Source organism: Solenopsis invicta, chromosome 7 (genome assembly GCF_016802725.1).
Source record: "Solenopsis invicta isolate M01_SB chromosome 7, UNIL_Sinv_3.0, whole genome shotgun sequence".
NCBI lineage: Eukaryota > Metazoa > Arthropoda > Insecta > Hymenoptera > Formicidae > Solenopsis > Solenopsis invicta.
Genome location: NC_052670.1, coordinates 17009449 through 17153627, shown reverse-complemented (window position 1 = coordinate 17153627; position 144179 = coordinate 17009449). Strand labels below are relative to the sequence as shown.

Sequence of the window (144179 nt, the reverse complement as noted above, 5' to 3'; positions counted from 1 at the left end):
GTTTTTTATCAAAATTTGAGGATTGATTGTTGAAAAATGGTTACATACTTATTCTTGAAAGTATTGTCCATCGCTGGCCACTACTTTCTCCCACCTTTCGGGCAGCATACGAATCCCGCGTCGAAAAAACTGCTCGTCTTTTGTGGCGATCCACGAATCGACCCAGTTTTTGGCCTCTTCGTAATAATGGAAGTGCTGCTCAGCCAGGCCATGCGCCATTGATCGGAACAAGTGGTAATCTGAAGGGGCGATGTCAGGAGAATACGGCGGATGAGGTGAGACGTCCCATTTCAATGTTTCCAGATAGGTTTTAACGACCTGAGCAACATGTGGCTAAGCGTTGTCGTGCTTCGCAACATCACTTTTTCGTGTCTTTGCTCGTATTGTGGCCGTTTTTCCTGCAATGCTCGACTCAAACGTATTAGTTGTGTTCGGTAGCGAGCTCCTGTGATGGTTTCACCCGGTTGCAACAGCTCATAATAAATCACGCCGAGCTGGTCCCACCAAATACACAGCATGAGCTTCGAGCCATGGATGTTTGGCTTGGCCGTCGATGTTGATGCATGGCCGCGGTAACCCCACGATTTTTTTCGCTTTGGATTATCATAATGGATCCACTTTTCATCGCCGGTTACCATACGATGCAGAAAACCCTTCCGTTTTTGCCGTTGGAGCAGCTGTTCGCACGCGAAAAAACGCCGTTCGACGTCTCTCAGCTTTAATTCGTATGGCACTCAGTGTCCATGCTTTTGGATCATTCCCATGGTTTTCAAACGATGTGAAATAGCTTGTTGAGTCACGCCCAATGAATCTGCAAGCTCCTGTTGCGTTTGAGATGAATCTTCATTCAGTAATGTTTCCAATTGTGCGTCTTCAAACTTTTTCACCTGTCCGGGACGCTCCTTGTCTTCTACGCCGAAATCACCACTTTTGAAGCGTTGGAACCATTCTCGACACGTTCTTTCACTAATGGAAGCCTCACCATAAGTTTTTACAATTATTCGACGCGCCTCAGCCGCAGATTTTTTCGAATTGAAGGCAAAAAGCAAAACTTCCCGCAAATGACGCTTATTGGGCACAAATTTCGACATTTTCGATCACAAAAAGTATATAACGCCGATAAAAATTCACAACTGCAATGATAAGGAATTGTTGCCAGATGCCCAACCTTACATTTAAAATTTTTGATCTAACGTTTGGCGCCAGCATTTACCGCTGGCGCCCTCTCCTGGAAAATGGCGGTTTTCAATTTGTACTCCTAATAGATATAAAATGTATTTAGTATTTTAATTTAAGTTATTACGTACTACGTTTATTTATTAATCAGATTAATAAATAAAAGTAATGATTTAATTGTGTTACGTTTCACAAAAGTTTTTAAGATAAATTGTATTGGTTGAACGCGCTACTTAGTAGCGCCACTAGAGCGCCTCGCGCGTTTGTGTTGAGAAATAAAATCAGAGATGGCTACAGTCTAAACGTCGAGCACACGTTATTGAGTCCCTCCTTAAAAATTACATACCCTATGATCAGAAAGTACCGGAAATTTTTTATTTAAAAGTACCGCACATGCGGGAACCGGTTTATTTTTTTTCTTATGTTGATACGAACTTAAGACGCACATCTGTCAGGTTTTAGTGCCATCCGATCATTAGTGTCTGCCTGGCGTTTGTTTACATCAGTCAACTTTTTTCATTTTGCCGCATTTTACCATGAATAATTTTGTTGAACAAAGAGTTTGTTTGAAATTTTGTGTTGCGAACGAAATTTCGTGTGCCGATGCACTGAAAATGTTGCAAAAAACATTTTGCGAATCTGCTCTATCAAAAACAAGAGCATACGAATGGTATAAAGACTTTAAAAGTGGTCGTACAGTGGTGGAAGATTTCCCTCGTTCCGGACGTCCACCGACGTCGAACACCGATGAAAACGTGAAGAAAGTGAAAGAAATGGTGCTTGAAAATCGTCATACCAGCTTAAGAGAGATGACTAGTGAACTTGGCATTGCATATGGAACGGCACAGCATATTGTGGTTGATGTTTTGGGTATGGATTCTTGGATTTTGCATGATGATAACGCACCATCGCACCGAGCCCGAATTGTACTGAATTATTTGACCAAACATCAAGTAAATACCATCAAGCAAGCACCGTATTCACCTGATATGGCCCTGTGCGACTTTTTTTTGTTCCCCAAGTTGAAGTTGCCACTTCGTGGAAAGAGATTTCAGTCGATCGAGGAGATCAAAGAGAATGCGACGAGGGAACTAAAGGCCATCCCTTCGTCGGCCTACCAGGGATGCATGGAGGACTGGGTCAAGCGTTGGCACATGTGTGTTGCTTCAGATGGATCATATTTTGAAGGAGATAAAATAAATTTGCCTGAAATTTAACTCTATTTTGTTTTATTTAAAAATTCCCGGTACTTTCTGATCATAGGGTACATATAAAAGTGAAATCCAGCGTACAAAATAATATACATGGTCCTTCGAGCCGGATAGCCCGGATACAATTGGAAGAGGCGAAAGCAATCGCCAGAAGAAGATCCAAGGCACGAACTTGCTGAGAAATCATTGAAATCTCGACGTGAGTCGAGAGACTGCTGCAACGAGGGCGGCAGAGCGTGTGACTTAGTCAAGCAAGACAAGGACGGCGGTAAAGACTTAACAAGGCAAATCTCGTCATCAAATTCGAGATTTTCAAGCCAAGCAAGGCTCACCACTCTCACAAAACTATAAAAGCGGGTCTAAAGTAAGGACCAAACGAGCAAGCCATCGGAGAGAGAGAGAGAGAGAGAAAACGATCGGTTGGCGCCAAAGCGATCGTTGTTCCGTGAGTGTTATCCGTTTGTTAGAATTTGAAAGGATCCAGGGCTCAATCGATGAGCTCACGGAAAATCTTAAAGAAACTATTGAAGCACGCGAGAAATTCGAGTCGGAATATTACATGGTATTAAAATCCGCAAATAATTTATTGCGTCGCGGTCAATCAACCAAGGTGGTCCCATTGCAAGGTCAAGCAAACGAGTAACGTGGTATACAACAAGAAAACAGTACGACTACACATAATTTTGAGCATCTTTCATTACAAAATAATCAAACGTTAGCTGCCAATCAAAGCAGCACTGTACAATCAAGCAGCACGCAAGGTTTACGTATAAATCAGACTAATATACCGGGTGTTAGATTGCCAATCATAGAACTGCCTAGATTCAAGGGCGATTTATCCGACTGGTTGAAATTTCGAGATATTTACAAATCTATCATTCATGATAATCCAAATATTAGCAATATTCAAAAATTTCATTATTTAATGTCTTCATTAGAAGGTAGTGCGACTCAAGTAATTGATGAATACGAATATACAGAGCAGAATTACGAGATTGTTTGGGAAGCGTTGCATAAGTGTTACAACGATCCCAAATTATTAATTCACAATCATATAGAAGCTATGTTTAAGTCAAAGCCGATTCTTAACGAATCGTCGGAGCAATTAAATGAAATAGTCGATAGTATCACAAAGCATACACGCGCATTAAAAAAGTTAGAAGAACCCACGGAGCATTGGGACTCTTTACTTATTTATCTCATTGTTACAAAGTTAGACATAGATACTGTTAGGGAATGGGAAGAGCAAAGGTTGAAATTAGCAGAGAAGCCTAAATTGGAGGATTTATTAAAATGCTTGCGTGCACGCGCTACGTTATTACAAACGATAGAAAGAAAAAAGGGTACAATCAAAACAAAAAAGATTACTCCAGGAAAAACTAGTACTCTTTTAACAAAAAAAGTTAGTTGTGCCTTTTGCAAGGGAGAACATTACATTCAAAATTGTAGTAATTTCCTAAAATTATCACCACAAGAAAGATCAGAAAAAGTAAAACAATTAAGGTTATGTACAAATTGCCTCAGAAAGGGTCATTATTCAGAGTGCACTTTCAGAGCGTGCCGAAAATGCAACAGTAAGCATAATTCATTACTACATTTCGAAAGGGGAGACCAATCAGATACGAAGGAATCCACTGCAGCAACTATGTGTGCGGCAAATCACGCTAAGGTATTTAATGAACCCAATGTAATTCTTGCAACGGCTTTAGTAGGCATAAATAATAGCAATAATTTTAAGGAACAGACTAGAGCCTTATTAGATTCCTGTTCTCAAACTAATTTTATTTCAGAAAGGTTGTGCAAGAAATTAAAGCTGGAAAAGATTTTAATTGATGTGCAAGTAATGTCATTGAATCAAGCCGGTCCCAAGATCAATTATAAATGCGAAGTAGAAATAGTTTCACGTATCAGCGGCTTTCGATTTAAAACGGTGTGTCTTGTCATACCAAAATTAGTAGATGATGTAATGCCAAATGAAGCAATTCCTTTGAACAATGTGCAGATTCCCTCGCATCTTAAGTTGGCCGATCCCTCTTTCCAGACGCCGGGACAGGTAGACTTATTAATAGGCGCACAATGGTTTTGGGAAATACTTTGTGTAGGCCAAATCAAATTAAGCAACAATCTCATTATGCAAAAAACGCGGTTAGGATGGATAATAGGAGGTCCCATGAGCGCTCCAGCTCAAAAAGTCGTAAAATGTAACATTCTGAAAAACATTAATTTGGAACAACAATTGACTAAATTTTGGGAGCTCGAGGAAGCTCCGATTACAAAGGCATGGTCTCAAGAGGAGAAAGACTGTGAGTCCTATTTCGTGAAAACTACGCGACGGGATAATGACGGGCGTTTTATCGTAAGCATGCCTCTTAAAGAATCACCGAAGGTTCTAGGCGAATCAAGGCACCAAGCCAAAAGACGTTTAATAAATCTCGAAAAAAGACTGAAAGGAACTCCTGAACTTAGTAGTAGCTATCTTTAAATCGTATTTTTAAAAGAATATGAGCAATTAGGTCACATGACAGAAGTAAATGAAAGCTTAACAGTGCCTTATGTTTATTACTTACCACATCACTGCGTTGTGAGATCAGAGAATCAGACAACTAAAGTAAGAGTCGTGTTTGATGCATCCGCATCAACTACAAGCAGAAAATCCCTAAATGATATTCAAATGACAGGTCCCGTAATACAAAACGATTTGTTCTCAATTATAATCAGATTTAGAAAGCATGCATTTATTGTATCCTCAGATGTCACAAAGGTATACAGGCAGGTACTAATAGAGGAGCAGCAGAGACCGTTACAAAGAATTCTATGGCGTGAAAATCCAGAAGATCCAATCAAAACCTTTCAATTAAATACTGTAACTTACGGGACCACTTCTGGATCATTCCAGGCAATCAGATGTTTATATCAGTTAGGAATAAAATGTGAGCGCAATATGCCTGAAATAGCTAAGATTATATTCAACGATTTTTACGTAGATGATATGCTCACAGGCAGCGATACAAAAGAAGGCGCAATCTCAATAGCGAAACAAGTTACACAAGTTCTCGCAGCAGGGGGTTTCAAGTTACAAAAATGAGCTTCGGACTGTTCAGAAGTATTAAATAAAATTCAGGAAAGTAAGGAAGCACTAACCAATATTCAATTTACAAGCGACGGGCAAAGAAAAACTTTAGGAGTTAGCTGGAATACGCTAGCTGACGTTTTAATTTATTTAGTTGATGTACCAAAGAGCAAGAACATTACTAAAAGACACATTTTATCGGTAACGTCTAGAATTTTTGATCCGCTAGGACTACTAGCACCTTGTATAATACCGGCTAAAATTATTACAAAAACTATGGTTAGAAAAACTTTCTTGGGATGAATCATTACCATCTGAATTACATAACCGTTGGTTGCAATACAGCGAACAATTAACAGAGCTAAATAACTTACAAATTTCGAGACAGGTAGTTATAAAATGTTATAAGTCGATTCAAATTCACGGGTTTTTGGATGCTTCCAAAGATGCATATGGAGCATGCATTTATGTGCGTTCAACAGATTCCGAAGAAAACGTTAAAGTCAGTTTGCTTTGCGCCAAAACAAGAATTGTTATTTTAAAAATGCAAACTATACCTCGTCTTGAATTATGGGCACACGCGCTTGCAAAATTGGTGGTACTACAGTGGTATCAGCTCTTAATACAGATATAGAATCTATTACAGTGTAACGCTGGTGGTTTTCGTGCGGTGCGGTAGGAGTCAGGATGCGGTTGCGGATAAGCTCGCCGGATTGGCCGGGTTCGGTAGAATAATTGCACTCGGAATTAGATGACAAAACACTAGATCTTTATTCAAGACGTGATATTTACATGTAGACAGATAGTTTGTTGACTTGAACGCTTCGCGACAAGTAGACTTAGCCTAAGCGGGGACGCGATTGACTCTCGGTGGTCTTGACGACCAATCGCCTCTGAGCAGTCCGAAACGCTAGCTTTGGTAACGGCAAATGTACGGCGCCGCGCGAAATAACGAAAATGTTAAGTGAGAACCGAAACAAAAAACAAGACAAGAATCAAATTATTATAACCGCGATAATACTGACGGAATGATAAAGCTAATAATAATTCTAACTTACTAATCGCGTGGTTTTAAACGGACATGGTGTCCGGGGTGATCGGGGAACCGCGAAACGCGGGATCGGAGCGACGGTGGCGATTCCGCGCCTCGCCCGAGCCGCCTCGTGCAAAGTGAGGCAAAGATATCGTCAGAGCGCGGATGCCCTGACGATGATTTAGGTTTACAGGAGAATCTTCCCTGAGGGAGAGAACGGAGGTGATTGGCCAGGGACACCTAGCCTGCGGACTCGACGAGGATGCTCGTCGCGGACGGTGATTCGCCGAGGATACTCGGCTACGGAGCACGGCGAGGATGCTCGCCGTGATTGGTTGCGGAGCGGTGTTCGGTATATCGGTGTTAGCCGAGGATCCTCAGCTAGTCGGGACGACGAGGATTCTCGTCGAGGGGTCTGGATGAGGCGAGTATTCTCGTCCTCTTGGGAGTCGGAGTTGCGGTCGAGGATTCTCAACCTGTCGGGTTCGGCGGACCGGGAAGATCTAACTCGGCGTTCCCACTGCCGGCTTATATATCCGAACGCACGGTTGGGCGGACCAATCCGTGCGTTCGGTCGGCTGGCCCGGAGTGGGAACGTTGCCGAACGCCACGGACAGCGCGCGTGCTGCCGCGTGATCGCGACGGCAGGTTAGCTTGGGTTAGCTCGGTGCGCGCACGTGGTGTTTGCCGGTGCTTTGCTCGGGTGGACGGAGCGGAGTGGCAGTGCGCGCGAGGTGGGGGGGCGTTTCGTTACATCATCCCCCCTTTGCGAGTGGCGAACTTTGGCCACTACGCCGGGAATTTCCGCACGTAGTGGCACTGGCCGTCCCGCCCGAATCTTAGCGTAAACCGGCGCGTGGCGAGACGTGGACCTTATACACCCGCGAAACCGTGGCCGCGTAGTACGGGATGTATACGGTTAGATTGTCTCGTAGGCGCACGGGTATGGGCGGTCGGTCTGGTCGGTTGCCGGTCTTGGTGGTGGTTGTAGTTGGCGGACTGGAGGCCCCGATGGTTGCCGGTGCGGTCGGCGCTGTAGCTGCTGGTTTGGTTGCGGCTGCTGGTGAGTTGCCGGTGATCCTGGCCGAGGAGACCGCTGATGCTGGTGTTGCGGCTGTCTCTTCCCGTGTCGAGGTGGTCGTGTCCTCGCGGCGTGGGCCGGTTTCCCTCGTGTTGTCCGAAGGCGGAATGGTGGCTGTGGCTCGCCGTCCAGGTCGAACAACAGGTCTCCGAACAGCGCTGTCAGCTGGCGGCGTGCTCGCTCTTGCCGTGTTTCTGTAGCTGGTCGGCCGGCTCGTCGTGGCACTGGCGGTGGTTCGGCCAGTAGTGCAGCGAGCTTACGCGCGTTGGTCGCTGAAGAACGTTGCACCCCTACGCCAATCACCGGGTGTCTAACCACTCGGGTCGTCGAAGGCGCAGGGGTGCGTTTGGCGAGTTTTGCCCTTTGCACCAGGTCTGGCGGTGAAGCGCGGATGGCGGTGACCGGCTTTGCACGCTTTGGAGCGGGAGGTGGCGTCCCCGGAAGAACGGGTAGGCTTCGTCGACAGCCGGAGCGGTGTTGCGTACCGAGCGAACCTGGCGCGATGTTGCGCACTGAACGCTCCGGGGTCCCGGTGGCGGCCGGATTTGGTCGTCGGTGTGGCGGTGACGGGAACAGATCCGGTGGGCCTGGCGTTGTGTGCATCATCCTCTGCCATAGGATCTCGAATTCGGCGTCGTTGGCCGGTGAGATAAGAATTGCGTCTAGCTCTGGATCTATGATAGATTAGAACCTTCTGCATTTCCTAGGTCGCGATGGTCCCCCTTATATACTGGTTCTGGATTGGGGGAGGTAGCTCCTTCCCTTCTGGCGGTCATGCTGTCTGGGCGTGATCGGCACGAGCCCTGTTGCCGGCCGGGTCGTCGTTCCTTCTTGCAGCATCATCGTCGGCGTCGTCTGCTCCGGATTCGTCGATCCCGCCATCGTCCGTCATGGCGTCTACCTCGGTGTCGTCTGCGGTCGCGTCGTCTGCTTCCGCGTCGGCTGCTTCCGCGTCGGCTGCTTCCCCATGGTCCGTCTCTGCGTCGTCTGCCCCTCGGGTCTGTTCGTTCCGGTGACCAGGCTTAAGGTCCTGCACATATACGGGTCGGTGCTACCGCGTTTGTCCCGCAGGTTGACGACGACTGGAGAGTGGATTTTTCGGACTTCCAACGGTCCGATGTATTTGGGTGCCAATTTTACATTAAAGGCCTTGCCCTTGTTCGAGAGGGGATGGTCTTTCCTCCAGACTATGTCCCCAATGGTGGGTTTCCATGCCCGTCTTTTCAAATTATAATACTTTTTTTGACGGTTGAAGGCTCGGGCGAGGTTCGTTCGGATCACCTCGTATGCTTCCTGGAGTCGTTGCTGGTTGGCTGAAGCGGTTGTCGGTGCACGTCTCTCGTCTGGGCCTCGTGGTGGCGTCTCGAGCTTCCGCCCGCAGTTCAGGTACGCGGGCGTATAGCCGGTGGCATCGTGGACGGCGGTATTGTACGCGAATTGCAGCGCTGGGATGTGCTGATCCCAGCGGCAGTGATCCCGGCCTACGAACTGTGCGATCATGGTTTTGACCGTCTTGTTGGTCCTCTCGACGGGGTTGCAGTGAGGAGCGTGTACTGGAGCCGTTCGGTGACGGATGCCTAGGTCGCGCAGCCGTTCGCGCACGTGCCCCGCCACGAATTGCGTCCCGTTGTCTGAGATCAGGGTTTCGGGGCAACCGTGGCGGTAGACGACGCGGTCCGATATGCTCTGGGCGATGGCGGTGGCGGTTGCTCGTTGCAGCGGTACCAACTTTACCCACTTGGTGAAGCAGGACCAGCAGCCAAGTGGTGGACCGCAGGAGGGGTCCTACTAGATCGGTGGTGACCTGTTCCCAGGGCGCCTCCACGTGGGATGCGTGCATCAGTCCGGCCGGTCGGACCTGGGCACTCTTGTGCGCCTGGCAATTGGCGCACACCCGTACACCCAAGGACTTTGATTCTGTCCATGGAGAAATTTTTCAAACTGAAAAGTCGCTATCTTTCTACATATTTACAGTTCATGATTAATGTAACGACTAGAGCTTATTGGTCGTTACGTTAATCATGAACTGTAAGTATGTAGAAAGATAGCGACTTCTCAGTTTGGAAAATTTCCCCATGGACAGAATCAAAGTCCTTGGGTGTACATGACGCGCGATATCGGAGAACATCCCCGGCCAGTAGTAATATTGCGCGGCTCAGGCAATGGTTTTGGCGATGCCGAGGTGACCGGCGGCAGGGTTGTCGTGTACCCGTGCCAGCACGGCCCTTCTCTTGTCGCGAGGTACGCATCGCTTCCACTGTGTCTCGGCGGGTTCGTCCTTAAAGTTGGTCGAATGGAGTATACGGCGGTATAATCGACCGTGCCGGATTTCGTAGTCCGCAAAATCCCCCGGTCGCTCCCGTATGCGGAGGAACTGGCGGCGGTACCACGGGCACACGGGGCGCGCTTGGTTACTACACGCGGCCGGCAACTTGGAGAGAGCGTCGGCGACCCGGTTCAGTTTTCCCGCGCGGTACCGGACGTCGAACGTGTATTACTGGAGCTCGAGCGCCCATCGGCCGAGTCGGCCGGTGGGGGAATCCTGGCGACGCAGCCACTGGAGGGCCTGGTGGTCGGTGACGACCGTAAATTCGTATCCCTCCAGGTAGCCGCGCATGTGCCGGATGCTCCACATCACGGCCAGGCACTCGAGCTCTGTGGCACTGTAGTTCTTCTCCGCGTCGTTGAGCGACCGACTGGAGTACGCGATGACGCGCTCCCCCTCGTCAAAATGCTGTGAGAGGACGGCGCCAAGACCGTGCGTGCTGGCGTCTGTCTGGAGGACGAACCGGCGCGAGAAATCTGGGCACGCGAGGGTGAGTGCGGAGGTTAGTGCGCGCTTGAGTTTGCGAAAAGCGGCCTCCTCGTCGGGCCCCCACGTCCATCGGGCGTTCTTTTGCGTAAGGCGGGTGAGTGGCGCGGCGGTTTCGGAGAAGCTAGGTGTGAAGCGGCGGTACTATGACGCGAGTCCCACGAATTGTCGGACTTGTCGTACGTTTGTTGGGGTTGGCCACTGTGCGACGGCGCGAACCTTGTCGGGGTCGGTGCGGATCCCTCTGCCATCTACGATGTGGCCCAGGTATTTCAGCTCGTTTAAGCAGAAATGGCATTTCTCCGGATTCAACCAGAGCTTGGCTTTGCGTAGTCGCCGAAAGATTTCCTGCAGGTGACGCAAATGGTCGGAGAATGTTGCGCTGGTCACGATGATGTCGTCCAAATAGACGAACACGTGTGGTTCTAATTTTGGCCCCAGGATTCGGTCGAGCAGACGGTGGAACGTTGCCGGAGCCAAATGCAGTCCGAAAGGTGAACTGCATCAGATCCCGGCCCGGAACGGTAAAAGCGGTAATTGGTCGGTTATCGGGTGTGAGCGGGATCTGCCAATACCCTTGCTGCAGGTCGAGTGTAGTGAAGTACCGGCCCCCGCGCAGCTTGTCCAGTGTGGCGGGGATTTGCGGTAGTGGGTATGCATCCCGCTCGGTGACTTCGTTTACTTTCCGGAAGTCGATACAAAAACGTTGTTTTCCGTCTTTCTTTCGTACTATGACCACCGGGGAGCTCCATGCGCTGGTAGATGGCTCGATGACCCCGGCTTTTTCCATCTTGCGGACCTCTTCATCAATGATGCTTTGCATCGCCGGGTTGCGTGGTCGGTACCGTTGCTTGATTGGTACGTCTGTTTTCAGCCGGATCTGGTGGCTGGCTTGGTCGGTCGGTCCTCGCACCTCCTCGAATTTGGCCAACTCCGTGGCCAGGAAGGCTTGGAGCTCTCGCTCCTCCTGTGCGGTTCGCTTCACTATGCCCGGTGTCACCGAGTACGCCGTGTGTTGTGTTTTTCGGAACTGGGGAGGTGGTGGGGGTATGGTGATCTGCAGTCGGGCCCATAGGTCGGTGCCTGTAAGCATCGAGCTGTCTAAGGACAAAAGGATCTGGAAAGTGTGTTCGAGCTGATGTCCGGTGATTCGGAGGCGGAGTTTGACGCGGCCGGGCGTGGTGGCAGTGGTGCCGTCGGCCAGGTGGATTGCCTCTTCCTGTTCTTGAGGCTATATTTGCATTTTCTTTGCGTTCCGGCTACCTGTCGGTTGATGATAGATACTTCGGCCCCGGTGTCCAGTAAAGCGGAGATCCGGTGTCGCCCCAGGCGGACCGGTACATGCGGTCGAGGTGTGTAATTTAGGTGGACTCGGGCCGAGGAGCGGTTGCGTCCCCGGCCGGTGCGGCGTTTCCCGCCCGAGGGTGACAGTTCTTTGTGAGGACGCCGTCCTTTCCGCACTGCGAACAAAACGCTTTGCGTGCGGGCCTTTTGCACTCGAATCGGCTGTGTCCGCGCTGCTTGCAGCGCCAGCAGGCGGTTGCGCGGTCGTAGGACGGGATGTCGGCTGATGTAGCGGTGTTGACTTTTTTCCTCTCGGCATGAACCTCACTCTCCCGGGCCCTGGAGATATCTTTGAATTCGGCGGCCTGATCGGCTAGGTCGGCGAGGTTTGTAGCGTTGCTCATGCGCACGTATAGTTTGTACTCCGCGCGCAGGTTCTCGTATAGGCGGTCCACCTTTTCCGCTTGGGTGAAACCCCCGGCGCGCCGAATCATGGTAAGCAGGGCGGTCGCATATTTAGCGTATGCCTCGTTGGGTTGTTGTCGTCGCTATTGTATCTCGCGCATCAGTTTGGCTTGGTATCGCCGCGGCAGGTAGTGTCGTCGCAGGGCGCTGGTAAAGTCGGCCCATGTTTCCCAGGCCTCTCGCTCATTCCGATACCATGCCAGGGCATTCCCCTTCAATAATTCCGGCAGTCCGGCCTTCATCTGGCTGTCGGTGTACTAATATTCTTCTTGTAGTTTCGTTACGCGCTCCAAGAACGACAGAGGGTCGCGACCGTCGAAGTGGCAACCCCACTTGCGTATCTGTTCATGATCTTACTATGTGAGTGAGACTCGTTTCTGGTGACCGGTGGGGACGGGTTCGCGGTTTCCGGTGCGGGCTCACCGGTTGACTGGTTCGGATTGGTCATTGCAAGGAAGTGACGGGTCACGCGGTATTCGGCAAGCATACGGCAAGTCGTTTCTATTTGATAGGTTTGCGCTAATAACTCGAGCTGGTCTCGCGGTAGCTGCTCGGTCCACTCGGTGAGAGGCATTTATCTCCGGGTGCGATTATCGGTTAAAAACGGTCCCTGTTCGGGCGCCATGTAACGCTGGTGGTTTTCGTGCGGTGCGGTAGGAGTCAGGATGCGGTTGCGGATAAGCTCGCCGGATTGGCCAGGTTCGGTAGAATACTCGCACTCGGAATTAGATGACAAAACACTAGATCTTTATTCAAGACGTGATATTTACATGTAGACAGATAATAGTTTGTTGACTTGAACGCCTCGCGACAAGTGGACTTAGCCTAAGCGGGGACGCGATTGGCTCTCGGTGGTCGCGACGACCAATCGCCTCTAAGCGGTCCGAAACGCTAGCTTTGGTAACGGCAAATGTACGGCGCCGCGCAGAATAACGAAAATGTTAAGTGAGAACTAAAACGAAAAACAAGACAAGAATCAAATTATTATAACCGCGATAATACTGACGGAAAGATAAAGCTAATAATAATTCTAACTTACTAATCGCGTGGTTTTAAACGGACACGGTGTCCGGGGTGATCGGGGAGCCGCGGAACGGGGATCGAAGCGACGGTGGCGATTCCGCGCCTCGCTCGAGCCGCCTCGTGCAAAGTGAGGCGAAGATATCGTCAGAGCGCGGATGCCCTGACGATGATTTAGGTTTACAGGAGAATCTTCCCTGAGGGAGAAAACGGAGGTGATTGGCCAGGGACACCTAGCCTGCGGACTCGACGAGGATGCTCGTCGCGGACGGTGATTCGCCGAGGATACTCGGCTACGGAGCGCGGCGAGGATGCTCGCCGTGATTGGTTGCAGAGCGGTGTTCGGTATATCGGTGTTAGCCGAGGATCCTCAGCTAGTCGGGACGCCGAGGATTCTCGTCGAGGGGTCTGGATGAGGCGAGTATTCTCGTCCTCTTGAGAGTCGGAGTTGCGGTCGAGGATTCTCAACCTGTCGGGTTCGGCGGACCGGGAAGATCTAACTCGGCGTTTCCACTGCCGGCTTATATATCCGAACGCACGGTTGGGCGGACCAATCCGTGCGTTCGGTCGGCTGGCCCGGAGTGGGAACGTTGCCGAACGCCACGGACGGCGCGCGTGCTGCCGCATGATCGCGACGGCAGGTTAGCTCGGTGCGCGCATGTGGTGTTTGCCGGTGCTTTGCTCGGGTGGACGGAGTGGAGTGGCAGTGCACGCGAGGTGGAGGGGCGTTTCGTTACAACGTTGTGGTGTGACTCTACAATAGTGTTGAGTTGGATAGCCACTCAGCCAAATCTTCTAGCGGTGTTTGAATCAAATAGAGTAGCGCGTATTCAAGAATTAACTGCAGGATGGGTATGGCGGCACGTACCCACTCAAGAAAATCCCGCGGATTGTTTATCGCTCGGAGCAACTCCCAGAGAAATACAACGTGATCACATGTGGTGGAACGGACCCACATTTTTGAAGAAGCCCTCGAAAGATTGGCCATTACTACAAACTGCAGAACCTATAAGGCAAAAGACAAAGTCCATGCTTATCAAAAGAACGAGCGAAAATCTCGTCATAGACGCATTGTTTACAAAGTTTTCGAGTCTACCTAGAATGTTCGAATTTTTTCGTATTGTCGTAGATTTGCACGTAGGTTAAAGACAAAGCAGGCGATCGAAGGAGTTATAAGCGTGGAAGAATATAAGGTCTCATTAATTGAATTAGCAAAATATTTGCAGCTTAAAGCCTTTCAGGCAGAAATCGAATCAATTAGCTCAGGTAAAGTGAACACCAAAGGAAAACTAACTTCTTTAACACCTTTCTTAGATGACGGAAAAACATTGCGTGCGGGAGGACGATTAAAAAATTCACTATTTTCGGTAGACAAAAAACATACGATTATATTAGCGGCAGATCAAATATTTACTAAAAGACTTTTCGAAGATATGCATATACGTTTATTACACGCAGACCCTTCTTTATTGTTAGCATCAATACAGGAGCAATTTTGGCCATTAGGAGGTAGGAATTTAGCGAGAAGAGTTGTACATGCTTGTGCAACGTGTTTCAGAGCAAATCCTAAATCACTACAAGCTTTGATGGGCCATCTCCCACGAGCAAGAGCTTCTGTAGACTTTCCATTTTCCATCACCGGAGTGGAATATGCAGGACCTTTTTTAATAAAAGATAAAAAGGGTCGAGGATGTAGAATCTAGAAATGTTACGTTAGCGTATTCGTTTGTTTTGTAACGAAAACTCTGCATCTGGAGCTTGTATCAGATTTAACCAAAGAAGCATTCATAGCGACTTTGAGACGTTTCGTGTCAAGGCGAGGAAAACCCTCGCATATTTATTCCGACAATGGAACCACCTTTGTTGGAAGCAATAACGCACTTATAGAATTCGGAAAATTCATCGCTAAGGAGGTGAAGAATCTGGGCGAAACGATTGAGGACCTGGGAATTTCTTGGCATTTTATCCTCTCTTATTTGCCTCATTTTGGAGGGTTATGGGAGGCGGGAGTGAAGGCAACAAAGTATCACCTAAAACGGATAGCTGGTAATGCTCACCTAACATTTGAGAAACTCTGCACTCTTTTAGCGCAGGTTGAAGCACTTCTAAATTCTAGGCCGCTAACTCCTCTGTCTACCGATCGAATGTGCATCCCTTACCCCAGCTCATTTCCTCATAGGCTGAACATTTATATCAGCACCTGACCCAAGCCTAGCGCATATAAAGGAAACAAGATTGTCCAACTAGCAGAGAATTCAACAATTGCAACAAAATTTTTGGGAAAGGTGAAATAAAAAGTATATTTCTGAGTTGCAGCAAAGGACAAAATGGAAAACGCCTTTTCCGCTATTAGAGATCAACACGTTGGTCTTACTGAAAGAAGACAATTTACCCCCAGCCAAATGGAGGCTCGGACGAGTAACCGAAGTTCACGTCGGTTCTGATGGCATCGCTAGGGTCGCAACTGTTAGAACGGCCAGCGGGATCACACGTAGAGTCTTTCCTAAGCTATGCCCATTGCCACGAGATGAAGCACTAACTCACGCCTGACGGTTAATGGACACGAAAAGATTTATTGTATCAGTCAAAGAAGATTGTTTATTTTAGCAATTATATTTGTATTACCAAAGAAGACTGTTTTTAGTACCCTTCTGTTTCCGCAAGGCCGGGAAGTTTATATTACGTTTCACAAAAGTTTTTAAGATAAATTGTATTGGTTTGTGAACGCACTACCTAGTAGCGCCATTAGAGCGCCTCGCGCGTTTGTGTTGAGAAATAAAATCAGAGATGGCTACAGTCTAAACGCCGAGCACATGTTATTGAATCCCTCCTTAAAAATTACATATATATATAAGTGAAATCCAGCGTACAAAATAATATACAAATTGTAAGTAATAAATGCAAAATATAACGGAGTATACAGCTTTCTCTGAAGAAACTTTTATTATAATTTTCTATAAAAGTTTTTATAATGTGTCATGGCAACAATTTATAAGTGATTGTGTAAACTTGTGTAAAAATTTTTTCAAATTTTCTCACATTTTTTACTAAAACATAAAATATAAAGTTTTATAATATCACGATAAGATCAGAAAACAATCCCATAAAAAAATATAAAAAAATTTTAAGATTTTCTAATATTTTGACACACTTTTCCAAAAAAGACATAACAAAAGAATTAAATCACAAAATTTCTTAAAATATTTGCATGTAAAATTATGTAAAATTCTTCAGATTTTCTAACGTTTTCTAAAATCTTTTTTCAACAAAAAATAAAAAAAATACCATAACTTTTCAGAGCAATTCCATAATTATAAGAATTTTTTATATTTTTCTCAAAAACATCCCTAATAAAAGTTTTTCTCGTAATCTTTGTACGAATTGGAACATTTTTCGGAAATAATCAGAATTACTTGGAAAGTGTACATTTTCTCTTTGAACTTTTCATACGTGTGATTTTTATAAAGTACTTTTAACTATTTTAAATTTTATAATATTTTATCTGAAATTATACAACAAAAAATAATAGAAATCTTAAGATACTTTATACATAGTTAACACATTTAAAAATTTTGAGAAAGGATATAGACGTTCTAAGTATTTATAAAAAGTATTCCAATTTTTATAAAAAAGTCTAAAAAAACTATGAAATTATACAGACATTTTGAAAAATTATATAAAAGTAATCTGAAAAAAATTTTTTAGCAGGAGTTTATACGTACGTATCACTCGGCACTGCTCGACGCAGCTGTCATCTAACGAGGGCTGAATATATTACAGCGTTCTGTCGGTATGTTATCCTGTTAGGGTAAAACGCTGTAACAGTCATTAATAATCATCCTGTATACCTGTACATCAAAGTTGAAAAACTTCATTATATACCGATCACAATTAACGAATAACTACGGCGAATAACCACGTGTCAATTAACTTCGTAAAAAAACCATTATTATTAATTATGAAGTCGAAAAAGTTTTATTTAATTATTGGTTTATTAATAAACTCTTTAAATAAATGTACGTGTGCGTTTAAAAAGCAGAAGCTACGGCGCAAGATTTCAAAATTATATGTATTATACAACATTGCAATTAAAAATGAAAAAAATGAAAAAAAAACGACAATTTTGGGTGCAACCTATATTTAACGCTGAAAGAAGATTGCAACAAGGAGCAAGCGATAATCTTGTTAAGGAAATGGTGGCCGAAGACATAGAAAAATATATTATTTTAGAATGCCACATCCTTAGAACATACAGACATGGAAGGAGAATGTCTATTGTTCTCGAAAGAAAAATATGTCCAGATAAAGTGAAAAAAAAAATCATAGTTGCCTCTCTCTCTTGTGAGTAACTGCTCAACAATGCGCATGTGTAACTTACGTTTGCTTGGCCGGTTTTATCCATGGAGTAGGAGAATAAGAGGCTAAACTCAGCACTTCAATTACGTTCTCGTTTTGTGTTCCCTATTGGGAGGATGGTCGCTGAAAAGAATAACTTCTTACGGATGAGCGCCATTTGTAATAGTTACCCTAATTTGACTTTTTATGTATTTTCATAGAGTTCAGTGTTTCTACCCGAATATTGAAATATTTATTTATTTGTAAACCAAAAAATCAAGCAGAAAATGAAATTAATAAACAAACGAATAAAAATTATAAAAAACAAAAAACGTAATTTCTAAATGTTTTATGTTTTTTAAGTTTATGTTGTTACTCAAGTTTATGTTGTTACATAAGTTTATGTTAATTTATGCATCTTTTAATGTATATGATGGTAATAAATAAAAAAGAAATGAACATAGAAACGGATATTTAATGAACTACTAAGTTTATATTCTTTTATAATAAAAATGTACAATCATTTAAAAAAGGTTGAACAGTTATCTTATAAAAAAAATGTTGTACGATATAAAATAAACTTTTATCGTACAACATTAAGTAATTATAAAGACTTCAAGTTACTTCGATACAAATTGAAATATAAATCTCAGACCTTACATTAAACTATTTAATATCAGAGTAAATAAACAAATAGTCTTCAAAAATCGAAATTGATAATTGGTTTTCTTTAATGACTCGGTCGATTCCATTTCACTTGTCAAATTTAATTATCGATGTAAAATCCTCAATTTCCTTAATTTCCTTGGATGCACACTTATTTCATCCTTAAAATATATATACAATTACAAGGAGTATATATATATATATATATATATATATATATATATATATATATATATATATATACCATAAATATATATACAGTTAAAAAGAGTATAAATTAAACAGTATCTAATGTTTTCAAAATTTCATTTAAATTATTAATACTCGATACTTTAATATATCTTGAAAAGGACATAATCTCATCATCGATATAAATATTAATATGTAAATTTGGAAAAACAGCAATTCTTTTTCTTATGCTAAAATCACTTTCAACTTTCGTAAAACCAAAGAATTTGTTGTTTCCAGTCAAAAATCCCCAATCCAAAGAAGGCAGCTCTACTAAAAAGTTCTGTTGCAAATATTTAAATTTAATTTCATCTGATGCATGATATATTTCCGTGAAATTTCTTTCCATTATATCCCTAAAATGTAAGTTTTCGTATTAATTACTAATCAAATATACTATTTCATAATTATTATGTAATTTTTCATAATATAACCTCTCTGTCGCTTGTTTGACGCAACTTCTATTTTCCATTTCCGATTATTGGACTCATTGTCAGCTTGTAACACGATGTACACAATTTACGATTAGTTCTCAATTAATATTATTTTGTTGTTAAAAATGTTGCAATAAAAATAATATTTTTCAACATTTTCTTTCAAAATCGGAGTAACAACTGGCATCTCGTATATGATCTCGTGTATGATCGCGATGTATGCGTGATCGTGAATTCATCACATTTTGCATGTGTGAGAGGCTTTTAAAGATGGCGACTATCGGTAAGAAGTTATTCCGTTTAGCGTACTTCCTCCCAATAAGGTACATAAATCAGGAACACTTTTGCTTCGCGCGTGCTATCGAGTTCGGTCTCCTATTCTCCTGCTCCATGGTTTTATCCATAAGAATAGGTTAGGATTCTTTAAGGTTTCAAAGTTGTTAAACGTACTCTTTCGCGAACTGCCAAAGTTAAACAATGGGCTTATATTGCATTTTATGCGGTAAAAAAGACAAAAGTATCTACATATGTCTACATCTACAGATACGATGCTTGTATGCGTCAAATTGGCGCGCATGCACATTTTCGAGCAGTTACTTACAAGAGAGAGGCAACTATGATTTTTTTTCTCACTTCCTCCAGACACATTTTAGTCTTCTATTCTGCTTCCATGTCTATATGTTCTAAGGCCATATCAACTATTTAAAACAATATTATCACATACACATTTTTATCACACACGCACGCACACACACATACGGGATGTACATCTGACCGTGGCAACCTCCATGTGGTACATCTCAAATAACCCTAATGCCGGCGGTATTATGACTTTTAAGTCTTGTAACTCAAAAAATACTTAACAAAAAACAGTGTTTTGGAAAGGTCTCGAGATAAGTTACAAGAATATGCAATAAAAAATAGGCAGTTTCATTAAAAAAATTAAAGGTGACTCTTCGTGACCTTCAAGCAACTATTCAAGGTCAAATTAATGAAACCATCTTATTTCCCTTTTGAAATCATATAACTTTTGTCTGAAACATTTTTGTCTACTGGGTTTAGTTTTTGAGATATTTAGCTGGATCATTTAGAATCAGATACCATGTATATATAAAAAAATTATTATAAGAATTATAAAAGATAAAAGTACATTTTTACAAGTATATATGTATGTATGTGTGTATATATATATATATATATATATATATATATATATATATATATATACAGGGTGTCAGGTAACTACCGCCCCCCTGATTTTGAGGATTGATAGATCAAGTAAAACTGAGCAGAAAAGTCCTTTACCATTTTTTAATATTTGCCATAGTATAATATATATATATATATATATATATATATATATATATATATACTATATATATATTAAATGCGGATTAGCATCTGGAATAACTTTTTTGTTGTCAATATAATACATGTGTCAATATAATACAATAACTAAATAAAGTATGAAAAAATTTTTATTAAAAAACACATTTAAAAAACATTTAAAAAATATTGTCTGCTCATTGAGATGTAAATTGAGGTTTCTTTATTCATAGATTTATTTTGTCTATTGACACCGTTGTAAAATTCTTTGATATAATTAATATTTGCCCTTACTTTTTGTATCTGAATGTATAACCATTTATATTAAAGAATTTTACAACAATTGCAAAGCTGTATTTTCCGCTAAACGCAGCCAATTTTTGATGATATTTGAACAACGGCTCTAAATTTTTATATGTTTAAAATTGTAAAATTAACATTTAATTATTATATATGAAAGAATTTTTTTATTTTTTTTTATTCATTAAGGATTAAATATGTGATTCATTATTTAAAAACAATGTATAATTTTAAGTTGATCTTTATGATTCAGAGTAGCTGTCATATGTATTATAGGCCTGCTTTTTATTGCTGAAGTAGTGCACATTCTGCGTTAAAAATAATATTTAGGTATATGTTTAAAATTTGATGAAAGCAAAAAGAAAAAGCTAGTGCAGTCCAATGCAGCAATAAAAAACAAATCCTACTCGTATACTTAATTTTCTGATACAATACAAACGTTTTTTTTTTATTAAAATAATTTTATATGTTTAAGTGTGATTTATAATAAAAACTTTCTTAAATTCTTTATATACAAACTTAGATATTATATATAGTCTGGATTAACCCTCCGTAGGCAATCTTGGTCTTTTTTGTTTAAAGCGAAATTCTTAATCTCAAATTTCTTTGCTCAAATTCAAATCTTTATTAAATAAAAGTTTTAACATTAAAGAAGTTAGTTATTTGATAACGTAGGAATGCGGAAAAGTATTTATATTTATATTATAACCGTGAATTTTTCTATTTTCCCTTAGCTTTTCTAGTTTGTATCATATGACACAGAGAGACGGTCAAAGGACGTCCTTAAGATCGACTTAGGATTTGAACGACCTACGGACGTCCTTAGGCTCGGCTTAGGACTTAGATGTCCCAAGAACGTCGTTTGAATACAGTGTGCTGTGTGGACGACTTAAAATTACGTCCAGTGGATATAATGTAGGCTGTATATAGAATTCCTTTAGTTTATTTAACATTGCTCTGGAAGTCTTGAAATTTTCACCTTAGTATAATATCCTAAGTGCGTCCCATTATTGTCCCGGGACATTCAGGACGAATTCAGGATCATCCCGAGGACGTCTTGTGCTATTAGGGAAATTTACTTTAAACACTGTAAACACGTCCTAATGTAACGATGTTGCTAACAAAGATTTGTTGGTAACGGCGTCATATTGAAGTCATAGTAGTGAAAAATGTGTTTTGCAACAGTCGAAGTAATTTCTGATAGTCGGCATTTTTTCGAAATTTAAATAAGATAATAAGGTTTCTTTGAAAACTTTGAATGTATCGTGTCCAGTTGAACGTATTTGAAACATTTCGTGTTTACTTTTTGCTGTGTGATGTCTATTTTTGTCGATCATACGCAATAATGCGCACAGTTGATGTTGGGGCTATTCGTAATACCGAGCACCGGGGCGATTCGTTAATACTGATTACAGCGCCTAACCTAAGTTGGGTAACCCTAACCCTTCGGCTGTGTTACGAACGTCTGCGCTACGCAGAATTAAACATTGAGGTAAAGTTCTTCATTGATTTAGTTCAAACTTGATAATATTGTGTCTTTTAGTATACAGGGTGATTCAGAACGACCCATGTGTCCCGGTAAAGACATATTCTTGAATAAATTCTGAGACGATTTTTCCTGTACGAAAATTTTGTCCGACGCTTACTTTTTGAATAATAAAAGGATAAAGTTAGCGAATCACGGGCCGTGTACACATGGTAGACAAAGGCGCCGCAACTCACCGTCCGACGCGGGCGCTTACTCGTGTCGGACGGTGAGTTGCGGCGCCTTTGTCTACCATGTGTACACGGCCCGTGATTCGCTAACTTTATCCTTTTATTATTCAAAAAGTAAGCGTCGGACAAAATTTTCGTACAGGAAAAATCGTCTCAGAATTTATTCAAGAATATGTCTTTATCGGGACACATGGGTCGTTCTGAATCACCCTGTATAGAACATGAATATGAATATAAAATCGTCGCTCTTTAGCAGGTAAAAAGTTATAAAGCGTTAAAGATTGACACTTGTGAGGTTAGGAAATCTGTCACACCGATGGCATAAAAGAACATGCAAACGTGTATGTTTGCATTTGTTTTTTGTATACCTACATCTTTTTTTAAATAAAAGAAAGTCTTAACAACAGTTTTTTACAGACTTTTAACTTAAAATACAAATTTCGAAATATTCCCGGACTAGTTACGAATTACTCCGGGCTTGGGGCTATTCTTAATTCTTGACATTGGTCGAAATTTTTATATGTACTTTAAAGCAAGTACATTTGCATGTTCTATTTATATCGGCATTGTGAAGGGGAAGGTTCAACCTTTCAAACAGGTTCATGTTTTTTTTTATTAATATAGGACTCAGGAGACACAAAAGAAAAAAAGGTCTAACGATTTGCCCCGGTCTCCCCTCTATATATATAGCTATATATATATATATATATATATATATATATATATATATAGGATGGGATTTGATAGCACACGGTGCGATAGCCCACCAACCAATCATCTTGACTTATCTAACTTAACTAACGGAAAAACTCTAGGCATTGGCCGCTGTGAGTGGTGGTGGGCTATCGGTCCCGTGCGCTATCCGGATCCGCCTATATATATATATATATATATATATATATAGTATGTTATTTTGAATCACTCTATATATATATATATATATATATATATATACAGGGTGATTCAAAATAACCTATTGGTCCCGAAGCTGGCATATTCGTAATCGAATTCTAAGACGATTTTTCCTTTTGCAAAAATTTGTCCGGAGCTTAGTTTTCAAGTTACAATAAGAATTAGTTAGCGTATGACCGGTCAGGTACAAGTGGTAGACAGGGGCGGCGCGACTCACTGTTACACGTGGGTATTTCCGTGGGGCACCTGCGCTCAAATGAAAAACAAAAGTACATGGACAGCACATTTCTATTTAAACTTTCTTTCTCTCTCTCTCTCTCTCTCTCTCTCTCTCTCTCTCTGTCACTTTAATTATGCTACATTTAACTTGTCAAATTTCGATCTGTCATCCGGCCGTCAAATATCGGGATGACCGTAAAATCTTCAAGTAAGTTTACATTATTATAATAAATGTACGCCCGAGAATAATAAAATTTATTGCAAATTAGATTACTTAAATGTGCACTTGCAAGTTAAAAGTAGCACTTTTAAAACGCACAAAAAGGAAAGGAGAGAGAGAGAGAAAGAGAGAGAGACGGGGGAGAAGGGGGCTTTAAACAAGTTTAAGCACGTTCACTCACGCACACGGCAATCAGCTTATTGTTTCCACGATGCGACAGTTCAATTTAAATTTGTCCTTTATCCATATCTATCCCTCGAAGTTGTTTCATATTATTCCACATTTACACTATTTACTCTGCACTTGATCGATAAACGCGGAACTACGCGACGAACCGATCGATCAACTTTATTAATTACTACTCTAATCACTACAATCATTCGATGCGTTAAAATTACTCAAAGAAACACGTGTTTACGTTACGATCACACAACACGTGTTCACTCGACGATATGAAGCAGTCGACTGGATGTTATTGGTTATGTTGTTATAAGAGTGTCGGACGATTGGTTAAAGCCATAAGTCAAAACGCGGCAATTTAAAATAAAAATATTGGTTAATACAATTTACATCAATACAATTTATTAGAAAAATGTTGCAAATGCATGTTTATCAATATTTGTTAAAAATTGTATGATAGTGACTTTATCAAGATAATTATTATTCATTCTAAATATTCAAGAAATAATTTTATCAAAATCAATTTTTTCTAAACATTTTTTTTTATTTCTTATTTTTGAATATTTGCGAAAACTGTGAAAATATTCCTCGAAATAAAATATTTGGTTGCCCTGAAAAGGGCAGATTATCCATTGCTGCAAGAAGATTTCAAGAATTATATCCTTGAAGTTTTTTTTATAATAAATATTCTAAATAATTATCTTGATAAAGTCACTCACAATTTTCAACAAGTAATAATAAACATGCATTTGCTACATTTTTCTAATAAATTGTATCGATGTAAATCGTATCAATCAATATTTTCATTTTGAATTACCGCGTTTTGACTTATGGCTTTAACCAATCGTTCGACACTCTTATAACGACATAACCAATAACATTCAGTCGACTGCTTCATATCGTCGAGTGAACACGTGTTGTGTGATCGTAACGTAAATATGTGTTTCTTCGAGTAATTTTAACGCATCGAATGATTATAGTGTTTACAGTAGTGATTAATACTAATTAATAAAGTCGATCGATTCGTCGCGTAGTTCTGCGTTTATCAATCAAATGCAGAGTAAATAATGTAAATGTGGTGAACTATGAAACAACTTCGAGAGATAGATCTGGATAAAGGACAAATTTAAATTGAACTGTCGCATCGTGGAAACAATAAGCTGATTGCCGTGTGCGTAAGTAAATGTGCTTAAACTTGTTCAAAGCCCCCTCCGTCTCTCTCTCTCTTCTTTCTATCCCTTTTTGTGCGTTTTAAAAGTGCTACTTTTAACTTGCAAGTGCACATTTAAGTAATCTAATTTGCATTAATTTTTATTATTCGCGGGCGTACATTTATTATAATAATGTAAACTTGCTTGAAGATTTCACGGTTATCCCGATATTTGACGGCTGGATGACAGATCGAAATTTGACAAGTTAAATGTAGCATAATTAAAGTGACAGAGAGAGAGAGAGAGAGAGAAAGTTTAAATAGGAATGTGCTGTCCATGTACTTTTGTCAGTCATTTGAGCACAGGAGGTGCCCCACGGAAACACCCACATGTAACAGTGAGTCGCGCCGCCCCTGTCTACCACTTGTACCTAACCCGTCATACGCTAACTAATTCTTATTGTAACTTGAAAACTAAGCTCCGGACAAATTTTTGCAAAAGGAAAAATCGTCTCAGAATTCGATTACGAATAAGCCAGCTTCGGGACCAATAGGTTATTTTGAATCACCCTGGGCTGCGTTCAGATTCCCCACCCGAGTGCACCCAGGCACCTAAAGAGCGTTCAGATTCCTTTAGAGTGCCCCTACCGGACATTAGGTGGGTCGTTCACTTTATCACTCTGTCTATCCCGAGAGAGTGGAAAAACCACATGGGTCCTTGAGCCGGGTGAAACGGGTGGGTGACGTAAAGGTGCGTTCCAAAATGTATCGCTATAAAAATTTCTATACATTTGTGATAAAGCTCGTATATTTAAAACAAATTTAAAATAAAAAAATAAATTTAATTTAAAATATTATAGTAAATAAAAATTAAAATGTATAAATATAATAAAGAAAAACGTTAATAACCAAGTAAAGTTTAAACGTTTTGTTTATTATTCTGTTTATGTAATTACAGATTAATAAATATTAATCTTTTATTCTATTAATGTAAGGTTTCTTGGTCTACAGTCTCACAAAACCGTTATATAAATATTTATATTTGAGATTAGTATGTTAAAGATTTTTAGTATTATTAAATATTTTCTGATACTAATAAAATATACTGTTTGTTTTCTGTTCCTGAACTCCCTGAATTAGTGTGCACTTAAAGTGAAATAGATATATATTTGAAAGTTAGTAAAAACAAGAAGGAATGTTCCAGTGCAGTCTAGTGCAGGAATAGAAAACAAGCCTATACATATAATAGATGATATGCGCAATATATATCTTCATCTAATTTGTTAAAATAAAAATTTATTTTCATTGTTTAAATTGATTCGTCCTATTCTACGAACATTTAATTTTCATCTACTTTAGTTATATTGATAAAAATATTCATAGTAAAATATTTATGTATTATCTTTATCGTTTATCTTAATTTATTATGTAATTTAATCTGAATCTGAGATATTTATGTTACTATTTCTCAGCGTTATTTGCTAAACACACCCAATGTTTGAGAGTGCGTTCAGATTCCATAAACCACTAGGGAGCTTTTCATTAGCTCCGCCCATTTACCCAGTCACCCAGAGATCACTCACCGGGTGGAGAATCTGAACGCAGCCCTGTATAGAGAGAGAGAGAGGGAGAGAGAGAGAGAGAGAGAGAGAGAGAGAGAGAGAGAGAATGATTCAAATATATATATATATATATATATATATATCTCACTCTATATATATATATATATAGAGTGATTCAAAATAACATATTGGTCCCGAAGCTGGCATATTTGTAATCAAATTCTGAGCCGATTTTTTTTTTACAAAAATTTGTCCGGAACTTAGTTTTCAAGTTACAAGAACAATTAGTTAGCATATGACGAGTCGGATACAAGTGGTAGACAGGGGCGGAGCGACTCACTGTTACACGCGGCTGTTTCCGTGAGGTGCCTCCTGCGCTCAAATGACTGACAAAAGTACACGGAGAGCACATTCCTATTTAAACTTTTTTTTTCTCTGTCACTTTAAATATGCTACATTTAACTTGTCAAATTTTGATCTCTGTCATTCGGCCGTCAAATATCGGGATGACCCTAAAATCTTCAAGTAAGTTTACATTATTATAATAAATGTAAGCCCGCGAATAATAAAATTTAATGCAAATGAGTTTACTAAAATATTATTTGCAAATTAAAAGTAGCACTTTTAAAATGCACAAGAAGGGAAGGAAGGAGAGAGAGAGAGAGAGAAAGAGAGAGAGAAAGAGAAAGAGAGAGAGAGAGAGAGAGACGGAGAGAGGCCTTCAAACAAGTTTAAGCACGCCCATACAGCATAGAGAGATTGCAGGAACATTGCAGAATGATTTCATTGAAACATTGTAATATTGCATTTTGATTGCGAAACATTGCTGCAACATTGCTGGAAGATTGCAGCAACAGTGAGATGTCCGTTGTTTGAAATATTGCATTGAAACATCTCATTTTTCCAAAATATTCATATAAATATTATTACATCACATAATTCCAATAAATAAAACAATATTTGTGTAACATTTTAAAAAACATTTTTTGCAAAAAAAATCTTGGGAATATTTTTTCGGAAATTTCCAAGCGGTCATCCATCCAAGTCGCAATTCCGCTGAACGTTGTTTGACCTCCGTGATCGTTGCAAACTGATTCCTCATAATGACCTGTGAACATTTTACGCTGATATGTGTATATAACTGGTAGATCAGGTCAATATACAAAAAAATGAAATATGTATAATTAAACCACAGTATTTATATAAACAAATATAAAATTATAGTTTGTTTTTACTAATTTCGCAAATGCAGAATAGCATCTGAAATAACTTTTCTGTTATTTGTTTAAATAAGATGCAATTAGAAAATATATATCAATGTAATACAATAATTAAATTAAATATAAAAAAATTTTTATTAAAAAACAATTAAAAAATATTGTTTGTTTATTAGGCTGTAGATCGAGGTTTCTTCATATATGGGCCTATTTCATCTATTGATATAAATATATATATTTCTTAACAATACTATGATGCACACAGCACCACGGGACCACATGCCTTTTTCTAGACGTCTCACAATTAGAGTCAACATTTGAAGGATGTCTGCAGACGTCTATGCAAAGTCAATTTGAAGTCAACTTTGAAAGCATGACTTGGATGAGTCGACTTACAATCGATATATAGGCGGTTGTATTCTTAGAGAATGTAGAGATTCAGCGGAAAATTTAGTAACGTCGCCCGATCTTAGTTTACTAAAGGATGAATAATTATGGATGAGTTAAATTAATATATTATTATACGCAATTATTCTGCTTTGGCTTTTTATTGCTACTATTTTATTAAAAAATTATGATATTGCAATGTTTCCAGAATATTACTAGCATATGCCATGCGATGTTGCATATTGTTAATTTATATTTCTGCAATGTCTCCGTAATATTGCATTGCAATCTGCAACATTACAACGTTGCTGCAATGTTGCTGGAATTTTCTGTGCTGTATGGGCGTTTACTCACGCACACAGCGATCAGCTTATTGTTTCCACGATGCGACAGTTCAATTTAAATTTGTTTTTTATCCAGATCTATTCCTCGAAGTTGTTCATATTTCACCACATTTACACTATTTACTCTGCACTTGATCGATAAACGCGGAACTACGCGACGAACCGATTGATCGACTTATTAATTACTATTAATCACTACTTATTTACTACAATCATTCAATGCGTTAAAATTACTCGAAGAAACACGTGTTTACGTTACAATCACACAACACTTGTTCACTCGACGATATCAAGCAGTCGACTGGATGTTATTGATTATGTCGTTATAAGAGTATCGAACAATTAGTTAAAGCCATAAGTCAAAACGCAGCAATTCAAAATAAAAATATTGATTAATACTATTTACATCAATACAATTTATTAGAAAAATGTTGCAAATGTATGTTTTTCATTATTTGTTAAAAATTGTATAATCCTTAAGTGTCTTTATCAAGATAATTATTATTTATTCAAAATATTCAAAAAATGATTTTATCAAAATCAATTTCTTTTAAATATTTTTGTTTACTTTTTATTTTTTATTATTTGCGAAAACTGTGAAAATATATGTACTCAAAATAAAATATTTGGTTGCCTTGAAAATGGTAGATTATCCATTGTGCAAGAAAATTTCAAGAATTATATCTTTGAAGTTTTCTTCATAATAAATGTTCAAAATAATTATCTTGATAAAGTCACTTATGGATCATACAATTTTTAACAAATAATGATAAACGTGCATTTGCAACATTTTTCTAATAAATTGTATTGATGTAAATAGTATTAAACAGTATTTTCATTTTAAATTGCCGCGTTTTGACTTATGGCTTTAACCAATAGTTTGACACTCTTATAACGACATAACCAATAACATCCAGTCGACTGCTTGATATCGTCGAGTGAACACGTGTTGTGTGATCGTAACGTAAACACGTGTTTCTTCGAGTAATTTTAACGCATTGAATTATTGTAGTAAATGAGTAGTGATTAAGTGATTGTAATAGATCAAAGTAGTGATTAATAGTAATTAATAAAGTCGATCAATCGGTTCGTCGCGTAGTTCCGCGTTTATTAATCAAATGCAGAGTAACTAGTGTAAATGTGATAAAATGTGAAACAACTTCGAGGGATAGATCTAGATAAAAACCAAATTTAAATTAAACTGTCGCATCGTGGAAAGAAAAAGCTGATCGCCGTGTGCGGGAGTAAATGTGCTTAAACTTATTCAAAAGCCCTTCCCGTCTCTCTCTCATTCTGTCTCTCTTTCTTTCTCTCTCGCTCTCCTTCCTTCCCTTCTTGTGCGTTTTAAAAGTGCTACTTTCAACTTGCAAATAATATTTAAATAAACTCATTTGCATTAAATTTTATTATTTGCGGGCGTACATTCATTATAATAATGTAAACTTACTTGAAGATTTTACGGTCATCCCGATATTTGACGGCCGAATGACAGAGATCAAAATTTGACAAGTTAAATGTAGCATATTTAAAGTGACAGAGAAAAAAAAAAGTTTAAATAGGAATGTGCTCTCCGTGTACTTTTGTCAGTCATTTGAGCGCAGGAGGCACCTCACGGAAACAGCCGCGTGTAACAGTGAGTTGCGCCGCCCCTATCTACCACTTGTATCCGACGCTAACTAATTGTTCTTGTAACTTGAAAACTAAGCTCCGGACAAATTTTTGCAAAAGAAAAAATTATCTCAGAATTCGATTACGAATATGCCAACTTCAGGACCAATATGTTATTTTGAATCACCCTGTATATATACCCATACAGCACAGAAAATTGCAGCAACTTTGCAACAATGTTGCAAATTGCAATGCAATATTACGGAGACAATGCAGAAACATAAATTAACAATATGCCTGCAACTCATGGCATATGCCAGTAATATTTCAGAAACATTGCAATATCATAATTTTTTAATAAAGTAATAGCAATAAAGAGCTGAAATAGAATATTCGCGTATAATAATATATTAATTTAACTCATACATAATTATTTATCCGTATTTAGCAAACTAAGGTCGGGCAACATTACTAAATTTTCCCCTGAATCTCTACATTCCCTAACAGTACGACCTTCCATATATTGACTATAAGTCGACTCATCCAAGTCAGGCTTTCGGAGTTGACTGCAAATTGACACTTTGCATTTTAGACGTCTGCAGACACCCTTCAAATGTTAACTCTAAAACGTCTAGAAAAAAGTATGCGGTTCCGTGGTGCTGTGGGCATCACAGTATTGTTGAGAAACATAAATATTCATATCAATAGACGAAATAGGTTTATGTATGAAGAAATCTCGATGAACATCCCAATGAACAAACAATATTTTTTAATTGGTTTTTTCATAAAAATTTTTTCATATTTAATTTAATTATTGTATTATATTAATATATATTTCCTAATTGCATTCTTATTTAAACAAATAACAGAAGAGTCATTCTAGATGCTATTCTGCATTTGCGAAATTAATAAAAAAATTGTAATTTTATATTTGTTTATATAAATACTGTGGTTTAATTATACATAATTTCATTTTTCCGATAATGTATATTGACCTGATCTACCAGTTATATACATATATCAGCATAAAGTGTTTACAGGTCATCATGAGGGATTAGTTTGCAGCGATCAAACAATGTTCACCGGAGTCGCAACTTAGATGAGTGACCGCTTGTAAATTTCCGAAAAAAAATTCCCGAGATTTTTTTTACAAAAAATGTTCTTTAAAATATTACAAAAGTATTGTTTTGTTCATTGAAATTATGTGGTGTAATAATATTTATGTGAATATTTTGGAAAAATACATAACTGTTGCTGGGATGTTTCAATGCAATATTTCAAAAAACGTACATCTTAATGTTGCTGCAATCTTCCAGCAATGTTGCAGCAATGTTTTGCAATTAATATGCAATATTACAATGTTTCCATGAAATCATCCTGCAATCTCTCTATGCTGTAATGGTACAGTACAAAATTTTCCGGCCAGTGACACTTTGTACTTTAATTTATTAAAAAATAGCCTAATAAAATTTTCATAATTATCATTATTTTACTATATTATTTCGTTACTTATATCTTATACTTATACCTGATAATTATAAAAATTTTATTAGGCTATTTTTTAATAAATTAGAGTACAAAATGTCACTGACCGGAAACTTTTGCACGCCACTGTGTGTGTGTGCGTGCGCGCGCGCGTGCGCGTGCGCTTGTGCGTGTATGTGTGCGCCCGTGCGTGCGTGCATGCGTGCGTGCATGCGTGTGCATGTGCGCGTGCGTGTGCATGCGTGTGCATGGGCGCGTGCGTGCGTGGGTGTGTGTGTTTGTGTGTGTGTTCTAAAATTTCTAATTCTATCGTTTCTGAAGAAATTTTATAAAATCTGAAAAAATTTAAAGTATTTTTTCAGAAATCTTTATAAATTAAAAATATTAAAGATGTAAAATGTGAGATATAAGAAAAACTTCTCGTAAGAGATAATACAATACAAAACAATAGTCAGGCAAAAACATCATGTTTATTAAAAGTCAAAATGACAGGAATTGAAATAAAATAACGCTTGATCTGGCCAGAATCGTTTTATATCAATAAGCTGACAATATACAGAACGTTCAAGATTCTTTAAATTTATTTAAGATTCTTGAAGCTGCTGTGCGCTTAATAATTAGACGATTTTTCCTTGCAAACGTCCCTCTGTGACATTTCAAAGAAAACGTTTAAAACTGAAGCGAAAATACATTATTTATGTACGTCCAAGACAGCGACATTGCCCCCACCCTCTCTTTTTGCCCGCCGACCGTTTGTGTTATTTTTATCATTGTCGTTTCCAAATCACTTGGTAGTAGTGCTGAACGAGTCTGTTTGATTATCGTCAAAAGATCGATCAGACACAATAGTCCTTTGATATTTGAGTTGTTCTTCTTGTATCTGTATCTCATGGTGTTTCTTGGTTCCATTTCATATCCGCCGTTGTAAACATTTTGCCGTGATAGCGAGCACTATGACAAAAATCGCTATGAAAGCGAAGGACGATGAGGGCGTGATTGTTTTACGTTCATGTCTCGCACGACACTATGGACTTCCTGTATCGTGATGAAATGAGTCACTGTCACTCTCGACATAAGTCACGTAACTGTCGGTGCTGTCAGGATGTTGGCTCATGTCTGGTCCACCACCACCCGGATGATGAGGCCCCGGAGGTGGTAACGGTCCGCCTCCACCGTCACTCATCGGTCCGCCGAGCATTCCTGGCGGGGGTGCCAATTGCGTCGGTGGTCCTCCATGTAAGTCATAGCCATGCATCTGCAATTATTTCAACAAGAGCTTTCAACTTTTCGAATAAAGACAATTTTTAACATTTTTCTACAAATATAAACCATTCTTTCTGGAATGGATAGTATGGATTACTACATAAAAAAATATTTAGGACAAAAATGTATTTTGGAGGAAGGTAAAAGTAAAAAAAGTTAAACACAGAATATAATATTAGAACGGTCAAATTAACGAGCACAATTAAAAAAGCAATTTTAAAATTTGAGTTACAATAATACAATTAATTAGGTAATACAATTAATTAGGGTCGACGTTTTGGCTTTACTTAGCCTTCATTAGCCTATAAAGTACAAATATGTAGTAATGAAAAGTTCATTTTGTTTTAACTATCTGAAGATGACAGTTTTCCCTAAATTCTCTTTTTTTTATAACATATCGTGTGTCGCATACCGTTTGTGATTCTTTAGATGGCGAACGGGCAATCGTGCATCCGATGTTGTGTGTTGTGTGTATATATATATATGCGTGCGCGCGCGCGCGTGTGTGTGTGTGTGTGTGTGTGTGCGTGCGCGTGTGCGTGCGCGCGCGCGCGCGTGTGTGTGTATGTGTGTGTGTGTGTGTATGTATGTGTGTTGAGTCCTCCAAGCAGCACTAACTTTTTTCCTCCCCTTGCATGATGATAACTCTCGACATGGTGAAAACTCACTCGCGGCTCCATATGCAAGTTATTTTTCAAGCGTAGTATTCGCCACGTTTGTTCTTTGGAAAAGTATTTAGATGGTAATTGTATAAACGTTCGCCATCGTCGACGGTTTTGTTGTTGAGACAGACGGAGCACAAGTGAGGCAGAACCGTTAAAGCAGGAGTCAGTAACGTATCTTCGTATTAAACGAGTCGAGTAAACAAAAATAGGAATCATGAAGGAGATCTGTGTCATTCTGTGAGTTTAGTCCGTTTGTTTGTTGTTTTATATGTATCATTTCGGAAATTAATCTCTTTTGATAATTTTCTTCGGTGTCAAGAATTTTTATTTCCTTCCAATTGAAGGAATGGTCAAAAAATATTCTATGGTTTGTTATAACTGAGTGTTTTGAAGGATCAAGTTTTATATTATTAATATGCTCTTTTGTTCTAGTCCTCAGTTGCCTCTTCGTCTGCCCCACATATGTGGCATCGCAGTTATTACAAAAAATCTTATAAACGACATTGCTACTGCAGTCCCCCTCCATTTTGTCTTTATGTACTTTTATGAAATTGTTAATTTTGTTTATGCATCTGTAGCCAACTGTAAATGTATTTTTGTCTAACAAAAATGTTGTTCTTTCAGAAATATTTCAAATGTAAGGGACGACAATGAATTTTTTTGTGTTCTCATCTTTTTTTGTTTGGTCTTGATCATTTGTGTCTTTGATGATGGTGGATGCCAGTTTTGTATTGAATAAATTTTTTATTCTTGTTTCAATATATTTGAAAACGAATTCCAGAGGGTATCCGTTTTTTAGAAGTAATCCAATAATTAATTCCAAGTTTTTTTGTTGGAAAGTGGGGTGAGAAAGCATTAGCGCTCTATTCACCATACTATAAATTGTTCCAATTTTGTGGCATATAGGGTGGTAAGAAAAAAACGATAAATAGCGATCAGAAAAAGTTTTTTTATGGAACCAATCAATAATGATTGTATTGTGAAGTATTTTTAATGAAAGGTCCAAATAACTTAGGCTATGGTCCTGTTCTAACTCAATGGTGAATTGCAATCTGTTATGAAAACTGTTGAACGTCTTAAGAATAAAATTAAGTGAGTTCGTAGGTGCTGTCATAACAATGTCGTCGACGTAACGATAGTAGAACGGTATTTCTAAATTTATTGACTTTAATGCTTTTTCCTCTAAATCCAGCAACACGATATTCGCTATAATAGGTGATAGGGGTGATCCCATTGGTGTGCCAAAAGTCTGTTTGTAAAAAACTCTATTAAAAGTGAAAAACATAGAAGACAGTATGAATTTTAAGGCAAATACAAATTCATAATGGAATCTTTGTATTATTCTCTATTAACGACCATCTCCTGCGAATACCGTCTATTGCCAAATCGAAAGGAATATTTGTAAACAGGGATTTCGCATCTAAAGATATTAAACAATATTCTTCACTAATTTTCATTCCCGATAGAGACCTCGCGATATCAAAACTGTTATAAACTTGTCTCGAATCAATGGGTAAACTAATGTTGATGATCTTATGCAAGAATTTTGCAATCGGATAAAGAGCCGTGTTTACCGAGGAGACGATAATTCTGAAGGGAAAATTCTCTTTGTGTACCTTAGGAAGGCCATAAGCTTTTGGAATTGTGGAATCACTTGAGTGGAGAAAGAAATAGGATTGTTTAGAAATAAATTCTTTGTCATACCACCTTTTTAATGTAGTATTTAGATCTTTTTCTACTTTTTTTATGGGATTATTTTTGATTATCAAATATGTTTCTTTGTCATGGAGAAGTTGTTCCATATTGTTGTAGTAATGTCTGTCCATTGCTACCGTGATATTACCTTTGTCTGCACATGTAAATATAACACTCGGATTCAATTTACAAAATTCTGATATGGCTCTTTTCATGCGTAGTAGTTCCTTTTCTATCTCATCTAAACTGGAATTGTTGTGTAAAAAATTATGTAGCAACGGAATGACTGAGGATTTCTTTTCTTTCTTTCTGAATACATCTATTGCTCTCAATGTCTTTTATGAACTCAGTTATGCTTGTTTTTTTGTTGGGAGGAAAGCAAAAATTGCCGCCAACAGGTTCGAAACACTCGGGGGAACTTTCGAAATATTGACGAACCATTTATTGTTAGTGGAGGTCACTGGATTGGTTTCCAAATCGATAAATTTGGAAAGTTCCAATGTGATCTTCATTGTATTATCAACAATATTAAAATTGAGTCCCTTGTGAGCATCTCTAAATGCATCCAGTTTGTTATTTTTCTGAAACCCGATATGATAAGTTATTGTGTAATGATAGCATCGTTACGCAGGTAAATTATATCTCTTTCTCACTCGCACGCCAGATTATAACATATCGTTCCGTCTCTTTCACTCGCACGCCTGATCACGTGACGTCAGTACTCTCCGTCTCGCTCACTCGCACGCGCGGCCACGTGACGCCGGTTCCGTTCTCCATCTCGCTCGCTCTTGCGCCCGGTCGCGTGACGTCACGCGTAGCATCGCGCGGGCACGTGCGCGTAGGTACACGCTGAAATGTGGGGAAAACACGTGGTTCCGACTGCGTGGACGGCCGGAGGGTATAAATACGGAGTCACACCAAGAAGGAGCAACCAGTCGGTTCCAAATCACCGGTACCGACACTCCGGGAGTACTTGGAGCTCCTTGGCTGGGTGTTCTCGGCTTCCTTATACCGGGTGTACTCGGTTTCCTGAAAGCCCCTGACACCGGGTGTTCTCGGTTATCCGCACTCCTGTGCCGGGCGTTCTCAGCTTCCTGACACAGGCCATTCACGGCCTTCCTGACACCGGGCGTTCTCGGGTATCCGCACTCCTGTGCCGGGCGTTCTCGGTTTCCTGACACAGGCCGTTTACGGCCCCCTGATACCGGGCGTACTCGGTTACCCGTTTCTTTACCTGTTACCTGTCCTGTAATTTCGATTCTTAATTTTCGTTTTATTTTCAGAGCAAATTTAGAATAATTTCACTCGGTCGGCGACGACGCGTTTACCCGGAGTTACAACTTCCTCGCCGAATTTTCCTTGGATATCCTCCGTCCCGAACGTTTCGTCCGAACAAGCGCCCTCCTAGCAAAGCGAGCGTATCTTGACCCCTTCCTCAGGCGAACGTTAGTTAATAAGTTGCGTTAGCATTAAGTTCGCGTTTCTTGTAATATTTTCCGAGCGTTAGTTTGTAAGATCCGCGTTTCGTATTTAGACTTAAAATTTCAATCGACACCGCGAGCGCTATAATTTAGTTTAAGTTTTCTACGTGTTCTCTATGCGTGTACGTTATAATTAGTTTTAAGTTCTTTCCGCGTGTGAACAAACGTTCCGGGGAACACGAGTTCCGAAGGTGTTAACTTCCTCTCTTACTAATAAATTTTTATTTTTTGTATCACGGAATGTGAGGAGATATTGATTTAAAATAAATATTTTGTTAATTTCTTTTCAAATCGGAGTTCCTTCTTTTCTCGACCCTGGCACCGGCGAGCTAATCCGCGACCGCGAGAAAAGTCGTACCGTTACAATTGGTTTGATCTTGTTAACTCTCTCCGAATGACATAAACGTAACATCCAATTGAACTTGTTTTTGTGTTCTGTGTGTTGTTTTTTATAGAATTTAAAAAATGATGTAGAATGGTGTTCAATTATGTCCTTCAGGATGCATTCAGGAAGAGAGTTGAATAGGTTAAAGGAGTAGGTAAACAACTCTTTTTTTATGTTATCGATGTGTCTGTAAAAATCATAAATCTCGATTTTTTGAAGTCTCCATCAAAAATTCCTAAGTAAATTCTCAAATTTCTTATCCGATTTGTATTGTCTAAATTGAGATAATTTACAAATATTTTTTAAATGAGACGGAAACAATCCATGACGTTTACTTTTTTTCAAAAACTGAACTTGAGAAAAGTTAGATACATATAGGGTGTCCTTGTTATATAAGTTGATCACCCCTTTTTATCTCGCAAACTAACAGAGATAGATCTAATTAAAATAATAAATAAAATTAAATATTTTGAAATAAACTCTATACTCAGTTTAGTAAGAGATTTAGGGATCGAATTCTCATTTTAACCAAGCAAAGAATCAACATCAAATTTCTCATGAAACTCGATAAAAACAAGCGGAAAATTTTTGAATTCTTAGAAACTGTTATGGTGAGTTTGTCATATGAAGTATAGAACTATGTATAAATGTGAGTAGACCGGTTTAAAGAAGAGCGATAAAGCATCAATGATTACATACAAGAGGGTCACTCTTCAGCGTCACGTGTTGGTGAAAACGTTTGATTCACAATTTTATGATGTCAAACGATCGCATTACTATTAGAAGAATCACTGCTGAGTTATTATAGAAATTAGTAAAGATAATTTTCAAACATATTTTAAAAAAGTTAAACATACGCTGTGTCCAAAAATTACCCTGGCACTCAGCACTCACTCATTGTGCGTAAGTTTTTCGCCAAAAACGATATGATTACTATGGACCTACTTCCATATTCGCCTAAATTAGCTGTGACATTTTTTGTTCTCAAAAGTAAAAACGATTATGCAGGGTGAACATTTTGAGGATGTGGAGAGCACCAAACATAAAATAACGAGGCCTCATGATTTCAGAGAACATGCAACACTGTTTTCAACGATGAAAGAAGTGTTGGGCCCCGATTAAATGCATTTAATCGGGGAGGAAGGGGGGGGGGTAATTTAAGGATGACCACTCGTACCAAAATAATTGGAATTGGATTTTTGGTGAGTTCATGATTTGATAAATACACGAACATTTTGTCCTCATATGTACACAAGAAATAACGTTATGCGTGGTCCAACTCAATTGGAACAAAATGTCTACTAACGTGTGCACTGTGCATATGTATTTCGACTAGAGTTAGGGTTATTTTGCAATACCAATGTCCATGTCTTATCATTTTTAAATTTCTGGTACTGATAGAAACTATGTTTTCTTCCTTTCAACCTCATTTATGTTTCAATGAGTCCTAGTTGTTTTCCAGCTAAGACAGATTGACATTACACTGTGTTTCGCTATGTAAGGTTTTTGTTGGAACACAAAGTTATATATTTAATTTTTATAGTATAAAGATATATACAGTAATGACATACGGCGTCATCATTTTTTATCTTTTTCAGTCAACTTTTTAGGCTCCGCCACATCTTTGGAAAACTACGATCGTATCAATCTCTTTCTGATATCTTTATTTGAATGGAATTGGCTACTTCCCAAAAACATGATTGCTTGAAATATGCAAACAAATCTATGTGGTTGAAAACAAAAGCCGTCTTAATCGAATCTTACTTCAAGTCTTGAATAATGTTTTAAGGTGTTAATACTGTTCTGTGATTTGTTGATGATGTCTTTAAGGCAATACTTGAGACGATCTTAAATATAGAAATCGACTATAAATATCGACCAAAGATTTGTTGCTACTGTATGTATAATGAATGACAAAAAGGTTGCAACACTTTCTGTTTGATAAGTTTTGGAATGTAGTTTAGTACAAAGCGATTAATTTTGATTTATGGATGTAACCAGTTACGTTCATCCGCTCATTGAAGAAATACACGAATGTGTTGAATATATATATATATATATATATACACAATAAAGTAACGTTAAAAATAATAGCTGAATTCGGTATCACTACTGTAAAAATCTAATAACATTACCGTTACCGTAACAAGTAGGGGCTAAATTGGACCGTGTTTCAAATATGATCTTTTTTATTTTAAATTAATACGGTTAAGCAGATTTTCATATAATTTATAATATAAAGACACCAAACATGTGACAGCAGTTTAACAGTTCTCTATCATAACATTCATAGAATAGCTAGACGCAAATATGTATTTTTAACCATCATGCAAAAACTTTTTCAAAAAGGAAAGTTCTTGTAAACCATTGTTTAAATAATACTAAAATTTTAAAAGGTAATTTAAGATAATTAAATAGTGTAAAATTCAAAAATATCAAGCGTTTTATTATCATTTCTGCAGTTTGTAAAATTTCTTTCAAAATTAAAAAAAAATCGTGTCCAAATCAGACTTTTATATCGAAATTGTAACCTGATCGTAGCCCTGATAGATTGGCCGACCAAATTTAGTCCTAAATGTTAAATTAATAAAATATTATGAATTATTTATCAGCCTCGGAATAATTTTATTGATTTTAACCTCAACTATATAATAACAATATCATAACATAATCAGGAAACGTCTAATGATAAACTGTCACTATTTTTTTTCTTTTTAATAAAATTTTAATTTTTTAATGTTGAATTGCTGGTTTTTACTCAATACTAAAAGAAATACAATAAACCTTTTAAAATTTCATTTAAAAGTCGGTAAAAATAGATGTGTCCGATTTGGACTAGCGGATGGTCCGATTTGGAACAAGTGTTTTTAAATCTGACTGGAAAAAGCGTTTTTACATTTTCCATTATAGTTCAACACAGGTGAGAAATATATCAAAATAAAAAAAAATTTTTGTGGAAAATAAATAGCTTAGTTAAAAAGAAATATTTTTACAAATATGTTATTGGACCAATAGTGTAACAACACAATAATAGTAAGGAAGCCTTCATCGGTCGTAGCTAGGTCTTACAAGGAAACACAGGGAAGTGTCCGCCTCAGATTAAAACGAGTTTTTAATATGTTGTAGTACAGATAAAAATAAGGGATACGTATTTTTTTATACGTGCCCATACGCACTTTAAGGGGGTGAAACACCCCTTTGAAGAAAATCGGTTTTTTTCTTTCGAAGCGTATGCCGTCAGAACTATAAGAGATAGAAAAAAATGTTTTATATAAAAGTTGAATGGCTCGAAGAGTAATTTATAACAGCGGAAAAAAAATTTTTTTTTTTAATTCTTTTTAATACTTTCCCCCACCACTTACCTATTTTCTTTTAAAATTTTTATTTTTTTTATAAGCAAAATAAAGCTTATTTTATTACAAATTCAACGGTATATGATAAAGTTACGATACAACATTCCCATTTTCCAAAAATAATTAGAAACCTCTCTATACGCACGGTACGCACACCTGTCCGCGCGTTTGTGCGCTACGGAAGTGACTCCCTCCGATTTCGACGTGCCTTTAATATGTTGTACAGATTAAAATAAGGGACACGTATTTTTTACACGTGTCCTAATACACTTTTAAGGGTGAAACACTCTTTTGAAGAAAATCGGGTTTTTTCTTTCGAAGCGTGTATCGTCGAAACTATAAGAGATAAAGAAAAATGTTGTCAATGAAAGTTGAATGCATGTTTTTCTCGCATAAAATGACAAAAACATTTCGAGGACAGTCTGTGTCTAACATGAAAACGCAGACATTGAGAAAAACATTTACTACAAAATAAAACGACACTACACTAAAGAATAACAACAATTACGGTGTTGTAAGACATTAATTTCTTGTTTAGAAAATAATATGTAATTAATATAAGTTAAACATTTATTTACTGGTCTACATGATTCGACTAGAATATTTGTTCTCTTCAACATTTTATAAATAAGGAGACTTGGATTACAAAAAATTATTACTCACACATTCCATACCTTCACTATCTAACGCCAGCTCATCAACTAACAACAAGAGAACTAACATAAAACTAATTAAAAAGTTAGTTAGAAATTTCATCTTCTATATTACATTTATAAAATTCAAATAATGTGTTTATTAAATTCGATTAGTGTAGAAATATGCATAACCACGCTACTGACGCGTGCACTTTGGGTCATTTCCTTACATACGTAACTCTTGAATCTATACATGTCAATACTGCCGAGACGTAAACATTCTATTTCAAGATAAGAAATGATCCTAAGTGCATGCACCAGTAGCGTGATTATGCATATTTCAACACTAATAGAATTGTATAAATGCAGTATAAAAGATGAAATTTCTAACTAACTTTTTAATTAGTTTTATGTTAGTTCCCTTGTTGTTAGTTGATGAGCTGGCGTTAGATAGTGAAAGTATGGAATGTGTGAGTAATAATTTTTTGTAATCCAAGTCTCCTTATTTATAAAATGTTGAAGAGAACAAATATTCTAGTCGAATCATGTAGACCAGTAAATAAATGTTTAACTTATATTAATTACATATTATTTTCTAAACAAGAAATTAATGTCTTACAACACCGTAATTGTTGTTATTCTTTAGTGTAGTGTCGTTTTATTTTGTAGTAAATGTTTTTCTCAATGTCTGCGTTTTCATGTTAGACACAGACTGTCCTCGAAATGTTTTTGTCATTTTATGCGAGAAAAACATGCATTCAACTTTCATTGACAACATTTTTCTTTATCTCTTATAGTTTCGACGATACACGCTTCGAAAGAAAAAACCCGATTTTCTTCAAAAGAGTGTTTCACCCTTAAAAGTGTATTAGGACACGTGTAAAAAATACGTGTCCCTTATTTTAATCTGTACAACATATTAAAGGCACGTCGAAATCGGAGGAGTCACTTCCGTAGCGCACAAACGCGCGGACAGATGTGCGTACCGTGCGTATAGAGAGGTTTCTAATTATTTTTGGAAAATGGGAATGTTGTATCGTAACTTTATCATATACCGTTGAATTTGTAATAAAATAAGCTTTATTTTGCTTATAAAAAAAATAAAAATTTTAAAAGAAAATAGGTAAGTGGTGGGGGAAAGTATTAAAAAGAATTAAAAAAAAAAATTTTTTTTCCGCTGTTATAAATTACTCTTCGAGCCATTCAACTTTTATATAAAACATTTTTTTCTATCTCTTATAGTTCCGACGGCATACGCTTCGAAAGAAAAAAACCGATTTTCTTCAAAGGGGTGTTTCACCCCCTTAAAGTGCGTATGGGCACGTATAAAAAAATACGTGTCCCTTATTTTTATCTGTACTACAACATATTAAAAACTCGTTTTAATCTGAGGCGGACACTTCCCTGTGTTTCCTTGTTAGTGCTTTTATTTTTATTTATGTGATTTTAGAAATATTTTAGAAATATTTTTGCTATAAAGCTTTGGTATAAAACATTTTTTGATATCTCGTGTGATTTAGCAAAATATATTGAAAAAAGACAAAAGTCTCTTTACTTTTGAGGAGTGATTTCATCTCTTCAAACCGTTTTAAACAGCAATTAAAAATTCCTACATTCGTATATTTACCTTTTTTACATTTATGCCAAGTTTCATTAAAATCTAAATTTCCCACTTTGCGAGGTTCTCTTGTAAATAACCAGTGATGCTCTCGAATGGTCTTGATAAAATAAATATATCAGCTTAAACGCGTGAATTGGGGAAAATCTAAGATTTGTACAAATAAATAGGGGTAGTCAAATTAATAATAGGAAGATAACTGATTAGTTTGATAAAGGCATTAGGTTCATTCTATTCTACACAAAATGTAGAAGTTGGCTCGCAAATCGCAAATAATCCGATAATGAGTCAAAGTGTTAATAGTATCATTAACGTTTCTGATAGATTGTCCGCATTTGCGATCTGCGATCTATGTTTTATATGTAGAATGGCCTTTACCTGAGATACCAAATGGTGGAACGACGGTGCGTTGGGATCCAATCGTTCCAAGTCTGTATGAAGTGCAAACTCCGAAAGTGCTTTCCACGGTGGCTGATAAGCTTGAACTTCCAGAGGCGTCATACCGATAGGACTCTCATGTCTCACGGGGCTGCTGGCAACCATAGGTATGCCATGCATGCCGCCGAAGCCCAATTTACGCCCGTCCTGAAATAAAAAGCGCTTGGTTCCATTAGATCGTTCATCAAGATGTCAGCGTCTTATACAGAATGACTAATTTAAAACGCTTACTCCAAATATTTACAAAGAAAACCATTTAAAAAAAAATTTCAAATAAGAATTTAATTTTGAAAAAGAAAAAAATTGTTTCATCCATTAGTTCTTAAATGTTGATGTAAAACTTTTTAATGAAAACTTCCATTTTTATGTTGCATATTCTTAAAGCTAATCTTAAAATATTTTCAAAATGTTAATTTAAAGAACTATTTAATGAAAGTTTCTAACGAGTAAAGCTTTTCATTGGGCCGCCTCAGATTTCAACCGCATATGGTTTTTCCGAATTTATTTTGGAGAAAAACAACAACTTAGAAAGATTTTCGTCTGAGAATAAGTGGTTCGCTGTGGCCGTGGGAATTTTTGAGATTTTTTGGTATATGGACCTTATTTTCCCTATATTTTAGGTTATAGCTCATGAATGACTAGATCGATTTTCAATTGCAAACAAGCATTTGAAAGTTGAAAATTATACAAAAATTATAAAAAAAATTAAAAAAAATTAAATTTTTATTTTAATTGTTATTAAACTTGTATTATCATATTTATTTATTTTTTAATCGATTATAATGTTTTGCTTTTTCCCACATTAAATTTAAAAAAGTAAAACATTATAATTAATTGAAAAATAAAAAATAAAAAATAAATATGATAATAAGTTTAATAACAATTAAAATTTAATTTTAATTTTTTTTAATTTTTTTCTTTTTTCATAATTTTTGTATAATTTTTAGCTTTCAAATGCTTGTTTGCAATTGGAAAACGATCCAGTCATTCATGAGATATGACTTGAAATATAGGGAAAATAAGGTCCATATATCAAAAAATCTCAAAAGTTCATTTCCATGCCCACAGCAAACCGCTTACTCTCAGACAAAAATTTTTCTAGGTTGTCGTTTTCCTTCAAAACAGATTCGGAAAAACCATATGCGGTTCAAATCTGAGGCGGCCCAATGGAAAGCTTTATTGGTAAGATAAGAACAATATTGCAAGATTCGTGGGATAAATACCATGGCTAGACTATTCTGCGTATTCATGAACTTTACATTATAAAGCACGTGACGATTTTGGTGCAAATGTATTTAAATTCAATATACATAACATGTACATGTATATGTACATGTAACACACATACAGAGTGAATCATACAGTTACAATCGGTAAGTCATCTTTTATGATGAAATGTTGATACAGGAATCAAAACACACTCATATATTGTATATATTATAACATAACACGTATTATCTATTATGTTATATGTTATATATTTTATTCTATCTTCAATAAGCATATTGTATAATTATTAGCGAAATATTAGATTATTCAGTAAACAAATCATAACGAATGTATATAATAATATCTGTTAGTGTTTAATTCCACTCTATTCATAATGCATACAAATGATATCCTAATCGACACCATCTAAATCGTCGACCTAATTCTAAAATTGATCGCATATGTCAGCAAGATAGCTCTAAAAAAGAACTAAATTAAATCGTTTCAATACTAATGAAATTGATGAAAATGTTATTTCGTAAGCTTGATCTATAGTATCTCAATCAATACCAAAGAAATTAAAAATCAATTAGGAGTACAAAACAGTAGAATTTTAAATTTTCTTATATATTATGTATAGCATATCATTTGTACATATTATTCTTCATCAAGAATTGTTCCAAAAAAATTTTCATACAATGGCAAAAATATTGCACATAGGTTTTGAAATAAATTATTAGTCAATTTTAGAGAGTCAATTTTTTTTTATTTTGTGCGAGCGCGCATGCTTATGTGTATATAATATTTTCAATAATAAAACAATCTTTCATAATAATGCAGTATTCAACTGTCACTGGTTGACTAAAAATCCATATTGACTTCAAGAAATTAACAACATCATTGATCAATAAATCAATGTTTACAAAATTGTATACAATCAAAAATGCTTATAGAGCTCGTTTTCATCAAGGACACAAATTAATTAAATATTTAAGCCGAACTTAAAGAACCTTGCCTATTTTAAACCATTCACATTTAGTAATGAATCGCAAATTAAACGATGAAAAAATGACAAATTATCGAATATCCATTGTAGAAAACAAGGTCGCCAGAATCAATAAATGAGTCGAATAAAAACTATTATTTAGTACATTTTTCTAATGTTTCAAAGAATATATCTTTGCGTCAATTTAGAGGATTATAGTTATAAAACATTTTTATCCTTCTTTTAATCCCATTTGCATCTATATAGATCAATTTTAATGTAGTTTCTTAGAACAAGAAAAAGATAAAATGTAAGTTTAACTGAAAATAAAGTTAATCTACATTGGTAAATAAAATATTGGTAAATACAATCTTTCATTTGTAATTTTATTATTCAAGGAGGTTCAAAATCCTTTATAAAAATGGGTATAAGATTCTTTGTTACAAAATAAGTTTTTTGAACTATTAGACGATGTTCTTTTAGCATTACAAAAATTGTATTTTTAACGAAACTCCACACAACGTTTAAAAAATTAAAATTACTTTATTGTTAAGTTTTCTGAACGCAATGTTTTTTGAACGCAATTCTATAAATTTATCCGTAAAAAGTGCAGACTTCGGGTCTCTATTTTTTATCTGTGAAATCCCTATTGAAAAAAATCATGACAAAAAACATGATAAAATCATATGATAAAATCACGTAATGAAATGTTCCAAATCAGTATGTGATTTTTGAAAATTATAAAGTTTGAAAAATCATGCACTATGAAAAAATCATTATTTTTAAAAAATTAGATAAATTTACATATGTAAATTTACCTAATTAACAAAAAAGCGTGTATTTTCTTAATATTACTTAATTTTCAAAAATCATATGAATTTCAAAAATCACGTACTGATTTGAAACATTTCATTATGTGATTTATGTCATTAATTACGTAACTCGTTATATGATTTTATTATGTGATTTTGTCACGTGATTATTTTCAGTAGGGATTACTTGAAAACATTATTTAGAAAGAAAAGATATCTACAATATCAAAAGACACATTGAAAAAGCATGTAGCATTCTTAGAGAAGTTTTACAATCTATAGTGACTAAATTCCACAAATAAGTTTAATAATATTTCAAAAACGCTAACGCTATGGTTAATGATTATGCAATTCTTACAAAAATAAAAATAAATTCAAACAATTGAGTAATGCCCACATACATATCACATATCAATATACTCACTTATACACAGCATAGACAGCAGCTTTATGGAATATTACGGAAATAATGAATTGTGGGGTCCTTCCTAGCAAACACCGAATATAACAAATGTAATGTGCTATACATGTATAACATATACATGCGTTATGTCTCTGTTATATGAAACGATTTTTGACAATTGTTAAGTACATGTATTAAAATTGTTATTGGTTTTTTTTTCTAGAAGTAAAAATTTTAAAATAAATTTTAACAGGATTAATCCCCGGAAGTGTGAGATTTCACTGCAAAGAGTGCAATACTGCTGCCTACCCACTAAAATCACCTCCCTTCCTTGCTCAACTCTAGGGAAGCAGCTCTGGGACGTTGACAGATAATACTTCACGAGCCACTTCCGGGTATTCACAAGTTCACCACATCAACATGGGTCGGCCCATACATCACAACACAAACAGACATTACAGGTAATCCATTAACGACTACCCATTCCTCCGGACTTTCACAGGCGGAGCAATCCCATCAGCTCGAGCCTGACAAGCTCTCTCCGCTGCCTCCTTGGCCACCATAACAGTGCTAGCAAAGTAGAAGAACGGTCCTCCCCCCCACTTTTCCTCGATTTCTAGAATAATTCTAATGATGGTCTTCAAACTTAGATCTTCTCCTATTATCTGCCAAGTTTACGCCGCGGGCCCGTCCAAACATCACATTCACTCAGCATGTCAATATATACCCCGCATTGCAAGCTGGGGATATGAAACTTTCTCTCTCTTAGATAAATATTTATTAAACACCCCGTGACTCGTTATCAATTAAGTGACAGGGAACGTAAGCTACCCATGCTCACGTCCATACCACTTCCTCAGTACATCCCAACTACCTTCTTGATCATAACACCAAACTCTTGGCTCTTCACTCTTTCCCTCCATTTTCTGAGCGCTAAATTATCTGCCTCGTTTTTTAAAAGTTTTAACGTCCTATTAGAGACTGTTTTCTTTGCCTCCTTGATCTTATTCACTTTCTAATAAAGATCTGATATGTGACTAACCCAGGTGTCAACAAGCATTATTCTTGTCAGCAAAAGTACAGCATCGTTAGATATTGTTCGCTAGCCATATTACCCTGATGATCAGCATCTTCAAAACTCTTCTAATGCATTTTGTTTTAGCAGAGTTAAATTGCATCTTGTTAGTGTAAATAGGCGCACCATAGTATATTACCAATTGCACGCTAGAATATAGCCTGCGTTTCTTCTCGCTAGATCCTATCAAATTAGGCAAGATTCTCTTCAAGATCAGAATTAATTGTTACAATCTGGATGCAAAAGTCTCGAAATAGTTTCTAACATGTAATATTCCATAATAATGGACCTCTGTGGGACTCCTCTAAACATTTGGTATTTTTCCAAATCACTCTTCTAATTAATATATACGAGCGATCTGTCAAAAATCCCTCACTGTAGCCCGACAGAACTCTAAATATGTATAAAGAAATATTTATTCTATCTAGGGCCTTCATCATTCGCGGCCATGGAATGGAGTTAAATGATTTGACATATCCAATCCTACTGCCACTGAATATCTTACCAATTCATTCTATGCTCCTTTGACGAGTTCCTCAAGTTTACGAATCACATCAATAATAAACCGTCTCTTTCTAAAATCAAATTGGTTACCAGATAGCCCATTAATATCCTTGAGATACCTGAAAATTTTTCTGGCAATTATTTTTCCGAATAACTTTCCAGGTGAGTTCAGAAGACACAGCGGTTTATAAAACAATGTAATCCCTTCCGTTTTCCCTTTTTCAGCAAAATCAACTTTACCACTCTCCAATCAGCAGAAAAAATGCTCTCCCTAAGTAGATGGTTGAATATATCACACCAAAGGCTAATAAAATACTTTATAGATAATAATAATATCTTATTAATGATTCCATCGAGTTCAGGAGGATTCTTGTTTTTATTTATTGTTGAGTTTAGTTCCTCCAAGGATACCTCTTCAAAATCACAATCTTCTTCAGGATCTAATCTAGGAATTACTACTCTATCATCTGCCAAGAACGGATTATAAACTTATGTTTTCAACAGTCTCGGGAAGCAGTGAGATACATATTGGTTTCTTTTATCTTCTTGGTCGCTATTTTTGTAAGGTCTCTCCCATGGGTCCTCGTCAATACTGTCTAGCAGGTTTTGTCATGTCGAATCCTTGATCTTGGCAATTATATTTCACAATCTTTACATGTTTGATCCAAACGTCTTCTTAAATCATCTTAAATCTATCACCTCCGCACTTCTTCGAGCTTTTGATCTTGTAAATTGTTTTCTTATCGTTTTACGTGTTTTTCTTCCTTAGTCATTCCTCTGTTAACTAGTAAACTGAATTTATTTTTCTGGCCCTTAACCTTTTCTTAAAAACCCTGCACGCATCCTTGATTGATTTCTCAATTTTGACTCTTAGAGCATTTCCACTTAATCCATGTTCTACTTAGAATTTCCATAAATTTGTTTCCATAGACGCCTCAAATTTATTTAGATCTATACTTCTTTTATTCCACATCAGAAATATTTCCCTAAATAATTGTCTTAATTTGCATGTTTTATTTAAATTTTAATGTATGTAATGATGATCAGAAAGAGATTCTGTCACTGCATCAACTCGCCCATTGCTTATCAGACTAGCAATATTATCAGAGTACCATGTGAGGTCTATAGTTGAAGATTCCTACCACCTAGAATAGATGGGAAAATCCTTCATTAAAACTACATTAAGGCCAACAGGTCAATCAGATAGCAACTTCCTTCGATAGTTGTCGAATTTGTCCCAAATTTTGCCTTGTTTCTTGCAAATTGGGCAGCACGCCCTTTTATCACAGTTTTCAAATTTGTGACCGGCCTTACCATAGTTGAAGCAGTTCCCGGTTCTATCCACTCGACTTGGACAATAATGTCTAGTACCCATTTGCTATACACCGGAAACATTATATTGGCCTGTTTGCCAATCTTTAACTCTAACCAAAGACTACCCTATTTCCAGCACACCTTTCTCAGCTAGTTTTGTCGCACAACTCAAGAGACACCTGACCACACACGAGCTCAGACCATTCCTTAGGAGTCTAATAAGTTCCAGCTATATATCCTCTCTCTCATATTACATACTCCAAATTGCAATCCTCAAGAAGGAGAAGAATAAATCAGAAATTAATCAAACCAGTTGTAATCATACCAGTGTTCTCATCACAATTGTCGATACCTGACAATATAACTTCTTTCATTTTAACTAATCTCATGATTTTAATATTACTATCCTTGAATAAGTCTATAAGTTTCCTAGCTAACTCATCTGTCTTTTTTCCGCTAGTTCCCCTCCCCCTTAATCTTCAAAATAATTCCTCCAATAATGGCTCTTTTCATACGAATTTTTCAATTCTTAATTCAGTTAGATATTTCAGCCAAATAATTCTTAATTTAGCTAGATATTTCTCTTTTTGACTTCTTAATTATATTCGCATATATGTGATCTTTTCTATAACTCGTAATAGTCACTGTAATCTTGTTTTTTATTTTCTTGATGTCAATACTTGTCTTAATTTTTTTGTCCTACCCTCTGTCCTATTTTCCTCGAGCAATTTATCAGGTTCATTCCTTCTCAGTTTTCTCTTTTTTCCTAGTTGCCATCTCGAAAACTCTCCGGGTTGAGTTGCAATTGGAATGTTCTCTGAGTTCGCTTTATCTCGCCTGTTTTTCATATGACCAGTAGGCTTACTCCCTGTCTCCAAGTAGTCCGTTAGCTTTTGTATCTTTAACTTCCTGATCTGCCCCTTAAATCTATATTCTACCGTTTCCATTAAACCATTTCATTAATTATTTCTTCTGTTTCTCTATCCATAACTATGTTGGCATACGAGCCAGCACACCTCCTCGCGAAGGACACCTCCTTACGTCTGTTATCGACAGCTAAATGATCACACCTTATGCTCATTTTAAGTATCTTGTCCGATTCATTTTTCTCTTTCTTGAGGGTTGAAATTATTTTACGCAGGTGTCTTACATGTTCTTTACTTCCTCCAGTTCTATGCCCATTGCATACATTATTTCCAGTAATGGTCTACCATTCTCGGGTTTAGGGCCTTTTTCAGAGAGATGCTGCACAGCTTCCCTACGTAAGTTCATTTTTATATGGTCCTTCACTGGTCTTTGCCAGGGACTCCTCTGCCTTACCCTCTCCACATCATCCAACCGCCTTGTTATTAGGATCCCAACATGGGACGGCCAAAGTAAACTCATTCCTTTTAGACTAAAAGTTGTTCTATATATTATGTTTTCGTTCTATGTTAGGAAATAAAAATTTAGCTTTATAATGAGATTTTTTTTTCTATAAGAATCATCTGAATAACAAACAATTTAATGGTTTGGATTCGAACGGCTCCAAATTTGGATCCGAAAGATCCGGATATCCGCTTCAATCGGATATTTAATCTCGGATCTATCTCTATCTCGGATATCCGAATATCCGGATAAACGGATAATTGTCAACCCTACTTTTAGTATCTCGCTTGCTTGAATTCTTTGTATCGCCGTAAGGTTGTCAGCTTCTAAATCCACAAGAAACATCTTCTTTCTCTTTCGACCTCGCGTCAACGTACCAGCTCCGGATCTGACCCCAAACACCAAACCAGCTTTCGACTCCCTCTCTCCCGATTCATCTGAATCAGCTCCGATCTCACTTATATAAGTCTCAAAACTCTTACTTTTTAAAAACTGTAGTTTATAGAGTCTGAACCAAAGCCAGTTCCCCGACTATATGATCCTTTGGTCCTCGACCTCACATCATCAGTAGCAACAATCGTTTAGTATGTTCGTCGATAAGACTCGTTGTCAATTCTGCTTGTTCTGTCTAACCCTTTGCAGAATTTCGATCCTCCAGAGGCAGGAACGGTACCCTCGGCAAATCGGCTTTCGAGACCCCGAGAGTCTCTCTTTATTATTCGAACTCATAATAAATAAAGTGGTTTTTTTAATAGAAGTGATCTTTTCCTATCCCTAGATAGGATCTTAATAGTCAATCTGCAGAGATTGAGATCAGCCATTGCAGCTAACTAGTTAAGCGTACTAACAATAAAACTGATTCGGATAGCAGCGATGATGGGAGTAAACATACTGATACACTTTGGGTGCTGTAACTGATTAAAAAATCACCTTTAGTATTACATTTATATTATATTCGGTATTTGCTGAGTATCTTTGCTATTATACATGCATACACACGTACACACATACAAAAAAACGTAATCTGACCGTACACAATTTTGGAAAATACTAATGCCAATATTGAAGCAGCATATTGAAAATTATTTATCATGAACTACAAAAATATTTAATAAAAATTTTACACTTTAAAGAATTAAAATGATTTATGATCTTATCTTGATTACTTCACAAGAACAAATTCAACGCCAATTATTTTCAACCTTTAAAATCACAAACAACTTTTATCTAAAATATATTTTTAAACAATTTCTTTTAAAATAATCCAAGTATTCAAAATGGTGTGTAGATCTTTAAGCTTTGACAATTCAAGAAAGTCAGAAAATTTATACGGTAAATAAGATTTTAAACCATTATTTAGAAAGATCTTAATTACAAGAATATGTAATATAAAAAATGAATGTTCCCACTTAAAAATTCCAATTAACGTAACTCTCTCACTTATAGTGACTAGTTTAGAGTCAAATGAGTAGTTTAATTTTTCTCTTTTACAAAATTAAATAACTTTTATCTGAAACTTTTTTTAATGCTTACTAAATATATTGTGAAATAGGATTTTAAATGGATCATTCTATACGTTCATTTATCCAATTTATAACCTGCAAAGCTTTGCAAGCTACAAATCAAATAAAAATAGTAAAAAGAACCCATATTTTCAACTTTTTATTGCTAAAGGACTTGAAAATATGGGCCAAAGACTTCATTTGAGAACGCATCTAACTTTATGCTTACAATTAGAGAAAAAAATAGTATTATTAACTAAAAATTTAAGAAGAAGTAACACCTAATTTCTGAATATTTATGAAGTTATGATTTAAAAAATAAGTAAGTTGTATGAAAAAATATAACTAAAAATCTCAATAATTTGTAGTAAACAAAATTTAAATAAAATTATAACGATTAGTAAAAATATCATCGATACTTTTGAAAACTGTAATACAGAATAACCGTAAAAAAAAATAAATTTATTCAAACATGACTTTGATATTATTATACTTTATTACTTTAAACTGGATTATTGAACAGAATATATCTATAAACTAAATGTTAGGTTATTGAATTTATATATTTGCAAATGAAAAAGACCAAATAAGGTTAAAATATTGCAATTTTGAAGAATTTTTTATCTAAAATATAATTATTTTGAAAAATTTTTGTATAATTATTTGTTAATTTATGTTAAATAAGCGCTACTATTCTCGCTAAATTTTTCATTGTGGCCTTTATTGAATTATTATTTGTTTAATTTATATTAGTATAAACTCTTTAATAGATCTTTTATTAAATTCACTAAATTTGATATTACATTCATCATTAAAACAATAGAATTTTTTATTAAGCCCATATCGGACTATGTATTGAAAATTAAAGATTGCAAATTAAAAATTAAATCAATTCAAAACAAAAAACCTTAATTTTGACCAGTATTCATAATCAAATATTATTTCAAGACCGTCTTAAGTAATGTCTTAAGATGCTAATACGGCTCTGTGGTTAATGACATTTTAAATAGTACTTGAGACGACTTAAATAAGAATTGACTATGAATATTGTCCGTTAATTCTTTAAAACTCTAGATTTAGATAATTAAGCGTATCTAATTGTAAGTAAAAGCGTATAAATTTGGGATTGCTTGTTGGCATTTTGTCAACATTATAAACTAGTCAACATATTTGTGTCTAATGATTTTAAACCGACATATATCGACTTTGAAACAACACACAGTTAACAATGTATTGCCAACAATTTAACAATAATATGTATAACAGCATGAAGTTATCTTACGTTGTTAGTAATATAATAGCACTGTGTGATCCTATAAATTGTTACAACATAACAGCAATAGTATAAATTTTGAATTAGATGATTTTAGACTACATACATTGCCGGCAAATTATTGACAAGTTATTATCTAAAATTGTCATATCGTAAAAGCATCAATTTACTAACAAATGCGGACATAGTTGCTACAGTTTTATAGCAACACGTGCTATGAGTGTAAGCCAATCATAATACGCCAGCAACAATACAAACATGTTGCTATCTGGGTCATTTTGTTTTAATTATTTAATTTTTTGTAATCTTTTTTTTAAATTTGTAATCTTTTAATCTTTAATACATAGTCTAATACTTCAGCCAATATCAGCGAAGTCGTAGCTCGTTACCTTCTCCTGCATTTGCTGCTTCATGGCGATCGTCTTCTTCTTGTCTTTGCATCTTTTATTCTGGAACCACACTCTGATCACGCGTGGGCTCAGTCCCGTCATTTCGACGAGCTGCTCCTTCATCAAGGCGTCCGGGCGGGGGTTTGCTGCGTAGCAGGTTCTCAGGGTGTGTAACTGTTTCTCGTTGAGTACCGTACGTACTCTTGTTGGCTTTCCATCGGAACCACCGCCACTTTTGTGGCCACCGGAACCGCGAACACCACTGACCGCCTTATGCGATCCGCTCTCGGATCCGGAATCTGCAAGCATAAACATCGAGAGTTCTTCTACATAGTAGAAGCCGTAGAGCCGTAGCTAAATAATTAGGAGAGACTGGGATTAATTGACTAACTTTTCAACTTTTCGAATTTTCGTCAAATCTTAGTCAAGTTTACATTATAACAATCGTGGTTACTTGAAAATTAGTCTGATTAAGCAATGAAAAACAACGTAACTGTGAAAGATTAATAAAAATGTTGCAATGCGACAAATGAAAAATATAATCTTCGCACTCAATCAGACAGAAAACTATTTTTCAAACTGTTGCATACATATGTAATAAATGATATATTCTTTCCAAACGCTTGTTTCCTTCGTTATTCTTGAATTAACGCTTTACCTGATAACTATACTGTTTAATAAGAATACATTGGTCGCTATGTGAAAACACAAATGATTGACAAGCCTAAACAGTTATAGATAGATCTTAAATCATATTTTTCACAACAAATTCTTTTTAGCTAGGTTTTTCGGGACATGTGGAAACTGTAGAGATGCCCGTTGGCAATATTAATTTAATTTGTTAATACGGTAATATTAATTTAATTTGTTATTTAATTTCGTGATTACAGTTCAATTTAAGAGTTGTGTCTGAAATCGAAAGTAACGGCACACAATTCGAGAGAATTAGAAATTGTATGTAAAATCTCACAAGAAACGTCATTTCAGCACTAACAATAAGATCTACCCTTACGGAAAAAAACTACAAGAATGCGAAAAAATTACTAGAATACTGTTGAAAAACTACAGTTTTTGTATAGTATATCAATAATTTTTTCGCATTCTTGTAGTTTTTTTTTGTAAGGGTAGCTATGACCATTTAGACTTGTCAATTATTTGTATATTAATATTTCGGACTTTCTTGCCTGAGAACGATGAACTTGTTCATGTAATATCTTACATAAATGTTTTATATAAATGCCACAATTTTATTTTAACTTTTAACGTAAAATTAAAGAAAACAGTTGTATTTATTTCGATTGTTATATTGTCATTTAATTGAGAAAAAAATGATCTCCCCTAATATATAAATAACTTTTTTCATAACATTTAATTGAAAACTTAAGAAGAAAGTTCTGTTTTTAAAACAATGTTTTGGCCATTATTTTAAATTTTATTTTCCTAATATATATATATGTATATATATATATATATATATATGTATATATATATATATATATATATATTTATTTATTTATTTGAGAATGTTCCTATGAAGTTTCAAGAAGGAATCAAAGGAAATGTGATTTTCTCGAAACATTTTCTTAATTTGTCGACATAATTATACAAAAATTACTGAATAACTTGAAATTTATGTACAATAGCCAACACACATTTTTGTCTGAACTAGGATAAATGTTATATGTTTATTTTAACAATTTTTTTAAACACAATAAAGTGTTGAAAATTATCTAATTTTCAATCTTTTTCTTTTGTATAATTGATTATTTTTTTCAAATTTGACTCAACAGTTTTAATTATAGTTTGCGTCCGAACTATAATTATTGTCATAACTGTATCCTTATATTTTAAAAATTTTTTGGTTTTATGGTTTCAGGGCAATAGGAAACCCGGAATCATGTCGATGTCAAGTACAATTTTTAAACAAAGGGCTATAACATATTATTTATAAATTGGAGCAGCGCAACTTAATAAAAAAATTTATTTATACTTTTAAAATAAAGGAATAAAACATATATAAATTTTAAGTCAATATATCTTACGGTTCTTAAAAAAAATTCCTAAAAATTGACTTGAAAATGACTTTCAAAACCGAACGCACCTCTTAGTGCGATTCCTCAATGAATTGTTCAACAAATTCTAGATTCAAAGTTATGAAATATTTATTACTTAGAACTTGAAATATCATAAAAACGTTACGGAAATGCATAATGTTAAAAAAAACAAGGATGTACTTTCTCATACAAAAATAGATTTAAAACATTGGTTTTGTTTAAAGAAACTCAGTTATGTGAGTTATAAAATTATATATTTATTCAAAATAAAGACAAAATACCTCGGTAAAAAATAAATTATAAAGTTTAACGTATATCTATATTATATATATATATATATATATATATATATATATATATATATATATATATATATAAAATATAGATATACGTTAAACTTTATAATTTATTTTTTACCGAGGTATATATATATATATATTTATATACCTCGGTAAAAAATATACACACACACACGCACGCACGCACGCACGCACGCACGCACACACACACACACATAGGGGAAACCGGGGCAAATCGTTAGACAGGGTAATTCGATAATTGGAAATATCTTTTTATGAGTACATATTAAAAATTTACTTTAAACACTGTAAACACGTTCTAATGTAACGATGTTGCTAACAAAGTTTTGTTGGTAACGGCGTCATATTGAAATCGTAGTAGTGAAAAATGTGTTTTGTGACAGTCGAAATAATTTCTGATAGTCAGCATTTCTTCGAAATTTAAATAAGATAATAAGGTTTTCTTGAAAACTTTGAATGTATCGTGTCCAGTTGAATGTATTTGAAACATTTCGTGTTTACTTTTTGCTGTGTAATGTCTATTTTTGTCGATCATACGCAATAATGCGCACAGTTGATGTTGGGGCTATTCGTAATATTGAGCACCGGAGCGATTCGTTAATACTGATTGCAGCGCCTATAGGTAACTATAAATATATATGTATATATATATATATATATATATATATATATTTATTTATATTTATATACATATATGTTAAACTTTATAATTTACTTTTTACCGGGGTATTTTGTAATATTTTATCTTTATTTTGAAATATATAATTAAATATATAATTTTATAACAAAACTGAATTTCTTTAAACAAAACCAATTTTTTAAATCTATTTTTGTATAGGGAAATACATATTACTATCCTTGTTTTTTTTCAACATTATGTAGTTCCGTAACGTTTTTATAATATTTCAAGTTCTAAGTAATAAATATTTCATAACATATATATATATTTTTTTTTTATTTATATAGATATAGGGGAAAGTAGGGTTATTGTACGCACTGGGTAATTGTACGCTTCGTGGTTTGGCACTTTCCCGATGAATAAAACTTATATCACGACGATATTTGTAGGCTGAAGGCATTTTTTAAATATATAACCATACGTTATATCATTTAAAAACGTAGTTAATTTAAAAAATAAGAAAAAGTAAAATCATGATTTTTCTTGCGATTTTGGCGTTCAGAAAATAAGGCAATAAGTCTGTATTTTTACTTTATTCGTTTAATTTTGTTATACCTAACAAAAGTACGTTTTTTCCTGCGTTCTTTGAGCTATTGTTTATTAAATTTAATTAAATAGTCATCCAGTAATTGTTTATTTATCAAATCAAGTCCGCCGTCGACAATTTTACGCATCCATCTTGAAAGGCGTGAGACCACGTGAGATCAACTATAGTGCCACTAGTACAGTGTAGTGCAGTGTAGTGTAGTTAAAAGAATGGGCTATAACCTCATTTTTCCTCCGCGTCCATTTATCCAACCGCACGTACAATTACCCAAGGCCCGAGAAATTTTTTCGTTTAACCACTTGCTTCTTTTTGCTGAATATAGCATTATCAAATAAAAAATTGTTCAATATGACAATACATAATGATAAAAAAATGTTTAAAGTTTCTATTTCTGTACTCGTATCAATTTCAACTTTAAAAATCACTTCACTGCGATAAATTTCCCTTAGGTGCGTGCAATTTACCTACTTTCCCCTAACTATATATGAATTTTTTAACAGGTAATTATAAAACAATTTTAAAAACACGTTTTATTTAAAAAAATATGCAAAGTATAAGTATTATTTTTAAAGAAAATTAAACTAAAGTATAAAAAGATGTATAAAAAAACCTGTATATTTAAAATATTTTTTGGATTTGTAGCATTGCGTTTGCGTAAGTAGGTATTTATAGATTTTTGAAAAAAATAAAGACGTATTAACGGGAAAAAATGTTTTTCTTAAAGCAAATTAGTTAATCTAATAGGCAAACTTAAAGAAGAGATGTTGTCATTTTTATGGTAGAGCAATAAACTTGACGTAAGCGCGTGAATTGCTTCAACTGCGAAATTGCAGAAAGGAAGGGAAATGTGGATACGAAGAGATTGTAAATCTTTCTCTATTCGCCACGGTTCTTCCGGAGTTTTCGTTCGCATTTGTTTCGACGGTTACAAAAGGTGAGTGTGCGGTTGTCGGTCTCTCCGCCTCTCGGGAAAATTTATTCGCGTTCGTTTCGACGAAACATCCCAGGCACGAGGTACGGAAGAAGGGAACGCGCGATACGATTCCGGACTCGCGACTATCTTCTTAACCGGTCTTGCAAAACGGTCGAGTCCAGCTAATGGGAGATCCGGATACTGGTTCAGCATGGCGGATCAACAGAGAGCGAGGCAAAAGGTACCGACGCGACAATCGCCCGCAGACTAGCGTTCGACACAACAGAGATAATATTGTCGATGAACAAACACGGAGCTCGTGCTCATATGATTCCTTGATCAATCAAGCGGCCTTGGAATCGCGAGACATTTAACCGCATTTGTGACTCGTAAGCCAGTGTCGTGCGTACAATGTTTCATTTGCAAAAAGTAGTAAAGGTCCGTTCTTTTTTTTTTTACAAAAAGTATTGCATTTAATCTGCCTATTCGTCTTGGAATCGCATAATCTTGCCTAAAAGATACCCTTAAGATTTATATTTAAAAGTGTAATAAAATGTAAATCTTTATCAACATAAACAGTTTTGTAGTTAATATTACTAGGTCAGTACAAAGGATTTTCGCAGCTCTGATGCCAAAAATAAAAACAGGACATGTTATCCATTTATCTCCTTATTTTTCGTACATTTACATTATTCGTATATTCTATATCCTTATTTTTTGCACCAGGATTTGGAAAATCTTTTGTACGATAATAATTTCTACCACGAAACTATTTGCGTTATTAAGAATAAAGCGTTTTACTATTTTTTTTTTTTTTTTTTAAATAAATCTTAAATGCATTTTTGTGTACTTGAATGTCGTCCTTTCTATACGTCCTTTCTAAATGAGCGATTACTTTCCCAGGGCATATATATTTTTTGCGTATATATCTCAAAAAGAAAAAGTAGCTAAAATTATTAAATAAAACACACGCGAATTGATATTTAATCGGATATATTAATTTTGTCACCTTCGAAATAGTCGCCATTTTTTATAACGCACATGAACTAACACTTTACCCATTCTTCAAAATACTTTTTATATACCGATGACGATATGACCTTCAGTTGCTTCAGAGAATATACTTTTACAGCCTCTCGACTTAAAAATGTTTTCCACGAAGAGACAATCCAAGTTTAAAAAAAAAATCATAGGGCACCACGTTTGACAAATACGTTGCTTGAGGAATGATATTAGTTGAGTTTTTAACAAAACGTTGCGTACCAGCATCGATGTGAGATAGTACATTACTGTGCAAAATCCGAAAAGTTCCCATAGGTTCTCTTTAACATTTTAAGCGTTCCAATACAACAAATTTTGTTGGAAACACAGAGTTTGAGACAAATTCTTTATTTTTTATTTTTAACATTGTGTACTTGAATGATATATGTCCTTTCTAAATGAGCGGTTACTTTCCCAGGGCATATATATCTTTTGCGTATACATCTCAAAAAGAAAAAGTACCCGAAATTATTAAATAAAACACATGCGAATTGATGTTTAATCGGATATATTAATATCCGGTATATAAAAAATATCATGAGCACCAAAGATCGACTAACATAAATAGTTACCGTAAACAAATTAATTGATATATTGCACTCCGCATGAAAGTCGAGTACAGTTATGTCAACTTAATAACAAAAAAAAATTTCATTTTAATCTAATCGTTTAAATAGACAATTACAAATATTTTTTTTAGCAAAAAGTATACGAGGTGTGTTCAAAAAGTATCGCGAATTTTGAATTTTCGCGGGTTACGTATATTCGAATTTCGATCTTTTTGTGGCGTTATGTTGGTACTCATGTCTCTCACTTATGCCGACAAGCTCGGCCATTTTGAATGTTCACTTAATTGTTGACAGCTGCTTTGCTTGCACGTGTTTTGGATCGTCTTCGATTTTTACCTATTCAAAAAAATGGATCAAAGAACCTGTATCAAATTTTGTGTGAAAAACGAAATTAAGTGCGCGGATGCATTCCGAATGTTGACTGTGGCATACGGAGAAGCTACCTTGGACCGAAGCAACGTTTATCGGTGGTACAAAATGTTCTCAGAAGGCCGAGAAGATGTGAACGACGAAGAGCGTGCCGGACGCCCGAGCACTTCAACAACAGACGAAAAAATTAATGAAGTGGAGAAAATGGTATTGGCCAATCGTCGAATCACCGTTAGAGAAGTTGCTGAGGACCTAAACATATCGATTGGCTCGTGCCATTCGATTTTTATCAATGATTTGGGCATGAGACGGGTCGCCGCGAAATTCGTACCAAAATTGCTCAATTGCGACCAAAAACAGCATCGCATGAACATTGCTAATGAGATGTTGGACTCTGTCCGCGACGACCCAAATTTGCTCCAGAGGGTCATAACTGGTGACGAATCGTGGGTTTATGGTTATGACGTGGAAACCAAAGCTCAATCATCTCAATGGAAGCTGCCGCACGAACCAAGACCGAAAAAAGCGCGCCAAGTTCGGTCGAATGTGAAAGTTTTGCTGACAGTTTTCTTCGATTGCAGGGGCGTGGTGCATCATGAGTTCTTGCCACAGGGTAGAACGGTCAATAAGGAATATTACCTGCAAGTTATGCGCAATTTGCGCGAAGCAATCCGCCAGAAACGCCCGGATTTGTGGAAGAACAAAAATTGGCTTTTGCACCACGATAACGCCCCTGCTCACACATCGTTGCTTGTGCGCGACTTTTTGGCCAAAAACAACACACTAATGATGCCGCAGCCACCGTATTCCCCAGATCTGGCCCCCTGTGACTTTTTCTTGTTCCCTAAACTGAAGAGGCCCATGAAAGGACGACGTTACGCTACGCTTGACGAGATAAAGACGGCATCGAAGGAGGAGCTGAACAAGATAAAAAAAAATGATTTTTTGAAGTGCTTCGAAGATTGGAAAAACCGTTGGCACAAGTGTATAATATCTCATGGGGATTACTTTGAAGTGGACAAAATAGATATTGATGAATAAATAAATAATTTTTGAAAAAACACAAAATTCGCGATACTTTTTGAACACACCTCGTATGCCTTTAAAAATTAAAAAATTAAAAATTAAAAAGTAATAAAAAGTCACTTGTTATTGTTTCCTAGCCTTTTATTATTTACTGCACAAGAATTTAAATAATGTTCTAATATTCAATTAATAACTGTTTGTTAGATTGTCAGGCAACTTTTACCAGATTATACATATTATCCAGGAGAAGAAAGTAATGAATCATATGTATCTAGAAATAAGAAATAATGAATCAGTTACCATTATTTTTTTATAATAGTAAATCTAAACTAAAAATAATTAGCAATAAATTGAGAATAAAAAAAAACACGGATTATTTGCGTGAATTTTGTATTCTTCAACTATTCTAATAATTTCAGCTACATATTTGTACATTTCATTCTTCTTCAGATCTTCTTCAGTGAAAATGTAAAAACTTCTGCTTACAATATTTTGTCCGCTTTAAATAAGTTTCTTGTTATGCATATTATGAAATCAATTCCCAATTCCTGGATTATAAGAAATTCAAATTTTTTTTTAATCTGTTGACGTTGTCATTTTACATAATAACGATAATAGTAAGGCCAGGGTTGAAATAGGGTTAGGTTAGAAAGATCTTTTTAATAATTCGTTACTATGTATTACGCGTTAGGTTAAGTCATAAGAAAGTAACTCGTAACTTTACTCATTACCTAACAAATCAAAATAACGTATTAATAATACCGCTTACAAAAAATAATCCATCACTTTTATATCTTATATTTAAAATTTAAATCGTTTTTAGTCCGTTTTTATGCCCTATCATTTTCATGCCCCTTTTTGACACTCTCAAGCATGCACAGTCTATTGCACAGTCATATGCACAGTCTATGAGTGAAGGAACATGACGAGTATACACAATTATAATGCATATGAGTATATCTTTGAGTAGATTGAGTAGTCCGTTTTCAATACTCGTTTTTCAACTAATGAGTGACAATACGTAATACATTTCTCTTTTACCCAAAAGAGAAGAATCAAATAGATCAAGTCTTTTTAACATCTCTTGTTATTTTATTATATAATAATTATAATCCTTACTGAATTATACAGTTTCAAAATGTGCAATGTGAGTGCTTTGTGCTTGTGAACGAATATTTTATAGCTAAATATACATTTTCACATTTCAAATTTACACACGTTTTTACCACTCAAAAATACTCATAAATACGTTACTACTACTTGGATATACTCGTATGCAATCAGCTTTAACCACTCATTTTTTCGGAAAAGTTCCCATTTCTCGTTTTGTGACCTGAAAACGGATCACACTCATCGAGATAAATGCACGTTTTCCTTATTCAAACTAACTGTTCTCGCAAATTAAAAACAATGAAATATTTTTGTAAAAGACGTTACTTTGATTTGTTACATGACTTCCAACTCTTGCATTATCATTATGAAAAATTGTAACGTCATTATATATGTATAAATCATTCCCAGATAGCCAAATAATTGCAAGTTGTCGACAACTTTTTACAAATATTCTCATTAGTTGTCAGCAAGGCAACAGAAAGGGGTATCCTCTTATCATTACGTTCTTGTTAGCAATAGTTTTTAAAATATAATATCGGCTGATAAGTTCCCAACAACTTATCAGCATTATACTTATTACAAGTTATAAATGGGAATTGTTGCTCACATGTTGCTGTCAGGTTGCTCACAGATTGTTATAAACAATTTTCAAAATATAGTAATGGCAAGTCCTAAACATAACTTAATATAAATATCACAGATCGACTTCAATAATTTTTCTACATTTGCTAAACAATAAAACTTAGCATATTGATACTAAATTGGCTAAAACATTTTTGTGGCATTAAATAAAAGGCAACGTAATAGCAATTAACAAGCAATTTAATCTGTGTAATAATTTGTTTTAGATTAAGTCACGTTTTGCTATCTGGGTTATTATAAAATTTAAAATTAATATGGTAACTTTTACCGGTAATGCGTTATTTTCCATTCTTGATATTATCTTACAATAAAAGGTTAAATATAAAAGTCATTTTGTTAGACAAAAGATTAATCGCCAATATACAATATTTATTAAAACAATGAATATTTCATTAAATTTAAATTATGATGATTATATAAATTATAAATATAATTTTATAATTATATAAATTCTTTGCAGTTTTTGTGAAGATGATTTGAATTATATGAATCATAAATGTAGTTACAAATATAATTCCATTTACAGTAAACTAAAGAACAAGTAATGAATAATAAAAAAGATGTTAAATATTATACTTCAATATTATGATTATATTATAATTATCTATTTAGTATTAATCATTTATAATTATACAAGCATGCAATCATTCCTTACATCGTAAAAAAATAGATATACTGTTTATAAAATGTTTAATATTACAAAATACATGATATTTAAATAAAATTAAATTGGATCAAGAGACACAATAGTCTCGCGTCAAGTAAACGCACAGCATTAAACCGTTCCTTGTATAATATACAGGCTGATTATTAATGGTTGGAACAATTTACCATAAGAGATGACTGACTGACTTCATTCTATATAAATTACATGGAGCACAGTCGGTAAGTTATCTTTTAAGGTAAATAGTTGTTCCATCCATTAGGGGAAAGTAGGTAAATTGCACGCACCTAAGGGAAATTTATCGCAGTGAAGTGATTTTTAAAGTTGAAATCGATACGAGTACAGAAATAGAAACTTTAAACATTTTTTTATCATTATGTATTGTCATATTGAACAATTTTTTATTTGATAATGCTATATTCAGCAAAAAGAAGCAAGTGGTTAAACGAAAAAATTTCTTGGGCCTTGGGTAATTGTACGTGCGGTTGGATAAATGGACGCGGAGGAAAAATGAGGTTATAGCCCATTCTTTTAACTACACTACACTGCACTACACTGTACTAGTGGCACTATAGTTGATCTCACGTGGTCTCACGCCTTTCAAGATGGATGCGTAAAATTGTCGACGGCGGACTTGATTTGATAAATAAACAATTACTGGATGACTATTTAATTAAATTTAATAAACAATAGCTCAAAGAACGCAGGAAAAAACGTACTTTTGTTAGGTATAACAAAATTAAACGAATAAAGTAAAAATACAGACTTATTGCCTTATTTTCTGAACGCCAAAATCGCAAGAAAAATCATGATTTTACTTTTTCTTATTTTTTAAATTAACTACGTTTTTAAATGATATAACGTATGGTTATATATTTAAAAAATGCCTTCAGCCTACAAATATCGTCGTGATATAAGTTTTATTCATCGGGAAGGTGCCAAACCACGAAGCGTACAATTACCCAGTGCGTACAATAACCCTACTTTCCCCTAATAATCACCCTCTACATACCCAAGATCTTGCAAAATTATTGGAGCTTAATTAAACCAATTAAATTCTAACAATAAATAATTTTAATCAATAACTTAAATTTGGATTATACAGAGTATCTGATAATTATTGTCATAACGCTGGCGAATGGATATAATGGAGATATCGTGATATTTTTATGCAGAGCAGAAAAAATCATTTCGTAACTTCAGCAGTTTTTTTCAATTAAAATGTAAAAAGAATGCAATGCCTTCAATGCTTACTTTTCGAATGCTAACATGTTCACTGTTTTGTCTTAATGTCTACTCTATCAAAGAATATAATATTTTAAGAACTTAATGGTACACACTCACAAACCGCAAGAGGACAGAAAAATATTTAATTTTTAAAAATAATCATAAGGCATTGAATGTAAAGACATTGAATTAATTTGCGCACCGAGGCTGATATTCATAGTCGAGTCTTATTTCAAGATTGTCTTAAGTAACGTCTTAAAAAGCTGTTATAACTCTCTGATTAGTTGATGACATCTTAAGATGATACTTAAAAGGATGCTGAAGTAACAGAAGAACTTCTTGGACGTCGGTACTGCAGATTATTTTTCGAGCGAGGCCAGGCTATCGCTCTTTGTCCATCTCATAAATCTATCTTTGTAACTTTGATTATATCGCCATCTGTGAAAAAATTTATCAACTACTATTGGAAATTATTACTGCTCTGTTTATGACAGTTCAGCTTTCCTGAACGAAATATGCGGTAAAAGCACATTAGGTGTTATCTTTTTTATTAGGTGTTCAGTCGTAATTTTACACGGTCAATGTTGTTCGCACGTGTTTTCCGAAGTGTGCTCTAGTCTTGTTTTGTACAGTTGTGAGCTAAAAGGTTGCAACACATTTTCTTCGATGGTTCGATGCTTAATTAGTTGGATCCACAGGTAAGAACCAATGACGTTCGCCGTTCGATGAGCAAGTCTATATTCCAAAAACCATCGAAAAAAATGTGTTGCAACCTTTTAGCTCACGACTGTACGTACGAGCTACACAACTTCTGTATTAAGATAAAAAATTAATCTCAGATGACGGCTATACACGGAAATTTTTAATGATTTATTAACTTTTTGTTCGATTTTCTTGTAAAATGTATATAAGCACGTCTTCTTTTTACGCGTATTTTAATTCTATAAAAAGTTTTTGTGATTTTACAACGCCAATTCGAAGATATGTAGATTTTGGAAATGTCGATAATTCGCGGTACTTTAGCATCCTCTTACAACGATCTTAAATATAATAGCGTTTTTCACTGGAAAAACTAATGCGCACTGAGTGTGCACTTGCTGCAGATAATTGGGCGTTTCCGTTGGTACCGTCATCGCGCAAACCGAAACGTCCAATTAACAGCGGCGAGTGCACACTCAGTGCGCACTAGATTTCCCAATGAAAAACGCTATAAAAATCGACTACGAATACCGATCCTAATTCGTTACAATACATTATCATTGCTCTCAGAAAATATTCTTTCTTTCATATTTTCGACATCAGATGGTACTCACCTACCTATTGTGGTTATCTACAGCCGGTATTCATAATCTATTCTTGTTTCAAAATTCTTGAGTAATATTTTAAGATACTAATATGGTTCGATCTCTGGTTGAGGTACCATCTTAAGATGGTACTTAAGACGGTCTTAAATATAAGAATCGACTATGAATTGATATCGGCTTATAATTTTGTTAATACTGTATATCGATAGTGAGTGAGTAATTCACTGGATCATATATGACTGTAATAATACTATAGTATCTGACTTATCGGTCTCATTCATTGACATATAGTTTTCAACAGTATTCGGCAAAATTGCTGTGATCTTTTATCTGCCAAAATCTAGAAAAAAAAAGACAAAGAAGCAAGATCCAAACTTTCTTTCTATCATTGCCCTATAGGTTGAATTTTGTTGAAGGAGAAAAGGAACAGTAATGTATTCACCAAAGTCGGATTTATATCGAATGATTAAAACACTGGTAACACTGTTCATACTATATTTCACAATACAAATATTAATCGGAATTACTAAAAATAATATAATATTAATAAATATAGTTTATACATGCAACCTATATCGAACAGTCGATATGAACACATACGGGGTAATTATTATTAATGAATGTCCCCACTTTTTACCATAGGAGCATGATTTACCGACGGATACGTATTTCTAATATATTATTATATTAGAAATTACAAATGTATGCTTCTATGGTTAAAAAGTAGGGACATTCATTAATAATCACCCTGTATATCATAAATAGCTCAGGGCCTTTAATCAATGTCGTTACTTCATACTTATTGTTCTTTCTCTTTCTACGGTACTCCGTCCAGTGCTATATGTCGATGGTCTCATTTAAATTACATTGGATTGTTAAATTAGGCTGTATTTGGAAATTTCACTCACCAGTGCTCCTGTAAATCATTTTATCCTTGTTTAATATTCGATGAATAACAAGAATACAATGATACACGGAGACACTCGAGTGTAATGTTTCCAAATGCAGCCTTAAATTGTTATTTAGCGAACGCATAAGTATATTGCGCGGATCGAATGACCGTAAGAGTGTTGATTCAAGAGTGTAATTTATCAATAACGGGATTTTTCGACAAAATTCCGAACTTTGGTTTAACGATCACAATAAGCTACGTCCGCGAATGTAGTGTAAAAGAATACAAACGGAACATATCATTGATAACTGCGTTAAGATCTTGAATGTGTTGAATTCCTGTAAAAGAGATTAGTCTCCTTTGAGTTTGCCTTTACTTGACTTTTCTGTAGTACGTACAGTACGATGCAACGATTCGAAGAGCCTAGTAGATGATTGACTTACCGACGCCACAGTTTAGCATATACTGTCTAATGTTAGATTATAGCGTTGGTAAGTCAGCCATCTACTAGGCTCTTCGAATCATTGCATCGCACTGTACAAACATGAAAAATATAATTCTTTGTGAACTAGCAACGATTAATTTCCGATTATAATTTTCTAATAAACAGTTATTGCATACAACATGTGTTATAGTACTACATTATTGTTAAATATAATATGTCATATTGTTAAATATTGTTAAATATAATATACCATAAAATAAATATGTTATAAAAGGCATTTTTAATTATAAAAAATTACAAATTAATGATCCTTTATAGATCTTATATGCTAAGAAGTGTAAGATCTATGAAGGATCATTAATTTGTAATTTTATAGAACAAAACAAGATTTTATAAATAATTCAAAAAATATACTTTATTTTAAAAAATAATTTTTTTAAATAATTTTTTTGGCTTAAAAGATAACTTTTTAAAATAATTTGCTGTTAGTAAATATTTTATTCACTATGAGGTTGTAAAATCGCAAGCGCGATCATAACATCAATAATACAAAGAACTCATGACCCTCTCCCATATACAAAGTAAAAATTATATGCCGACTTTATACACATATTACATTACACATTAAATTCAATTACATTATTTGAAAATCATACATACATACATACATACATACATACATACATACATACATACATACATACATACATACATACATACATACATACATACATACATACATACATACACACACACACATATATATATATATATATATATATATATATATATATATTTAAGGTCTTCAAGATAGACCAAAGTTAAAAAATTAACATCTAACATACTTCTCAAAATGACGAAAAGAGTATACACTGTAAAAAAAAACTCTGCTACCTACAAAGTAAATATAATTTGTATAAAAATATAGTGAATACTAATGATTAATATGCCAATACATAATAGCTAACAATTGATACAAGGCATTTATACTTTTGAGCATTTTTAAACGTTTTCAAGGTACACTTTAGCACTTAATTTCACATACTTCCTCATTGTTTTTAAACTTGAGCGTATTATCACATGAATGTATGTACACTCGAATATTTTTTTTTTGTCATTTACTTTTTTGTTCGGTTGTACACACTTCGAGTTATGCAGAGTTAAACAGTAACATAGGATTTTGTTAATATTTTTAAACAAAATTATTGTAACAAAATTTTTTTCGATAAATTTATTATTATTCTAAAGGACGATGTTCAGGAACATTAGGGATATTATGTTATATTTGTTACTTAAAGTTAAACAAAAATAAAATAATACTTCTCATGATATCTCTAAAGTCTTTAAACGCAAGGAAATTTTAAATTGAGAAAATTTTAAATGATGGAAAATTAAAAATATATAATTTTGTAATAAAATACTATGTTTTTTTTAAACTAGTCCGATTTTTAGAAAATTATTTTTGAGCTAGCAATATTATCACCCCTGTTTTTCTTCCAGCGATTATGCAGTGTATCACATTTTCATAAATTATTTCCTAAGTAATAAATATTTCATTACTTTGAGTCTAAAATCTGTTAAACAACACTTTGACAAATATAATCGTTCCAGTTCCAATGTAGGTAAAGTATTGATTATAAACAAAGTTATTCAATAAAATAAAAATGGGTGCCATATTACCCTCTTCTTCTCTTTGTGTGTGTGTGTGTGCGCGCGCGCGCGCGCGCGCGTGTGTATGTGTGTGTGTGTGTGTAGAGAGAGAGAGAGAGAGAGAGAGAGAGAGAGAGAAAGAGAGAGAGAAGGGAAAGAGGCTCAAAATAAGAATGAAATGATCATGATATAATTCACTCATATAATTCGTGTTAAATTCTAAAAGTAATTATTAAAATCATTTTGTTGTATATTTAGACATTGTAGGATGGTTATTCTTATAAAAACAATCACCCCACACACACACACACACACACACACACACACACACACAGACGCATTTTAATACAATATTATGTGTAATTTGCTTTTGTACATTATTTTTAAAAATATACATGTCACTTAAGTTGAATTAAATTATACATCACATAAATAATAATAATTACAATTTTGTAATATAATTTAGAACAAAAAAATTAATAATATCATTACTTTAGTACAACAATTTTTTGATCGAGATGCACATTCAGTTGATGCTTTTTTATTTTTCTTCATAGAAATAATTCAAATAATTTTATTTAGATAGAAATTAACGTGAATAGAACAATAAAAAATAGTAACAACTTAATCATAATCGGAGGTTTCTTAGCAGCACACACTCGCCTTCTTTGCAGTCGTGATTAAGAAATTTGTTACAAAGTAGCGCATGCCAAGTAAATAATATATTTTTTTAAAAAGAAAAATACAATATAGACTTTAACAAAATTTTTATTAATTAGTCAAAAACAAAAGTTTAAGTACCTCTGAGAGTAGCTCAATCGTTACGTACATAATGATCTAAACGATACAGAAGTTTTCAATGTTCACAATGTGATGAGAAAATGAAAATAAAATCAGTAAAAGTTATTTAAAATTTTTACGTGAAATTCATTCAGATAAAGTTGGATCATCCAACAATAATTTTAATCGATCATTTTACCGACGTATTTTAGATAACGTCAACACTTTAGGCATCGTATCGTTCGAAATCTAGTAAGTCCACTAGCGGGAAGACGGAAAGTCAACGAGAGTACACTACAAGAGAACAAACGAAATCTTATTTTTGTGTCCTAACCAAATAGCGGTCTTGGTTGGCATAAGCGGGAATGAAACCGCGTTGACACGGCGGTACGACGATAAGAAGAGTGAATAGACTCTCGACCTTCGAAAAACGATCGTGTAGAATAGTATAGCTATCATGTCGAATAGACTGGAAGTATCTTGTATATGCCTTCCAATGGCGAAAGAATGAAAAGTATGCGTAAAGAAGCGCTTAATTGATAAAAGAAAATTTATTTTATGAATGTAGCACTTGCAAGAAGCTAAATTCTTCTAAGAAGCAAATTTTGAACTGTCTTCTTAACTTTAACTGTCTTCTAAACTCTCAAAATTTGATCGATCTTAATTATTTTGTGGCATACGTATTAATCATATCGAAAATTTGTTCTTTTACACATAAATTTATCCCTTACACACGTAAATAATTTGCCTTAATAAATTTAATCTTCTGAACATATAGAAAACAACAAGAATTTATATATATTGTAATAATACTCAATCAAGATTTCTCAACATCTGATTCTTGTGTATTTGTAGCTGGTGAAAAAAAATATAAGGTTAAAAAAATTTCAATTGACAAATTTTGGAAAAAAATGATGCAAAAAAAGTAATAAAACAACGATTTTGAAGATTTTTATGACATTGTAATAGATTTTGTGGTAGTGATTATTTTTCTAAATTTTGTTAATGTCAAAAAATATCAAATTTTTAGCTTTAAAATGCAATTTGTTTTGTTTGGATACAATTTTTCGTTTTTGACCTATACTTATTTCAAAATCATTCTTTTTTTTAATACACACTATCCGATAAAACTTCACCTTTCTGCATCATAAGTATGAACAGCCATTTTCAATGTATTTTTACATGCTAAATTGAAATCCGTTGTCCAAATTTGATTATCACGTCACAATTTTGAGAAACATGGCATTAAAAAGACAAAAAATAATAATTTTAAAGCAGTGTTTCTAAAAATTGAATGAATTTTGTTAAAAAAATATCCTTTTTTCCTGATAAAAAGCCAAATAAGAAACATTCATTATTTAGTAAGGAGTAAAAATTGATCAAAATTTGTTGCTCATTGTCAGTGTAATTGCGGAGTTATAAATTTACAAAATTTATTTAAAAAGATAAGATTAGGTTATATACAGGATTAGTTGAAATTTTTGAAGAATTGCCAGAGTTCTTAGGTACTTAAATAAATTGTACCAAAAAAATGTCCATTTTATTTCACGTTATACAAAATAAACATTGAAATTGAACGAGAAGTACAGATCTCGCTATACGATGGATGGTTATTTCTTGCAGATCAAAAGCAAGCAGTTTATTAGAGCTTATCAGTAATTCAAGGGCTATTAATAAGTTGGCGACACATTCATGTATCTTCTCCAGAGATATCCCCGGCGCGCTAATAAAGAACATATGAATAAGAGGAAACAGATCGTGCGTAGTTATGTGTGACAGTAGTTGGCAGGGTGGTGTTACATTTGACACCTCGGCAGCGTTCCGAAGACACGTCGGACCACTACTGTCGACACGAGGAGGTCCAACTTTTTCGTACGAGAAAACGTTTACGCACGACGACAGTCTCCAATGACGAATCACAATGACAAATACGAGACGACATGCGCACGTCGCGCTGCCGCACACGAGTTATTTGCACAAAAATTAGTATATCGGGTAATTATGCCGACGTTTGTCCTTTGCATTTTGAAAGGAAAGAGCGTAGAGAGGGAACGCATGAGAGAACGGTAGCCGATAGTCGTACACGCGTGCATGATTTCTTTTTACATCTTATAGTTATTATGACATACTGAAAAATTGATTTGTTTCTTCTATAGCCTTTTTATCAATGAAAAAAATTGAGAGTATTCTTTATATCAACTGTAAATAAAGAGTATTTTTTCTTTAGAATTTACCATCAAAATCATAGTAATCGCACAATAAAACTATAAATATAATTTACTAATAATGTTAGAAAAATTTAGTAATATTACAATAAATTTTATTAAAATTATAGTAAATTTTACTAAAATTGTAGTAAAATTCTTTGAAATTCATATTATTCCATAATTATAAAGATAAATTCTAAAAAAAAATTCTCTTACAATTAGTGTAATATAAATCTCATTATTAAGATTACTTTATTAGGTAAATTTTTATTCAGTATCCAATACTGATATCAGCATAACTCATAATAGCATTGCACCAGCGTTTGCTTAAACGTTCGTCACTGACACACCAATTGATTCGGCAAATTAGCCAATTGTAATTGCGACTGTCTTCCAACTCTGAGATGTCAAAAGAGTACCGATCGCCTGACAACTTGTATTGATCACACAATTAAAAGAAAAATAAAAAAATAAAAACAGTATTAATCATTTTCTATAGTTTTTTTGGACATTGACTATGAATCCGATTTTCAACTGCTCCACCACGTCGCAGCTCAAATAAACATTTTTATATAATAATATGTAACCACGTATAATCAATTATATATACGATTATATACGAAACGTATCTCTACATATATAAGCACGTATGATCATATTTAACTTTATATTATGTTATGTAATAAAATGTTTTATTACAATATTTATTATGTTGTAAAACATGCATTATTATGCATGTTTCATATACAGGATGTTTCAAACAGAATATTTTGGCAGGTGACAGTATCAGTCATTTTAAAATGTTCACGTAATAGAACTTCTTTCTTGTAGATAATATTTGTTTCTAAGTTATTTAAAATTACAAAATTACATTAATTAATTACGTGAAATATATTTTTTTATGTACTATTATTTCTAAGTAATTTTGACTTTAGCACTGCAACTCATAAACTAGTATTTCTCTTAATATCAAAAACCTACTCATCATAAAATTTCTTTAAAACGAAAGAGATTGTTGCACATAAACCAATTGTGCATGATAAATGTACGATTTATGCACCTCTACCTACATCCGTACAATCTCGATTTTTACCCAGCATTCTCTAAGGAATTTTTCTCCTAAAGTAATATTTGTTCCTAAGTTGCTTGATCAAATTCCAAAATTATATCATTTAGCTATGCAAATTATATTTTTTATTTGTACGCTATTATTTTTCAATAATTTCGATTTTTCCACTGCAATCCTTAAGAGGATACTGAAATCATCAATTTTATTGACTAAACTTTAACGATTGACTTACACACATACGATTTACAATACATATATACGATTAATGAAACATCAGTACGTCACTACATATTACTACATTAGTATTGCATACATACGAATAAATTTTTGTACAAGCTTTTCATATCAATTAGGTGTCTAAATCTAATTGATAAGGATTCTAAGAATTCGATGTTTCTTCGTCTAATTTAATTACATATCTGGAAACTTCAATTACTTAAATATAGGCAATAAAGTTTTTACGTTAAGCAAATGTCACGAATTAATAATTCTAGATGCTATAATGGTTTAAAAAATATTAGAAAATAATTTAGTATTAGAAGGACTGGAGATTCGAAAACCTTTTAAATAGACAGTTAAATATAAAAATTTAACTATAATATATAATTAAAATTTTTTACCAAAATTAAAAACTTGAGAAATAATGAAAAACCGTAAAAAATATCATGTAGAAACAAAATTGAAAAAAAGTTACAGCAATATTTGAATTTTACGAGGAATCAAATTGGCTACCTTGATCATTCTAGTGTTAAATTAAAAAAACGTTTTTTTATTCTCAATATAAAATCCACTTTAGACCACTGTATATACTTATTAATGCGTATAATTTAATTTTAGAAGCAACCCTTAAGCAACATTATTCTTAAGACAAACAAAGAGCTCTTCGCGTCAAATTAATTCAAGATTGTAAAATTTAATAAACTAACTGTATATGATAAATATCTACAATTTATTTATTTATTTTTTTACAAAGTTCTTTAGAGGACACAACGTAAAAATCGAAACTGTAATCCATTGTGTGGATTAAACGGAATCTTATAAATAGATTCTAAACTAAATTCTACTGTTTGAGTTTCTTTATGATTCGATAAAAGTACTTTTAAGTAAACTCAAACCTAGACGGCATGGATTTAACTGAGTATCTCGATAAATAAAAATAAAAATAAACGAAATAATTTTCATAAAAATTTTCTCTTGTCAATTTATAAAGCGTATGAACAGCGTATTATCCTATGATTTATTCACTTAATTTGGGTTAAATGAGGAGGGTTAGCTAGGCAAACGTCTTACACATTTAGTATCTGAATTTCGGCTCTCGCTCGATCGAGTTAATTTGCTCGGTAGCAGTCCAGCCGGACGTATGCGCGTTTATGCTAGGCTACAAGACGTTAAGCCCACGTAATCCTGATGTGTATGAGGGTAGTGGTCAAGCCTTTACGGTCTTAACGGCTTCAATTATCAACACCTAATTATACGTCGTGAGCCTAACACAACATAGGAGAGTCCTTTGAGCTTACCCTCGAGCGAGCACCCTTTTGTAAATTTGGTCTTTGGAACATGGATAGACTGTGTCTGATAATCCATAGATACATCTCACGTCTCATCGCATAACACATGTCAAATGCCGGATTTTCTATTTCACACGCGAAAGATAATTTAATTGTAGAATCTCGATAATGGTGTTCAATTAAAGATAACTAACGAGGAAGCGGAAATAATAAGAGACGATGCAAAAATGAATTTTACGATAACGCGGCGTCTAAATTTGAAACGCGACGTGGTACTGTATTTCTCAAATTTTCCTTTAAAAAATCTTGGGGAAAGGTTTCGCGTACGAGTGCAATTTTTCAATGACGTCACTATCTTCGCAATTCGAAACGTGTCGAGCGTGTGTTACGCGCAAAAAAAGGAAAAAAGAAAAAGAATTTCGTCTTCAATACACAAGTGACCGTGCTCTTACCTGACATCGAACCATCGTTCGGGTGCAAATGGTGATTGTTGTTCGTCAGAGAGGCATTGTTGTTATTCTCACTTCCGGGTATACCAGCAGCTCCAGTACAGTGCTTTCCGCCCTCGAGAACATCGTGATCGTGCCGACAAAAGAGGCCGTCCTGCCTGAGAGCGAACTCGTCACCGGTCTCAAGCCGCCTCATGCAAGCGCAACAGCGAAAGCACTCCACGTGATAAATCTTAGTTTTCGCTCTCATCACATAGTCATTTTTGCTAAAACACTGGCTACACTTGTCGCACTTTGTGCCGAACAACCTGCAACACACACCAGAAAGAGATGTAGTTCGCCGTCGTCGTGACGAATGAACACAACAGCTGGCAGATTTCCGAATAGAAAAACTGAAAAAAACTGAAGGCTTGAATTGAATTTTTTAGATAATTTTAAAAAGATATAACGAGAACGTGGTGAAAGAGATTTTTGAGGAAAATTTTCGATAAAATCAAACATATATAATAAAAAAAATTCTGCGTAATAAGTAAGTATACCGGTGAAGACACTTCCGATAACTCTGACAAATGTTGTTAAGGTCATAACCCTAAATAACATTCAAAAGGACTGTTGTTCATTCTTTATTAAAAAGTTTAAGAAAGATACTAATTTGTGCCGATATTATGAAGAACATAATTTGCTTTACACACTTATACACATATACACACAAACACACAATTTTTTTCTCATTAACTGATCTATTATTATTAATAAACTTTTTTGTTTATATTATTGATGAATCTCGTATTAAAAAGATTTTTTTAAATCTACTATTTGGTTTGTTAAAAATTAAATCTAACGGATAGCAGCTGTTGTCCGAACTTATATATCGCACCCTATATATATATATATATATATATACGTGTATATACACAGGATGAGGGAAAAGTACTGAAACAGCAATATATCTCAAAAATTAAGCATTTTAGAAAAAAGTGTTTCAGATAAAAGTTGTAGGGTTTCAAAAGAACTATTTACTAATATTATCAGTTTGACCTTGGATGGCGTCGCCAAGGTCAGATCAAAATCACATTAACTTTTTTAAATGGAACACCCTATTTTTGATTCCGGAATCTAATAGCTGGTGTCAAGACTTTTCCAAAACCTTATAAGATTATATAATTATATATATATATATATACACACACACACACACACACACACACACACACACACATATATATATATATATATATATATATATATATAATCACAAGTTTCAAATTCTTCTGATAAAATTTATGGTAGAAAAAGTAATTATGCACTATAGGGGAGCTAACTCCGATCACTTTAACCTTGACATATGTTGTCAAGATCATAAACCTGAGTAACCTTCAAGAGGTTTTAACGTCGTTATTCATTAAAAAGTTATCATCACAAAAAGTTGTAAAAATTAAGTCTATAATTTGAATTTTACCCAGTATAAATAGCACATTATTTACACATTTATATTATGGATATGAAGGATTTTCACTTTCTTGTAAGGAGGGCTAAACCTGAAAGGATGACCTAATCCATACCTTGTCGCAATTAACTACATTCTAATTAACTAGATTGCCGCGTAGAAAGTTATAAATATGTGAAACAGTATAATTATAGACCTCATTTCGCTCCATAAACAAAGATATGAGGTAGATCTCGTTTCGCGTTGCAAAGTTCTGTGGACATGGTTATCATCCTCCCGTAGGAAAGGCGAAATCCAAAAGTTGGACCTTACTTTGCTAAAAGATATACATTTACATTGTCAATTTTATTTTTTAATAATTTTTTAACGAATAACAAGTGACGGCTAAAATCCTGGAAATCAGCAAAAAATGAGAAAAAATCGCAAAGCTTGGATAAGCCATATAGGATCAGCTATTTATGTATTAATTATTTAAGATAAATATATAAATACTTTAACTAAAGAAATTTAATTCGTTTTAAAATAATCTTCTTTGCTTTTTTTGTAAATGTTGTAAAAAATTTTAATAATAAATATCACAGCAAAGTCATGATGATATATGAATGTTTATTTTATCACAGAGTAGTATTAAAATTAGTGATCTATATTCTAAAAAATTCACAATATATATTGTACTTTTTCATTATATATTTTTCATTGTTCGTTATTTTTTTGATAAATTTCCTCTTTTTATTTCCAATTTTATCATATTACAAAGTTGTGAACATTTTCAGTTGGTAAAATAAAAAGCTCTATTCTAAATCCGATAAATGTAAAGTGGAGAAACATAAATCGGGCTGAAGTGACTTTATTGTCGCGTATATTTCCGTACGCAGTACATTGAGGACTGGCTTTTTCATACACATACACTCGCGCACGCGCGTATATGTGTATAAATATGGTAAATAAATCGTGCATGAGTATGTGTAGCACGGGATATAATAAAATGTCCAATGTTGAAATTGGAAAAAAGTTCGCAGTAATATAAATGAAATTGATGGTGGCGTAACGTGGGATTAATGGATGGTCTGTCGCATAATTGACGATCGCATTGATATATAATAGACATTTCTATTGCTGCTACCATTATCGCTTATTTTTCAAGGTTGATAAACTTTCTCTATGCGCGTCAAGAAATATTTCGGTGTATCTTTTTACACATGCAAACGATTGTTTGCTTCCTCAAACGTAATCAAAGTGAAATCATGTTCGTCATAATTTTAGCCAAAATTGACATACACACACACGCGCGCGCGCACTCAAGCTCCCTTTTCCCCTCTCCCCCTTTCTCCCCCCTCTCTCTCTACTTTTACAAAACAAACCGTTAACACAAGTTTGCAATTAAGGATGTTAAAAATTTGAGAACTATAATGTATTCTTACGTAATTTTATGTGCGATGACCACAAATTTGGGCGCAGAAATTTATACCTATTACGTCAAATTTTCGAGATAAATGGAGTGAAATATAGCCCAAAAATGACGAATTATATTCATACAAATGTTACACAGAAAATAAATTATTTTTAATATTTTAACCGAAACCTTATATAGTAGAGTCTCCTTAATTTTGGCTGATGGGGCGATAAAAGCGGAATGCCAAAATTATAGAATACCATCACCACAGCACGAGTCCACCAATCACCGTGTACTTGCGCGAGCAAAGTAAGGGGTATGATAATAGTGTTTATGAAAGGAAGGGGTATGATATTAGTGTTTGTGAAAGTACGTGTGTAGGAATGCAAAGATTATGGAGGCCAAAATTAAAGAGAGTAAGAAGACTCTACTATAGTACTATCTTTTTTCTTCAAAATCAGTTATTATTTGAAAACGTGCGATTTCCTTCGCTGAGATATACTAGTTGAATGTTATAAACTTTTGAAAGCTTTTAAAATATCGTTAAAATATACTTTTTATAAATAAATATAAAAGTTATAGTTTTTACTGATTTGCGCAATAGCATGTAGAAGTAACTTACGAAAAAGCTATTTGTACTGTATCCGAAAAAAGATAAAGTAAATGTCATTTCTTATAGTTTTTGGGAGAGAGAAAGTCGATGGTGCTAGTTAAAATTGTCACATGACGGAAACACATGAAAAATTGAGTTTAAATCAGGAAAACGTGTGGCGTCGCAGTCATTCGTGAGACAAGTCGCTACACTACACATATCGATGGTACTAAGTGTGATGCATCATGACATTTTGACATTAAATATATAGAATATTTTATAAAAATGCTAAAAGTTTATTTATAATTATGTACAATGTACACTGTTGAAAATACGCAGTGGAATTTAATGTAATGTAATGGAAGCAAATTTCAAACAGGTATATTAAAAAATGTAATGTTGTCAAAAGTGCACTAAATTTTATTCACTTGCTTCCCAGTAATAGATACATTAAATTTAATGTACTTGTGTAATTTAAAGCTACATTAAATTTCATGACATTTTTATCAATATAAAAATTAAACAGCGTTATATAAAATATGTATACTTTATATAATTATATAATGGATTGTACATAATTATATAATGATTGTATATTATCTGTATTTTTATAAAATTTTATATAATTAATATGTACATATATAAAAATTGTTTTACCATAATTATGGGATTAAAAATACAATTATTAAAAGATTAAGAGTTTATTGACATATTTTACATTCTATTGTCACAAAATAATGTGTGTGTGTGTGTGTGTGTGTGTGTGTGTGTGTGTGCGCGTGCGTGCGTGCGTGCGTGCGTGCATGCGTGCGTGCATGCGTGCGTGCGTACGTGTGTCTATATGTGTGTGTCTGTCTGCTGTCTGTCTGTCTGTGTGTGTCTGTGTGTGTGTGTGTGTGTGTGTGTGTGTGTGTGTGTGTGTGTGTGTGTGTGTGTGTGTGTGTTCAATCAGACTAAAGTATAAAATATCTCGTAAACTTAATTGATTTTTTATTAAAAAAGAATCAAACTATTTTACTACTTTTATGCAGAATAATTAAAAGAATCATATATTTAAAAAAAGTAATATATGTATAATTCTATTTTTAAAAATAAAGATGACCTTCATATAAAATCGTTAAAAATCGATTTTTTTTCAAAAATTAGTTTACTTCATTATTTGTTCCCGTTCAGATCATATAATTTTCGTCTAAAATATTTTTTTTCTAAAATGCTTTCTAAAAAAAGTATATGGTTCTGTTTAAAATATAATATGATTTCTTATGGTTCTTTTAATGAAAATGGTGGAAGATATTCCATTATTTTCATTAAAATAAGACAATATATGTATGAATATATAAATCTGTACTAAATTTTGACATATTCGACTACTTGATTATTTTTTGTGTAACAATCGCACTTTCGCTTGTTGATTGTTGGCGTTTGTCTGCCGGAAATGGCTGCCGCCGGGAACACCCAGAAGGACGTATGAGAAAGGAGTTACTTTGGTAATTTGGACTTTTGAACGAAAGCGACAGCAACAACAAACGGCCGTCATCGCTGTCGCTCGAGTCCGCGGCCGGATACGCCAGTCTTCTTCGTGTTACGTGGTAATGTTCCGACGTTCGATGGATCAGCGCAAATAAACCCACTGCCTCGACAGGGAAAAATATTTGGTCCAGGTCGAATTCGTGCCGATGGGTTATTTGGCGGCATTACCATCGCGGTAAAGAAAAAGAAAAAGACGAGAAAAAAAGAAATCGCCGCGCGTGCGAGGGATGCTTTTTCTGGCATTTCTGGCATATCCTCGTTCTTATTTTCTGCCGCACCGAAACTGACATAACAATGAAACGAATACAACAACTTCAATTAATTTAGTGGTGCCGCAAATTGAATGTAAGCATTGTGAAATCAATTATGATAATTGATTCGATTACAGGCTCGTTATTAAGGCACGTCTGTCATTCTGTGACCCTCGGAGAACAGAAAACCAATAATAGAAAAGGTATAGATTGTTATCGAATAATACAATTTTCTGAAAAAAGTAATCTGATAATAGATGTTTCGCTTAACAAGCATTTCGTATTAACTCTAATTGCTATTTGTGAGTCCAATGAACTCCAATATATTTTTTCAAGTTACATGCTAAATCTCCAGATAGTGTTGTGACAAATTTATAAAACTATATTTTTACAGCTTTACATAATTTTAAATTACATAATCTAAGTTTTCGATTTTGACTTTTAAAATAAAAAAGAAATCGTTCAATTGCATTAATTTTAAACAAAGATACATTAATTTAAAGTTTTGTCAATCAAATTAGATCCGCGAATACTAGTTAAAGCAGAGCGAAAACCAATTATAAAGTTAAATATTTTAATGATGTTCAAGCTCTAATCTCTAAAAAAATTAAGAAGTGATGGTAATTTAACAAATAATGTAAATTGCCTAACAAAACACAAATATATTTACAAAATACACTAAAAATGTGAAAATCTACATCAATTTTTATTAAAATACTTCAATATTTAATAATCAAAAATTATTGACGCGAAGTTAATTTTACATCTGTTAATTTTACATCTTGAGAAAAATTAATGAAAAAAAATTTCATATTCAATGTTGATTAAAAATATCTGACAACCTAAATTTTTTCATTTATCTGGAATTTTTTACCTATATTATTTTCTATTGCTTACCGGCATTATACATAAGTTTTAAAAACTCTTGAAACAAAGGCTAATTATCCAATAGAAAATAATACAGATTAAAAAATTCCAGAAAAATAAAAAAGTGCCAAAATGGTAGATATAAAATCTTCAGTCATTTTTAAAACTCCAAGTCGGTAAAAATCCGCAAATTTACATAGTTCTGTAACTATTGAAAGCCGTGCTTGATACTTCTTGCAATTTTTATCCGCGATATCCGCAGCATCGCGATGACAGTGGTATTCCGTACACTGATTATGCTACACAGCAACTATGCGGGCTATTATGAGGAGGCTATTTCAACCGCAGTGTCAGTAATAACTTCGTCGGGATGATGTCAATTATATTTCAGGCCTCGTTCTCAAGATTACCACATGTAGCACCTCTTCAAGGTGCTAGGAGTCACAACGTTCAGATTTTTTAAAAAGCCCGCTCACTCTGGGAGCGCCCCCGTCTCGTCATTGCTTTTCTTTGTGCGCGAGGGGTCACTTCGTTCCAGTAAAAGTTAATTATATTTACATAGTTTAGCGTTATTTCAGGATACAAAATGCCAAAGAGACATAGAAAATCAAGTGATAAGGATTCAACGGAAAGATTGGAAAAAAAAATCCGAAAATATCAAAAGATATTGAGCAATCGTCAGGAAGTAGAATTGGAGGTTAGATCTTCCGAAAAACAGATTGACCCGCAATTAGGACAGGAAAAAAATAATCAACAAATAGATCTCGGTAAGTAATTAGATCAATAAAGTAGGATAACTTCAACACCAGTGAGCTTACACGAGAGGTAAGACAGACTGAAAGTATAATTTCGCACATAAGGCAGATTAATGTATCTCAATCTAAAGTTCAGTGAGCTTACACTAGAGGTAAGACAAACTGGAAAAATTATTTTGCACATAAGACAAAAAATGTATCTTAACCTAAAGACCAGTGAGCTTACACTCGAGGTAAGACAGGCTGGAAGAATAAACTTGCACAAGAGGCAAGTGAGGTTAAGTTAATGTCGAATTCTCTATAAAAATCATATTTGAAAAAATATCTTGCCTTGGTTTTTTGTTTTAAGAACATGAGGAGATCTTAGATCGGGAAAACGTCGAGAATATGCCACCCGACGAAAATTGTGTAACCGAAGAAATTTTGAAATTGCTGCAAGACAATCCAAAGATCTCTAAGGCAGTTGAACCTAAATTACACAAGGACATATCAGACCGACTAGAAGGATGGATAACCGACGGATTACCAAAGGAGGATCAAGAGAAACTCATCAAAAAATATTCTCGCCCAGATTTTCTTGAGGCTCCGAAATTGAATCCAGAGGTTGAACCAGCGATGCAAGAAGCGGCAATAAAAAGAGATAAACACTTCCTAGAAAACCAAAATAATATTGGCTCGGCGATTGCGAGCGTAGGCTCTGCGTTATCTCTAATACTGTCAGCAGACGAGGAAGGCTTAGACGAACTCTTAATTATAGAAAGACTTTCTGATACGATTAGATTCTTAGCTGATCTTTTTAACAAACAGACAGTTTGTAGGAGAGCATTTATTTTACCGGGCTTAAAACATAAGTTAAAAGCAGCTCTGGAAAAGACTAAGGCGGAAGAGTTTCTTTTCGGAAAAGAATTGAGTGAAAAAATCAAACAAGTAGGCGTTATGGAAAAAATGGCTGACACTTAAAGAACAACCACCTAAGAAGCAGAATACTTTTTTTCCAAAAAACTGGAAAGGCTATCCAGGGAGGACCTGGAACAGTGCTCAGCCATATCGACAACAGAATCAATCGAAACGTCGATTTTTCAAGAAGAAGACTCAATATCAAAATCGCTCTCAGAATTCGAGCACCAAGTCAGCAACGGTGAACGACAAGAAAACAACTTAGTAAGTCCCATAGCTGGTCGTTTAAGTAAATATTTCGAAAATTGGAAAAAGCTAACAAACGATAAATTCGTGTCACAATGTATCAAAGGATACAAAATACGATTTTGTAAACCAGTACGTAAGTCTTTTGAGTATAAAGAACCATCTAGATCTAATAAGGAAGAAATACTATTAGCTCAAACAATAGATAAATTATTGAACAAAAAAGTTATTGTACGAGGCAAAGAAGAAACAGGTCAATATTTATCACCTTATTTTTTAATTTCCAAACCGAATGGGGAATACCGGTTTATTCTGAATTTAAAAGGATTAAATAAATTTATACAAACAGAACATTTTAAAATGCAGGACTTAAGAACAGCTTCGAGATTAATTCTACAGGATAATTTTATGGCATCATTAGATTTACAGGATGCGTATTACCTTATATCAATAGATAAATCTTGTAGGAAATACTTGCGTTTCAAATTCCAAGATAATATATACGAATTTACGGTACTCCCTTTCGGATTATGTACTAGCCCTTATGTATTCACAAAAATCATGAAACCTGTCATGGGCTATTTGAGAGCGCAAGGTTTATTGTCAGTAGACTATTTAGATGATATGTTATTAATAGGAAAAGATTATAAAGAATGTTACATGAATATTAAAGTAACGAGGATTTTACTAGAGTCATTAGGCTTTATTTTAAATAAGGAAAAATGTAGATTAATTCCGTCAAAACAATGTAGGTTTTTAGGTTTTGATATTGATTCACACAAGTATATAATATCGCTTTCCAAGGAAAAGAAACAAAAAATTCTCGATTTAATAAGTAACATGATTAACAGATCAGAGTGTAAAATAAGAGACTTTGCACAGCTAATAGGAAATCTAGTGGCAGCGTGCCCTGGAGTACAATATGGTTGGGCTCACATTAAGACGCTTGAAAAAGAAAAAGAGTTAGCCTTGATTTTTAATGGTGTAAATTACGAAGGAAAAATGCTAATTTCAGTAAGAATAAAAACCGATTTACTCTGGTGGGAAAGGAATCTTCCCAAAGCGTTTGCCAATTTCAAAAACACATCGATAGATAAAGTAATTTTTACAGATGCATCAACTTCAGGTTGGGGAGCAGTATTAGAAAATAAGGAAATTCATGGATTTTGGACGAAAAAGGAAAAACGAGAACACATAAACTTATTAGAACTAAAGGCAATCTGGTTAGCATTACAATCTTTTGAAGCAGAAATTAAAAACTGTCATATTTTACTGAGGGTAGACAACACCACAGCTATCGCCTACATCAATAAAATGGGAGGCATTAAGTACCAAAGGTTTAATACAATAGCGATGCAGATATGGCATTGGGCAGAGAAAAATAACATTTGGTTACACGCGGAACACATACCATCAAAACAAAATTCGGTAGCGGATAGATTATCTCGTCTAAAAAATGTAGATACTGAATGGGAACTAGCTGATTATGCTTTTAATGAGAGTACAAATACATTTGGAGTTCCAGAAATAGATTTATTTGCGACGAGTTTTAATACAAAGTGTCAAAAATTTTGTTCTTGGATTACAGAACCAGATGCCTGGGCAATTGATGCCTTTTCAATTTCTTGGTCCGAACTTTACTTTTATGCTTTTCCTCCATTTTCCATGATTTTGCGAACATTAAATAAAATAATTCAGGATAAAGCGAGAGGAATTCTTATAGTACCAAATTGGAAAGCTCAAGCATGGTACCCAATGTTTAGGAAAATGCTAGAAAAAGAACCTCTTATATTCAAACCATCACGACGATTACTATTATCACCTTGCAGGTCAATGATACATCCGATGGCGCAGAACCTTACACTACTATCAGGCATTGTCTCAGGGAAGCTTATTTAAGGAAAAACCTACCTATAGATTGCATAGAAATATTAATCGCATCACTATCGGAAAATACGCTTAAACAATATAATTCATCATTAAAAAAGTGGTGGAACTTTTGCATAAAGAAAAAAAAAGATCCCCTTGTGATCATGACTAATGATCTATTAGAATTCTTAACAATTCTATACAAGGAAGGGGCTTCCTATGGATCTCTAAACTCACATCGATGTGCAATCTCACTAATCTCAGTTAATAAGATCGGAGAAGATCCGATTATTGGTCATTTTTTAAAAGGTGTAGCAAATCTAAGGCCAACAAATGCACGTTATGCATCCACGTGGGATACAAATATAGTATTAAATAAAGTTAAGACATGGTTTCCCTTAAGTAGACTTAATCTACAAGAGTTAACAGAAAAGACAATCATATTGTTAGCGTTAGGAACTGCGAGCCGAGCACAGACTTTAGCGGCAATTGAGGTGAATAATATTAAAGAAACCAAAGAAGGTTTAGAAATAAGAATTATAGAGCGTACAAAAACGGATAGACCAGGAAAAACTAGACCACTGTTGTATTTGCCTTTTTTTAAAGAAAAACCAGAACTTTGTATTGCGAACACTGTGATTCAATATTTGAGAGTAACGACAAAATTAAGAGAAAATACTAAACACTTATTTATTTCAATAAATAAGCCACATAAAAAAGTAACATCTCAAACAATTAGTAGATGGATAAAGAAAGTTTTACAAAAATGTGGTATTGATATTAGTGTTTTTACATCTCATTCGACGAGACATGCATCGTCATCTGCAGCTTTTATAAATGGACTTGACCTTGAGACTATCAGGAAAGCTGCAGGTTGGTCAGAAGGTTCAACAGTGTTCGCCAAATTTTATAATCGACCGATATCGAAAAATTTTTCTTTTGCAAGAGCTGTGGTAAAATAGTTTTTAATGATGTTTCATTAGATTGTAAAGGATTATATTCAGAATATATTCAGTATTAATTTTAATGCATTTCTGTCTATATTACAAAAATAAATATTTTAAAAGATACTTTATAAATACAAGTGGAGTGAACATGATTTGACCAGAAAGAGAAGAAAGACCACCTGAACTCTAAATAACTACATGTGGTAATCTTGAGAACGAGGCCTGAAATATAATTGAAGATCAAACGAATTTACCTGTAAGTGAAGTTCGATCGAAATTATATGAAGGGCCTCGTTCGAAAAGATTACATACCCACCCTAATTTAAGCAAATCGTTTAAATATTGTTAGAAAAATTAATTTACTGTTCTATTTTCTCCACCCGATACGAAGCAGGTGATCTTTTCTTTCTGGTCCGGCTTCGCTTACTCTAAAAGAAAATGACGAGACGGGGGCGCTCCCAGAGTGAGCGGGCTTTTTAAAAAATCTGAACGTTGTGACTCCTAGCACCTTGAAGAGGTACTACATGTGGTAATCTTTTCGAACGAGGCCCTTCATATAATTTCGATCGAACTTCACTTACAGGTAAGTTCGTTTGATCTTCAATCATTGCCGCGGCATTACTTCGTTGCATCGACTCGCAAGCTTAAATCTTCCACAAGTTCTTTCTTTTGTTCACGCGAACGCAGTTGCGCGCACTTTCTTTCTTGCACGCGCCAGCGCAAGCAACGTTGTGACAGTAATGGTATGGGCATACGCGATATGTGCGCGGGTGTGCGTGTGCGTGTGCGAGTGTGCGTGCGTGCGTGCGTGCGTGCGTGCGTGCGTGCGTGCGTGCGTGCGTGCGTGCGTGCGTGCGTGCGTGCGTGCGTGCGTGCGTGCGTGCGTGCGTGCGTGCGTGCGTGCGTGCGTGCGTGCGTGCGTGCGTGCGTGCGTGTGCGTGCGTGCGTGCGTGCGTGCGTGCGTGCGTGCGTGCGTGCGTGCGTGCGTGCGTGCGTGCGTGTTCGTGTGTGCCGCACTCCACGTGTATATCACGGATAAAAATATTCCGGACTTTCTCGATCCTGTCGCCCCCTCTTTTCCCAATCTGCTTTTCAACCATTTCTCTCTCTCTCTTTCTCCTTTTATTCTTTTTCCTCTTGCCCTCTTCCCAATCCGAGCGTTTGCAAATGCGTATCGGAAAGAACGTATCGTGTGTCGTCGGAGAATGTAGCGGCTGCAGTGACAAGAGGCACGATTTTGCATTAATTACCATATTGCACCGCGATCGTGAGGCCGAGACTTCTTCCCCGAGTGCCTCTTATTCTACCTCTTCGTGGAATTCGTTCGTTAAGGAGCAACACTTAACCGTCAGACGATGAGACGGTGTCCGTTGAAACGTAGTACGTCATCGCGCAGTTTCTTCGCTCTCGTAATCACGTGAAGAATTAATCACTACGCAATGTCAGATGACGACCGAAGTATGAAAGTGTTGAACGCAACCCAAGGAGAATTTATAATGTTGGCCCAATGTCGAGTGCTGAAATTTCAGTACTGGCAGGCCAATATTGGTCCAATATTGGCATAATACTGGGATAAGTCTGATGCAGTACCGATTATTAACATTGTGCCTGTGTTAGAATTCAATATTGTTTTTAGTACCAAGTACTAGTTCAATATCAATTAACGATATAGTCCGGTTTTCTGCAGTTTTATTGCATTGTACTTATTATTATTATCACTTAAGACTTGCTATATCGTTATTTAAATTAGATAACAACATTAAGGGGATGCTAAGCCGAAGTCGTTCTTTCTTACCGACTAAACGTTAATTTTCGAACACGCCGTTTTTTTTAATTGCATTTAGAGATTTAAAAATTCTATTCCTCAATTAAAATATAGACAGTTAAGTATAACAGACGCTATATAAGGATAAGGAAAACGAAAAAAATTGGAAAATTATTAAAAATTTTTTTGTTTTCCTTATTTTTGGGTATATAGCGTCCATTATATATTACTGTGTATCCTTTAATTGGGTAAAAAGATTTTTAAATCTGTAAATGCAATTCAAATAAACGGCATGCTCAAAAATTAAGGTTTAGTTGGTAAAAAAAGGACGACTTTAATTTTACCTTTAAATCAAGAAATTATATGTAATTTTTTCTTACGCGATAGATTAAAATAAAACAATTTTTTTGTTTGTTATTACATAATATACGTACTTAGTAAATAAGCATGTAAAATGCAGGGTAAAGTCGCTTATATATGCCGCAACTATCGAAAACTTAATCTATCAAGTATTATTTAATATATTCAAGGAAAATAAATTATACCAATGCAAACTTCATACTGTTTACTATTATAATAAAATTTTGAATATGATATATTCTTTTTCTTATACTTGAAGAAGAAACTTGAAAAAAAACCCTTGCATTTTTGTCGTATAAAAAAAGTGGTGAAATTTACTCACGTGTAAGATATATGGCGCATCGATAATTTACAAATAACATTTACTAATATCATATAAAATAACATATTGATTTACAAAATGTGTTTACAAAGTTTATTAAAGAGTAAGAATAGTAAATATATATACAAAATAATAATAATGCAATATTGAAGAAATTAATATGCGCAGACATCAACAGAGTGCATATATGTGCACATTGTATTCTCAACATAGGGGCAAGTGCTGCTTTTCAATCATACAGCTGTATTACGGCATAAATCCTGCTCGCTGAAAATGCCGTATATATCCTAAACAAATGGGATACACAAGATATCAAACTAAATGAAAAATACAAGAGCTATGCAATTGTATCTTGCTTGTATTCAATCTTTTACTATCGCTCTTCATGATGAAATAATCATTATGCTTTTTACATTTCCTAGTTATTTCACGTAGATCATAATACACGCGATCGCGCTACTTCTACATAAAAAAATTAATTCACGATATTTTCGTTAACAATAAGAACTGAAATCATAACACAATACTAATATGACATGAAGGCACATAACAGAGTGGTTGTGAGTAAACTCTATTCCTTCTACTTTTTCTCACTTCTGCGGCAAATATCCCAGCGCGGCGTAAATACTTAAATGTCGACTTTATCCTACTATTTCTTTATACAACTTTGACCAAAAGTATTAGACACTTATATTTTTCATTTATCTGTAATTTTTTTATTATCAATTAAAACAAATTAATGTATATTTATTAGGCTCATTAGATTTACGACTTTGTATAAATATATTTTATTTCAAATTATTAGCACGATATTCTTGCGAAGTTTGTTCAATCTCTTATTATCATTTTTTTTTTTTTAAGTATGTACCTATCATTTTCCATTGGATAATTATCCTTTATTTCAAAAACCCTTTAAATATAATATATGTATAATGCCGATATGTAACCAATACTAAATCATAGGGTAAAGTCGGTATTTACGCCGCGGGGGGATGTACGCCGCAAAGGATGAAATACAAGCAAGATACAAGTGCATAGCTCTTGTTTTCTTTATTTAGTTTAATATCTTGTATATTCTACTTGTTTAGGATATACGGCCTTTTCAGCGAGTGGGATTTATGCCGCAATACGGACACTGCGTGATTGGAAAGCAGCACTTACCCTATATTGAGCACTATGTTGAGAACACAATGCGTACATATCTGCACTCTGTTGATGTCTGTGCATATTAATTTCTTCAATATTGCATTATTATTACTCTGTAAACATATTTACTGTTTTATTCCCTAATAAACTTTGTAAACACATTTTGTAAGTCATTATATTATTTTATATCATATTTGTAAATGTTATTTGTAAAAAATCGATGTTCCCTGTATCTTACACATGAGTAGTCGTAAATCCCGCCACTTTTTTTATATGATAAAAATGCAAAGGTTTTTTTAAGTTCCTTTTTCAAGTATAAGATAAGAAATATTTTATATTAAAAATTTTTTTTTATAATAGTAAACAGTATGAAGTTTTTATTGGCATAATTTATTTTCCTTAAACATAGTAAATAATACTTGATAAATTAAATTTTCGATAGCTACGGCGTATATACCAACTTTACCCTATAGATAAAAGAAAAAATATAGGCAAAATTTTCTGCCAAGACTGTATAATTACGATTGTCTTAATAATACTTTTACTATCGGACAAATTTAATCTTTCTCGTGTATCTGTGTACATAAAGAATAATAGTAATAGTTAATAATAATAATAGTAATAATAATAATAGTAATAGGAATAACCTAATAGTTAATATAATTATAAAGTTAATAAAATAATTATACTAATAGCAATTCAAAATATCATCAACATGTAATCATTGCATCTAAATAAAGAAGCCAATGTAAAGCCAGTACATTTGGATAATGGATATGTACTATAACAAAAAATAGTATTGCTAAACAATACTATTCGACGATGATCGACATTCAACTAACAAAACTTTCAGTACAGTGCCACACTGAGAAAAAAATTTGTTGAGGAACTAAAATATTTAGTCCGATACGTTCAACTAAACATTAGATTGATTCAATAACTATTTAGTTGTACAAGAAAAGTAGGTACAGTTTATTCATGTTGATCATTAAAATTTTTTAATCAAAAATTAATTCATTCAACTCAATATTTAGTTGAATATATTATTGGACTAAATATTTTATTTAGTTTATAAATTTTTTCAATGCAGTATCGTTCATAAATGATTGATACCAATTCAACATCAAGCCGTATTTCTAATATTGGCAAACTCTATTTGGAAACCCTTTCCTAATTTCTTCAAACATATAACGCAAAAAATTAAATGTCTCGGATTCGTTCCTTGCAAATTCATCGTTAAAGATAAAGATGCTTTCTTTTTTTTTACATGCGGTTGAACGACCTCTCGAAGGAAGTTTCCCTGTCCGACTTTTCAACAAAGTTCTTTCAAGGAAAGCATCGACATGACTTACCTAACGTAATCGCGCTTGCAGTAAGTTTTGCCGTCCCGTACGAAACAGGTGCATTTCTCGTCCAAAAACTGTTGACACTCGGCACACTTTAAACACGCCGCGTGCCATTCAAGATTGGGCGCTACCCTCAGGATCCATTGGTCGTGAATTCGACCACCGCAACCAACGCAGAGCGAACTCCTGCCTTCTAAAATACAAATAATAAATCGACTTTGAGAGAGAGAACCCATACATCATAGAAACTTGCAACGGCATTGCAATATTGCATATTACAGTACAATGTTGTAGGAACATTGCAAATATTTTTTGCAATATTTTTTCAGCAATGTTGCATCAACGTTTCAAAAATATTTTTGGAAAAATAATGTTCTATATGCTTCACGCGCAAGCAGAACTATCGTCAACAGATATGCAACAAAAATTTTATTTTTTTTTAAATTAAAAAACCACACAAAAAAGAATAAAAGCCTAAGCTTTGTGGATTTTTAAGTAATATAATATAATGATTCCTTGAAGGAACAAGTTTACAAAATTCAATTAAAAAATAACGAAAATGAGACGTATTTTAATAATAAATTTTTGGTTTCTTTGTACAATAATTAATTTAAAATTATAATATTCCATATAAAAGTTATATGTGCCAGAATGTATTAATACAAAATGATATCTGAAATATATACTATTAGAAATAACAAAACATATTATATTATAATATAATAAACATTTTTTGTTATAACAATGAATATTGTATTGTGAATATAATATTGTATGAATATAATATTGTAATATAACAATTACAGTGTAATATTGTTACAATATTATAATATACAAATATTATATATTATATATTGCATATTGTATATTGAATATTGTATATTATATATTGTATATTGTATATTATATATTGTATATTGTATATTATATATTAATTTACAAAAAGGTAAAAATTTTATTACCATTGTTGCAATGTTGTAGCAATATTGCAGTAATATTTTGCAATATTTTTGCACTTTTGCCATAAAATATTTATGCGATCTTTCTGTACTGTACAAAAAAAGAGAAAAACGGGAGTTGTGACTCAACCAAAAATCTCAATTTTACAGTCAAAATTATAATTTTCTGTACCGAATATACACTGAGAAATGAGTGTTTAGTATTTGTAATTATAACTAAATGTTAAAATAATTAATAGCTTCTTTTTTATAATTATTACTGCTTTAATGTTAAGTGGAGAGAATGTTTTCTCAGAATTAACCTTCAAAATTATGATAATTATTTGATAACAAGGCTTTTATTTATTTTTTGTTTAAATTTGTAAGAATTTATAATTTATAGAATTTTTATTCAAATTTTACATATTTTGTAAAATAATTCCATAAAAACTCCATGATTTTCCAGCAATTTTATTGAAAATTCAAAGTAAATTTTTTAATGCAACGTTGAAATATAAATTCTCATTATAATACTTTTATACAATCACAAACAGAAACAAAGTTTTTTTTAATATTACATTTGAGAAAATACTAAAAAAATAATATAAATTAAATATGGTACATAATAATGAGTGCTTTCCATTTAATAATACAAATCGACGCAAGCGTTATTCTAACTTTTTTGGCATTCAATGATAACAAAGATAGAACGCTTATGTCGACTTACATTACTAACAAAGTGGAAAGCACCCAATCTATTCGCAAATCAGAATTTACTATACCAAAGGTATAAAGTGCAGAATTCAAAAAGTGATTAAACACGCAATGCCAATTTAGAACGTGCATTGTCTTCTATTGTCACTTATTTCTTTATAAAAATTTGTAAGTCACAATGTAGGTAATGTATGTACGTTGATGTGTATGCTATATTTATTATTAATTGAGGGTTGACATTTATCAAAAAGGGAAAAAAAATAATTAAAGAAACAATTTGTTAGAAAGTGATAGAATGTAAATTTATAGTAAGATTCCAAAATTTTTCCTGAATATCAATAAAATCCTAAGAAATCCATGATTTAATTTAAGAATAAAAAATAAATATCTTTGAAAAATTACACGATTTCTCGATTTTTCTCAATAGTAACACTTTAAATTTAGCCAAATTTAATAAAAATTATAATATAAAAATTATAAAATTCTTCAAAGTCCATGTTGCCCCACAATTACTATAGTTCTGAAAGTAAATTTAAAGAGAAAATTCTTTACATAAAATGATAATAATATACAATGTGTTACACTAACAAAAAATTATTATAATTTACCATAACTCAAATATATAATAGTTAGCAACAAAAGTGATTACGTGGCGATTGCTTCGCCACATATCCAACTTACAAAAGCGAAAATTAACGAGCATAGTAAAAAAACAAAGAGGCGTATTTAGAGTCGACCATTTTAAATAAACATGTACAATAGTCAACAGAAATATTATATATATACAGTAAATAAAAATTTAAGTAGGTACAGATAATAATAAACACATTGAAATTTTACGTTGGACACGAATCTCGCGGTCATACCGAGGATATGAAAACGTGCGAGAAAGAGAAGACTCTCCTCCCCTCCCCTCCCTCCCTCCCGCCCCTCTCCCCCTCCTTCTCCCTCGCCCTTCTCTCCTTCTTCCTCACCATCCCCCCCCTCTCTCTCTCTCTCTCTCTCACACATCAAATATTCACAAATCAGTACAGACGCGTAGCTTGTAACTCGAGGGCGCCTAGAATACTTTGCATTAAAACCGACAATAAGACAATTCGATTTCTCTAGTTATTTTATCACTGACACACTCACACGATAAATCCCAAAATTATATTAAATTACAGTAATATTTGGTAACAACTATATTTAAATTATCGTAAATACACTAATATCATAGCAATAATAACTATAAGAATAGAGATTCCATAATAATTTTAACATTTGTTTATAGTCACAAATATTATATATATTTTTCTTAATATGTAATGTGATTAAAAATCGTTATTTTTATAATATGCAGCTTTAATTTCTGAAATTTTTAAATATCTCTTTAATAAAAATCGCGATCATCTGGAGATCTGTCAGCGCTTTTTTTCAAAAAGAACTTAATATTAAACAATAACGTAAAATAATATAATCGTGTTATTTCAAGGTATACAATATCTGCAGCGAAAGCAAACAGGGAAATCTGCCTCGTAATGCTTCACATATTTCACAGGTGACACGCGATCTCGAATTAAAACGTAATCAAATGTGCGATCGATCAATCTTATCGTTGATCATAACGACTACTCGTTAGTTACATATTAGCTGCGAAATACTGATTGACGCCCGGCGGAGTCGCTGACAAACGAAAATAAAATCAATACGTTGATATGTCGTTTTAGTAACAACGTAACGTGTTATCAGTAATTATCATTTCATACAGCTTACGTAATGGAATCGTACCAGAGAAATAAGCAAAAGTATTTACGCGTCCATTTGTATCGTGAATTAAATAATAAATTTTTTTTCAAAATTAATAAATTAGATTGATAAATAAGTTCTGCTAGAGATTATTACTAAATTAATTCTTCTGAAAAATTAATATTATCAATAGCATTTAATTATTTTATTTATTTTAAATGGACAATAGTACTAGAAAATGTACATCAAATTAAAATTTATTTTAACATTTTTTAAATAAAAAAAGTTTTATTAAATAAAACAGAACATATTTATGATTCAATTTAATATTATAATTAATTGCGTACAAAAAAGCATGAAAAACATGGAAAATGATAATGCAAATGAAAATAAAATACTAAAACAAAACTGATACAAAAAATTAATATTACTTTTTCTATTATACGTAAAAATAAAGGTAAGAAATTCACGTCCTGATGCAATTTAATGTCCGAGGAAAAAACTTACTATTTGTTTTTCATTTTTGCATATGTCTTCGAATCATATTGACGAGTTTTGAACGTATTTCACAGAATTGAAACATATGTATAAATGTGATATCGAAGATTATCCATAAATATCAATAATATTTTAGTTAAAAATTGCTTAAATTTGAAAAACAGATTACCTTCACAATTCAGTATTCTTCAAATAAAATCTGCTAATCCATTGCACTAGTATTAAATAAATTTCATTTACACTAGAGAAAAATCAGATTGCATTATTTGAAATTCTAATAGATTTAATCAGTATGTCTGAAAATAAACAAATCTGAAAATAAACAGTTCTTGTAGAAATTACGAAATGATGTTAAATCTTTTCTGTTAAATATACCAAAATTTCTTAATTAAATTTATAACATAATGACTAAATTTATTTCCTATACGTAAAGAACCTCGCAGTCCTTACGGAAATGGATTTCCCGTCAAGTTGGCTAAAATTTTGCTTTATTGAAGGTCTGGATTCACTGATAAAAAGGCTCAATGGTCACCAGATCAAATAATTAAAAGTTTTGGAGTACGGTAGCTCAAATATTCAAAATTGACTTCCATCGTTAAACGCAATGACATAATAGTATTTGAGATTTAATTTGTTTCATCCCTTTGAAAGTTTTTATTTACTCTTTTATTCACACACACACACACACACACACACGCACACACGCGCACGCACACACGCGCACGCACACACGCATCCACGCACGCATGCACGCACGCACGCACGCACATACGCTTGGTTTTTTAAAGAAAACTGATGTTTTTCTTTAATAATGTAAGTACAATAATTTTTCACAGATAAGCACGTATTGTAACATTTAAATAAATTCATATATGTGAGATAAAAATTTCGTTGTTTAATTCACATATTTTTGACTGAATAATATTATATATTTCAAAATATTATTTAAATTAACTATTTCTTTGTAATTTATTATTACAAGTATTAATAATTCTAAAGTTTGTTAATGCCTTATTTCATATGCAAATTATTTTTAAAATTTAAATTAAATTTTATATTCAATTCTTTGTTATTTTTATTGTTTAGAGCAATAATTTTTATAAATTTATTAATATTACATAAAAAAGTTTAACGTATATATATATATATATATATATATATATATATATTTATTTATTTAGACAAAGGAACAGCGGTGATATTAAAGTACAATCACACAAATGTATTAATAACAAATATATGAAGAGAAACTTGTTTATTATATGGCGAAAATTATTCCAGTAAATATTTATAACTTTTCGTAATATTATATACATTACCGAAACATATAATTAAACTTCAAAATGCAATTAAAACGATCAATTTATCGTATTTAAATAAATATCATCGATACAAATATGTTTTGCATAAATTTTCTTTATAAATATTTAATGTCGTTCGAAAAGAGCAATTCAGTGTATCAATCCGTATTTTCATATTTGTAACAGTACACGTGTATTGTATGTTAATTGTGTAATATACATTTGAACACGAAAAGCTATTATATATTTTTAAAAAATCTTCGAAACAATACCGAGAATTAACTCGTGATTAAATCTATTTAATGTGACTTTCTTGCACTTTTTTAAGCTCCTTAAACAGATTTAACCGCAAACTAATATTTTTCCTTCATCGAGAGCTTTTGGCTATCTTCAAAATAATAGTGAACAAAATTTAAATAATAAAAACAATAATTTGTTATTTTTTAATACTTTTTTATAATATTGATAAATATTGATGTAAAAAAGTTGAAAAAAATTATTTATAATAATAATTTGAATGTAGCGAGGGGGAATTCACAACCCAAAATTTTGTACACCAATGCCGATTTTTGGCATTGCTGTAAAACACTGCCGACATTTTTGTACACTGCCGACAATGCTTATTGTTAGTCAATGCCTACAATGCCGTCAATCCTATATTAAAATTAAGGCAATGCCATGCAATTATGAACACTACCGCGTGCCCATTATCATACTCCAATGCCTGCACAAGAATTCTAAAGCTTTCCCGAAGTATTCAAAAATTTTTGTGCTCAACCCCATGATCGAAAAACCGACTCTGAAGTGAGCTCACCACTTCCCAACCACTGACGACAATGCCGTCAATATTATAGGTCACTGCTTACTTTTTTCAGCAGTCCACTGCCGAAATTTTGTACACCAATGCCGGCTGTGAATTTCCCCTCGGAATGTAGTAACAAGTGATATTGTCATATTTTCATTAATGCGACGTTATATTTAAAGAGAACTATATAAGTCTCAAGTACATACATTTCATATACTCTTATACGAAGATGAAAATATTTTCACGAAACTTAAACAGTATTATTACGAAATATGCATATTAATGTTATATGTATACAATGTACTCCTTTGATGTACGCTCGGCATTAGACAAATGTATGCCTTTATTTCTAAAAATAGATGCTTTCACATCAAACTTTATTTTTATAAATATAGTTTTCAAAATTCTTATATTTTCTTTCCCATAAGGCTATTTTACATAACAAAAATTTTCTTTTAGAATTTACTCTCAAAATTATAATGATCGTGAAATAACATGTGCTTCGAAGAATTTTACTATAATTTTAGTATAATATAGTATAATTCAATAAAATTTTATATAATTTTGATAAAATTTAATATAATTTAATAAAATTGTTCAAAGTTCATGTTGTTCCGTAATTATTATAAAATTTTGAGAGTATAAATTCTAAGAGAAAATTCGTTCTGTGCAGAAAGTTATTTGAAGAAATCTGTACGGTTAAAACATCTAAAAAGAATTCAAGAATACTTATACGTTAATCATAAAGTCTCAAAATTTGATACAGGTTCTCACATTATGTGAAAAGACTGGAAAAACCCCTTTAACTACAGATTCATAGCCGGTAGCGAGGAACGGGTCAAACGCGTTGCCGACGCGGCGACGGCGAGCATGAGGAAAATAAGAACTTTCGATATCGCTTACGATCTACCTACCTACGACACTAGCGAGGGCTGCGCGACGCAACGCGACGCAACGCGACGCGGACGCGGTGCGTGACGCTTCCTTCGAGACGCGTCGTCACGCGAAAGTCGCGAAACGCTCGAGCAAGGCGCGCGGCGACGAAGAGAGGAACGCGCCAACGGAGGCACGTCGAGGATTATCAGGGGCGTACACGCCTGGGCGGCGCACGTCTACGTTTCGCCGCCGGAACTCCGCCCAAAGTTCCGACGGCGAGACCGTCCGCGGTCGGCGCCCGGCGGCGTCCGCCCACACCGTCGGATTCTGCGCCCTGGCGTCGGCGCGGTGCGGCGACCGGGAGTTTGCGGAGGCCGCTCGCTCGATGGACGTCGCTCCTCTTTTTTTCTTCTCGCAACGCCGATCCCTCGAGTGCGCGGGGGTGTTGGTAGCGTGAAATTTTCACGAAACTTAAACGGTATCATTACGAAATATGCATATTAATGTTATATGTATACAATGTGCGCTCGGCATTAGACAAATGTATGCCTTTATTTCTAAAAATAGATGCTTTTACATCAAACTTGCGTTTAGATATCCATGCTTTATGACTGTAGCAATAGGAAATATAAAGAAATATGTAAATTATAACAAATTATTGTATATTAAAGTCTCTTGGAGGAACAAAAATGCAGAGATAGTTATATCGTGTTACATCAGTGTGTACAGATAGCGTCATATTAATATTCTCTTAGTTCCACGAAAGAAATTGAACTTAAGAGAATGTTTACAATGTAATGTGGAAAATATTACCAAGAACAAAGAAAGCGATTGTATAACGTATTCTCTAAATTGGAATCACAATGTATTATTTACTGAAGGACAGTGAGTAGTCTGTTTTCAGTAATATAGGGTCACTTCAGTAGTCAATGAACAAATAAGAAATTGGACCAATCAATAAACAAACATAAAATAACTTATAATACAATTACATTTTCAAATAAAAAATTACATTTTAATAAAATCTCCATGAAAATTAGATTTCAACAATATCAATTAATTTTGCAGTTTATTATTATATTTTAAAGTCTTATTATTTTAATAGTTTTTCTAAACAGTCATTTATTGGCGACTGTTCAGCGACTGGTGCAATAACCACCCTTACTTATAACTATTTCAGTGATATATGCACTGTTTTTCAGTGACGTACAATACACTGATTCGGTCAGTGAGAGTACCCACTTCTTAATCAGAATCACTGAATAAAAATAGTGAATAGACACTGATGACATAGTTATAAGTATATATTAGCACTGCAAATCAATAAAATTCCACTGATTCAGCTTTAGAGAGTAGTTCCTTATTACATTTATTTATAGATATTCTTTATAGTTTATTTATAAATGTCAGCTCTTTAGGAATTAATAATATGTAATTAAGTCAGGACTCTCGAAATTTAAACAATAAACAATTGAACTCTTTAGAAATGACAATGTATTAATCTCAAACTCATCACCTTGTCATCTCCATAAGCATAAAATCGTTACTGTTATGTTGTTACAATGATATTTAATAATATAATTTAATGTTTTCAAATATATCGTAACGTTTTATACAACACCAATATAAAGATACTTTGACCATGACTTGGAGATAATGTTTTTAAAATATTTCAACTATATTTAAAAAAAAATCAAATAATCTTTCTGAAATGTTCATACAATATTATTTTAAAACGTTTAAAACGCACACACAAAATCAACACTTCTAAATGTTAGTTTAATATTTCTTGCTTACTGTCACTACCATACAATTTTCACATTTTCGTGCATTATACGTCAAGAATTAACATTAACATGCCATTCGGTTGAGTGTAATTAGATATTAATTATTGCTTGAATTGATGTAAAATAATTATTGTCGAAGATAGTTAAGTATTTACATATATAAGCACAAAAAGAGTTTATTTTAGAAAGAATTGCTTGTATAACGCATCAAAATTTTATTTTTAATAAAAATTAATTTTAAAGAATATGAATTGTTTATTTTATGATAATAATCATTCAAATTAATCACTCGTAATTAATAAATTTTTGAACAAAGAACCAACTCTGTTGAATTAACATAAAATATCCTAAGATTCTCCATTCATTTTAAACCAATATACTATTTTTGAAAACAATAAATTAATAATAGCTAACGTACAAAATAAAGTAACTTAATGATAAAATTATTAATGGTAAATTCTGTCTAAAAGTATAAACTTAGATGAAAATTCTATTTCGAAGACAATGATAAATTTTTAGATTAATAAAGATACATTACGTTTCTTACAAATTGGTGTATTTCTGCTATTCTCTTTAATAAATTAACTAAGCGGATTTAATCTTAGAAATACCAAAATCAAGATTAATGAGGAAGTCTTATTCTATTTAATTACAAGGAAACTTTATTTTTAATATATAAAATTCTAGTTCGAAAGTAAAAATTACTTTCGTTAAAGAATATTTCATCATATTAACAATAACCAAGTAGAAATAGGTTACAGACTGTGTAACGAATAAAATCCTTCATAGACATTGTAGTAATAATGCTGATACAAGCGCAGAGTTAAAAAGATAGATTGAAATTGTAGAATACCGTATTAAACTTCGTCTTCTCCAAGATATCGTTTGAAAATAATAGAAGCAATGAAACATTTGATTTTTTATTATAGAACGAAAGACTAAGGTGTAGTCCCGAATGTTAGATCGTAAAGTCATCGAGGTCTGCGATCTTCTTACCGAGCGCGGAATGCATTCGATGTATATATTTACACGTGGACGCGAGGGAATCTCGCGACTACTATGAAAATTCCGACCGGCCCAGTGGATGAGGTCAGGGTAGTAAGCGCGCGAAAAAGAAAGAGGAAAAAGAAGTGAGCGAGAACCGGCGACGGGACGAGGATGGGAGTCAACGGGAGGCGAGGGCAAGGTCGGTCAGGATCAAAGGAACTCAAACGAGCAGAGAGTGTCGGCGGCATCCCATTAGCTCCTAGAGACGACACAACCACAGCGTATCTCGCGCTCGGATCCTCGGAGCTAAAGCGTACGATTTGACGCTCCGGAGCGCGCACATCTGTACTACGCGAGCGTGCGCCTCTCTCCCGGCCCGAAATCATCCTGAAGATACCATCGCGTATTTGTCGCTATTTCGTTACACGTCTCGCTCATGTGGACGCGAGTGATTTAACGCCGCCAGTGCTGGAATTATCGCGCAAGAAGCATATTTCAGCCAACCCAAGTACATTAATTGTTAGAAAGAAGATATGTGATTTCGACAATTTTGCTTCAGAGAATATTTTCTCTTACAATTTACCCATACAACACAACATTGTAAAAACATAAAATATTGCTACAATGTTTTAGCAATATTGCAGCAACGATCAAATGACCGTTTTAGAAATATACGTAATGTTGCAGCAACGTTAATACAATATACATGTTGCTGCAATGTTGCTGAAACATTGCAACAATATTTTACAATGTTTTTCCAATACTATGATGTATGAGTACCCTCTCAAAATTATGGTAATTACGGGATAACATGGACTTCAAAGCATTGTACTATAATGTTAATAAAATGCCTCGCGGTTTTATCTCAATTACTGTTTTCAGTAAAATTTGGTATAATTTAGTAAAATTTAGTAAAATTTTAATCAATCTTATTAAAATTATAGTACACTTCTTCGAAGTCTTCGAAGTTATTCCATGATTACTAGGATCTCGAGGGTACATTGTAAATATTTTTAAATTTAATAACATTTTATTACAATTTTATATTTTTTACAATAATAAGATCGTTGAACCGTTTGAACAACACATGCAGGAAATAAAAGTAAGTACCATTTCTCGGAGCGGATTCAGCGGATCTTGGTGTTTAATATTTTCATATCAATATTTGTTAATTTTCATATCATATTTTGTTAATTTTCATATCATATTTTGTTAAATATATTTGTCAGTTCTATAAACTGTGTGCCAATATGATTGTCAGACTTAAAACGTAATCGTAAACTAAAACTAGAAATAATATTTCAAATTAACTTAAACTTTACAATTTTAGCATCAAATAGCGATGCTAAAACTGTAAAGAACTTTGCAAAAAATATTATCCCAATCAGAGTTCAAGTCAAACCTGAAACTTCCTCATTCCGTGAAGGATGCCAATTCGACTATCCGCTCATGTAATATTTATCGCTATATCTTTTTTTTATTAAATTTTACTAAAATCACAGTCAAAACTTTCTACAAAATTCATATTGTTCCACAATTATTTTGAAAATAAATTCCAAGAAAAAATTCTTTTCGTATACAGCAATTTCAAAAGCAATTTTATGCTCATCACGCTGTAAATTATAAAATGACAAAATGATCATAGGTAATGCTAAAATAATCTTTCATCATTCAAAAAAACCAACGAGCAATTAGATATAATATGATAATTGAGTGCTTCCAAATTTTCAGCCAAATCCATATTAAAGTATAATACAATTTGGACATTTTATAATATGTGACGGCTCTCTCTCTCTCTCTCTCTCTCTCTCTCTCTCTCTCTCTCTCTCTCATTCGAAAAGCTGTTAATTTTTAGTTATCGCTCATTTCCAACATAGCCGATTATTGACACGGATCACGTTGCGTTGATATTAATGAGTAATAATGAGCCGAGCGACACACAGATTACAATTGTAATTTGCAATTCGTACTTAAAATTTTCACGTAATATGACAGGAATCATGATTATCATCCAATTACGATGGATGGAAATCTTTCGGTACATGAAAGCTTAATCCCTTGTTAATGCTGCAATCATACATAGGACGCGTTGACTGATTTTACCATATTGGCGCTCCGCCACACATTACGCCATCGAATCTTAATCGCTTTCAATTTTATCTATGTTTAATCCTAGATCCTAAATTTCTGATCCATTTCCTATCCCGAATTCGGCACAATTTTATTTGTTCGTCATCAAACGGTATCAGGTGTTAATATAAAAGGAGATATATCTACACTAATATATCACGAAATAATTGCTAAACCTTTTCCAATGATCATTATATTATACGTAATTATACATGATTAATTTACATGTTTACGCTTACTACGTTAACAAATTGATTTAATTCAGTATAGTTTCGTTAATATTAATAATAAAAAACTGAAATTACAACACTATCCTAATATGACATAAAGACACGTAACATACACTAGAAAAAGAGTCTTGTTGCATCATTATTACATCAGAAATCTGGTAGATTCAACCAATACATCTGTTCAAAAACGGACAAATCAGAAATCTTGTAGGAATTACCAGATTCTAATAAAATTAATCAAATGTTCTGATTGTAATAACCAGAGTCCTATTATAATAATCAGAAATTCTGCTTGGTTTCATCAGAAACATTTAATCATACAAGTTTTGTTATTATAATCAGATTATTTTTTTCAGTGTACTTGCGTGTAAATTACTCTCTTCAGGCGGCGTTAATATCAAAATTGCCCTAGTACTTTTATTAATAAGAGATTAGCCTACTAATTGTCTTTAATAGAGATTTCATCCTTGTTAGAATAAATTCGATTCGACATACTAGCGTTAAAACCATCGTACGCAAAATCGACGTAAAAATTTAATGTTTAATATAAATATATAAATGGGTTAAACCGCGAAATCCTCAATATACTTTACTGTGCTGTCTGATAAATAAAATACATATTTTATTATTCGAAATATTTGCATTTTATTTTTACACTTAGATCAGTGTACAACGGCTTCAATGTGCAACAGTGCGCACTAGTGCAGCTCAATCGAATTCGCTAAAAATCATATAATGCTTGAATAGTCACCAATAGACCGTTGTATTCTTTTGACAGTCTTTCAACTGTTTATATAATTGATATTGACGGCAAAAATTTGCTACTCACTCTATTTTCCAAAATTCTCTTTTGTTTTCAAAAACAATCTCATATTTTTTCTAGCATAATTTCTTGATTTGAATATCATCGAATCATTATGAGCAGTTGGAAGGGCAGAATAAAAACCAGATTTTCTTATTCAATATCTCTTGTTCAATATCCCTTCTTGTTCAATAATCCAACGAGGGATTTAAAGATTCAAGCGATTTTTCAATTTTGAATTATTCGATAGACGGTGAACTAAGAAAACCGGCACCCCTCCCTAAAAAAATTGATATTGAGAACTTATCGGTCAAGCAACGCCATATTTCGTCAATCGTATTTTGTACAATGAAAAACAAGCGTGTGCGATCAGCGATCCGGGCGAACAGATTAAATGTCGTTCGAAGATTCAGCAATCAACCAAATGTACCTTGGAGTATCAAAACAAAATCCTGGTTTAACCTTGTTTTCACGAAGACAAAATTTTCAGCTTCTCCTTTAGCTATATTTGGCTTTATAATTTCACCGCTTTTTTAGAAAACAGTTAGATACTTAAGAACTATTTTTATATTAATGGTAGAATAGGTACGAGAAAGAGAAGAAACTTAAATTGTTACTATTTGCCCAACTCTCTTCGTTAAGTGAATCGTAGTCTTTTACTATTTTTAGCCTTCATTTTGATATACATATAATGTGAATAAAAATGATTTTCATCATAATAGATAAAAAAATTCAAAACAGACTTATATTTAAGATGAAAGAGCGCTCTGCAGAGGGAACTGTGAGTTCTTTACGCGAACAATCGCGCAAGATTTACTTTATAGCGAGCTTTCTGGCAACAAAACTGATGGTGAGGAGATCAAAGATGAGCAAAACAATGAGGAAAATGCCAACAAAAGTTTAATTCATATGCAAACTCAAGCTCACTTGTACATGGATAGTTTGCTTAAAACACTAAAATCAATCGTGAAATCTTACAAACTTGAAAAGAACGTATCCGTATTCTCGTTCTGATAAGTTAGAAAAAAGAAAACGCTGTGTCTTTTACGATTGGAAATGCGATAAAAAATTTTTTATTGGTGTTTATGCCAAAAAACTGTTTCTGAGAAGCAAACACATCGCACGCACATTTGTAAAAGATATGCAGTGTCATACATATAACTTTTTTTATTTTTATAAACCGAAATTATTAAATTTTAACTTATCAAATAATTAAACTTTTTTCAAGCAGAAACAATTACACTACTTTTTTTCTTGTAAGTACTAAGTGAACTGTTCGAAATGAAAAGAATTAATTTTTTATGCACGTATTAAAAAATTAGAAAGTTTTTATTGCAATGCATTTTGCCTCAGACGTGTACAAAATAAAAAATAAAAAAGCATCTTGAATCATATAAATGTACAATCATATTTCATATTGAATGTTAAAACAATGTACTGAAATTTTTTCAGATTTTTCTAAAGTATAAAAATCCTTTGAAAAATCTAATTAAACAATGAAATAGATTAGAACTGCAGGGAATTAAGTATCCTCCCATGTCTCTTGAGAGGTATTAGAAGAATGGTCTAATATTGCACTGATAAATGATAACTAACTTCAAACATATTGTATAATTTTATGTTAACAAATGTAAAATCATCTGTATGAAAGACAGATGGTGAACCAATTTCTTATTAAAACAAGTAATGTCTTTCCCATGCGTTCACATTTGTCTATTCTCTGTACACCTATTTATGAATGAGTGTGCTTTTATTCGTGCACTTTTAATATTTATACGCTTTTAAATATGATATTTTTAAGGGAGCATTATGCGTAGTTGAGAGAAATGCGAGACGTACCCGCGCGATGCTTTTTTTTTATCGTTTAACTGTTGAGAGTGCCTAGAAAGAGTTAAAAGCGTATCTACGGTACGGTTCACGCCGACCGAGCCGTGATATAATTTATTCAAGAGAGAAATGTATGGCGGAGTCGCATCGATAAAGACGGGGAGAATGCTGCCTGGCCCTCGTCACGATTGATCGGTGGCAAAACTCGATCTCCGGAACACGCCGAAGGATACTAATGTCATGCAGCAAGGTGGTCTTCCCCCTCTTCTCTACACCATCACGTCTCCCTCTTCCCCGCCCCCTCCTACAGATAAAAGAGAGCTGAGACTACGACGATTTTGGAACGACTTGCTGCTACTGGCTGTACTGGCCGAATATGGGTGGCGGGTCGGTCATTCTCTCGTTCAGTCGTAGGTCATATATGCGATCAGCGGTGATGGCAAACACCATGATATTTTTCGCTTCGTTTGCTGTCGCTAAATATCATTATTCATCTATGCGGCGATTAATTTCAAGTACAAGGCAATACCTTACGCGAGTATATATTCACTCTTTATTATCTAAATTTGCACACGAAGAGAATTTTCTTTTAAAATTTATCCTCAAAATTATGATAACTATGAGATAATATCGACATTGAAAATTTTTACTATAATTTTAGTGAAATTTATTACAAGTAAATTAATTACAAGTCACTATAAATAAATATAGTAAAATTTTGCTACATTTTATTAGTAAAATTGTAGTAAAATTTTTCGACGTCTATATTGTTCCATGATTATCATGATTTTAAGAGTGAATTCTAAGACAAAATTCTCCCTGTGTATTTCTACTTATTAAGTAACACTGAAATGCATCTTTAATATTCGTACAAATTTGATTCATAGATTTCTTGCGACTTAGTATCATAAACCTTGATTCGGCATTGATTAATGCCGATTTTCAATTCATATAAATGTATAACGCAAGAGAGATGACATTATTTGTTTACATTGTATAAACGTTATTCGCAATAGAGGTGGGATTTTCTCATGACGAAATTCATATTCCGTCCGTATAAAACGCGACAAGTCGCCGACAAGTATGCAACCTGGAGTTTTCAAGCTCGTTATTTTCAGGCAGAAAGAAGAAAACGTTAAAAAGAAATGTGAACATTGCTCTATGCGGGACAAGGAAAAGAAACATAAAAAAAAGGGAAGATGTAGATGGATGCGGCAAAGAAATGTAAGACGTTGAAGGAAAAGAAGAATACGAAGAAGAAAAGGATAAGGTGAGGAGAAGGGGAAATATGGAGATATCGGCGATAGGAGTGAGGGCGGGGGACAAGGAGATATCTTGGAGTAGCTTGCTACTACGAGAGAGGAGGAGAAGGGGGACGTGGCGCCGGAGTTTGTGTCGAGGATGTCTGGTAGGCAGTTCAGAGGCGCCGACCCAGTGTCCTACGGCGTTCGTTTGGTATTTCATTAACACCTCCGCTAATTATTTCCCTTTTTTTACCGGCCAGTTTTGTAGCGGAATCGGGGAATGTGCCTTACAAGAGCCCGCTCGGTGCATAACCTCCTCTCGCGCCTTTCGGTTCGCTTTTCGAGCAGCTGGCCGCCCAAGATACGTGCGATACAAGCCGGCGAATGTACGCAAATGCGTGTACACACGGACACGCATGCACGCATCCGCGTAAGTGCGTACATACATTCGGCCGTCTTTAGCGGCGAGAAAAAGGAAGGGAGAGAAAGAGAAAGGGAGAAGTAGCGTGCAAATTCGCGACGGACGGGAGAAGTAGCGTGCAAATTTGCCGATATCACGGCAGAAAGGGCAAAAATTTTGCTTTGCGATGTTTGCAATCGGGTGGATCCTCGATATTGGCGAGCTGTATCTGTCTTTGCTCATGACAGATGTACTGGTAAAAATGACTAGAAAACGTTAATGCACAATTCAGTGTTCTTCTTCGAACACGAAAGCATATCTTGACTTTTTAAGTTTCAGGCTATTTCTACGCGTTTTTCCTTTATATTTTAAACTCTTGTAACTTGGATTCTAATTCAAATTTTTTAGATGACAATTAGTATTTAGAGATAAAAAGGATCATTTAAATATAGTACATAACAATTATATTAATTTATTCACAAAGGTAGACGAAATCATTTATTAATTCAATATTTATTTGTCACTAAATAGCAATCATTTACTTTTTTGCTTTTACTTTCAACCTTTATGTCTCTTTTCTCAGAAATCTCATTTTATTGCCGACTTTTCGGAAAGAGCACCTCTTTTTCTCTTAAATACCAATTGCAATTTTAAAAATTTCAGGCATCAAACTTATTTATTAATTATCATTCGTCTAACGTCTTTGACAACATTTTGATGTCAAAAATGATGACAGATAACATTTGCTTGTTGAATTTTGATTAAGACCCGTGTTACAAATACTTAAAGCAGAAGAGCGTCTAGGTCTCTTAGAACTTAGGCCCATTCACATCAGTATAGATTAACTTTAATCTCGGTTTAACTTACTTTCTATCTTTTTCTCATTTATGAATTAGAAAAAGGTAGAAAGTAAGTTATTCTGAGATTAAAGTTAATCTACATTGCAAAAAGGTCTTAATGGTCTAAATTTCATCGACTGTTGTATGTACACCCAAGGACTTTGTTTCTGTCCATGGGAAAATTTTCCAAACTAAGAAGTCGCTATCTTTCTACATACTATACTTACAGTTCATGATTAACGCAACGACCAATAAGCTCTAGTCATTTTATTAATCATGAACTGCGAGTATGTAGAAAGTGGTGACTTTTCAGTTTGGAAAATTTCCCCATGGACAGAATCAAAGTCCTTGGGTGTACACGGCGTATATATGTATATGTACATACACACGACGTCATTAATGCCTAATATCCCATTTGAAGTTAGTAACGTTTTCATTTCGATATAAGATATGTTACGTGCTCTACAGAAAACACGGAACGCAGCTAACTTCACATGGGTATGCATTAATGATGCCGTATGTACAAAAAGTTGATTGCCGTTCATTTCTGTTGAGATGATGAAGAAACTATTCGACAAATAAAGTTCGCGTATAACTTGGAAAAGGTGCGAGACGTGCAAAATACGTTGTGTTTAAGGCATACGAAGTCTCGGGGGAGATTCTGTTTGAGTTACCGGAATAACGACAGGCCTAATCGTCCAGAACGCGGGTTCTCGCTAGCAATGTCCGGGCCGAGATGACAAGCGCGCTGGACCAGCCGCGCAGCATCCTCGGCGCCGCTCCGCCGATACGCGGCACCGCGCGGTCGACACTAAATTTAGGGCGTACGTTTAAATGAACGAAAAGGCCAGTCCTCAGATATCCCCCGTTGAAATTTATGTAGGTGTTGGCCGTGGCTTTTATCAGTTCGGCCAGCATTCCTGTGCGTCCACCCGGCGCCCCGACGTCGCCGCTGAGCAGGTTCTAATTCGTGCGACTCCAAGTCGGTCGCACCTCATCCCTCTCCGTTGTTCCGGTGATCCACCCTGCATCCGACGTGGCATGGGAATCACACGAGACAACGCACGACTTATTTTCATTTTTCCTCGCGCTCGACACGCTCGCTTCGCGCCACTTTTACGCATGGAAACAAAATAGGACGATACGGATAATCGAAAGATTATTTGTGCATGCACTGTTCTTTATATCTTTGAAAATTTTGATCTCCATGAAGTCTCGCATGCTCGCCCTTTGGTTCGATTGATTTTAATCGAAACCACACAAAAAGAATAATTTTGCTGATGTATCTAAAAATTATACATAACTACTGATTTATAAATAATTATGTTGAACCATCTACATAATTATTGAACGCTTAAGCTGGTTGTGGGAATATTAAAGCTTTTTGCAGCATTATATCATGCTATTCTATATTACTATTTTCCAATGACATCATTATTATTAGAATCGTATCTAATTTCATTTGATAGAACGATATTTATTTTTATATACTTCAGCAAAACCATTTCTTCCGCACTGATTCTGTTCTACATAAACAATTAACTCTTTGCTTGAACACATAAATCTAAGGTATTCATAAAATAACAATTGCTAGTAGTATCTTTGAAACTGAGTAAGTCTGTTTGAGTCCTCTCTCTGAAAAAAAAGTAGATGATAAAAGCTCGAGAGCCATTAAGAAAAACAAATGCAGTGTTAAAATAAAATGGAGAAAATAAAATCTCGCACAGATGCGTCGGGCTTACTCTCTGAATCGAAATCAGTGTATTTCACTGAATAACAGTCAATAGTCCAATTTCAGTGCTATACTTATAACTACATATATCAATCAATGATGTACGTACCATTTTTCAATGATACTACACTGATTTCAGTCAGTGCGAATATCCCCCGCCTCTTAATTGGAATCAATGCAAGACTGAATAGTTACTGATGATCATAGTTATAAGTATAGCACTGAAATGCTAGCACTGCAAGTTAATAAGTTTCCACTAATTCGGATTTAGAGTACTTTCTAAATTAGAATCAGTGTTATTCACTGATTTACAGTGTTATATTTATACATAGTAAAAAATAAAATGTAGTTTTAACATTTCTGTATGTCCCAGAAAGTCCACTCTAAACTTCAAGTTAAAATAACTCAAAAGTTAAGTTAAAATAACTTAAAATAAGAGTTTAACTTAACTTTTGAGTTATTTTAACTTAAAATTTAGAGTGCACTTTCTGGAACATTTTATTTTTTACTGTGTAATTGTGATCATCAGTGACTATTCACTATTCATTGTCTATCATGATGATTTGGATAAAAAGGAGGATACTAAAATAATTTAATCATTTTGATTCTCCTAAATAATTTAACTTGTTTGCAAATGTCCAACTGCATCTTTTTTCTTAAACACTTACTTTCGAAGCGAAAAACTTAAAAAAAATCTTTTATTTTCTGTACAAAAAAAGTTGCAAATATTTAAAGAAATTAGCTTTTCCTTCATTCACGTTCCAAATTCATTTAAAAAATATGTAATAAACAACACTTATCAAAATAATTATGACAGTGTCAAGTACAATATTGACAGATATTCCATCATGTCTGAATCTTTTCAGATTTTTTGAATATATTAAAGTTAGGAAAATAATTTGAATAATGTAAGGCCAATAAGACGAGCAAGGAGTTGGTTGTTTACGTAAACAGTATCTCTGTAATTTAGCATTCGACGCAAACGTTTCGACTTTACGGAGTCTTCTTCAGTGTGCACATTATTGCAATAACAACGAGCTATGTATTGAGATTTTAACTATGGCCGCCTAAATACTACGTAAAATATCCTCATTGAGGCGGCCATAGTTAAAATCCCAGTAACAATGTTCATTTACTTCAAAGTTCAAACGCAAATAATTTATAGAACGCAAAAAAATCAAATATAAATATAGAAACAAATGAATTAAAGTTAGGAAAATAGCATCAGACATGACAGACCTACGTGTTCAAACGGTAGATATCGAAAATACATGTTAGATGGAAAGTTAATATGATTTCAGCAAGAGTTAATTTTTATGTCAAACTAATTTTCCGTTGATATTTAACTTTTAAGATCTTCACACAAGAAAGTCTATTACATAATATTTTATTGAGCAATTTAATAAAAATATCTGGCTTTCCTTTTATCGAATTATTATGTAGAAAGAAAACACACAAGAGAGAAGAATTACATATACTCAGTGTGTAAAAAAATACATTATACTAAGAGCAAGTCAAAAAAAAAAAATATAGTTTCTTCTAACCAGTTTTTGCAAAAAAAAAATGAATTAATTAAATTCTTTTATGTTCGGTTTTAATAATAAAGTAATCGATAAAAATAAATAAATATAATTATCTCGACTACTATACTGTTTCATAAACTTACACGAATTGCACAGTCATCTTAATAAACGACTCTTGTGAAGAAAAGCAATTATTTAGCGATCTATAAGATGATAACGGAATAATTATTATCCTGATTATCGTTTTCCCTCGCGTAAAGGTGCAAAAGGTATAAAGACCTTTTACAGCTACTGAAAAATTCTCCGAGAAACCCTCATCAAACATCAGCCGGGACTTTATAGTCGTCCTATCTTACAAATTTCGCTTCGCTAAAAACTAATAAAATAGACGCGTGCCTCGCAGGCTTAGGTAAATAGACAGTCGATGCCTGCCTGCATTTCTCACTGTCAGAGAAACGTGGATGTACGTTCGTCGCGCGACAAGTGCACATATCAAAGCGTGACCACAGAGTACGCCTGGAGAGAGCCACCCGTAGCAGAGCCCATTGCGATTTCTTCGGAAAGAAAGATCATTCGGGCGAGATCGAGAACAACGATAAACCGGACATACCGTACCGCGCGTCCGAGTACGATTACGCTTCTTTATAAGCGACCCGAGCGCGATAAGCTCTCTCGAATCGCAGCGACAGCGGTCCCTCTTGTTAAAAGGGTCTAATGACGGGAAGCACACGGACCCCACGTCCGATACTCCGGTGTTGTAAACTGAAGATTTCGAGGGTCTGGCGCCGGGCGTCGACCACAGTTAGGCCCAGCCGGACATGTTCGGTCCGATCCGATCCAATCCGATCCGAGCCTTCTGGATTTTTTCGTTGCTAGAACAATGACCAAAATGACCAAATGGCCCCGTGATCGTGTAAACCTCAGCCGCGCGCGGACGTATCTTTGCATGACGCTCGTGTACACTGCTTCCTGTAAACTGAAACGTATACCGATGCGCGAACGAACGGGCTCTACAACGCGCAAACTTCGTTCTTACTCTCTAAATTTCGTAGAGTAAAGCGTAAAAATTGAACTTGTGCAAAGTGTCGAATAATTTGCCATTTTTTAATTAAGCGTTAAGCTTCACTTTTATAGAACTGCACAAAAAATGAGATTAACAGTAAAAATCTGTAATAGCTAAATTTCAATTGTAACACAAATGACTAAAACTTTAGTAGCATAACTAATTTAATTAGCTATTAGCAAAAGTTGTAGCAGTAAAAATCTGTGCCAACCTTTTAATTGTATCATGGATAATTAAAACTTTAGTGGCATAACTGAATTTAATTAGTTATTAGCATTGTAAGAGTTACAAAAAATTTAACTACTCAGATACTTTAATGAAAAGCTATGATATTTTTTCACGCGTTGCAATCATTAACTATAATTTCATTGTGGGAGACATAAGTTTTAATGTTTCGGATAATTTAGTAAAAGGTAAAAGGTTGCCGAAATCGCACCACTTTTGACATAAAGGCTTATAACTAACAATAAGAAATTATAAGGAATATTTGTAATTTTCTTACGTCGTAATAAAGTACCACACTTCTTTCATTTATTTTCGTCAGAATTTTATGTATTGTCATAATTTTTAAATGACAATTTTTAAGAAGTCTTCAAATAGTGCAATTTAGGCAACCGATCTCCTAAATCACACCACAGGTTAACTCCTCCTGAGGTAAAACGATATTTTTTCTGCTAGATTCTTTCTTCTTGAGCAAAAATGCGTTAGATAAGCATAATTTTATTGAAGATAAATACCCTAAACTAAATATATTATTTGAACTTTGTTAATCTAATTTTAATAATATTGTGATCATTACAAATTATTAAAATTTCGATTATTTATTTTATCTTTTCCGCAATTAAACTACAAAATGTGTTGAAAACTAGCAGCGAAGTTACGATTTTTCTATAAACATAACAAAATTTTTATTGTTCTTGACATGTTGAGTTCAATGAAGAATGATGATAGTGTTCTGTACGTTCCTAAACAATCCCACAAAGAGTGTTCAAGTACTGTGGTTGAATTTATACGCGATTTAGGACCCGATGTGATATTGGCGATCTTACCTTAAATGCCATTGCAGATCTGAATATCAAGTTTCTGAATTCTTTAATTTTTAAATAGAAATAATCGAAATTGTACTGTCCAAATTCATGTTACTTTTATCTTAAAGTCCAATTTTGGGGTCTCGACCTCGAGAAATTCTTTCGTAGTTTGAGATTTATCTTGTGAGTGTGTCAGTGATAAAATAATTGGAGAAATCAAATTGTCTTATAGTCAGTTTTAATGCAAAGTATTCTAAGCACCCGATTTATAAGCTACGCGTCTGTACTGATTTGCGGATACTTGAGAGAGAGAGAGAGAGAGAGAGAGAGAGAGAGAGAAAGTCTTTTCTTTCTCGCACGTTTTATATATCCTCGGTATGATCGCGAGATGTGTCCAACGTAAAATTTAAATATGTTTATTATTACCTGTTTATTATTACCTTCAATTTCTATTTACTGTATATGTATTTCTGCTGTGTATCGTGTTATCTAAAAGGTTCGATTCTAAATATGCCTTTTTGTTTTCTTATTGTGCTCGTTAATTTTCGCTTTTGTCAGTTGGTTATGTGACGAAGCAATCGCCACAATAGGATTAGCTACTACGTCTGAATAGCAGATTTCAGTTTGTAATCGATATGATCTTAACAGACAAGTATACAATACTTTGTTACAAAACCGATTTAATAACAATAGTGGTAAATTCATTTACTACAATAATAAATACAATGTTAGCAAATCATAATTAGTTGCGGCGATGAAAATTGTTCTTTCCCTGTGAATAGGAATCCTACAGAAATTCTATTTAATCCTAGTGAAAACAGGAATATAGAATAGGAAACTGAAAGTTGCAATGTAATCCGTTTCAGAGTAACTTTTTATTGACCGGATCTTCTTCAAAACGATAGCTTGATCGATGTACTCCGTCGCATTAAAACGCCTTTTTATCTCTATTCGTTTTCGTCGATTGCCGCGAACGAAACAAATTTAGATTCTTATCATTGCACGTCTCTAGCATCAAGGTGAGAACTCACCAAAATTACGTGATTTCGAGATTCGTCACCTCACGACGAATACCGATGTCGAGATCCTTATCGCACCGATTAATCAATCGGCCGCGCGATAACGCCGCGAAATGTTATCAGATGTCTTGTTCGGTGCGTTTGTGACGCCTTTTTTTCGACCAGGCGGCACGCCTTTGATTCGCGGAATGCACTGATTTTTCGTTGTACACGCTTCGCAAAGAATCTCTCCGATCACCGATAACTTTGTGTACCGAACGATTGCGTATGCTTTCAGTATGCTTTCCCTCCGTCCGAGACAGGATAACTGAATCGCAGTATCATCGGGACAACACGCCGCGCTGTTGTCGATTTCGATTTTCATCGATAACAAACCAGATATACGATAATTCCGCGTGATCGCCTACTTTGCTGCTCAGTCAATCTGGTCTCTTTAAACTTGTTATAAATTTACTGTACATATATAGGATTATTTCACTAGTTGTTGAACAATCACCAGCAAATGATTATTTAAAAAAATTTATCAAAATAATAAATTGCAAGTTGATACTTTTTAAATTTTTTATCTAATTTTTCTACAGATTTTATAATATCATTTTTATTTGAAAAAGTAATTATATTAAATAGTTTTTATTTGTTTATTGACTGATGACAGTGACTCTAAATATTAATTCTAATAAATAAAAATGTAATGAACACTAACGTAATAATTCTATATAAAATATTAATTCCAGAACGATTCTATCCTAGTTCAAGAGATAATAACACTTTTTTAGTCCTTATTTGTTACCGCTTGAAACCGGCGCATCATTAATTCATAATTTAGATGATAAAGGTGAAGAAAACGAAAGTATGACAAACTTGCGGTTTTACAATTAATAACGCGTGATAAAAAAAATTTTTATTTTTTTCCTAATATGTTACCGTTTGTTTTTAATGACTGTTTACGTGAAATCAAGAAGAATCAACCGCCAAGTAGCCATATCGTTTCCATGGACCAAATGAGCCGCTATTTTAAGTTAAAGTGGCTATATTTTAGCGAAAAAAGAATGATTTTTTGTACACTATTTATTTTTGCTACAAAACATGCAAAAATCCATATGCCATATCATTTGAAGAGCCTAAAGGATCGCCATGCTCGTGTTAAATGTTGAATTTTAACTAATTGTAAAATGTCATGATTTGTTACCATATGAAACTTTATTTTTCAGCCGAACATCTAGATTGATTATTACTTCTTGATTTTGTTGCTTGACATTTTCAGGAAAGAGATATTCGGAAAATTAGCAAATTTTAAGTGTTATGCTGAGTATTTGGATAAGTAACTAGCTGGAGATTCCGAAGCTTAGAAACAACAAAATCGAATTTAATCAAAATGCTAAGCAACAGTATCAGAAAGAGAGAAAGAGAATCTAACAAAAATTTTATAGAATTTGCAAGTTTGAAATGTGTTAGCGCAGAATAGGTTATAGGTGAAGCAACAAAGTTGGATTTTATTAAAATAACCGAAAAATATAGAACCAGAGAAATATAATCCATTGAAATATTTGAATAAAATCAATATTTCACGGTGTTATGTTAGTTCATAGTAGTTTCAGGATGATTTTTTTGAATCACATATGATAAAATCAACTTGGCAACAATAATTAATAACAAAATATCACAAAAGAAATATGTTTTGTATTTTTTTAATTTTTAATTTTTTTCTACTAGCTGTGTTAATTTAAACTTAAGTTTACACAGCCATTATTGTTATCGAATCGATTCAGGCAATAAAATTATGAATAGAGTAACAAATTAGCAGTAAAAAGCATGCATAAATTTCTGTAGAACATTAAATTAAATAATAAATTATTGAATTATCATGTAAAATAAACATTATCATCTAAAATAAATATTATTATTTATAACAAAGACAAAAATACTTATATTTTTACTTAAGTAATTTAGAAAATGACAGTTTACATAAATACGAAAGAAAAATCATTGCATATAAAACATAAATTTAAAATCTGGAAAATTTATTAGTTACAATTGTATTTTTATAAAAATAAGAAACGTTATAATGTGAAATATATAATATATACTCTTGAAGTATTTCATATTACCTGCACATTTTGATATGCCAAGCAAAAGCTTTCCGTATCAATTAACAATCGCAATTAAACAGCATAATATTATTCTTATAACATTATTGACAATGTTGTGTTATCTTTAGCAATAAACATAAGTATTTGTATCAAAGAAAACCATTATATAGCACAATATAATATTTCAGTGTTATTGTAGCAAAGTTGTTAAATTACCGCAACATTGTTAAAATGTTCTATGCTGTGTTCTATGCGAACAAGATTCGCTATTCATTATAATGTACATACGTTTTGCAGCAACTACAACGTTCAGCAACTGCCACTTGAGTGCAGTGCTTTAAAAAAGTAAATTTCTATTCCATGTAATAACTATTAATAACATAGGTATTACTTGTTTTTATTCTACAGCAATAAAAAATTTTTTATATAATTGAAAAATTTTTTATTGGGCTTTGATATAGTCATATTTAATTATGTAAAATTATGTAAATAAATGTGTATAATTATATATTTTTATATAATGTTATCTAATTTTATCATAATTATATACATAAATATGCATAAACTATATATATATATATATATATATATATATATATATACATATAAAGTCTTCATTATACAGTTATAGTACATAAATATTTATAATGTTTTACATGATTATATAAGATCTTTTATAATTCAAATTTGTATAATTATATATAACATCTAACCACATAGTTGTTATGTATAATTATATATAAAAAGTAAGGCTCTGGATATACTTTATTAACATTTAATAAAATGAATACTTAATATGTTATTAGATTTTAATGTTATATTTAAACGTGTAACACAAAAAAATTATTCCAAATGCTATTCCGCATATTTGAATAAAATACTCAGTAAAACAATTTTCATGAATATGTTCGAATCGGCTTCTTCTATCCAATAGGTACCACAAGAAAACTTTCAATTACATCTGATATATTCATTATTAAACATAGAATTTTTATAAGATAAGATATTCCATATTTTTAATGTCAAAACATAATGCCTTACGCTCTGTGCTATCAGTACAGGTAATATAGCGATTTGTCTTACGAATGATAACGACGCGTACTCCCGATTTAAACTTAAATTTTATGTACTTAATGTTTTCGACATTTATATAACATAATTTTAACTAGCACAATCAGCTTTCTAGTCTCAAAAACTATAAGAACTGGTATCTATTTTACTTTTTTCCGAACGCACCAAAAGCTGGCCTTTTCACAAGTTATTTCACATATGCTATTCGCATATGTGAAAATCAGTAAAATCTGTAATGTTGTATTTATTTATTTATAATATGTATTTTAATTAAACATATTTCATCTTTTTGACAACATCTATTGAACTGATCTATCACAAATGTGAATCCATGAACATCAAGTATTCATGGATCATCACAAATCTCAGTTCCTATATAATATGATCTTTGAGCAACGTTGACAACCGACAATGAACTGGATGAGTGACAGCTTTTGTGATGGCCGAAATTAAGCAATGCTAACAATGTGACTATGGTTTGAGTGCCCACGGTTGCAGTATGATCGTAGATCGTAGAAATTAAGCACTAGATTTAATAATTGCCTGGAAGATTAGCACAAATTTTTGAAATTTTCTTACCAGTGTGTATTATAGAATTACATATAATTGTATATAGACATATTTGGTAAAAAATTTTGTATTATTATACATAACCATTTATACAGAATAAGGTTGCTGATATCGCACCGGCTCCTAAATCGCACCACCTCGCGTATGAAACAGTATGTACACTCTGTGTGAAATTATTTGGAAACTACATAACATTATCATCATCCTTCATTGAACTCAACATGTTGAAAACAATAGCAATTTCGTTATTAATATTTACAGAAAAATCGTAACTTTGCTTTTATTTTTGAACACATTTCGTAGCTTGCTTGCAAAAGAGATAAAATAATCTAAATTTTGATCATTTGTAACGATTACAATATTATTAAAATTAGATTAACAAAGTTCAAATAACTTTGTATTCTTATTTGTAAATTAAATAAATAAAGTTTTACAAAATTTTGTCTCCTAAATCACACTGTGTCTTAATATTCTAAATCGCATTATTGCTTTGATCGTGGTTATACATATATATATATATATATATATATATATATATATATATAAAATCAAATAATCATACAAAGCATACATTGTAACAATATCGCGTAATGTAGCAATGTTATTGCAATATTATTGAAAAGTTATTGAAATGATAACATTGAAGGAAATTATAATTAGTTTATAATTATAAAACGGCATTTATCTCTAACATTAATAAAATTATGCTTATCTAACGCATTTTTGCTCAAGAAGAAAGAATCTAGCAGAAAAAGTGTCGTTTTACTCCAGAAAGAGTAATATTAACCTGTGGTGCGATTTAGGAGACCGGTTGCCTAATTCGCACTATTTAAAGGCTTTTTAAAAATCGTCATTAAAAAATTTATGACAATACATAAAATTCTGAAAAAAATAGAAATAAAAGAAGAATGTTGTATTTTATTATGAAGTAAAAAAATAAAAAATATTCCTCATAATTTCTTAGTTATAAGCCTTTATGTCAAAAGTGGTGCGATTTCGGCAACCTTACCCTATAATTATATATAAAAAATTGTTTACCGGAAGTCCACGTGTTGTCTTACGATTACCATTTTGAGGGTAAATTCTAAGAGAAAATTTTTTCCGTGAATTATTTTGTTTCATCTCACAAATGCACAAAATCGGATTGATTTTGTTATTCCAAATATCGCAAGTTGAGGAAAGCTGATGAAAAAATATAAGTAATTTTTGTATTTTTATCTTCAAAAGAAAGAGAGACAAAGAACAGATGAAATGGAGAAACTCGCGTCGAGACACTGATATATATCTGCGCGCTTCGATAGAAAAGGCTCCGCATCTAATTCAATTGCAGGCCGCCGTTCCGCAAACACTCATGATAATTCAATCAAGCCTACCCTATGACGTTATATCCACTTTCCGCCGCCCCTGCCGGGCCTAACCCCGCGATGGCACTGCGCGGAGGGTGGAAACGGCTCGTAATCTCCGTATGAGAACATCTGCACTCTAATCGGCTGATGATTTCCACCGAAGCCGATCCCCCGCTTCTTAACGCGCACGCGTCTCTCCTCTCACGCGTACGAAATAAATCGTTCGTTGGGATGAGCGTTCGTGAGGCAAACAATCGGGATTAGCAAGATGCGAGTAGAGAGTTAAATCTTTATTTTACACTTGATAGCAGCGGCATACTGATTTCCCGTCCGGCAGACACTAGAGTCGTAGGCAGTCGTTGTAGGCATGTCATTTTGATTAAAGCATCAAAACTGGTTTAAATATTTTAAAATTAAAAAATTTATTAACATACTCGCGATTGTATTAGTATCCACATTCGATGTAGCTTCTTTAATTGAAAGTCAAACACTTATTTATGATACCAACAAATTTTTAAAATAAAATTTTAATTTGTAAACAACATAATAATGTACTAAAATAATAAAGATAACTATAAAAACTTTGATTAAGACCAAAATTACAAGAAGCATAAAAGTCTCCTACAACTTAATATTGTAGATTAAAATTAAATACGACATTAAATATAATATTACATTACAATATAGCATTACGATTGAAAATATATAAAGTATGTGAAATTTTTATATTAATAAAAGAGTACAATACAATAATTTCTTTTTAAAATAATTAATTTTTTATATAAATTCAGTAGAATTTTCAATGTTAAATTTATAATTTATTACAGATTGTATAATAGAGAAACTTGTAAAATAAATACGAATCAATGTAAATGTTTATTTTCTGTTCTAAACAAAAGATATAGTACCACATCATCGACTACCAAATTTAATTCGCGAGAAGATGTAGTACTGCATCGTCGATCGTGAATGTGTTAAGTTTCTTATGAATTAAATTTTACCGTATTTTATGATTGGATTAATATTCCTTTTAAAAATGTTTGAAATTTACGAAATTACTCTTCTGTAGCCTATCATTAAGCATAAAGTTCTTATCGTTCGGTAAAATTTAAATCTTCTCTCTTTCTTCCATTAAATATAATTTCTGTTTTCTCCCTCTTTTTCCCCTCCTCTCTTTCTCTCTCGCTATGTGCAGAAAAACATATAAAATATTTCCTGAGTTAGTCATTTGTATCTTAAAAAAAGGAAAGGTTCAAATACCTTATCTCACGCATTTTTGAAAATATCTACCGGTTGGAATGCTCATTGTTTCAGGATAAAATTGCCAAGTAAACAACCTAAGCAGAATAAAACACCATAATATCAAAGTAGCGTTAAAATGATTCGAAAATAATTATTAAAAGTTAATTTTCGATTAGTCACAATTCTTTTTAATACTATTTCAACAGTATGACCTGATATTTTGCTCAAGAAAACATTGTAACATATCGCTAATGGTATCGCACACGTTTGTTCCAATTGTGTAGCTACTCTGTGCGGCTTATACGATATTACGAATCGGCAATACAAAAGCGCACGCGCACGCTTTCGAGATATGAAAAGAAAAAGAAAAAGAGAGACAGACAGACATTTAAATATTTAACGTCGCGGTGCAGAGTTATGTGTGTCGGCGAGCGTGGAATCCCGGCGTAAACGTTGCGGTTGCTTTCCATGCACGGAATGCTGATACCGCACTCTGTTTCAGGGTCTAATCATGCAAATGTATGAGCCGTTAATTAAAACCGACGAAAACTATATCTCGCTCTAGGACGCGACGAGGAGAAGAGATGGAAGATCAAGAGTTTTTGCATCCTCAGACTATCGCCGCGGTAAGTAATGCCAGCAAATCTTTCTTGCGTTTTCGCGAGTAAACGCTTTTCGCGCTCTGAAAGTCTATCGACCTTAAAGTATGACGAATGAAGCTGCATGCTGCAACGTAATTCTCAGCACCTTCAAATGGGAGAGTAATTAATTATCATGCAACACTTCGCCTACTTTATGAGCACGTAATGTCATGTGTTTTACATTACGTACTATATTTTATTTTATTACACATTTTTTTACTATATGGTATAATATAATAAAAAAAAACGTTGTCCATTTACTTGTTTGAAAAATAGACTATTTGCAATAGAATGTACAGAAAAATATTAGTATCAAATTAATAATCATTGTCTCGTATACGAGCAAACATAAAATCTTCTTTAAAAAGTTTGATAATCTTGAATATCAGCAAAATATTTTTTATATGCATTTTTATTTTAATGTTATAAACCGTCTAAAAAGCACGATATAATTGTTTTGATGATAATAATATAATATAGTATTCAATTATAATTCCTGATTTGAAGATATTGTTATTTCCCGTTCGATATCACTTTCCTATGAGCTCATGAAAACAATTAAATAAATATGAATATATTTTTCTTAATAAGCAATCTCATAGATGCTTCTAAAGCATTAGTATTACGTATTCCGGCTTCATGACTGTGTTTCAAATCCGACAACCAGACGCGGCGCGCAATTTGAACAGATTAGAGTTTGTAAAAATTAAAATTAAGGTACTTGAGCCAAATAAAGCCTAGTACTAAATAAGGCCCACTTTTAAATTTACCATTTAAAAATGCGCTTTATGTTTAAAATATATGCTTAAAAAATGTGTCATAGGAAGTAGATAAAGAGGGACTAGGGAATTAATACCGGTAGCAATATGTTTATTCAGTGCAACAAAAGCTTGTAACAAAGTGGGAAAATTAGCTGTTTTTATAAAAATTTGTTGTAAATTTAATAAAAATACATTATTTTATGCTTTATTACAACATATTATAATATTATTTAACTTTCTACCTGTAGAAAAAAACAAATATATATATATATATATATATATATATATATATATATTGGAATAAGTATACTTTTTTATAAATAATGTATTATTAAATAAGGCCCACTTATACATTTATTGTTATAGCCATTGCCATTTATTTATTATGTATGTGGCTTGCAATAGAAAATAATGATTTTCAATGACGCTAACTTTCCATAAGCTAAAATTGCACTAAAATAGCCAGAATTTCTTAAAGTTAAAATATTAATTATAGACAAAATTAAAAATAATTGTGATGTTTTACAGTAAAATAGATCTTAAAGGATTTCGTATTTGTGATTAATAATTATTTTAACCGTGAGTTGGAAAATATGTTTAATTCCTTTGTTATTTTCAATTTGTTTTTAATTCGGGCCTTATTAAATTTAACAGAATTTAATAAGGGCCAATGTCAGAGTTTAAAAAAATTTCTTTTTTGTTTATTTAAAAATGTTTTATATAGATAATGATTTTATTTTGCCAAGTGGTTGAAATAAACATTTTATTCTCATTTAGTTCATTTCAATATTTTTGTAAATAAAATTTATAAAAAATAAAATAAGTTAGGTGGGCCTTATTCGGCTCGGGTACCTTATTATTCAGCGTTAAGAACCGTTGCGACTGCTACAGGCTTGATAATCTTATTTTTTTTTGTTTTGAAGAAATTTTTAAAAAATCTTTAAACAACTATCTGTTTAAGATTTTCAAATTATTGGAATTAAATTTTATACTCTTGCTTATATATGTATAAGTAGATGATCGTACACTATTGGTAAATTTGTGTACTTTTGTGAAAAAATCTGCTGGTTAAACATTTTGTGTTAAGTAATGAACATATTCATGTGTAAATTTAACACATGTCTGCTATGTTAACTGAACTTAACAGATATAAACTATAGAATTGTGAAAATGATTTAAAAAATATCTCAAAGTAACACAACTTGCACGTATTTATTTTGTGTACGTATTTAAATTGGACTTTAACATATTTTTTAAATCATTTTTATAATTTTACATTTTGTATCTTTTAAAATTTACAAGAAGAGAAAAAGAGTGTTAATGTTACTGTACACTGTAATAGGAGTGGGGATAATTGTGCCGTACTTTTTTTTTACTATTCTACTGTTAATTTTATCATAAAAATTACGTTAATTGTATATCCAAGTAACTTTAAATCAAGATTACATTTCTTTTTTGTTGAAATATTAACGAAGTATTAATGTTATCACTTAACACATCCAGATTATGTTAAATTAACACAAAATTTTGAGTGGACCGTTTGGGACATGTGATTTATGTTAAATTTAACACAATTTTTCTAACTCGTATATCTCTTATTATCAAGAACACAACTCTTTATTTCATATTACTATCCTTTAAATTTATTTATTTTTTCAAAACTCAATTTTGTTTTTTATTTTAACAATATTACGAAAAATTCTTTTCTCATTAAATGTTCTAATGTCGTGTTAATGAACGAATTTTTACGGAATCAATCAACAAATTTAGTTTTATGCAATATATTTAATTTGTTTTGTCTTTTATCAATTATACTTTTTAATGCTTTTAATACTGTTTCAATACAATCGAACCAGTTTTTCTCAAATTATCAATTACGCAATATCTTATATTGTTACTGCGCAAACATAATTCACAACGTACAATTGCGCACTGGTTTAGAAGCATGTAGCAACAAAGCCTTAAAATTTTTTAATTTCTTTATTTTCTCCAAGAGCTAGTCATCGTATGTGTAAGCTAATAATCGTTGATTTGATATTCATTGTTTTTGTATTCATTGATTTGATATTTATTGTGTAAATGATTTGCAATAGAATATAATAGAAACATTTTTTTTGCATTCTTTGAGACATTCTTAAGACTTTAATATGACCATTCTCCCCCGTGTTTTCATTATCGAAAGTGCAGGTCATTATACCAAAACGCGGAGAGCTTGCGTGGAGCAGAACCAACCGAGCCTATTTTCGATTGCGCCACCAAATTGGAGGAGACATTCCGCGAAATGTCAGGCGAAAATAAATGAATCGAGCAAATTCGCGGAATTCCGAGTAAAGTAATCGTTTTTCGTCGAACGGTCTTGCTCCAAATAGTCGTGCTGGAATCTCGAATACAGTCGTCTAATCGCTAGCCAACGATCGAAGCGATTCAGAGAATATTCTTCGCACAATTTCCAAATCTAATTATCTCAACTTGTTCATTATCGTGTCGTAGAGTTATCGCTGCGACGTCAAAAGCGGATAGCATCCATTAAACTTCACCAAAGATCTTTGTTTACCGGAGTTTCTCAGATATCAAGTGTTTCATTTAATGAACTATGTCTATTCGTCGAGAGAAGCATCGGAATATTGGGACGATAGAATACAGACATCTTTCCCCACATCGACACCTTCTTCATATGACATCGAAAATCGGACTCGTATCGAGATCGTACCGCGTGCTCGAATTACTGCGAGATCTCGCAATTCTATGTTAATTTAATTATTCTTTGTTCTCGGCATGCGACGATACCTGTATCGCGGTCATCGACTCAATTATTCATTCACCTCATTGAACACATTATCGAATTAATCGCGAGCATAAATTAAAGACCGCGATCCTATCGTTGACGCGCTCGTACGAACGCGCACGCAGCACTTGCCATTCTTACTCGCGAATAATATAGCGCGGCAATAATTATAAGCGATAAATACGGCTGATATTAATGTTGCTCCGCGATAATTGCGACTTTGTCGGATCGTACGCTGGCGCTCGCACGCGCGCGCGCGCGCGCGCGCTAAAAACACGTGTTAAACGCAACACTGTAACATTTAATTACAGAAAATCATCGGCGAATCGTTTCGCGCCGTTGAATATTCCATGTATCCGATTATGAAAATGCGATAACTCGCGTTAATAATAAATGAGCACACGAGCGTCGTGTGTTGCATGCGGAAAAGGCTCGCTGACTGTGTGAGCGGCATCATTGACTCGCGTCTGCCTAGCTGGCTCTCCTTCCCAACTTAACCAAAATTCAATGAATAAATTATATAATAATGCGCTATTTATGCACTTTATAAATCAGCAAAAAAAAATGTTGCGCTTTCACTTAACAAAAAAAAAGAAACGTTTTCTGTAGAGATTGAGTCGGCTCAAGGCTGTCAATAAGCCTTTTTCTCTTCCCCTCTTTCGTCCGCCTTGTATTAGCAATCGAAAACCAAATGCGCAGACTTTATGCGTTCGGATATTAGAGTAATTGTAATTTTTGTGCTGCATTCCTTAAAAAACTAATCTTTTGGAGCAAACTGTAATATTTATTCCTAAATTATTAAAAATTTCAAAATTACGTCAATTAATTATGTAAAATATTTTTTTATGTGCTATTAGTTCCAAGTATAACTCATTAAAAACTTTGGCCAACAATGGTCAAAACGGATCTTAGCACTCAAATAATAATTTCCTGATTTTATATATAACATTTTCTAGTTCTTCGAACTAATTAAGATAAGTCCGCAATATAGAGACGTTCCAACCCTACCTGGAAATAATATTTTTTGTAACAAATTTTTTACAATAATAAATAATTCAAAATTTTTCAGTCAACTTTCTGGCAAAATGTGTTAATTAATAAAATGGATCCACAATGTTTCAACCTCAGATTGAGGTCCTTTTCAAGTGAGTCGAAAGTTTTTACAGTTTTTACAGTCGGGGAGATATTATAAATGCTTAGCATCAATACTATTAAATTAATTAGTAATGTATAATATTATGATACTTTTCCGGTTTGTTTTAAGAGCTACGTTTCAAGATCGACGAATATGCGGTGCGCAGTTCCGGAAACTAAAAAATGTATATAAAATCACCTAAAAAATTATTATTTGAACACTAATACTAAGTTCTATTTTGAGCGTCATTGACTATTTTTTGATTTATATACTTCACGCTCTTATAAATATTAATTATTTCTAAATAATTTCGCTTTTCATGCTGTAATCTTTAAGAAACTTTTTTCTTGACGTTCAAATTTTTTTTAATATAAGAGATTGTTATATATATATATATATATATAATCCGATTGTGTGCAATAAATGTACGATTTAAACGCTTTTTGTCCATACTAAAGATGGGATTAAGTTTAAGATGTACTTGAAAATTCGAGTCAAATCAAACAATTAAGTTCTATTTTTGTAGGATGCGAGTATTAGTCGTAAGAAACAATATTTCATATATTGTACTTGCAAAGTAATCGATACTGATTATTTTCAAATTTTAGAATAAGTATCTGGATTTAAAATAACAGAGAGTTGGAAACTGCGGAAGCAGATAATTATAGGGAATATAACTATTTTTTAAGCATTCGCGTAATTTATGTAATAATAACTAACAGTTATAATTTACATGGTTATAGGACAATTATAAATGTATAGTTGGCACCGAAAATGATTATGATTAATACTTAAATCATGTTAATTGCAACAATTTTTTTCTCTGAATGTAAAGCGCTTAATAAAAAACGATATTTCTCTTTCCCCTGCCCCTCCTCTTCTCTGCCATTAATAATGAAATTTTTATAAAGAATGATACGATAAGAAGGAACTGATAAGAAGAAACTGTTTGATATTTGTGAACAATGCATGTTAAAATAATTATAATTAGAAGTTTAAATAGCAAGAAATCGAGAAATAAGAAAAAAGAAATACGCTTATAAATATTACAAATTGCATGCCTCATATTACAATGTATGTGTCGGTTCATGTCTCAAGAGTAGTTCTGTACACAGAATTACTTTGGACGTCCGTCGCTGACTTTTTTGTCGCCATATTCTCGTAATTTCAGAACGAATTTCTGACTGACAAAATCGTTAGCGTGAAACCATTGAGGCCGTGGCACATAGAAAAACTTAAGCAATAAGGAAATCAACATGTTGGATTTACTACAGCTTACGTCATGGACTTAACATTCTCGACTCTGATTGGCTTACTTCCCAAGTTTTACCATTTAAGTTTCTTTATATGCCACAGCTTTTAACATATTGTTGGTAAACACTATAAAGTCACCAGCGTTTTGGAGAAAACTTTGTGGACGTTGCGCAATGTATCGAATTATTCACCAGTCGTCTGATAATTCATGCGCTACCGCTTTTTGATACAAAGCTTTTCTTGACACTGCTGCTAAAATCACCTAGCTGCTCACTTTATACGACACTGCTTTTATTCGCTTGAAATAAGCGTCTTAATTCATCAGTGAATTCGCTGGTAAATACTTCTAGACAATCGTTTTTTATTCGGCAACATCTAAAATTTTGAAGTCACGACGTCTAGTGATCGCTTGTGGTCGCTGCAACGAAGTTGACATTTGTCCAACTTTTTAAGCGAGTTAACTCGGTGACTTTAGCAGCAAGTCAAGAAAAGCTCTGTATCACGATAGTAGCAAATGAATTAGCGAGCGACTAGCGAACAGTTCGACATGCTGCACATACGTCTATCAAATTTTCTCCAAAACACTGACTTTTAAATTAAAGGATGCTGTATATAGAGCTGCTTTTATAGAGCGATGAGGAGAAGCTTCTTAATTCAGCAAATTCGCTGATAAAAACCACTAGACGCTCGTTTTTCATTCGTCAACATCTAAAATTTTTAAGTCGCGTCTAGTGGTCGTTTGAACAAAAAGAACGTAATAACAGCTGCTTTCGACGCTTGTCACTGACTTCTTGCGATATCACTGGTGATGGACGTACGCTTCGATTTTCGCTTTTTCAGACCGAATTTTTGGTCGGCAAAGTCGCTACGCGTTAAGCCAGTCAACGTTTTACGGTGTTTTGAAGAAAATTTGATGGACGTGTGCGCAGTATACCGAACTATTCGTTAGTCGCACGCTAATTCATTCAGTAATCTCGATACGAAGCTTTTCTTGACTTACTGTTAAAATTACCCAGCTATTCGCTTGAAAAGTTGAATACGTTCAATTTCATTACAGCGACCACCAGTAGACCTGCGACTTCAAAATTTTAGATGCTGGCGAACAAAAAACGAATGTCTAAAAGTTTTTACCAGCGAATTCGTTGACAAATCGAGAAGTTTACTCAAAGCGAATAAAAGTAGCTTTGTGTACAGTCTTTCGTGCCGACTCCGCGTTCGTTAGATCGGCTACGTGTACTGATCCTTTGTTTCGAAATATTTCTCTCTGTATCTGTTTAAATATTTTTTCTCAATGGGCACACAAAATTCAATTATAAGAGAATTAAGGATTCTGTATTCTAATTAATCTTCAACCGTCATACATGCGTATATTGTTTAAAGTAAATATACTTGTGTTTATGATAATATGATCGCCACAAAACAACAATAAACAGTTTTGGTTGGCACCAAAAATGATTATAAATTATAACATAATTATTATTCTCGGAAATTGCCTTTGTAACGGTAAAACATCATTCTTTCCTACACGTTTCCGTCATCGTTATGTTTCATCGCTAGTAATAACTTTAAACTTTAATTCATACATTTTTATCTCAAAGATTTTGATTACACAATTTTACGAATTTAACAAATTATATTGTAATTATATTGTAAAAATACGAAATTGTGAGCGAATTCTCAATTAAAATGTTCTTGATCCATATACATAGCTAACCAACCTAGATTGAGTGTATTCAATTTTACTCGTGAACTCACGATGCTGATCGCAGGCTGCTGCATTTTCACATTCTAATATTAAACTACACGTTAGCGTTGAGAATAACTTGAAAATAAGTAAAACGATAGAAAGTAAATATGGGCATATTTTTGAAATTTTAAATTACGTATCGGTTACTTAATACTTTGGTAATTAATTAAATCGGCGCGCATCAATTTTTGCACTGAACACACGCCATACTTTTCTTTTTTTGTTTTTTTTTTCAATGTCGGTGAATATTTATTCAATTATCTTTATAATTATTAAAATATTATAACTAATCTTTTCTTTTCAACAACTTGAATATAAAGTTTGTAACGTAACGATATTTCTTTGAATGCCAGAATTCGACAGATGATAAAAACGGACCGCTTTTAACTTTATTATTCCAAAAGAAAAATTTAATTTAAACTGCAATGTTTTTTATCGTTAGATATTAAGTGAAGCTATGCCAAGTATGGTGAAATGTACGATAAAGTGTTGTGTTCGCTGCTAAACATGTATCGTGACTTTTGCCATGGTAATTAACATTATCATTCGTTATGCACTTGAAGCAACACTAATATACTGCATGTCAACGAAGGTTTTTGTCAAATTAACGATAAATATTTTAACGCGATAAATAGCGTCGATAATGTTGGAAATTATCAAAGTTCCTTTAGACATGTTTTGGCGTTTCTATGATCGTTTTTGAGCAGCAAGATAATTAATGATTGATCTTGTCGATCGCGCATTTCTACAAGCACATTAACAGGTTTCACGTCCCCGTTCTGCTTCACCCTTGTCCTTCCCGCTCGCGACTATCCTTGATTTACAGTCAATATTACGTCGGAAAATAATCGTGCACGATATGCGTCTTCGATAATGGACGGCGTTCCAAGGTTTATTTACCACAAGTGCATTTCATTAACTGTAAATTGTTCGAAGAGCATCCGCGGATCGTTCTTTTTCTTTTCTTATGTCTTTTTCTTTTTGCGAAGATTGAGCGCCATTTTTTTATGATTCGCGCATCGTCACCCATAAATCACGCAGACTTTAACTGCCAGCTTATCGTACGACAAAAAGATTTTATTCACCTGCAACGACTGGACACGGCGTACGACGACGACTTCCCAGTAATTTCAATGCCAACGGCATTGTAATGATGTCGCGTCGCAAAACGAGGCCGTTTCCCGTTCTTATGCGATCTCGGATCGAAGTATCCGCGATGCCGCATGTCGTTATTATGGTGTAATAATTTTGCATCATTTGCGTACGTGCAATTGGCGTTAAACGCGAGACGATCGATCTAATCGTTCGAGATGTATATCCATTACCGTCGATTCGTTGCTGCCGGATTACTTTTTCCGATCTCTACGATTTCTGAGAGATATTATTTAGCAAAACGTAAAATTGTCGCGCGTTATTATCAAGGCTGCATTATTCAGATATCTCATGATGATCGCACCAGCGAGAAAATGATTTGAAAGTAGAGATCGGAATATACAAGCAAGTGTAACGGCGTTCCACATTGCTCGGTTAAAGTTAAGTCATAAACACAGATATACATTGTTTACTTCAAACCAAAAGTCCATTGCGAAGTCCACGAGCGAAAATGAATTGATATTCGTTTCGTTGCTGACTTTGATTTCATGATCATTTAAACTACAAAATTTACAAATATTTAAAAGGAGTATATAATTTATGTTTATAAATCATAATTCATAATTGTATAAATAGTTATATGCATATACGCACACACATATATGTGCGCGCGCGCGCGCACGTGTGTGTGTACATTGCCAAGCACATCACGTTACACGTATTTAATGTATTTGTCCTTTGATTTACGCTTTTTTACCGTGGAAAAATAATGAATGACGCGATAAAATAATGAATACGAGAGGATGATTATTTGGCTATCTAATTACGTGACGTACACGTAACGAAGTGACATGTTTAAGCTAATTGTCGAGTGATCGAGTTTTTTAAACGTTTAAACAGTAACGACGTAGCTAGCCATGCAAATTGTCGTTAATTGATGGAGAAAAACCATTATTGTTAAAAAAATGATCATTTTCAATCGAACAAGATTATCTGCAATGTAGGATCTATCGAAACACTCACGACAAAATTTATTTACTGTCTGGACAAAAATTAGAACGATTTATTGCACATGCACACAAATTTCACAAATGTAGATCAAAGGGAAATGAAAAATACCCTTGTGGCTAGTATATCTTTTAAATATTTCGAATCTGCGTGAAATAACGTGAGCTATTGTACACTTATCCAGCGGTGTCTGTTTTAGTGACATGTTCTTTTTTATATACTTCGGTATTATATATAGAGAAAATTTTTTCTTAGAACTCACTCTTGAAATTATAGTAATCATCGTTTGATTAATCACTATTTTAGTTAATTTTTACTAAAAATTGTATAATAAAATTCTTTGAAATTTGTGTTGTCTCGCGACTACCATGATTTTAAATTCTAAGAGAAAATTTTCTCCATGTACGAGCCTCTCGAAAATTGGACAGCTCAACTCTGAGAAATAAAAAACAGAGAAAATTGATGAGGTTCGTAAATTGATCGCGTATTCCAGTATCAAAACAAAGAAAATTAGTGCAGAACTTAAAAAAAAAAGAGCTTCTAAAAGACCTTTTGAAAATGGTTAGCTTTCGAAAGGTTCAAGTACATATACTTCGACAAATTCATATAAAAACGAGAGGAAGAAAAAAAGCTCGAGTACTCACTCTGCGTGGGATCGGCGGGCTCATCCTGTATATTGATCGGTGAAATTTTCAGCGATCTCGGAGGGCCCTGAAAGCCGATGGGCCCGGGCCCCCCGGCTGCACCCACCCGCTGCATCACGCCGGCAGCCCCTATTTCCGCAGCTCTGCCACTCCTGCGCACCTCGCGCGACGGTTTTCGAGCAATCTTGAAGCCTTCGTACGCCGGCCACCGGTCGTACTCTTTGAACTCGCGAAACTCCCAGCGTGTCCGCTACCTTCGCGAGATGCTACCGAGGGTCGCAATCGCCCCCGACGCGAAAAGTGTACGACACGTATAGAGGGGGCCGCTTTGGGTTTTTCTGCTGCGCTTTCTCGTGTTTCAAATTAAAATTCTCATTCGCGTAGAGTTGCTCAGTACGACATCGATGTACTGTATCGGAACTTACATTATTGTTTCGTCAAAATGGTAAGTGCTCAAAACCTTTGTTGGCTAGCTTTGACGAATTTCGAAGATACGGAGAGATTAAATTATCTCACCGGGTGTGGTTGGCGCTCAGGTATATCTGTTACTCCAGCTTGTCGCTAGAGCCTATCAAGTTCAGCCAACACTCATAATCTCCCGTTTTGTTGGAAATTCAACCTGCTATTCTTTTTTTTCCAATATTTCCACGTGTCTCGTTTTTTTCCGAGACTTTTCCCAATACACTCGGCACTCGGCTTTCGACTGACTTCTCTTTCTCTCTTTCTTTCTCTCTCTCTCGCCGAGTTTACGACTCTTCAATTTTTTCGCTCTACAATTCCTTCTCGGAATCTTCGTCGAATCACCGCACTTTACGCTGATATTTATTATATATGACACGCACTCACTGAATATCGCGAATCTTATTTTACGAGAGATTTCGGCGAGAGATTTCTCGTAGTTGTCAAACGCAAATGCGACCGTAGACACGATATCGACGCAGAACTCGAACAATATTCCTGATCTCTGCGATCGGCTTAGTCGTTCTCGGACCGGAGCAACCGGCTCCGAAATCAGTAGCTTGCTTCTTCCTTCACTAGAATCGCCACGCGATTATGTTTTCGTCACTCAGCAGCGCGGGGTAAGCAGCGTGTCGCGACGTAACGATAAATATTCCGTTGTTAAAGTCCCTTAAGAAGACGAGTCGAACGATAATAGACAGCGGTAAGGGTAAACGAAAGAAATAATCATCGTGTGGCAGTAGCTGGACAAGACGTCTTGAGAAAGGTAGAGAGCACGGAAGAAGAAGGAAGGGGTCGACAGGAGGACGGAGGGATGGGAGGGGAGCAGGTGAAATGAGAGAAAGAAAGAGCAAACATCGAGTGACAGGTAGATGGAAAGGGAGAGAGGGAGAAAGATAGGGAGAGAGAGAAAGAAAGGAGAAGAGAGACGGCACGGTTACACGAAACTACCCCGACGAGACTGACGACGCGGGGCCCCGAGAGCCACTGACTGCCAGTTAGGCGTCTCGCTATAGTCTGCTCGAGGATCCGACCCAACCTAACCGGATCCCACTGCCGGAGCCACACTATCCGCTCTATCGCTCTTTCGCTCTTCCACCGTCTCGCTCACTCCCACCGCGATCCCGCGGCTCCCCTCCATCCCCCCCCCACTTCCGTTCAAGCCTCGCGGCGGATCTCTATAACTTTCCCTACCACCTTCGGGCGTTCCTATCGAATGCGAGAGCGCGGCGCGCGACAGCGAACGATTCGTCCTCGCGGCGGAGTCGACGCCGTCCGGGATCCACGCCTCCGCGGCCTCCCGGCGAACCGGCAACAAAATGGCCGACGCGCACCTAATCGATTCGCGCGTGTGCCTATCCTCTCTCCTGCCTATCCTCTGTGACTCTACGCATCCTTCTTCTCCACCGTATAGTCGCCTACCACCATCGCGACTCTTCTATCGATGCTACATTCTCCCTCTTTTTCTCTCTCTCCCTCCCCTCTACCTCTTCTTCTCCTCCGCGTCGACCCAGCTCCTTCCTTCTTCCTGCTACCCTCCTTTGTACGCCTCTAGTTACCCTTCGTTGTTCCTTTATCTTGTCTCTTTTCCGTTTCTCTCTCTCCATTTCACCGCCGATATATTGTCGTATTCGGCCGCTCGTCTTCGTCGACATATTTTCCATCGTTTCTCTCCCTCTCCTCTGCCCTCTTCGTCGATCTCTCCTCTTTTCTCCCTCTCTTCAGTTCTAGCTCTTTCTCTCCGTTAATCTGCTCGCTGTCGTGATGCTACCCGATGAACGGTAACCAAAGGCCGGGTATCTATGTCGTGTCCGTGGCACGCTATGCTTGTATTCGCTCGACTGCAGCTTGCAATATCCTTTCTTCGCGTCTCTCTTCCTATTTTCCTATCTTATTCATTTTTCTGCTATCTCACGATTCCGCTGTGCCGATATACTGGTCGCGATCCAACTGTCACGTGACTTGCGACCCGATCATCAATCAGACACACTTGTATACTTTTTTGTTCGTAAAGTTAATCAAACTGTTAAATTCGTGATAGAACGAGCGAAGTACCATAGTTCGGCTAGAGTTATTAGTAACGGAACGTTTTCTGTGCATTAATGCATGTACTGGACCGACAGTCGCCGAATATTTCGGCGTCCTCGCGTATTTGGCCGAAGAGATAGGTTCATCATAGTCACGGATGGCGCTATCTCTAATGGCGGCCACTTATATAGCACAATTTTTCAAAAATTGACAGACATCCCGACATTTCTCGTTTCCTCTATTTCACGCTAAATCAGAAAAACGTTCCGACTCTCGAATCTTTCGTTTCATCGTCCTCCTTTTTGAGTAAACCGTCGCTTTAAAAGAATATTCGAGGACACTTTGAACGTGTCTCCGGTGAGAGAACGGCGGGACTCTTCCTACCGCCGCACGAAGTATCGATTAGGTCGATTTCTGCGCAATGTCCGACAGAGGCTAGAAACATCGCGCAACGAAAAGGTTCGGATTCCATTAGATGAGGAGTGCACTGTAGCCTTTTAATTTAAGCCTTATACTTAGCTTTAGAAGCAGCTGGTATCGAAAAGATTCAAAATAAGTGAGCGTTAAGAATTTCTCAAGGTTGCATTTGTTTCATTAATTTTCACGAAAATCCTTCGTATTTCGATCAAAAAAGTGATAGGGCAATTGGAAACGTTAACGCTTCTTTCACGTTAACATTGTTTGAATTTTCGTTTCTTAGAAGTTTAGTTTATGCTTCTGTCACTCTCCCTTTGTAATTCGATTTGCGTCGTTCTGATTTTTATTTTTGCGATAGATATTAATAGCAAATTCAATTAAACTGCACTAGTACGCATTGGTGCATATTGAAACTGTTTATACACTTATCTAATCTAAGTATAAAAGGAAAATACAAATATCTCAAATGATAAAATACACATTTGACAGCATCCCAAGTTAGAATGAAATATATTAAAATAATATTGAGTAATATAATAATGAAATACCAATTTTGTACTGATTTTACACTAAAAATTAATTTTATATTCCAGTACAAATCTGATACTGAACTAGCATTAAGATAACAATATTATGGTACTAGCCCAATTTGTGGATCGGTATTGAATAGTAATACTGGTCCTATATATTACCGATTTTCTATACCCCTAGCAGCACACTTTATCATCCTTACACCTTAAGACGTACAGATGTCCTATGAACGTCCCATGGACGTCTCTAGAAAATCTGTGTTATATGGGACCATGTCCATATTGACAAAGAATATGTCAAAAGTTAAATCACACACAAGTACACTATCATACTGGTAGATTTTCGCGATACCATATCCGTATTGAAAGTAAGACAAAAAGAAATAATATGTCGAGCATCAGTACTGGCCCAATGTCAGATTTTCGGAATAATGTTTGTATTGAAATTGTCCTCTAGCGCGAAGCAGTATGAAACGCCACCGTCAGAGGGACGCTCCACTAAACTCTCTCCCATAAGATCACGCAGTGCATTATAATTAAAGTAACCGTATAAGACTCCTATTCTCTCGTATTGGAATGAACTCTCAGGATCTCTATATCAAAGGACCGTTGCAATATTGAGCATCAGTATTGATTTTTGACATTTATTATATATTATTACTGTTATAGTAAAGTTCAGTATCAATATTGTTATTGTTGCAATAGAAAAAATCGATACCAATCATTTGTGGTATAATATTATATTACCCCAACAGCATTAAGAATCAGAATATTGTTATTTGGTATATTGCAATACAGAGAATTGATATCGATTGTTATGAGAAGGGAAGCGAGAGAGAGAGAGAGAGAGAGAAAGAAAGAAAGAGAGATAATGGAATTCCATACCATAATACTATAGTACTGTATTCCATGTTCCAAGTGTATTCCATTACTATCACCCCAATATTCCATCAGTATTACACCTGTACTGGTATCTACATAGATACTTATGTAACATTGAAAATTGGGTCAATATCTCACCAGTATTCAATTTCTCCTTGAGACAATAAAATATATGGTCTGTTCAAAAAGTAACGAAACTTTCAAAATAGCGCGCCAATGTAACCTATAAATAATATTTTGTTAGTTGCACATTGTTTAGTGAGATTCCTGAACATCAACATGTCGTTTTATTGCTTAACTATAATTATAATCTACAGCTGTTTAAGTGAAATTATGTTCAGTAATCGTAATGATTTTATTAAATCTCTTTTATTTGAAAAAGACAACTATTCACAATAGATTTTCTATTCGGGAGCAAAAAGAAGTCTAAATCAGAAAGAAAAAGACTGAGGAATAACGGAGGAAAAATACTTTATACTTCAAAAAAGTAAGATAAAGAGCGACGAATGTTTGCTCATGCTTCAAATTTCTTCTTTTTCACTGCTCCTCTCAAATGCCGCATTGCTGTCAAATAAGAGTCTTTAGTGATCGTTCTATAAAAAAAATTAAAGATTAAAAAAATAAAAAAATTGTAACGCGACTTTACTTAAGCAGCTATAGAGTGTAAACTATAAGCAACGTAGATGTTCTAAATGGCATATCAATGCTAACAGATTTCTCTAAGGAGTGCCAGATTAGCGAAATAACACATAGATCATGTTGCGAGCTATTTCAAAAGTTCTGCTACTCTTTGAACAGACCTCATATATTGAAGATTTACCTCTTTATATATTTATATTATATTGTACGTATTTTTATGTCGATTTACATTAAATACATTAAATTTATTAAATACATATCTTTGCGTACGATGGTATAATTTTAATGTATGCCAGTGCACATTAGTGCATTAGTTCAATTGAATTCGCTATAAAACAGAAAAGAAAGAAAATAAGCAAGGCAATAATAACAAATGACAAGAGGGGACAACAACGAAAGGAATATATTACAATTACTCTCGAGTGAAGAATACAAATATTTGTTATTTGTGATTTTAATCCTAGAATCACAATTCTCGTTTTATTTCAAACCAGAACGACAGCTGTATTATTAAAAAGCTTCTCTCTCTCTCTCTCTCTCTCTCTCTCTCTCTCTCTCTTTTGCTCGCTCGCTATTAATAATGGTAATACAACTAATATTCATTAATGACAAAATGTTTACAAAATAAAATGTTATATTTTAATACACAATTCCCGCGCTATAATATTTAATTAAATTCACATATATACATGGAGAAAATATGCTCTGAAAATTCCATTAAGCCTTGAAATTATAATAATCGTAGACCAACATGGACTTAAAAAAATTTTATTATACTTTAGTAAAATTTAATATATTTATTGTCATGCCTTCGTTGCAATATTACTTGTGACTTTTTGCTATGGGGATTAGTAAAATCTAGTACAATTTTTGTTATAATTATTTTAGTAAAATTTGATTAAATGTTATAAAATCTATAGTAAAATTCTGTAAAACGTTATTTCATGTTATTTCATTATTCCATAATTTTTTAAGTAAATTCTAAAAAGAAAAATTTTCTCCGTATATAACTCTCTCGATGTCAAATCAAAATTTCTGTTCGTCATATGGTTTTAAAGTTCACGTCTTTAAACGCTCAGCATTTTTTCATCTATTAAAATTGATACAATAATTTCTTTTACTGCAGCTTTGCTTCCTAGAAAATTCCCCAGTTTCGAAGAAAACGCACAGCGATTTGTATTGTTGTGTGTGTGTGCGTGTGTGCGTGCGTGTGTGCGTGTGTGCGTGTGTGCGTGCGTGCGTGCGTGCGTGCGTGCGTGCGTGCGTGCGTGCGTGCGTGCGTGCGTGCGTGCGTGCGTGCGTGCGTGCGTGCGTGCGTGCGTGCGTGCGTGCGTGCGTGCGTGCGTGCGTGCGTGTGCGTGCTGTGCGTGTGCGTGCGTGCGTGAGTGTGTGTGTGTGTGTGTGTGTGTGTGTGTGTGTGTGTGTGTGTGTGTGTGTGTGTGTGTGTGTGTGTGTGTGTGTGTGTGTGTGTGTGTGTGTGTGTGTGTGTGTGTGTGTGTGTGTGTGTGTGTGTGTGTGTGTGTGTGTGTGTGTGTGTGTGTGTGTGTGTGTGTGTGTGTGTGTGTGTGTGTGTGTGTGTGTGTTACCGTTCTCTAATCTTGAAAAATGTTGCAAAAACAAACTATCCTATAACTAGAATTTGAATCGAATAAATGGGATCTCTAAAGTGCGAAGTTTCATGTTTATTGAACCTAGTTACGTATGTAATAACTTATCCCTAGAGTTGGAAAATAACGTGTTTCTAATATCATTCTATCGTTACCGTTATCTTTTTTGATAACGGTCGTTACTTTTTTCTTCTGTAACGATACTGTTACATTCTTAAAAAGTAACGAACAAATTTTATTATTATTTTATAAATAAACGTGCAATACATACGTACACAAATAAAAAGAATTTTATTGGAAATAATATTCCCATTTATTTGACTGAAAGTTGTTTCATTGAAACAACATATGCTTGAACAAAATATTATTTATTTGAATAAAAATGTTGTTTTATTTAAACAACCATTATTTGACGAAAATAACACTGTTATTAGTCGTACTTATTGATTCAAACATTTTGGTTTGTTTGGACAATTTCAAATAAATTTGTTTAAATACAATAAAAATTGTAAAATGCAAAGAAATCATTTTCTCTGTGTGTAAATTATTTTGCGATTAATCAAAACCACTATATATTTCATATTGAATTGATCAAATATTGACATAGACAATTATGAGGGTGCTATTCTAAAAATAAGGTTATCAAAATTTCGTGAAAAAGTAACTAAACTAATAACGAATCGTTATTTTCTAAGTAATAGTAACGATAGCATAATAATTTTTCAAAATTAATAACGAATAAAGAGAAAAGACAAAATAGTAAAAGTAACGTGCTATTTTTAAAGTAATATTCCTTGCTTTTATCCTCTTAAATTGTGTTCCAATTAATTCGTTCGTCCGGTTAGTAGGTGAGTAATCCTAATGACACCCAAATATCAGTAATATTCGGGCATCGCCAGATATTGCCTTTATCATCGAAGATAGGGATGATGGTCGGATGATGAAATAAAATTTTGGATCGTCCGACATTTCGCTCGGACGTTTCAGCCCGACGAAAGTTTGAAGCGTGCTTGCGTTTTTCGCGGAAGTAAATATTTCCTTCGCGCTCGTCGGGTCGGTGATTCATTCTCGCCACATTATCCGACATTATGATTCAACGAGCGAGCTTTTTGCCTGAAAGTATCGTTAAATCGTCTGGTCTCTATAAGACACGTCGCGCACAAGGTAGTATCAATGTTTGACGAGATTATGTCTGCTGAATGGCGGATTGAATATCGCGATTTCATATGCAGCCAGAACAAAAACGCAGTGTTGACTGACCAATTAGAACTTCTCTTTTTTCATAGTATACAAAAAGTATTGCGCGATATATTCTCTAGGGAAATAATTCTAAAGATTATTCCATTAAATTTTATTATAAAATACGCTCGTTCATGATCTAAAATAAATGGAACAACGAAATTAAGTATCAGTGACTGTAAAAATTCTATTTTCCTTTCTTAAATCGTTATTTTTTACTCAATATGAATTTTATACCCGTATAAAATTCTAATTTCAGGATCAGTTGTCAGTATGATTAAAAATATACGACAAATAAAATTAGTTTAAATATTAAGTAGAAATTCCAGCAGAGATCTTTGAGATAAATATGCCAGAAACGTTTACATAAATTGTATTTGCATTTTTTAATAATATGATATTAATCTTTTAACGACAAAAGCTTTCTAACGAAATAATTTATAGAAGATTTTGTTACCTAAAAGGGTTTTCAAGATCGTTAAATTTGATTCTGAACTCAAAATTTTAAAATTTAAAATTTAATACGGCAAAACAAATTTAAAAAAAATCTAATTATTATAAAACGATTTTAGACGATTCTTAGGATCGCTCAGTTTGAATTTGGAAATTCAAAATGCAAACAAGTAGTAATCTTTGATAAAAAAATATCTTGTGTCCTTAAGTTCAAAATTAAATGTTCAAACGTTGGTGCACTTACAGGTATCCGTTCCGCTCGACTAATAAGCTATGAACTCTAAATAAAACCAAACTGAAAACTTAGCGTTACTTAACAATGTTAAAAGCTCTCTAAAATTGAGTTTCATGATAACTAATTTTTAATTCTGCCCTCCATATTGAAATTTTTAATTTTGTTCTTAGAATAAACATTATCAAATTACCTTTTGAACCAAGTTTCTAAACACTGAGAAAAAAAAATTTGTTAAAAAATTGAAATATTTAATTCGATATGTGCAACTAAATATTGAATAGATTTAAAAAATTTAAATGGTTGACATGAGTAAACTATTTTTTTTGTGTAACTAAATAATTGTTGAATCTATCCAAGGTTTAATTGATCTTATCGAACTAAATATTCCAGTTTTTTAACAAATTTTTTTTCAGTGCGTAAATCGAGCAAGCATTTTGTAAAAGACAGGTGAATGATTCTAAAAAGGAAAGAAGAGGGGGTTGCTTATACGCAAAAAGTTACGAGTACACATAAACCTTCTGCACCTCATTTTAAGATGATTAATCATTTTAAATCGTTCATTAGTAATTACAGACATATATAAGTAGATTCTCCGTGAATGTCGAGAATGGGAATCGACACTGTTGTAATAAAATATGCGTAGTTGTAGAAAGTACGCGATATTTAAGCAAGTATCTATACTTTCTTGCAAACGCATTAATATAAAAATCGATATTTCAAGTTAGGTATTAGTAGAAAATTATCGATCGATCAATCGAAGATATTAGCGAAAGTGAAAGTTAATGCCATTAGACCTCAATAACGTACTTTAAAGTGGATAAAGATAAGATATCTCTATTATACATTTGCTAAATGTGAAGAGTGCGTCTGAAGAGTCTCATTTCATTTTATGTAAAATATTCAACATTGCGATAATTTGCAATAAAAACTCTTTTTTCCGTTATTCATCAATGTTGTCTTAGGGCGGTTTTCATTATCGTAAATAAATTTCAATCTTTAATCGAAAGCGTAATTAATTACAGACTCATTCATACGTTCATTCATTTTTTTTCAACCAAAAATTAAAAATTATTTACGACTATAAATACAAGCCTCAGTATATAAATTAGATTAAATAAAACGAACACTGTTTTCTAACACTGTGTTCACACGCAACAAAGACCAAGTTATAGTTATACAAATGTTAGTTATAGTTTTCCACTCAACAATATACTTGTTATATAACGAGTATGTTATATGTTGATGCAAAATGTGATACTCATATAATTACAAACAAATACAAAATATTTTACATCAGGGCTTTGCGCATATTATAAGGTAAGGCAAAACCGCATCACTTTTGACATAAAGGCTTACACTAAGAAATTATAAGAAATATTTTTAATTTTCTTAAGTCGTAATAAAGTACAACATTTCTTCTTTTATATATTTTTTTTAAATTTGATGTATTGTCATAAATTTTTAAATGACGATTTTTAATAAGCCTTTAAATAGTGCGATTTAGGCAACCTGTCTCCTAAATTGCACCACAGGTTAATATTATTCATCTCGGGGTAAAATGACACTTTTTCTGCTAGATTCTTTCTTCTCGAGCAAAAATGTGTTAGATAAGCATAATTTTATTAATATTATGAAGATAAATAAAATAATTTCCGTTTGTGTCATCATTTTAATAACTTTTCAATAATATTGCAATAACATTGTTACATTATGGCAATATTGTTACATTGTATGCTTTGTATTATTATTATATTTGATTTTATATATATAAATATAAATATATATATATATATATATATAATGTATATATACATTATATATATATATATACATTATATATATATATATATATATATATATATATATATATGTACAGTACCGGCCAAAATTATATCACCTTTCGATTTTTGGAGCATAACTTTTATCGAAGTGTATCAAATGCACTCAAAATTTTATAGTAAATTCTTGATGAAAGGTACACCTCGTATATAAAGTATAATGAGATTTGACAACATACACTGTGATCGAATTTTTTATCAATTTTTTCATAGTTGCACTTTTGTACTTTTTTTGTTTTTTGTGTCGCAATCATTGTTTTTACCACCATAATCTAGTTTTAGCAGTTAAATTTAATATTCCACATTATTTATACTTGTTATGACTCAAAATTAATTATGATTCAAATTTTACATATTTTGGAAATTTTTAATAAAAATAATTTTTAACATGTTGCTGTTTTTTTTATTTAATAAGAAGTTATTATTTACGTAAGTTATATTTATCATTAAAGTATATTATGATTTAAGAGAGATTCGTGCCTTTTAAAACAAATTATGCTCAAAATCAAAAGGTGATATAATTTTGGCCGGTACTGTATATAATACACATACATACACACGCACGCACGCACGCACGCACGCACGCACGCACGCACACACACGCACACACGTGCACACGCGTGCACACGCACACACGTGCACACGCACACACACACACACACACACACAAGGTGTCCTAAAAGTTTGGCAACAGTCAAATATCTCAAAAACTGAGCATTTTAGGAAAAAGTGTTTCAGATAAAAGTTGTAGGGTTTTAAAAAATCTATTTACTGATCTTATCAGTTTGACCTTGGATGGCGTCGCCAAGGTCAGATCAAAATTACATTAACTTTTTTAAATGGAACATTCTATTTTTGATTCCAAAATCTAATAGCTGGTGTCAAGACCTTTCCAAAACACTATAATAAAGTTTATTTTTATTGAGTACTTTCAAGTTGTGAGGCTTGAAATCGACGGTGTACTGTAACTTTCAAACGTCACAACTCGGAAAGTACTTAATAAAAATATTTTTGTAGTGTTTTGGAAAAGACTCGAAATAAGCTATAAGAATATGCAATAAAAGATACAATATTAGAGTATCGGTAGTTCTCTGATTAAAGGGTATCGGTACTTCCCTAACATTTTATATTTTTTATTGCATTTTCTTGTAATCAATTTCGAGAACTTTCCAAAACACTATAAATAAGTTTATTTTTGTTAAACTTTCCTAGTTGTGACCCTTACGGAAATTACGATTTTTTTATAAATATAAATAACAAAATTTCTATTGTTCCTAACGTGTTGAGTTCAATAAAGGACGATGATAATGTTATGTAGTTTCCAAATGATCCCACACAGAGTGTACTGTGGTTGAATTTATACGCAATGCAAGATAATACGATTTAGGAGCCGATGCGATATCGGTAACCTTACCCTACTTTTTAGCCAATTTTCAACTTGTCTCCGCCTAGCGCTATACCCCTAACCTCACCGCTTCACGCGTAGTGCAAACAACTATTGGCACACAGACGGATTGCGCGTGAGTCAATAAGGTAAGGGGAATACGCCAGGCGAAACCAGATTGAAAATCAGCCAAAATGTGCTACGCATACCAGGCTATAATGTTTTACATGATTAATATAAAACGCAGCCCCAATTGAAAGTGAAAGCGCCGATCGACATTGTTCAATTTCTTTCGATGACTGCGTTTGTTGTTCGATTTCGCAGTATTAATAAATAATGGATGTCTGCAGTCGCGAGATGAAAAGCCGACTAGCCCAAACTTGAGCGCGCAACGGGATATAGGCGCGGCTCGCGTGTCGCACGACACAACGGCGTGATTCAAGCGGAAGCTCTTTTCTTCGAACCGAAGTCTGAAAGGAGCTTGCGCGCAAAAAAGAAGAAGAAAAAAGAGCAGCAGCCTCGCGTGCTGCGATTCGCACGGCAAAAAAAAGAACGGAAAGAGCTTTCGCGGTTCACTTGCGGCGCATTTAGCTAATCCGCGC

The 144179-nt window shown here is 34.1% G+C and overlaps 4 protein-coding genes across 5 annotated transcripts in view; 2 read left to right on the top strand and 2 right to left on the bottom strand.

The window, feature by feature from the left end:
• Nucleotides 1-4869, top strand: part of LOC105202487 — a 6284-nt gene extending 1415 nt beyond the window's left edge. Inside the window, exons 2-4 of the mRNA XM_039452019.1 lie at nucleotides 2502-2655; nucleotides 2855-3013; nucleotides 3107-4869. Coding sequence (XP_039307953.1) covers nucleotides 2502-2655; nucleotides 2855-3013; nucleotides 3107-4869 — 2076 coding nt within the window. The remainder of the gene's footprint in view (nucleotides 1-2501; nucleotides 2656-2854; nucleotides 3014-3106) is intronic.
• A 2540-nt stretch (nucleotides 4870-7409) lies between these two features.
• LOC105202486 (serine/arginine repetitive matrix protein 1-like) lies at nucleotides 7410-8453 on the bottom strand. The gene is made up of 2 exons (XM_011171048.2): nucleotides 8303-8453; nucleotides 7410-8245 (listed from the first exon to the last, which is right to left on the bottom strand). Exons 1-2 carry the CDS (start codon nucleotides 8451-8453, stop codon nucleotides 7410-7412), a joined length of 987 nt encoding a protein of 328 aa, XP_011169350.2.
• Nucleotides 8454-31957: 23504 nt separating this feature from the next.
• LOC105199685 (insulin gene enhancer protein ISL-1) lies at nucleotides 31958-133406 on the bottom strand. 2 transcript variants are annotated; one of them, XM_039451696.1, is made up of 6 exons: nucleotides 131867-133406; nucleotides 91016-91202; nucleotides 75280-75584; nucleotides 53809-54107; nucleotides 42915-43136; nucleotides 31958-32696 (listed from the first exon to the last, which is right to left on the bottom strand). In XM_039451696.1, exons 1-6 carry the CDS (start codon nucleotides 131979-131981, stop codon nucleotides 32466-32468), a joined length of 1359 nt encoding a protein of 452 aa, XP_039307630.1. In that variant the 5' UTR covers nucleotides 131982-133406; the 3' UTR covers nucleotides 31958-32465. The 2 variants fall into 2 exon arrangements, with proteins under 2 accessions (XP_039307630.1, XP_039307631.1); XM_039451697.1 differs by having other exon boundaries at nucleotides 42915-43121; nucleotides 131867-133402.
• On the top strand, nucleotides 81818-84063 carry LOC120358225. Its single transcript, XM_039451698.1, has 2 exons — nucleotides 81818-82123; nucleotides 82461-84063. The coding sequence occupies exons 1-2, from the start codon at nucleotides 81943-81945 to the stop codon at nucleotides 83069-83071; spliced, it is 792 nt and encodes a 263-aa protein (XP_039307632.1). The 5' UTR covers nucleotides 81818-81942; the 3' UTR covers nucleotides 83072-84063.
• Nucleotides 133407-144179: the final 10773 nt, after the last annotated feature.

What these genes read in the sequence shown, in the direction of transcription:
- LOC105202486 (XM_011171048.2), bottom strand. Translation starts at nt 8,453, where the DNA reads ATGGCGGGATCGACGAATCCGGAGCAGACGACGCCGACGATGATGCTG. An exon ending in CCTCCCCCAATCCAGAACCA is followed by an intron (nt 8,246 to 8,302) that starts GTATATAAGGGG and finishes AATCTATCATAG; the next exon opens with ATCCAGAGCTAGACGCAATT.
- LOC120358225 (XM_039451698.1), top strand. Translation starts at nt 81,943, where the DNA reads ATGCCAAAGAGACATAGAAAATCAAGTGATAAGGATTCAACGGAAAGA. An exon ending in TAATCAACAAATAGATCTCG is followed by an intron (nt 82,124 to 82,460) that starts GTAAGTAATTAG and finishes TTTTGTTTTAAG; the next exon opens with AACATGAGGAGATCTTAGAT.
- LOC105199685 (XM_039451696.1), bottom strand. Translation starts at nt 131,981, where the DNA reads ATGCAGCGGGTGGGTGCAGCCGGGGGGCCCGGGCCCATCGGCTTTCAG. An exon ending in GCCCGCCGATCCCACGCAGA is followed by an intron (nt 91,203 to 131,866) that starts GTGAGTACTCGA and finishes TTTGTATTTTAG; the next exon opens with AAGGCAGGAGTTCGCTCTGC. An exon ending in GAACGATGGTTCGATGTCAG is followed by an intron (nt 54,108 to 75,279) that starts GTAAGAGCACGG and finishes TTATGCTTGCAG; the next exon opens with ATTCCGGATCCGAGAGCGGA.